Genomic DNA, 144,179 nt, shown 5'->3' with positions numbered 1-144,179 from the left:
GGGCACGGACGGAGGTGCACGCGCGATTGGGTTCTGGAAGCGAAGCATTCCTGGCTGACGGTCGGCGGCGTCTTGGGGGTCCTACCGCCTGGCTCTGGGTTTGAACGTCCACCTGGTCCTGGGTTCCTGGTGCTGGCTGCAGGTCTGCCCTACCAGAGTCTGGCTGCTGGTGTGCTCCACCGGGTTCTTGCCTCTGGCTCTGGGTTGCGTGGTTGCTGGCGTTGCGAGGTCCGCCCCCGAGGGTTACCCATGCTCACAGTAAAGTTTCTGATTACAACCTCGTTTGACTCTGTCTCATGCTGGCTTCTATCCGAACTACCCTGAGGGCTCTGGCGGCCACGTCCAGTGTAAGCACTGTGAATTGACCAGGTGTCACGTAGGTTGACTCAGTCTGCCGCATCACAAAGACAAATCGACTTACATGACGGCCTTTATTCTCACAAATACGTTCTTGTCAAACATTTCTATAATTGAAACGCCACTTTAACATCAGTAACTTATTCGTGTACTGTATCTCCCGGGGTGATCCCCCGATCTCCCCGATCCCGCGATTTCCGCTTCCGTCTGCTTCCACACGAATTCGCTAAATTAAGGTACCGCGAAATATTCCCGAAAGCGCTTCCACACGAATTCGCGAAGACCGCGAAATTAACCACTTTTACAGTACTTCGCAGTTCGCACCAATAGCGATGAAACACAATACTTGTGTTAACACTTTTTAATGAATATTTCGAGGTGCATATTCAGCGCGTATTTTTGGTGCATATTCAGCGCGTATTTTTGGTGCATAGTTGCTTGCATATTTCTAGAGTTTTTAGTACATATTTATCCGCGATTATATCATTATCAGACAAAGCTGTCACGCTATATTTTAAGCGTAATTTTGTGCGGCAAAGTCAACGTAAAATCATAACGCGGAAGCACGGCTGTAGCTGCCCAAAACGGCGTCGGGCACTTGACATCATTTTGTTCACGTGACAGTTACCTACCCAGAGTTCATACGGCACAATGCCGCTTCTTTATGCGCTGGAGCCCAGCCCCACATCAAACCTGCTCTGCAGCGATGCAAAACTAATAGCGTGAGAGCGCCAAGGTCAACCCTCATCTCCTGTCCCTTACGAATGCCATCCAAGTGCAGCGCCACTGAGTCCCCGACTCCAAATACAAAAGATGAATGACAAGCCCTTCTCCTCCCCTCCCACATACCTGATACATATAACCGATATAAAAGCCCGAACTCGACGCGTCTTTACCTTGGAGCCAACTCCACACCACAGTGACCACACCTGCGATGTAGAGCTTATAGCGCAAGGGCGCCAAGGTCAACCTTCATTAAGGATGCCATCCACCCAAGTGGAGCGCCGCCCCAACGACCAAGACCTCGACTCCGAAGTCTGAATACGACGCTGAACAGCAAACACCCCTCCCCTCCCACCCACCGCAAGCAAGGTCACGCTTACGATTGGAACCTTCCTGGTACCGGCGAACTCAGATTATCACAGGGCACGAGGACAGGTACACTGAAACTGGGGTACCGTATCCATGTGTAGTCAAAGCATACTTCTATGCAACCCCCCCCCCCCATCATTCATCAACATCAAATCATTACTCATAATTCAATATCACATTATTACCCATCATTCGACATCAAACTCAACGTCACATTATATCATTGTCCATCATTCAACATCACATCATTCTGAGTTATGTGATGGTGAATGATGTCGGTGATGGCCATCATGAGTGAATTCGCCGACCTATGCGCGTTACCCCTGGTTACTGCAGAGGTTTTTCTGGCTCTGAGCTGTGAACAGTTATTCCCGTGAGGGGATGCGGATTCCAACACAGGTGGCGCAGTAATTTATTCGTGGTACTATCACAGGGTACATTTGCACCATTATTTCTAGTTGATGTTTCGCGTTCTTTTGGTTGTCTCTCAGCTGTGAACACTCGGCCGCTCCGCAATTCACCTGAAGGGTCTTGAACATATTTCTAAAAAAAAAAAAAAAAAAAACAAATGCTACCCCCGAAGAAGTGTAGTGGCTCCACTGGCATTTCGTCGGCGCTGTGTGCGTCGTCAGGTGCTCTCTCGGGAACATCTACCTCACCTGGAAATAGTGCACGAGATTGCAATTATGGGTATAGATTTCAGTGAAAACGGGCAGCATAACAGCACCAGAAAAATCACGTTAAGAAAAATGAAATTCCGTGTTAGCGCCGCGAAGCAACTGTGGCTATGGGAGGCGTATAGACGTGGACAGATGAAGAGAGGACAGCAGGAAGGAGTAGGTGACAGGGGGTTAGTATGTGTCCTGGGCCGACTTTCGTCTGGAAAGTCCTCGGAAAACCCAGGGAAAACCTTAGACAGCACAGCCGGTGACAGGATTCGAACCCGTTTCACCTCCCAGTCTCGGCGTGGAAAGCGATCACTCTAACCACTATGCCACAGAAGCTGGTTTTAAGAGAAAAGAACATGGACAGGGCGCTTTCTCCGTATTTTATGTTGTAGGCTTACTCCCAAAATGTTCTGATTACCCGTATGTGTTACACTTTGTTAATGAGTCAACGCCAATACACTATCAAGATCAACTCTCAGAGGTATCAGGACACAGTCGAAAACAACTGAAATCAAGAAAGACGTGATTATGATGATAGCATGCTTTCGCCGCTCAGATGTAGATGTTCCACAGTCGTCAACTCTCGTTCTCTTAATATTCAAACTGTCTATGTCTCGTAGTAACGAACAGCCTCTAGAACGACTGTAATGCAGGGAACAAACAGCATCTTCTGAATACTATTAGAATACTGCCTCATTCATTCTGAATTATTTATAATGAAAGGCGTAAAGACTTCAAACGCTTGTACCATTGGAAATACCTTACGCCGAGCCTATTGAAGATGTTTCTCAGCATCCCTAAATGAACACACGCCGGCCAGAAAGATTTGGGGTGTGGCAATTGCACTGATGGGCCACTCTATAAGCGGAAACGCTTTCGCTTCATTGGCCATGGCTAAGAATACTTCGATGGAGAAGCTCGCCGAGGATCTCGCAAACAAGTTCGGGGAAGGCAGAGATATCCCTGTAACTACCTTCCAACCGCAGAGTACGCCGTCAGACCTCGACCTTCCCCTTACGCCGTGCGAGTTACAACACGCATTATGTCACCTATAGGCAAAATCGGCTCCGGGAGCCGATGGCATTACCTACCAAGCTTTGAGCAATCTCCCCATGTGCGGTACTCAGGTCGTCCTGGATTATATCAAGCAAGTATGGATATCGGGAAACGCCCCTGCCGAGTGGCAAGAGAGAGTTATAGTTCCCATTCTAAAAAGAGGCAAACCAGTCAACGACATACGACCCTCCCGTACCTCAACGAAACGGTTAGACAGGATTCGGACGAGGAGGAACCGTGTATACTAGGCTGCGGACAGCAGAGCAAATGAATCCGCGCGCCAAGCAGTTGATCAAACAGTTGAGCGTGATGATAACGATGACGAGCTACCTTCAGGAGACCGGCTGATTTCTCTCTCAAAGATTCCTCGTGCGAGGGAGCAGCCATACTGGCGACGGAAGCGGCTGTAGCTGGGGGAACATAGGGATTCAAACGGGAAACGCAGACGGTTTCTGCAGAACGGCCGGTCAGTGGGAGCATCTACTGGTTCCACAACATAAGCGACATTGGAGAGCCGGCGGAGAACGGTTTAAGGGCCACAATAACGAGAGATAAGCTTCTCGGCAAGGCCGGGCGTCTGGCGAGGTACCCTAACCAAACGCGATCGTCAGGAGCGTAAACGACGGAGCGACGAAGCTCATCATGCTGAGCTTTTCCCGTGGCCTGGAATGCAAACGTTCGTTACCGGACGAGCCGACGACACTCTTCGGCTATAGTGTGAGGTTGTCCCCTGTGTCAGAGACGCAAGGAAAGATGGGATCGATCGTAGAGGACACATCACGGCCAAACACAGACGAAAGGGACTGAAGTTCGTAGTCGATTGTACAGCGCTGTTGTAAGCAAACGTCACGAGTGGCAACAGGAAATCCCAGTTGGTGTGGTCAGCCGAGACGTAGAAAGACAGCAAGTCGGCCAGCGTATGGGGGTAAGCGCTGTGAGGCCATTCGTCTGCGGATGGTAGCCTGAGGATGGCGCGTGTACCACTGAACAGGCAGAGAGAATGCCTTGGACCAGCTTCGCGAGAAATGGTCGGCCGCGCTCGCTCACCAGGTATGGAAGGGCGCCATGACGGAGCAATATATTGCTAATGAAGAAATTGATTATTTTCTAGCAGGATCCAGTGGGAAGCGGGACCGTCTCGACGTAAGGAGTTAAATGGTCTCTGAGCACGATGATCCAACGGTTGCGGCGTGCAGTGATCGGGAGAGGGCCGAATAGATCGATGCCGACTGGCTCAAACGGGGCTTCAGGAGCAGGAGACCCGCATGTGGGGGAGGGGAAGGGTTCCGTTGCTGGCAGGGCCGGCACGCGTTGACGCACTTCAATACCAGCAGTGGGGTAGGGTATCACCCCTGGCGATGAAACTCCCTGTTCATCATCTCAAAATAAAGTTGTTGTTATCGGCGTGTCCCTCACCTCATGTATTGCCAAACTCACAGAGCGCATGCTACTCAGACGACTGTTATTGTACCAATAGAAGCCAAAGCTATCCTTCCGGACTAAATGACCGGATTCAGAACACACCTAAGTGTTGCTGACGCACTATTAGATTTCATCTCCGACGTGGACCATGCTACAAAGTGCAAAAAAGAGGACAGCAGCGGTTTACTTCGACGTCGAGTGTGCCCTTGACACGCTGTCAACGAACGTAGTGATGCGGGCCCTCAATTCGGCCAACATCGGAGGGAGGTCCGCCGCTTTCATTCATGGTTTACTCAGTGACCGTACCTTTAGGGTCCGCCTGGGAACGACGCTCAGCCTGTCCAGACGCCAGAAGCTTGAGTTACATCAGGTATGCGTGCTCAGCCTACCTTCTTTTTAACCTTGTCGTCTCTGGTCTTCCCAGATCCTTACCGATGTAATTGCCGGAGCTGAACATTTTTGTTTACGCAGACGACTCCTGTTTGTGGACATCGGGGAAAAAACCAGGTCATCTCAGACAAACCATCCAAGACGGCATCACTGCGGTTGACAAGTATGTTAGCACCCGCGGTCTGTGACATTCTCAAGACAAAACATCGGTTATGCTCCTGGAGCCCGGGAAAGGTTGGTCTCATTTGCCCCCGTTTTCCCTAAATGGAATACCCTTGTCCAGGGTGAAGACGCAGCGGTACCTTGGCCATGTGATCGACAGCCTCCTGTCGTGGGCGCCACTCACAAAAAGACATATACAACTAAATGTCTTTCGTCGCAGAACCTTGTTCGACGACTAGGAGGCCCTAGACCTGGATGCCCAAAACGCAGTGCTAGCCATTCACCAGGCCACGACCGTCGCCACGATACTTCACGGACTCCCACTCGCTCGCTTGGAGCAGCTCCACAGAAAGGGATTAAGGAATGCCCTCGGCATCTCAGTCTTTGCACTAAACCAGGCTGTGTACCCGGAGGCCCCAGCCATACCGCTTTTCCCGCTGGTCACTCAGCAACTCCTCAAGCAGCTCGCCGATACCACACGACTGTCACTGGTAAATCCCTCATCGTCAGGGGGCAGAGTCGCACACACTCCCACATTGCGACCACCACCCGCACCTTTACAGAGGTGGTGCCCACACACCCCGCAATGCCTCGCAAGGAAGCTCCCTGGATCTATACTGAAATCCGTGGCGGACTATGCTTAGCCGTTGTCAAAAGAAAAGTCAGCTTTCTGACACGGTCGTCCAACACCTCGCTGCGGAGTGCCTCCACAACAACCATAATCAAGCCACGCACATTTACACAGATATCAGTGTAGACAAACGCGCAGGAATAAGTGCCACCGCATACTGCATCCACTCGCTCAAGCACAACTGGGCAGAAAGTAATAGAAGGCAGGAAGTAATAGAAGCGCTGAAGGCTGCAGAAGACCGGAACCTAAACAACATTGTCATCATCACGGACTCACGGTGCGCTATTTCTTGCATCAAATACCAGTACGAAAGATGCTATGCGGGAAACGCCCGGCTGCCCAAGGCACTGCGGTATCGCTACAGTGCATGCCTTCCCACAAGGGCATAGCTAGCAGTGATACCACTGACGCTCTGACTGAAACAACTGCAAGAACCAGGCCGAAAGTCAAAGCTCCCCAAGTATTTTGTGCTGCTCGAAATCAATTAGGGGTATGTGTGGAGGCTACACCCTGGCAAGCACATTAGAGACGGATCTGCACTACCACTCTGTGCAACTGGTGGCCTCTCCAGGGCCGTGGCTCCCTTCCTTCTTCGCATCCGTTCCCGCAGTACCTACACACGCGGCCGAGCCCTGGGTGCCCACACTGTGGGCAAACAGAAACGAAGGAGCACGGTATTATGGGCAGCCTAGCCGCATCGAATGCAAGATGCCGGCTGCAGGAAGCTGTGCAGTCCACCGGCACATCTGAACCCCAACCCCATCCACCATCGCGGCAACCTCCATCGTCGGAAGCTCGTCCAAAGAGCTCTTCTGAACTTTCTCAAGGTCGTCGACCCCCAATGGCGGCTATAGGGACACAGACTGCTTACCAGCAAATAATTTAACGGTCCTCCCCTTCCCCGTTCTCCCTTTTCCCTCTCCCCCAAGCAACGTGCCGCCAGCAAAGACAGGCAGACCGCTCATCTACCCAACTTTGCCCCCCCCCCCCATCCCCCCGTGTCAAATGAATTCGATCTGGGGTGCTCCCAATACGGTACTGACAAGGGACATCCATTGTTTCGATTCCGTTTTCATTTGAGCAGCTGGTCTCTGAGTTCTGGTTCTGGTTCAGGTGCGCTCAATTAGGAGACAGCAGAAAGGCGACATGGATCAATCCAGGAAGAGCACACCAGGAGCACAGCTGCGGATACGTACTCACCTTCACAAGGCTGGTAACCAGGAGGGCGAGGAGGGTTAATGCGATGATGCTGCCGCTTTGGAGACCCTCTTGACCTAGAACGGAAGGACAATCTTAAGCAATATGTACACATATCATATGGTCTTTCTTTTTTCATTGAGTCGCACACGGAATTTGGGCGCTCCATGGCGCTCCAAATGGTGTGAGGTACACAAGTCTCGAGAGGTCTGCGATCCTCGTCGATTTCAACTACTCTCATATGTTAAGTTCCAATGAATGCAATGAGCGATGACGCAATTATCTTGTAGTATCTCTGAACTTATCTAATTTTTTCCGTGCATGTGACTTTTCAACGTTTTGCGAAACGCATAGCACTATGTGATACTCAGCAATATGAACAACGGGACTGGTTTTTAGTTGTACATCTAGATGCAAAGCTACTGTATGCGCGCATTGGCGATATGCATGATGCTTTTTAGCCGCACCAGATTAAAAAAAGCAACGAGGCAAAAAAAAAAAAAAAGAAACTATGAGGTAGCAGCATAGATGCCGGTTTTGCAGTTGAGTTATACGGTCGTGCGGACATCCTCTCGGAGAGGGTAGGTGACTACTGACGACTAATTACTAGAGATGGGACGAATCCAGAATTTTCCGAATCCGAATCCGAATCCAAGAAAGGTTCTGCGAATCCACGAATCTTGCGAATCTCGGATCTTACTAATCTCTCGAATCATTTCTTAACTAATTTAAAAAGCATGAAGAAAAAAAAAAACTTCTACTGAAAAGTGTTTCGAAGCAGAATTTGATATATTTGTTTAATGAAAAACAAATTAAATAATAGTTCACTTTCAGGAGAAAACCAACCCATGTACTTCTTAAATGTAATTTATTTAACATGTTGTTCATCGACAACAGGAAATACATAAGCTCTCGAGTCTGAATTATTTCCATAAAACTAAGAAACAATCAAAAGCAAACGTATGTTGCCTTTAAACTTGTAATGTAAGATTTCCTGCCTAAACTCTTTCAGCCTCGAGCAATGTAAACAAAACAAACAATTAAACACAGCTGAAAGTTTTAAATGAATGGGCCCAGTGCCGCCGGCTTTCGGCGGAGTCCGGAGGCCTAGAAGCTACCTGCAAAAACGCTATCTATGTTGCTCTCAAATCCTTTTTCTGGAAATCTGATGCAGCTAAAAAAAGACTTATTTCGGTTGTTTATTCGTATTTTTCGCAGCCGGTAAACAATACGTTGTCTCGTGCGGAATAGGAACACAGAAGGGTACTGGAAAATATCCTCATCATGCGAAAAAAGTTTTATTTGAAGTGTTTTTCTTTTTGGTATCTTGTGCAACAAACTTTTCTACCGAGGTAAAATAATCTTAGCTGATATTGGTCGTAGAATGTGATTCAATTGTTGACTCGCATGAGACATGCAAACCTGCTGGTAGTGAGCTTCGCCCTCGTTGACGATCCACATTTTTCTCCTTCATGAGCACGCTCGCGCAGGCGCTTGTCCTCCTTTCCCGCCTCCCACGTGTTCACTAGCTGGTAGGAAAACAGACGCAGGCGGAGGTTTCCCGTGTTTAGAGCTGTGATCCTAATAGACTGTGTAGTGTTCGCGGTGTTTGGCTGCAAACACTATCATGGTAGAAGCGATGGCGTGACGTTACATAGGTTTCCTTCAACCAAACATTATCGTGAGCAAAGAGAAGCATGGATACGAGCAATGAAGAGGGAGGGTGGGGCGAAGCCAGAAAGCGGTGGGAGACGAATAACCATTTACGGATTTGCCGGCAGCATTTTGTACCCGGTAAGGCACAGTTATTTTTGCAGCATAATAGGTTGATGCAACTCTTATATGCGGAATGCTCCTTGGTAAATATCGAATTAATTTTCAGACCCCCGAATGACGACAAGACTCACCAGGACTACGTGCACCATGCACGTTACGCCGTGGGAGGTTGCTTCGAAGCTCTCAGAAGCTTCAGTCTTCTCTCTTTTTTTTTTCAATTTTATTTTTTGTAAAATCTGAATAGAGGGCACACGGATGCAAATGACTTTGTCACCCTGCTACGCATGCGCAATATACACCGATGGTTTCGCAGGTTCATTTCAAATTCAGCCAGGCCGTCGCCGTTTAGGAGCCTTTCTCATGATGGAAGACATATTCGACGTACTAGACACACTGGGGACTCATCTGATATCCTATGGAGCATAACGTGAGCCTTCCTGTTAGAAGACCCAACCCTTGTTGTCCTGACGAACAGACGGTTACGCCTTGCTGCTTACGGAAGGAGGGGGGCGGAAGGGCAGGCCGATATATTTCTTTCTTAGTTGTTCGGTGGAAACAGAAATGGAATTTCGTCCTCGTCTATCATCACAGGCGGTAAAAAACAACGGGAGCAGTTACCGCAGGAAACTAGAAAGGTGAAATTAAACCACAATCGTCTATCAAACAGAAAGAACATGTAGCGGAACGGCGGACCCGCGGAATTTTCATACCAGGTACTTTCCAACTCAGACTCCGTGTAATCCAATAGAGGGCGCGTCCCCAAGAGGAAAGAGGTGGATTGTCTTTAGTGTTTTCAACCAACTCAGGGAAAAAATGTGCTGACGCCAGGAGTCGAACCTTGCGTCAGCACCTTCTTTTCCCCGAGTTGGTTGGATTCTTTAATTTCTGGGCGTTTGAAGCTTAACTGTCTGTGTCGTCCCTAACTGCGGTCAGCCTCTGCCAGTTCTCGTTGTTTATGCCTTTAGTTTATTCCGTGGCATGGGGGCTCTATAGGTGTCGTGTTTGTCCGCTGCTGTATGCTCGGCGCGTGTTACATTCCACTAGACAGGAATGTTTACGTTTTACGTGCCTACAGTTGTTCGTAGTAAGGGGATACCAGCCTGTTTTTAAATCATTATGTGACGCGATGTATCGAACAGAGGTAGAGAAAGAAATATTAACCTGGAGACCGCAAGTAGAGGGAGAAGCTTGAGTTTTGGAATTGCGGATATTCCTAACAGAGAACGGTTCTTGTGGAACAACATTCTTGAAAAGGTATTGCGTTGCAGAAGATGACGTAAATGCACATAATAGGCAGTTTTAGCATACGCCACTCGTGCGCTTTGGGGCCCAAAAGAGAGAAGGAGTAATCACTGTGCGTTGAGCATATACTATTTGGGTTCTGAGCATGAACCGTGCGACTCCTCTTTATTTTGGGGGGTCTTAAAGTCCATAAGCACAGTATTCTAAATCTGCCTAATTGTTAATGTTGAGATCGACATTACGTTTCTCGGCTGCAACTTGTGGTGCATTTTATGATGCATGTTGGCTAATCGGAGGAATTTAAATAGTCCACCGTTGCAAGTTACACTGGACAACGACATGACTGAGCGCCGGGAGGAAGTAGCGAAAAAATAGCGGGAAAATATTTGCGTTACTTTTATTTGGTAACAGTATGATATCCCGGAATCAGTACATTTTCGAAGTGAGGAGGGGTAGCAGTATTCCGTTGCTTTGGTTTCGGTAGCGGGCACAAGAGTGGACGTAGCGAACGGTGTATTTTCAATGGCTTCTAACCGGCTGTTAAGAGTGAGTCATTCCCTCGTGTACCGTTGGCAGGTCATGAAGATGTGCTACATGGTAGTTAGAGCATTTGAGGCCAGTTGTCTAGCACTAACATGGTATGCGCGCGCACATTGTTGCTCTTTCTTTGGATTCCTTGCATTATTCTCCGCGATATATGTCATCCAGATGGTAAGAAAGATGTATAAAAATATGCAACTTGTCCTGTTTGCAATGCCACGATTACGTTAGCCTCGAGACAGAGAGCAACTTACCATTTCCCTTCGAAAGCTTACACGTCGAAACACTGTATTCTTCAATGAATGTTGCGAGCTTCTTCATAAATGGCTTCACAGTGATGCTGTATTCGGTGCCTTCGTCCAAACCATCTGTTACTTCCACGGCGCACTTCCCGGCGTCGCATGCCAACGTATTGTTCAGCCTCATTTCCTCGATGACATGGGATTCACCATCCTGCAATCAATTCACTTAAGTGTTACTTCTCGGCATATAAGAGCCCCCTAGTTGCAATCACTCGCAACTGAAAAGTTTCAGGAACAAACACACCAGTATATACAATACAAAAACGTACGGCATTCTGGCACCTAGAGAGGAGAGGTTGCATCATGCCTGCTGCCGTGGTATCCAGCACGATACCACGCAGTGGTGGCGATAGCAAGTAGTTTATTCTGATGACGAAGATTAGGCTCTTTTATCGCCACAGGTGATGCGGTACCACATTCCTAGCGGGAATTTGGTGAAAATATAGTGATGAGCCTGACAGTAAGGACCGAAGCCCCCGTTGTACATAAAAGTTAGTACTACTCTTACAACAACGCGTGGCGCGATAAAAGTAAGTACAACTTACGCAAAAAATATATTTCCCGGCTTTGCGATAGATATACAGGGTGTCCGGTGAGAAAGTGCTAAAAAATCACACGCAAAAAAAAAACTAGGGGTGATAAGATCATGGGACTTGCTTTATGAGACTCCTAAAGCATTTTGCCACCTACTGTAATGATATTCGTTAGTGTAATTAATTAATTAGCGCAATTTCGCTAATTAATTTCTGAAAAATGCCAAGGGAATGTCACGTTTTTCTGCCGGAATTGGAAAGGCCATGTCAGGAATAGCGTATCGCAGTCAAAATTAGTTGATTTTGTGCACGTTTTTCAGAGGAAAATTGTTACCCAAAAAGCACCCGCAATCCTAACGCAAGTTGAGCGCTCTTGCGGCCTTCGCTTCACCGCGGGTACAAACTCCGCCCAAGGGCCTTCCCTCTGCGAAGAAAGCAGGCAGAAAGAAGTAAACAAAATCGATAAAGGGGAAGAGTGAAACAGACCGGCAATCCTATTATGAATCACCGATAAACGGAGTCACACGGTTAGATTGCGCTTTGGACAGAACCACAGTTTCGTGCCCTTTTATTCGGAATGAAAACCAAAATTAAAAAAGTGCTCGAAGTGCCTGCCGTCTTGGCCGATACACAACTGGCATCTGTAAAATACATTTCTTGCAGCCATAGGTCGGCGCAATCATGATCGCAATGCCCTATCAAAGCCTGATGATCGCGATCATGAGTGCGATCACGAAGCACTGGCAAGGCTGCCGCGATCATGATCGCGCCGACCTATGCTTGCAGCATTCTTTAGCTCTTGTGGTGGAATCGGTACGGCAGAAGGCGGTTATTTTTTGCTGCAATTCTTCTGGCGCCGTGGACTCCGGTTGGTACACGGCGTCCTTGATTCTGCCCCAGAAGTAGAAGTCCAGTGGTGTCAGATCTGGGGACCTCAGTGGCCAGGGAACCGGCCCATGACGGCCAATCCGCTTATCCCCGAAGAGATTGTCCAAAAATCTTTTGGCGCTGCCAGACGAGTGCGGTGGGGCGTCATCATGTTGGAACCACATCGTGGCGCGTTTGCTTAAGGGCAACTCTTCTCGAAGACTTTCTTCATGAGTATTTCGTGCACATAACGCTGCGCTGTCAGGCCACCGCTGTAGTACACTGGACCGAGTATGGCGCCATTAAATATCCCAATCCAAACACTAAAGGACCATTTCCCCTGGTGCTTGGATTCCCTTAACCAGTGAGGGTTCTACGTGCTCCAATAATGAGCATTATGCATGTTCACTTGCGCATCTCGCGTAAAATGTGCTTCGTCCGTCCAGGGCACGTCTTCGCAGAAGTCACCCCGCCCGCACTGCATGCTGAGGACCCAGTTGCAAAAGTGTAGCCTCGTGGCAAAGTCGTCGTTGTTGAGCTGCTGGTGGAGACCCACGTGGTACGGGTGATACTTCGCTTAGTGAAGTATGTCACATGCTGTTGAACGAAGGACTCCTGTTGCAACCTTAATCTGCCGCAAAGAAGCTTGTGGGTTCTCCGAAACGACGCTAAGGACAGCTGGCGCGGAGCGACTTGGCCGGTGACGCCGTACAGCGCTCTTGAAAGAGCCAGTCTCACTCTGCCGCCCGTACAGACTGAGGATCGTCCGTGCGCTTGGGCAACGTTCACTATCATAGCGCTGATTATAAAGAACTACAGCCGCGTCAAACTCCATGTTGGCGGCGCCGAGCGCTAACATGTTTGTTTTCTCTTTTGCGGAGTAGCAGTCCGACATACCGCGGATGAACCAGGGAGAAAGCAGGCAGAAAGCGTTGTACCTTTTTCCCCGTGAAATGATTTCAACACGTGAAGCCGTACGTCAAACACATGTATTTGCCGCACCTTTCTTATCTTGTCTTCCCAAGCAAACGTAATTGTTCCGACGGGGAAAGGGAAGGCAAGAAAACAGTTACCAACCAGCACAATGTACGGTAACCAGCCAGGCTAAACATGGGCTGGCCTATATGTGTCAGCTTTATTGGGAACATACCTCAAGCTACGATAATAGGGACACGGAGGTATTCTTGATAATACCACCACCGACTATTCCCAATGCACTTGTCTTTCGAATGTGCTGCACTGCGGAGTTTGGAGAGGGACCGACAAGCACCACTGCTGGCTCATGAATTTGAAGTTGCTCGTTCTCCTCTCGGCTGGCCAACAAATGTAGAACAACAAGAACATTTCAGTTTTTCTTGCAGAGCGCAATATTTTATGCCGGTAAATGTCTTCTAGAATATCATTAAAAAATGTTATCGGAAAGCAGGCACATCTTCTGCAATGGGCTTCAAACAAGTTTCGCCTCCGAGTCACAACGTAGTGCGCCCGCGTGTTTGAAATGGTCGGCGCCCGCGTGTTTGAAATGGTCGCATGTCCACTGATCATGTTATGAAAACACTCATTGGAGACGACGTAGTTAGGACACATTTGCATGGCTTTAAAAGCAAACGTGTAAGGTATTCACGTTAACAAAAAATGTGAATCGGCGTCCGCCATGTTCCCGTACGCTCCATTTTCAATGCGCAGACTACATCCGGAGACTGGCGGAGATACATATATCTGTGACTGCAGCTCTCGAGTTGTTTCGTTGTCCTCATTATTCTAATTCTGGCTATAATCAATGTAATCTTTCCCGTCTTTCGCCTGTGCAGTTTGTGCGTACTTTTAGAGTAACTTTCTACAGAAGACATTCGGGGTAGCTATACAAGAATTTCACGGATAAAGCTTCCCCTAATATGGTACATTAACGTGTTTCTAGGGGTTTTAGACTCGCCTGTATTATGTTTCACGATGTGTTCACTGCTTGTGCATGTACCATGGAGGACGTTCAGGTAAACAGGTGAAAAAAAGGTTCGTAAGAAGCATGTCACGGAAAAATCCGAACAACGTGGGGTATTTATTAAGACAGGAGTTTTGAAGCGTACGACAAACAATTTTATCAAATTCGAATGAAAATAAATTTAATTTATTGAATTTAACATCGAAATCTACGAGGTCAACCTGACGTGTGTTTTTTTGCCAGAAGCAAAGAGCACATTCCAGTCCAGTGTATATAGAAACAAGCTGTCCGCTGTCTCGAGAGATATTGTTGGCAGTGGACATAACTGTTGGTCATACATAACACTTGTGTGGAAGAGGGTAGGGTCACGTTAGGTAGACGAGCAGTATGCCTGCCTGGACTGGGGGCGGTACGTTGCCCGGGCCCTACATCCCGCACTGTTTCATAGTTCCCACTCCGTAATCTGTGTCGCGCGATCTGCCTCCTGTCTGTCTTTCTGTCTTGAGCCGTCCATTTCTCCATTAATTCATCCCAAATATTTGGCTCTGTGTTTGTCCCCTCGGATATTTGCTACAGCAGGGCTATGCAGCACGGCGAAAGTTGCAGAGCGGTACGTTCTTCTTAACTGGCAAGGCAAAAGTTGAGAGTTCGTCCAGCAAGCTTGTAGTTACTAGCAAAATAACAAGGGGTTGAAGAGCCCAGCGCTGGTGCGCGGGATTGCGCAATGGTTTAAGAATTAATTACTGGAAATTTGATTTGGAAATTCGTTGAAGAGCTGCAAGTTACTCTAGATGACCGATGCAGATGTTATGCAAGAAGAGGATGGGCAACGCGTCTCGGGCCCTCTTGCATTTAGAGCAGACTGGCAGTTCTCTGCCAGTTCGTCACACATACGTATGTATATGAATAAGTGAGCCGGAGACGGAAGTTACACGCAGTTATGCATTAGTTAACTAATGCATTAAACTGCTAACTGTTTTACTTCATTTCATTTAACTTCCGTCTCCGGCTCATTTATTCATTATTTTATATTAACTCGCGGCTCAGACACTTCAGCTTTGCATTTTATATCTGTTATATATATACATATATATAAGAGGAAAAAACGTTGTCTGCCTGCGTACTGCTGATGAGGCCCAAGAAGGCCGAAGCAGCTGTCCAGTACTGGCATCGGGACGTTTGACTTACAAACACATGCTATACGTGCAGTCAAAGAGCTCCTGCTAATTTTGTCCCCTCTTATACCCTTGACTGGCTTTGCACTGGGCTTTCAGAGGTGTCTTAGGACACCCTGACGGAAGGCATCACGTGCCACCTGACCTTCTGACGCCATCCGCTGAAACGTTGCCTGCCTGCGTACTGCTGATGAGGCCCAAGAAGGCCGAAACAGCTGTCCACTACTGGCATGGCGACGTTTGACTTACAAACATATCCTATACGTGCAGCCAAATACCTCCTGCTAATTTTTTTTTTCCTCTTATACACTTGACTGGCTTTGCACTGGGCTTTCAGAGGTGTCTTAGGACACCCTGATGGGAACCATCACGTGCAACGTGACGTTCTGATGCCAGACGCTCAAATGTTGCCTGCCTGCGTACTGCTGATGAGGCCCAAGAAGGCCGAAACAGCTGTCCACTGGCATGGCGACGGTTGACTTACAAATATATATATATATATATATAATGAGGGAGAAAAAGCCATGTCCTCTGATGCTGTCGCATCGTTCCATGAGTATCTCTCTCTCTCTGTATATATATATATATATATATATATAAGTTGAAATAAACGAATGCGGTTGACCACGAAAAATAAAGGTATTCAATAAAGATCAGAAGTGGAGACGGTGCTTCTACAGGATAAGGAATAAAAGGGGGACTTTATTAAAAACTAAGAGGGGGTATTCGACGTTTCGACAGCAGCGCTGTCTTCAACAGGAATGGGATACTATGGTGACGCAAGACAATTGCAAAGAATGAGAGGGGAATATGTACAAGGAGAGAGGGCAGCACACGTGCTTTGTCAAACAAAGGTAAAGGGGTACAATGAATCATAGGCAGTCAAGTTCTTCGCCGGACTCCCCGGAGACTCCCCGGTTGGTCACCCCAGGAAATCATTGCCCTCCGGCGCTGCCTTCGACGGGACTGTCCCGTCGAAGGCAGCGCTGACTGCCGAAACGTCGTCCCCTATCCCTATATGTGTTAATAAACTCCCCTTTGTGTTTTCCTGTAAGCTCTTTGTCGTCTTCTGATTTTTCCTGCTTATATACATATATATATATATAATATATTCTGACCACAAGACACGAGTCCCAGTGCCGTAAAGCGTCGAAGTAGCAGCACGTTACCTTCTGCACAGAAAACGCCACTTCATAACTTTCCCAATGGTGACTGTCCTCCGGCTCTTTCCAGGACACGGCGACTTTTTTCGGGTTCGATGTGCACTCGACTTTCACATCTTCCAGTGGCTTGATGGCTGTACAAATTGACTTCATTTATAAGATACGCCAATACCTTTTCAAGTGCAATGCGCGTGTGCATGGGCAACGTTTTCTAAATATGCAGAGCGTTCCTTCTTTAGCGGCAACTAAAGTAACTGTTCTCCCCTTCCCCTCCCTCCCTTTTCCCTCTCCCCCGAGCAACATGCCGCCAGCTCGGCAGGCAGACCGCTCGTCTACCCAACGTTACCCCCCCCCCCCCTCGTGCACCAGAATTTTTTTAAAGAAGGTATGACAGCAGCATAGATGCCGTTTATGCGGTTGAGGTATACGTCCATGCGCGGACATCCTCTCGAAGGTAGTGTGCAACTACTAGATGTAATTAATTACCTAAAGTGCATTTATTAACTGATTCATAAGGGGATTTCGGACAAAAGTGAGATAACAGAAGGGGAGACAATCATTGTTGAAAGCCATTCTTTTTTTTTTTTTTTTAAATCCTGAAACAAGCACGTAACCCGAAATATTCATCGTCGTATTTTAGGGAGTACCTCGATATTCCCTGTTGCGAAATCAAATCTGGAAATTCCCGTTCTCGAAACAAGGAAAATGAAGGCGAATACTCGATTGCTTCGTAAGATGGTATATGCCGCGTTTAAAAACACGGTATCACTATTTAACCACCCAAGCTCACGCGTTTTCGATGCCTGTTCAAGTCGTTTTAGCAACGAAAGCAAAATTTTAGTGGCCGTTAGGCTTACCGGGGCAGACACGACGAAACACCACGTTGGTTGGTTTATTATTAGGTTAGTTCAAGTTTGGTGTTAGCATTTTTCTGTCCAGGTTAGTCTAAGTTCGCTGTTGGCAGTGTCCAGCGCGCGACTGTGCATGTTATAGTCAAATAACGATTATTTCCAGTAGTTTATTTTGGAGCGGGGATTTCGATCCCTTTATTTCGAGGTACACCCGAATTTTTCTATGCAGATGAGGCGAAACCGAAACCGTGCGCCTCAGGAGCGCGTGACCTTCGCCATAATAGGCTTATCTTGACCGCAAAGTGGTTGATCTAGCCAGCAGATCAGCGCCTTCCCCAATCATATCCGTCGCCTGGAGGAAGGAAACACAGGAGCGGCCCTTCCGACCGTTTTTCATTGGGACGGGCGTGACAGCCTTCGCATTGCATTCTGGGATGCTCCTCTCTACCACGTGACCGCTCACGTGACCCCCACAAGCACGACAACCCCCAAAGCAGGCGACGCGAGCTGTGGTTGTCCTCACCGTTCTGAAAGCAGCATTGTGATGAACGCGAGCGTGCAGTTTTATTTTTGTACGTTCGGAGGTTTACTCTTCTACTACAACACCAGTCACGGTCTGCAGGATGAGTACGCAGCACTGGAAAGATCACGCGTGGCAGCGGTGACTACGCTTGTGTGTGTTGCTCAAGTGGTAAAAAATACCATTAATCAAACTTGTACAACATTGGAGGAAATCAAATGAATCTGTGGCACAGCGCCAGCCCGCAAACGAACAACTGAAGATCACTCAAACACACACAAGGGCCGAAACAAGTACGTAAGTACGAATGAAACATTATTCCCGTGACAGAGCTGCTTTCCGTTGAACGAGAGCCGTAGCCGTAGCAGGAACACGTTACTATAACGTTCACTCTAAGGAAAAGGTAGAACTTTCTACCCATCTCGGTAGAGCTGTATTGCAACCACATTTCTACTCACACCAATTTTACCTTTTGGGTATAACTGCAGCGTATAAACAAACTACAGAATAGAAACTGTCGTTCTACCAGCTTGGGTAGGAAATTCTATCCTTTTTTTCTTAGAGCAAACGTGAGAGAGAGGAGCAAGGGAAAGGGACGCTGCCGCTTATAACCGCGGAGGTGAAGGCGCGCGTGGATTGGCCCGAAATGGTAGAAGTACTGTCGTTCTACCTCCGGGTAGGAAATTCTGCCTTTTTTTTCTTAAAGTGTCGTTTCTGCTCACATTTTAGCAGTAAATGCTTTTGGAAAATCACAAAAGCACGGTGAGCAGCGCGAGCAACACATGTAAAACCGAAACTTTAGATAGGATCACGTGGTGGAAGGAAGTAATGGCGGTTTTGACTCGAGCCACCGCCAGAGGGGTCACATGCACATCTCTTGGAAATGGCCCCTCCTGTCCTAAACCACTTGGCCCTCTGACGTGGAATGAGCGCTGTCCTCCCTGTGCCCTTGATCAAAATTCGGCGCTGGATATTTTAACGAAGTGCTCGTTTCAGGAGCTTCGAAAAATGGAACGACTCTTAACGAGGATTTTCTCCCATTCTGCAATCCCACTTTTGCTCGAATGCCCGTAATTAAAGAGTTAATCAATTACTTTTGCATAATCAGTCGTCTAGTGGTTGCATGTTCTCTTCGAGGGAATGCCCGCCTGGCCGTATAACATGGTATCTATGCTGCTCTCATAGCTTTTCTTTTAAAAAACGTGGTGCAGCTTAAAAAAAAAGAAAAGAAAAAGAAACACCCTGCATATTACAGGTGCTACGATGCTCTGACGTAAAATGGCAAGCGAGTCTGTTGTCTAAGTAGAAGCACCCTTGAGATGATTTGTCAAAAAACTATGTACGTATAATACTACGTATGCACCCCGTTAAACAGTACCTCCTCGAGGTAACGAGGTGGTACACATACGGTGGTACACAGCGAGGAGGTAAACATACGAGGTGGACTAGAAAGGCTAGAAAAGTCTGCTAAAGATGGCTTACCATAAAAAAGGACCCCACGGAGTTTCTAATGGGAATTTTTTTAAGGGCAAATTGATATTTAATGTATCTTCAAATGCAAACCGAAACTTACGTGGAGGAGGAGCCTTTGTGCAGACCATAGCAGGGTCACTTTTTAGTCGGAGCTGTCCTTCATTTTTGTTGTAGGCTACTACTGAAAATTCGTAGTGTAGTAATGGCGTCAATCTGGTGACTTGCTGCCACGTTTTGTTGTGAGTCTCCATCTCGCTTGCCTGCTTGACGGATTCCTTCCATTCCGCGCAGGGTTTCAGGCCCCAGCGGACGTTATATAAATAGCCGTCTATTGGACCGTTGGGCGTCTCGGGCTCCTTCCACTCTACGATCATCTCAGCGCCTTCGTCGTCTTCCGACAGTTTTATGGCAACGACCTCGATGCCACGTGGAGGCGAAGGCTCTAAAATGAGAAGCATCGCGTGAATTACAGCAGTCTAACTGAATTTTACCAATCAGAAAAAGTGTGGCAAAAGGAGGTCTTCTTTGTGTAAGGCAGGTAATGTTTTGGGGCTCTTGTCCACGCTAGAAATTGCTCGTGGATGCTGCGCTAGAAATTGCCAGGGGTGGATCACTAGCACCATCACTGTAGAGCATCGACTGCTGACGATACGGAAATTAACTGTCTTTACACGTTTTCCATTTCTGATGTTATTATTCGAGAGTGGCAACATTTAAATATTAACTGCAGGTATGTACACTGCGAAGCCAACATGTTCAAAAGTCCCGAGAGAGTATACAACTCTGCAGGGATGTGTAGTAATGAACCACTTGTAGTTAAACTTATAGCTAAAAACTACTGCACGGTAGTTAAAAAGTAGTTACAAACTGCTTGCGAAAATGGTAGTTACAACTACCTGTTAAACTTATTTTTTTGTAGTTCAATACACTACTTAGGTTGTGGAGGGCTGCAACTAATCTGCATTTTTTCACTTAACGTTCCGTGTGCTTCACGGCCTTCTTTCTTTGTGCTTATTAGCGACAACTCTGATAATTATTTTCATCTTGTGCGTCATCCGCATGTACTGTGCACCTGACGCAGGCAGCAGAAGCTAATTCAGCATTTTCATTCAGGGAGATAATTGCATAACGCACTGCAATGGTCAACACAGGTGCACAAATACGCATGCTGTGACTGGCACTTTAGCGTAAAGCACATGGGGCGAGAAGGGGCTTCGACGGGGAGTACGGGGAGTATCGAACTTGTTGCAACAGGACCGTCAGCTGTCATAGCATTGCTCAAACGGGTTGAGTAAGACTGGTGCCGTATGTGATGTCTTATGTGTTAATCACTGTAAATAACGATCAACACACACAGCACATGAAAAAAAGCCCCCCCCCCCCCCCGTCATCAGGTTGGTAGCCATGACTGTACCATAGCATGGCATATCACTACATCAGTGATATGGAGGGGCGCGTGCTGCGCTGTGATTGTTCCGAATGTGAGAGCTCATTGTCTTCACGCTCCCCGTGCAACCATGTGCTATTTCTACGCCCCAGCGATGATAGATATAACGATGCGCACAAAATGTCACAGTCGTTATAAATGTAGTTAAACAACTATGTAAACAACTACATCCTAGTAGTTGCGAAGTATTTTTAGCTAGTGCGGCTGTGAAGTAGTTACACTAGTAGTTAAACTACAGTTTGACGCAGTAGTTAGTAGTTATAGTTAAACTACTAAAAAAGCAGTTACAACACATCTCTGCAACTCAGCTATATTGGAGAGGCGATTAAAATTACTCTGCTCAGACTGGGACACTCTGCAATTCATGTATGCTTTCTTACGTTATCCAACAGATACGGAGAGACCTGGACATGAAGCATGTAGCGCGGACATCCTGTACTCTCAAACCTCCCCACTTAGATAGCTAGATGTATGTAGAAATAAGGAAGAAAGCAAGAAGCTGCGGTGTGTGTCGGCATTGGCGTGGCACGCTAGAGAAACAAACAAGCTGGGAAAAATGCAAAACAAAAGCATATGATTTCACCTACTGCCTTTTAGGGTCGTGATCTGCTTCGTTTCCACTAGGCTGAGATGTGTCATCCCGTTATCGCCAGTGTGCTGCACATGCACGTCAACCTTGACTTTAGTCCACGGTTTCAAGCCTTGCACTACATATCTTTCCACAGTTCCATCGAGCGTCTCGTTCCTCTGCCGTTCCCCCGAGGTCCAGCTGAGGACGATGCTGGTTTTACCTTCAGGACACATATTTTCCAGCTTAGACCACGTGACCACAGCGTCTAAAGTGCCAGGATTCAGCTCAAGGTTCTTCACGGGTTCCGGCGCTGCGTACAGGCAATTGTTAGAAAGATCATCTCCCGACTGTACACTGTAGTATCGGTCATAGACGGGTAGAAATCCAGCGAGCCGGTAAGCAAGCATGAAGGGAATCGCCTCAGGACAAGGCCCTCCAATAATTCGAACAGAGACTGTTCCCAGAAAAACAGTCTCTGTTCGAAATATCGGCGGCTCTCGTCCTGTGGCAATTCCCTTCATACTGTAGTATGGGGCATCATATGGTAATCACGGCACGTGAACAAAAGAGAATAAAGCCTAGGAATGAAGGCATGGGGCCGGGTGGTTCCTGGATGAGCAACAGTACGGAGCAAGACACCACACACACCCCATGCGGGTTATGAACACCAACGGAATAGCTCCAACAGATGGAGCTGCACAAGAAGACGTGTCTAACTTTGGTGAACTTCACGTAAACGCGTCAAGGGCAAGGTAGTTATTAATCTGCTTTCTGAGAGAAAATGGTTCGCGGTTTTCTTTTATCTTTTTGTCGTACGCATCACATCAAATAAAAATTCAAAACGCTCATAAAATACTGCCGCATAAATATGGGGTCAATGACAATCATTGAGAGCAGGTTTACACGCAATGTGAGTCTTCACTGTGGGCCAAACGTACGTGCCATCAAAACGTTTCTGCTATTTTGTGGCAATAGTGTAGATGCATTGAAGATTTACACCGATATTTAAACCGTGCCTGAACAATTTTCTAAGTGGAAGGTGACTTTTTATTTCTTGGTGAGCGATGTGTCTTTCCGCAGTATTGCGCCTTTCATTTTTCAGACGCCTGGTCGGTGAAATGATAAGAAATAAAAATAATGTAAACAATTTACAGCTCTTCTCTCTTCCCGAGAATATTGGTGGATTTCGCCTTTCGGTCGCTCTAGACGACATATGCTATGCCGGAGGACGAGCCAAGGAGAGTGAAAAGAACATTTCTCAGCAGCTGGAACGTGAGACATATCCTCTCCACTGTAGTTCTTTCCGGAGTTCCCTGTTCGTTCCCTGTCGGAGTTCACTGTAGTTCCCTGTTTTGAATTAACCTAGGTGAATCAGATTCGGGACACTTGCCCCCATTGAAGCGCAAAAGATCAAAACAAGATCAAAGCGAAAAAGAGGAAGAAAAAGAAACAGTCACAGTAACGGTACAGTAGCAATAAAAAGACAAAACAGAACGAGCCATTCACAAAACAAGTGAACGAGACAACAAGTTCTTCGAGACAAGTCAAGTCCTTTAGGTCGACTCCGCCAACAAATCGAAAGACGTCTGTGATTGGCTATGGCAGGCGCATGACTCCCCCGTGCCACAACGTCGTGCACCCGCATTCTTTAAACTGTTACTTGCCGGTTGATAATGTCGCGAAAACGCGCATCGGAGACGACATACTGGGAGTAAATTTACATGTTTTTGAGCAAACAAGTAAAAATTGGATTCCTCGTCTGCCTATCGCCCGCCACAGTCTCGTATGTCCTACTCTCAATGTGCAAACTGCATTCTCCGTTGGCGCAGATACACCTCTGTGACTGCATCTCCCGAGTTGTCTCGGAGTAGCTCATTAACCCCCGACCTTGGTCTGGCAGACCTTTCCCTCTAATAAAAGTATATCCCCCCCCCCCCGAATTCACAGTTGTATCTCGACTTGAAGCCGCATCTTGACTAGTGCAGGTTTGCGCCACATTTGTCTTCGCTCAAGACGAACTGAGGGCCAGTTCTCATAGGACGACGCCCGATGCGACGTCATGAGCGGGCGGCGGAAGTAGAGGCGCATTTCCGCCGTCCCGTCAGAGCGCATGACTTTCATGTTCCCACCATGGTGGCATTCCATCATCCCAAAGCAGACGAAAAACCAGGAGGCGTGGCCTTCTTGTGTCACCTTATTGGTCGCCAATATATCGTTCTCGGCAGCTCTCGCCGACGTCGTGAGAGAAGTTCGGCATGACAATTTCTTGGCTCCTCTCCCAACGCCGGAACTGCGCATCTACTTCCGCCGCCCGCTCACGACGTCGCGTCGTGCGTCGCCAAGTGAGAACAGGCCCTGAGTGTTTCATGAACCATCCCGCTGGCTTACTTCGTCAAGCTGCAGCCTCCTAACTTTAAGTGCGTCTGGGAACGAGATTTTCGTACAATTTTACACTTAAAATTTGCTCTACAGTATGAAAACAAGACATTTCTTAGCGTCAGGACTCATAATATGCGTTACACCTCCCATCTGGCACCAACATTTGTGCAAAGGTGCCAAACCAAGACAAGATTCTGAGTCCCGACTCTGAGTCACATGACTGAGTCATGTGACTTCCCGAAGCTGCCGTACATAGAGAGTTATCCAAGTCAGGTTCAAGGCAGCCCGAGCGCTGACTCGAAATTTTCACCACACGTGTCAAGTCGAGCTCGCAGCGTAAGAACGCTTCAAGCCGAGGAGGGTTTCTGAAGTGCACTGACACTCTTCCGAGGCAGGTGCAAGTCAAGCCGAGGTCAAGTACATCTATGAATTCGGGGGTAAGACAACCCAAGGCGCATTTTGATGTGAATGGCCTTCTTTCCACTATCTACGCGATCCAAACTGCGTATTTGTTGTTATTGTTTTTTTTTCAACAAGACTCCTCTGAATCTCAATGAAATAGCGAAGTCTTTCTCATATCGCCACTATTTAAAATGTTGCATTTTCCGCCACATGCCATCTCTACATGGCTTGATCATGTTTATATTGCTTCGGTTGAAGGTTTATGTGGTTTATGTAAATGTGGCTGAAGGTTTATGTAAATGCGAGTCCTGTCTGTAAACCACAGTTTATTCGAACGGAAACCCAGAATATGACGGCGCGGTGCACGAACTCCCGCAGTTAAGGCGGTGAACATGAAGACCGCCTCATCGTATTCCCGTGGTCAGCAGCAGCGTGGCACACGTGTCTTTTGAATTCCACGGTCAATTTTGAAATCGTGGGTACTTCACAGGGTCCCGTTTTTTCCAGTACGTGGGGCGCATGGTGGTGATAACCTTGGTTGCGTCGCGGGAGCACAGGTGATGCATAAAGCTTATATAGGCAAATTTGAGTAATCTCTCAGTAGGACGAAGAGCAGTGCCCAAGTCGTTTTGCTTGTGAGAGAAGGTCGCAGCCTACAACATCTCACGGCTGTCGCGTAATCCACTACGACGGTGTGCCTCTGGCAAGAGCGGAGGGTAAAGTTTGGTGGTGGTGGTGCTAATGAAAGAGCTCGCCGTCGGCCTCCCGGAGGTATGCAACGCAACGGCATACGGTCTGGGGGAATGTGTGTCCTGGGCCGACTTCTAAGGGAACTGTTCCGACATATGGTTTGGAGAAACCACATGACGAAGCGTCTGTCCAATCACAAGGCACCAACAAGGGTGTATTCGTTCCTGTCACGGCTCTCCGCATGGGTTCACAAAGGATACCACATGCACCTCACCTTGAGCTGTTAGCTTGTACCCCCTTATCTGGGAGAGGGGACCAACGAGGCTTTTCCATGGTCAATAGCGGAGAGAGGGAACCGGGGAGCTGCGCAGGTAGCTCTCCTAGTTACATAGCGTACTGCAGCGCTCGCAGGATGGTGCCTCAAAAGTTCCTAGCCCACACGTGATTGACGCTGATTGATTGAAGCGCGACGGCGCTTAAAGGAACGGTCGCAGCCGTTCCAGTTGATTTTGAAACCATAGTGCAATTTTATTCCTACCAGCTCCCGTGGCATAGTGGTTAAGATGATCACTTTCCACGGCGAGACTGGTAGGTGACACGTGTTCGAATCCTGTCACCGGCTGTGCTGTCTGAGGTTTTCCCTGTCTTTTCCGTAGACTTTCCAGACGAATGTCGGCACAGTTCCCCATGAAGTTGGCCCAGGACGCATACTAACCCCCTGTCCCCCACTCCTTTCTGCTGTGCTCTCTCCATCTGTCCACGTATGTAGGTCGCTCATAGCCACAGTTGCTTTGCGGCGCTAACACGGAATAAAAAATAAAGAAAGTTATTCCTGTTCCACTGACCACGGTATCGCAAATCCCAAGCGAAAGTGTGGCGTAGTTTGACTGTTATGCGATGGAATACATGGCAAGAGCAGGCGCCGGATGTTGAGAATGTGTCGGGATTCCATCTGTGGAAAAACGGGAAAACGTCACTCCCTAAGAACCAATAAGGACGCGACCTTGAGAAAAGGAATGTTGTGGCCGTGTGGGCGTCTGACGGAGTTACGAAGCGTTTGGACCGTGCCTTTCCCCTCTCAGCGTCGCCCTCTCACTCAACACCATATACAAAGCCTGATCGCTTGAACGACGTGACGTAACAATTAAGAGTCCGCCAATCGCGACCGTGCTCCCAGCGGCCGTAGCTTTGGAAACGAGCCGCTTGGGCAGCCACTGGGAGCCACAGAAAGCCCGTGTTTCAAAATCGTCTGCTCCGATTGGCTAGCATCTAGGCTGGCCGTTGCGACTGGCCAGGGCGTCAGTCGTGACGTTGCCCACGTACGTGAGGCCGACAACGGCAAGCCCTTTCACCATCACCACCACCACCACCACCTGGCGGACTTTATATGTGTACGTGTGAAGAAGTGATGTGAGTCATTAAGCAGATTTTCCGTATCTATAGGTGACGTTGTCTCACTCCTCCGCTTAAAGGTGGTATCAGGACAAAAAACGCAGTTCAACTGAGGGTCCGTTCAGAATAGTGGGTGCCTGAAATACATGTAACCCGAATATTTAGTTTTGAAACGGTCGGAAACATTACAAAATGAACTTGCATTGCATCCGGCTGCGCGATCCCACCTGAATTCATGCAAAACTGTGCGGACTGACGTCACTGGAGTCGGTTGTGAAGGCAGGCTCTTCGTCACAAAATGCGGTCTTCCGACTCGCAATTTGCTGCCGAACAGTCGCTAAAAAACATCTGCGTTCATGCTTTCGGTGGTATCGGATTGCAACCAGCATATGGCGACGCCGTCAGTTGAGCGATTGGGAATTTCGGCCGCAACGTCAGTTAGCTTGGAAGGGTCGTTTCAACCTGGAGCTGGCAGTTGGTTTCGAATTAGATGTTTTTGGTGTTTCATGAAAAAACACGAACGAATTTTGAGAAGCTTTTGGGGGGTTTTCTTCTTGAAAGGCATCTCCAAGTGGATATCACATTAACTTTAGAATCCCTATAATTCCTCGCGGTACACCACCTTTAAAGGGACGGTCTCGTACAGCCGGGGCGATTCAAAACTAGTTTCACTAGTACTGTACACATACAACCGTCAACGTTTCATTCGGAATAACCAAGTCGTTTTCGAGGAATTTGTCGAAACGTACCGTAAGAGCAGACGACGAAAGCTGCGCTTCTCTCATGCATACGTCACGTATGACGTCGGCCTGCGGGTGCGTCGTCGTTTTCATGGTAATTGTAACTTGCCAGGTCCCCCAAGGTCGCCATTTTCCCATGTATTTGTTCCTATCCCGATGCGTGCAATGCCGGAGGCCGCCCTTAGATACCCCATTGTTACCAGACGTTGGCTTGCGTGGATTGTAGCGCGCTAAAGATCCAGTTGAAGCACAATCCAAGCCAGGCCAAGTCACCGAAGGAGAAATGGACGACTGCAGCGCCTACGGCGCCTGGTACGACAGGTACGCTATGTGATGCACGCAGCCGTGCACTAGATCCTTCCGATCGCTCAACACGTTTAAAAACGGGACCAAAAAGTGAAACACGACAGAGAAAGTTGTTATACGCGTTTTATTTGGACATATAAAGACTAGATTCATTCGCAGAAACAACAAAAACATTTTGCCGCTAAACTTAGCGCGCTGAAGTGATCCGGAACGGCAACAGTGGGGTATCTAGTGGCGGCCTTCTTCGTTGCACGCTTTTCCGAGGTGAGTTTGGGGGACCTGTAACTTGCAGAAGCACCTTGGGTTGAGTAATCCCCTTTGCTCTCGAAATGGGGACACTCAGGCATATACCTCCGCGAGCGGAGAATGTAGTCCGAGCATTGACTGTGGGGTCTCCCATAATGTGGCGCACAATCGGATACGTGGAAGCTAAGTCACGTGTTTTCTTTCCGCGAGTATTTAATGCGGTTTTTAAATAAACACGTCCTCCTTCTCCATGTACGTCGTCAGCGACACTTCATTTCGAAGCATGATCAGTGTACAACGGGGAGTGTAATGGAAGCGCGCGTAATATATTTTTGGTCGGAGCTGTAATGTGACCGCGCGCGCCGATGGCCAGCTACTTCAGATTTGTGATTGTGGATGGGGTTGTTCTGCGACTTTTAACTTGTCTCTGAGGATTAACATAGTTGTTCTGAACCACCATGCTTGCCACTACTTAGAATGCGCGTTTTTCACCTGAGAACTGAAAGAAACTGTACGAGAGTTGCCGCGGTGCCCAGTAAATTATGAAAGTCGTCTGCTCACGCCGATGCACTAGCACGCGCAAAAGCAGACGATTTCTGTATCCTATCACGGACTTACCCGCAGGGCGACGTGGCCGTTCTTATTGTTGCCAACACAGATCGCGGCATGCTCTGCAATCTTTATCAATTTAATTCGGTTATTTAATAACTGTGGCGTGTTTTGTCGGGTAAATTAGCAGTATTCCATTTTCAACAAAGGGCAATCGAATGGTACACTTTTTGAAAGGGGCAGGGGGTACGAGACCGTCCCTTTAAAGAGTGACGTCACGTCTCCGGAGCCTCTGCAGCTGCGGAAGCAGCACTAATATTTAAAATTCATTTATTTAGCGCTTAAAGGGACAGTCCGGGAAAACCGGAAGTTGATTTTTTCCAACTGCCACGGAAGCTTACATGCTGGGTGGAAAGTTTCAGCTCACAAAACGGCGTGGTTTTCGAGATATCGAATAAAAGATACTCCTCTGAAGACATCCGGTTTCGTTTTTCTCCCTCGCATACTCCTTGCCCCTAGGATCCTCTATGTACGTCAGCCGTCACGTGAGCATGACGTCCCCAATGGACAAAGTGGAGCGGAGGACTGCGCCGTTGCTGGGAATGCAGAGAGGTGTTTTTGTCTATGAGTGTACTGAACAGAAGGCTACGTCGTGATACCTGTGTTTACATTGACGCTACTCTGCATTTTAGTCTACATAACGCGTGATTGCTACTCAAAAACATCATAATGGACAAATCACAGGGGTGACACAAACCCGCCATTGTTGTAACTACCCTCAAGCGGGTGCTTTTGGCAAAACTGCCATCTTGTCCTGGTCGCACTTCATAGAAAACGTCATTTTCAGGTCATGTGACTTTGTTTACATGTCGTTTTGCCGCTTACCGACATATTTTCACCGTCTTAACACCAAGAGATGGCCGTATTTTGCCAGCGTAAACTAGGACGCGCTTCTTCCGCAACATGGTAGCCCATTTCACCTTTGTTTAAGTAAGTCGCATCGGCTCGGTAAGTCTTAACGCGCGGTCGTCATCATATCTTTGGAACTTGTCAACAATACGAGGCTTTATGTGTAAAACTACGCGTTTTACTGCGAGATTATCGGATAAAAAGAATTACCGTGTTCGAAAAACATCCAAAACGTCGTCTAGAAACAACAACCGCATTGTTTACAAACGGTTTGGCCGCCGATCACGGGCGCCGCCATCTTTAAGGTCACGTGTGCCTTGAAGTTTGCTGTGACGTACGACCAGGACCTGTCCAGGATGCATTGCGTTCGCCCAGCACGCTTTCGTCTACGGAGCAATACACTGGATGCCACCCCTGTGGGACAAATGCTAGCACGCAACAATCAACTATCGCGCAAACAGGCATGCGCAAGTCACGTGCGGCATAGCTCTTATGCACGTCACGCGAGAGCTCGATGCGGCCTTTACTCGGGACCAACTGCGGCATAGAAAAATGTCGATTATAAATCGTGCGATACGATTTCTTCTGAAATATTTTGCACAGTTGTTGTGAGGAGTATTAGAAATCATAAGGCGGTGTTTCCCAGACCTATGTTTTCGACCGGACTGTCACTTTAAGCAATTTTAAGACGAAAGAAGTTAGCCAAATTGATTGTCAGCCGATGCCGAACATGGTGGTATCGGTTTCATAGATGGGATTCCAATTGCAACCGTCCCTTTAAAGGAAGCGAAATTTGTCAGTTGCAAGAAAAGGTCCGAACAAGGTGTAAATTCTACGTAGAATCATGGTGCCACCAGTATTTTGTGAGTACGTTGTACGGATGGGCATATTTTTGACGATTACGAGCCCTCTGGACTGCCCGCCCGACACGATCGCCCACGGAGCGCGCCCGCTGTCGCAGAGCGTTGCAGGAGAAGCTGAGGAGCGCGTGACGTCAGGTGTTCCTCGAGCTCCATGGGCGGCTGCTAGGTGAACGGGGTATACACGGCGAATTCCGAACAACGCCTCAAAATGTTCGATTCTGAGATCTCGTGGAAGTCTAAAGGCGACATCTCCGATGAGAGATGGGTTCGTACCTATTTGTCCTCTTTTTCTTTTTTTAAATCTGCAGCCGGAATCCGACGTACGCCGAAATGCCAACTGGAGGTGAAGATTTGCGTCTTCCGTTTCCGTGAAAATACAGAAGGGACTTCCTTCTTTCAGCCTGCTGTACTTTGTTGACAAGCCAAGGCTAATGAGCACCTCCGGATTTGTTTTCAAGCATTCATCAACAAAATGTGTCGTACAGTACTTGTCCAGTTGCACCTGTCTCCAAGTAGGCCTAGACGGATTCGCGGCGAGAATAAGTTTCCCGTCTTTCGGAAACAACTGAAGTGTGACAGTCATCGAAAAAGCCCGACATCGGTGGGATTTGAACTACGCATCTCTCGATTGCCAATCGAGTGCTATGACCAATTCGATCACGGAGACGACAGCTAGAGCGTGTTGGTTGCGAAACATATTCTGGTGGAACGCAATTTGAGACAGCCAAGAATGCGAGCAGCAAGTCTCTCACCATAGCGAGAATGAATCCTTCCGTCGGAAGGATTTGGGGGCCAGCCTCGGTAGGGTTTGTAATAAACGTCAGTGTTTGACAGACAATGTTTGGCAGACAGAGCGTTTGACGCTCTGTCTGCCCTGTCCGTTCGTGTGTTGTTCATTCAAGAAATACTCTGTCATTGCGCTTCCAAAAAGAAGTCGACAACACGCTGTAGCACAGTTAGGAAACACTTCACTAGCATGTACTTTTTTTTTCCGCGAAAATCAACCACCGATCACAAAACAACCGTAAAATGAACGTCACGAACTCCAACAGGACGAACAATATGCGTCACTTCTGTGGTCTGCTACGGCGGCGCGGCGACGCTCACCAGGAGATCAGAGTGCTCCGCGGCCGAATTTTATATCGCGATTATGGTGGCGTTTCAACTAATATGCGTAAATCTTAGTCAAATTCCACAATTTTTAGGAAAAACTCTTCCCGGGAACAGCTTTCAGCTTATTTTCGCTTCCGTCGTCCATTAAAGGGACGGTCTCGTACCCCCTGCCCCTTTCATAAAGTGTACCATTCGATTGCCCTTTGTTGAAAATGGAATACTGCTAATTTACCCGACAAAACATGCCACAGTTATTAAATAACCGAATTAAATTGATAAAGATTGCAGAGCACGCCGCGATCTGTGTTGGCAACAATAAAAACGGCCACGTCGCCCTGCGGGTAAGTCCGTGATAGGATACAGAAATCGTCTGCTTTTGCGCGTGCTAGTGCATCGGCGTGAGCAGACGACTTTCAGAAGTTACTGGGCACCGCGGCAACTCTCGTACATTTTCTTTCAGTTCTCAGGTGAAAAACGCGCATTCTAAGTAGTGGCAAGCATGGTGGTTCAGAACAACTATGTTAATCCTCAGAAACAAGTTAAAAGTCGCAAAACAACCCCATCCACAATCACAAATCTGAAGTCGCTGGCCATCGGCGCGCGCGCTCGCATTACAGCTCCGACCAAAAATATATTACGCGCGCTTCCATTACACTCCCCGTTTTACACTGATCATGCTTCGAAATGAAGTGTCGCTGACGACGTACATGAAGAAGGAGAACGTGTTTATTTAAAAACCGCATTAAATACTCGCGGAAAGAAAACACGTGACTTAGCTTCCACGTATCCGATTGGGCGCCACATTATGGCTCACCATAGCCACATTATGGGAGACCCCACAGTCAATGCTCGGGCCACTGGCTCGGGCTACATTCTCCGCTCGCGGAGGTACATGCCTGAGTGTCCCCATTTCGAGAGCAAAGGGGATTACTCAACCCAAGGTGCTTCTGCATGTTACAATTACCATGAAAACGACGACGCACCCGCAGGCCGACGTCATACGTGACGTATGCATGAGAGAGGCGCAGCTTTTGTCGTCTGCTCTTACGGCACGTTTCGACAAATTCCTCGAAAACAGCCCTTGGTTATTCCGAATGAAACTTTGACGGTTGTATGTGTACAGTACTCGTGAAACTAGTTTTGGCTAAGTTTCGGAATCGCCCCGGCTGTACGAGACCGTCCCTTTAAATGTTACTATAACACGTCACTACGGACTAAATATTATGCCTTCAGAATCTTACCAAATTTATGCCGTTGCAATCTCCGTGACTCACATAGTAGAATCGATAAAAAAACAGTGCAATGCGACACAAAAAGCACGAGACAGACGTCCTTGCGTCCGCACTTGTGTCGCCCTGCACTGGGGTTCTTATCGATTTTAATGTCACACCAAACAGCCCAGTTTTGAACCCTTTTCATACAGTATTCTCACAAGAGATTGTTCTATTCTATTCCATTCTATTCTTTCTAGATTCTCTACGTGACGCGGAAGTATTATACAATTAATTTATATTTCTGAGGTTAACCGTATGACGTCATGGGGTGCGCAATCTGCCACCCGTCTGGCAGCATTGCTACTTCAAGGTCGATTTCCGACTCTTCGCCACAACTGCTGGTAGCTTCGCAACGCGGGGCAGCGCGCGGGGTCCGCGCGGAAGGGCGCGCTGTGGGTAGGAGACAGACGTCAGAGCTTTCGGTGATGTCGCCTACTATTGAAAATCCGAAACTATGAGGTTTTGCGGCTCCATTGGAAAATTCCTGGAAGCGCGTGATGTTCACTGACGCAATTACATTTTGTGTACCTACTGAATCCTTGAACGAGGTTGATTTATAATACGGAATAAAATAAATATAACATTTTGTTACGTCACTGCACTTTCAGCAATTGACTTGCTTTGAAAACGGCACATTTGACAGTATAAAATTCGCGTTATCGAACGCCTTGCAATCGATTTGAATTGAACTTACAACACGATGGAGGGTCCTCATGGGCATCCTCTGTGAGCACCTGAAAGTAAAGAACAGATGTACATATGATGTCAACGGGGCTCAACAGCTTTCATTTACACAACGTTGTGCCTGCGACCAATCAGAGTGTCAAATTAGCTTTTGCAATTATCTGACCAGGAACCATCCCATTCGGCTTTTGGCTCAGGCGCCCTCGGCAGCAGTCGGGTTCCGCTTGCTTTAATGACCGCCACCTATTTATTCGATGTTTACTGAAACTATGGTGCGTTTGGGGAAAAAGAGTCATTTATTTATCCATCACATTTGGTCGAAGGCCTGAAACATACACATATATTGCGCGTGCAGCGCCCACTGTCTCGGTCGCCAGTACGCTGAATTCAGTGATAATTCAGTGTAATGTGGTATCGTGCCTGCGTCGCCTTTCTTTTTTCCCTGCGTCCTTGCCCCTTTTACACTGTAGTCAAGTTCAAATACTTGTAAAGCACACACATGGTCTATTGCTAACAACGAAAACGTTTTACATGAATTTCTCTTTGCATAATATCAAATGTAATTGGTAGTAGATTTACACTGCGAGCGCCAAGGTGTTTAATCAACTTCATCGCCATTGTCATAAGCGAACAGTGGTAATATATATAAGTATGATAATAACATAAGTATGATAACAAATAGTATATAAGTATGATAAGCGTGTGCCACGCGCTCATGTGCGTTCTTCATCTGTCTTAACGTCATCGCATATGGATGTTGGATCCTTGTATTAACTCATTCGGCCCTTCAACGCCCAAAATGCTAGGTAATGGTTTGTTACGTCTCAGTCATTCATTGCACGTATCATCCATGAGTGTTCAATAAAATGTCGATATATTCATGAATACGACCATTGAAAAACACATATTCCATTGAGACGCCTTGGTGAATGTAGACCATTTGAGGGACAAAGCATGCTTTGATCCATAAATGACATCTTGTACTTCATACTACCCTTGTTTCAATCTATGCAGTGTCTGGAATGTAAAATATTTTCAGACATACATCCCGTCTTGGTTTTCATTTGTTGGGTTCTTTGACTTCCATGTCTTACTCACTCACTTCATAACCTTACACGCTGAGACACGCATTTACATTGTTGCCGTTCGGTTTTTCCCATTCGCTGACCTCTTCCGAAGAGAGAGGTGTCCGGTCGGAGTCTCACATCCTGTCGAAACTTTTCTGTTGTACCGACAGGCTGAGCGGAAGGGGGGGGGGGGGGCACGCGCTGCACCTGGCCGACGTGCTAAACAAGGTTTAATTGTTCTTGGACAGGCGCGACGAGCGCATAGAGTACATCATATATTCTCTCGAGCAACTGCTTTTGTTACCAGCTTTGTGCGAACAATGTCGATTCCATAACTCTTCAAAGGCGCGAACTAACTACAGTATCGCCTTTCTCGTGGCTGATGTGCGGCCCACGATGTCTGAGTTCCAGTCCGTTTACGTTGCGTTGTTCATATGAATCCTTCTATGTAGGGTGAAAGGAGAAAAGTAATTTGGCACACCGCTTATTGCACGGAAGACGATGATGTTGCTGTGGAGCTAAATTCGGTGACGTCACACGGGAAGAAGGTCGAGAAAGAAATGACGATTTAATGTGTGAGCTTTGCATAAAGGGAGCGTGAGCACGGGGATGATGATCGTCGCCATTGGTCCAGATGCGACATCACAGTGCTAAGATATAGCCGTGCTGTTTACTATATCTCCACACTGCGCAACACACTAATGTTGAAGGTTCAGGTTTGGTTAAGCTTCACTGAGCCTGAATGAGCACTAGGGTTGTTTTTCGCAATACGGCGTTTGCAAAGCTTTTATGCATACAGCTGCCCACATCGTCAATCCTACATACAGTACATTCTTCCTCCTCCTCCACACCTCCCCCACACTGACATCGTCCTTAGCCGGGATAGAGCCAACACGTACTACCGTGGCCGGCTCACCTGCGTGGAGACTTCTTAGTAACCGCACCGGCGCCGACAAATCAGCAGGGGCGGCGTTTTCCTTCTAATTCTGCCGGTTGTCTGCGATCAGCTTTGCAGTTGTCATATAAACCGTGTGTTAGCGTGAATTGAGCTTCGTTCCCACACGAGTGAATTCTTACTTTTATTTTATTTTCCTTATGTTAATATACATGAATGCCGCGGAGTCTGAAGCTGTTTGACACAGGCTATAACCCCATATATAGCAAAACAACGGCTATGTTGCTTTTGTGCACAAATGTTATACCGCAATTGTATCAGATCTAAATTTGTCATAATTGAAAAGTTTTTCTCCTGAAGATAAGCAGCTCGGTGAGTAGCAGTTGAAGCGTTCGTGACAGCGATTGTGAACTGCATCAAGTCCGAAGCGAAGCTGTTTTGCGTTTGCTAGCATTGCGAATAGACAAGGAGAGAATGGCTAAAACGCAAGCGAGCTGGTGATTAGTACTCGTAATATTGAACCCCTGAGACATAGGGAAGTACGCAACAGACACACACGGACGAAAACCTATTGAGCTAATGAGACAAGGTTATTCAGAGAGACACTGTTCATCCGCTCCTGTGGGAACTGTGTTAGCAAGCCGTCGGCGACTTTTGACTCATCTTTGGAGAAGTTGATGGCTTGGCCTCTTTGACCTTATTGTCTTCTTTATATTTCACTGTGAGTCTAGTAAAATTTCAGCTGTGTAAGAGACTTTGTCCGTGTGTGTCTGTTCCGTACTTTCTAGAGTCACTAAATAAGCTTCGCTTCAGAGTATCGACACTGAGGTTCAAGGGAGAGCAGGAGCGCCATCTTGTTCCCGCACCACACCGTCACGATCCCCATTTGAGGATCAAAGACGGCTGACATAATGCTGGCTGTGGGATAGAGAAGCTTGTATGATTAAATAAAGTTGAAACTGGGGCGGCTTGGCATGTCATGCTAAAGTCAATTAAAAACCCCAGTGCAGCAGGTGATGGCGAAAACAAAGGATGTTGCAAAGAGACGAGGACGACGAGGCACTGTCGTCCTCGTCTCTTTGTATTGTTCCTTGTTTTCGCCATCACCTGTTGCACTGGGGTTTTTAATTGATTGTATATGATTGTTGTGCGACAATCCATGTATTGTCCACCAGAGCGTCCCGAGGATGTCGAGATGAGTTCAAGGCCGTCAACCTTGATGATCTGCTTGCAAGAGAAAGGAACATTTCACCTAGAGTCACTAATAAGCTACGCTTCAGAGTATCGGTACTGAATTCCAAGAGCGAGCATGCGCCATCTTGTTTCCGCGCCACGCTGCGCACGCGCACTGCGCACGTTAACGCACGATCCCATCTATCGTGCGCGGGTGAAATCTTCCTTTCGTTTACAAGCAGCAGTAGACGGCCTTGAGCTCACCTTAACATCTTCGGGACGCTCTGGTGGACAATACATGGATTATCGCACAAGAATCACACACGCTTCTCTATCAAACAGCGAGCATTATGTTTGCCGTCTTTGATCCTCCACTGGGGATGGTACCGGTGTGGTGCGGAAACAAGGTGGGGCTCCTGCTCTCTCTTGGACCTCAGTGTCGATACCCTGAAGCCAAGCTTATTTAGTGACTCTAATTTCACCTGCGCACGATAAATGGCATGGTGCGCTGAAGTGCGCGTGGCTACTGTGGAGCGGAAACAAGATGTCGCATGCTCGCTGTTGGAACTCAGTGTCAATACTCCGAAGCGAAGCTTATTTAGTGACTCTAGTACTTCCCTAGTCTCGGGGTTCTAATATTATCAGTTGCGAATAGAATTGCGTGTGCAATTTGATGTTTATCATGTCTAAGAGTGGTTTGTAAACTGGGAAAGCGTTCGCTAGTGAGAGATATATGCTGTAGACACTGGATTCATATGCAGAGCAGTAGAGGTCGTGGTTTGTTGAATGGTGCATACGTTCAGTATCAGTACTGTTGTCCTTGAGGAAGTTGCATAGTTATTCGAATGCTTCTTTTCGCCGTGTGGTTGTGTACCAGTTACCCATAATTTTGAGGAAGGAAAAAATGCTTGAGGTCGAGGTGATCTAATCTTTTCATAAATTCTTTCATTGATTGAACTTAGTTAAGTTTATTTTAATTAATTACTTTTCTCCTCTTCCTTTCCCCTTCCCATCTTTCCTAGCCGCAGCCTACCCCGTTTCCTCCCATTCTTCCCTTATATGCTGAACTAAAAGATAGAGCAAAAAAAGAGGTTTCCATCCTCTACTAAAAGAAACGGAGCAGCATGCCTCTTCTGGGTGTAGCCCAGCTCCATTAGCCAAGTTATGTCTCTTTCTCTCTATGTCTAAAATATTGTTATATCGGTGTTATATTGTTACATAATTGCTTTTATAGATGATTCGCTAAGTAGGTAACCATAAAGCTGGTTCATTTGCAAAACCGTGAAACTTCCTGAAAAGTACGTCAGCTTGAGCAATAGACCGGTTTCGAAATACTGCCACCTAGCGCACTCGAGCAGCTACGTCCGCCATGTTGCGTGAGACGGAGCCCGTCTGACGCACGCGCCTACCAGCGGCAAGAATGTCGTACGCGATTTATGGTCGCAGCTTGATACATGCTTGTCTCTTCTTTTCTTTTTCTTCGAGTCTGTGGAAATGTTCCCCGCGAATGAAAGGATTTCCGATCTATCCAGGTTGCCAAAGCTCTCGGAAGAAAGCATGGCGTCGTTTGGCTTGTCACAGCGGAATTTGAGAAGTTACAACCTTTACATTCAACAGTATGTAGTCTCTTCAAATCAAGCAAATTACACAAGGTGAGTGCAGATATTATCCACGGAATCCTGCAAATCAAGTGTTCATATTCCCTTCGAAATGTAAAACTCGGTGACCTTTCAGAAGAAGCATTATTCTCCCTAAGACTAGTAGAAAATAGTGAAGGCAAGGAGAACATGATAGCTGGCAGAACCAGAAGGCCAGCATTAAATAGAATGATAAGATCGTTATGACTCCCAATGCTGGGACACTGGACGTTTTCAACAATGGCCTATGCGCATGCGTATGACCTTGAGGCACCGGATAGGGTTATCTATGTCTTCACCAGATGGCGCAGTATTGGGACGACAGAAGTGGGGACCGTGCTGCGACCCAGTTAAACGGCCCTGGGGAGACCGAAGGAACGGCGCGATCTCGTCGATCCCACTACGGACAGGTTTTGGTCCTTTGTGCTACCCACGTGGATTTGTTTTGACGCGCGCCGAGCATGGTTCGCAGGAGAGCCGCTAGGATATGACGCGTATGTGAAAAAGGTCCATGAAAAACAGACACAACACGGAGCACTTGTCCCAGCATTGGGAGTTTTAACGATCTTATCATGTTGTACGAACCCGCCCAAGTTTTATTGCTGATTCAGCAGAAATCACGAGAACAACAACCAAGTTCTCGTGAAAATGGCAATTTCGGGGCTACGGTGGGCTGATTTTGTTGTGTATTCCAAATACTCCCTTGTCATTGAGCGAATAACTTTCTCAGAGTCTGACGGAGCTCGTGTAGCGCCTAAGCTGACACATTTTCATTTTCAAACACTGTTGCCTATATTTACTGAGTTTCAAGCACAAAAAATAAATAAATAAACACTTGAAAATAAAGTTTGTTCAAATGTGCAATTTTTTTACATAATTTGATTGTATCTCATCTCATTACGGCCGAAGTCTCATTACGGCCGATGTCTCAATACGGCCGAAAGTCTCAATACGGCCGATAATCCTTTAATCCCCAAGTGTCAATCCCCACGGCCAAAAGTCAATATGTGTATTGTAACGTGCATTGACATGCAATGTTGCTGCCTGGTATGGATATAGATTCCAGAGGGTATAAGCCATGCAGTGTGCCCTTAGGGCCCTTATCATAAATACAAACATATTGTGTGATAATCAGTATGTTATCATACCACAGCACAATGCAGCATATTGTGTAATGTGTACACCCCAAAGGTAGTGTTGATGTTGCTATGAAGCAGCAGGCTACTAGGTGGAGTTAGCTGCTTGTGGAGAGCTAGATGAACATCGGCTTTGTTGTGACATTTTTTGGAGACATCTTACAGTCATTGGCCAAGAAGGAACACCTATCTCAGTCGACGTCAGTTTATTTCCATTCGCTTTACAATGGTACAATTCTTGCTTCTGGAATGAGTAGACCTGCAATAAGCAAAGAGCAACCGTGAATAGGCAAGAATATTTAAAAAAAAAACAGGCATTTGGCTCTACATGGCTGGTCTTAATGTGCACAAGCTGCATACATGTTGATGTGTGTCTGTTATTTCATACAAGGCTAACATAAACCTTCACCTAGACAAAAAAAAATGAAAAAATGTGACTTCCAGGTAAACACAATGCATAACCATGACTTTAGTTGCATTAGTTCATTCACTTAATGGAAACATGTGAATATGAAACAGTGATACATTACAATTCATGAAATGATGCATGCATGACTTTCCTTTTCTCGTTTCTTCTTATAAAAGTAGTGCACGAATTAACTCTCGTGCACTACTATACAAATTTTTTCACTTCACAACAGAACCGTATGATACAATTGGTAATCTTAACAGCTCACCTCTTCAGCCAAGACTCCCTGGGCAGCAACATCCTGTTAGCCATGTTGTTTTTTTTTTTGTTGTTTTTTTCGGAATCCTTCGCGTACCCACATAACATGACTGAAATGGAAAATAGCTATAAATAACAATGTACTTAAATGACTTCCTCTTGAAATATTGATTGTAATCAGATATGCTTTTGCGCTTAGTACAGTGCAAAAGCCTGCGCAACATTTGCAGATGTTCGCGGTAAGCAATTCGAGGAGATCAAGTATGCCGACTTGTGTGCACATTTCTGAACAAATATGACGACAAATTTTAACAAATTATCGGTGTCTTAACTTCGAATGAATTTGTTGTTCCTAAACGCGCAACGAACCACAAACGGTGCAAATCTACAAACACATACCCACCTACATCTATTACAGGCACTTCGGCTGTTTTGATTCAGTCAAATTACTCGTATGAGAATGCAACTATGTGTGGATAACACACTGCTAAGTCAGACAGTCTACGAAAGCATAACTCACCAGAATTCTTTGTTCTCGGTCTTGGTCAACACAGCGCGATATACGTTGGGACTATGACGATTCATTCAACTCAATTTTCGCCGGAACAATACGCGCTGCTCGAAAGACAACGACGGAAATTAAAGTGCCGCTTAAGTCCGCTAATTTGCACGTTGCAGCACTACAAATCGATAGATAATATTATTGCGTCGTAAACTACAACTGATCGCTAACACATGGATGGATGGATCATAGAGATAATATAGTAGGATGGATGGAGCTTAACACAAGAAACGAGATACCCAACGTTGCTAGACACCATCCGAACTTCCGAAGTGAGAGCATATATAATAAGATATCAAAACACGAAAGGAAGAGTATTGATCGCCCCTCCTTCTATAGCATGCAAAACGTGATTAGCGCTGAGAGGAACATGCATGTCCATGACGCGAGTTATTTTCACTGATCAAAAAGAGGTCACGTGATATTGCGTGACGCTTGCGAAATGTGCAGCAATGTGCGGTGAGCATCATGGCGAAATGAAACTTTAAATCGTGCATTGCACTTCACGGTAGCTGCAGGAAACGAAACAAACTTATGAGACACTGGATTACATGTATGTTGGCATCTTTTTCATTCCTGCATATAATTTCACATTACACTATACGTGAATACATGGTGTCATGTCATGGGTGTCATGTCTCACGATTCTGGGGAAGTAGTTGCATGGGGAAGTGTGCCTGGTTCTAGACTTTTAATTTTTGATGGCGTAATCGAAATATCGGCACCTCTCGCATTGTGGCTTGCATGTGACCAACCAAGTGCTGTTCCCTTGCTAGCGCTTCCTACAAACGACAAAACGAAACATGAAAACAAGAAAATGTATCGCTTTCAGGTTGCTGCCACTACTACATGTGCCCGCAATTGTCTTGCGTGTATGATTACACTAACGACGTCGCCCACCACGGCGGAAGTGTTTTGCGTACACGCGTTTCAGCATGAAGCCTGCAGGTAACATCTGATGCTTACCCTTCGGATATTCTCAATTTGCATATTGTAGCTTAGAGGAATTCCGAATGCCCAGAGTGACACACACGTATAACATTGTGACATCAGTGCAGTGGCATAAGCTCTAATGTAGTGCCCCACGAAAATGAACAAGGGGCAGTGGTTTATCCAGAATCCCAAGCACGAGAGGGGTGTTGGAAAAAATTGTGGGGGGAGGTCATCATTATAGTTACGTCATTACAGCTTAACATATCATTACAGACGTATCTGAAGCTGAAATCGCAAGGGCACCCCCTGTAAGGGGGTGCACAGGCGAAAAAGTTAGGGGGGGCCTGGATAAAGCACTGATGAGGGGGACTCCTCCACCCCATGTCAAGCCTCATAAAACACCTCCTGAAATATTTTCCTGGCTACGCAGCTGCATCATTATGACGTAATTGTCATTGTTGTCCATAATTCTTGAATATGTTTTGAATATATGGAAAAAAAAAGTCTGCCTGACAGCATATGTCTTATGGTCATCATCAAACAAGAGCATATGTCATTTTCTTCAGTGCCTTATGTACTTTTTTTAAATTTCAGGTGGACGTAAATTGTAGAAGGCAGCATTGGGGGAGAAGATCATGGTCATAGGTCATGTGACTCCTGGAGCTCCCTTGTGGAGTACTTTTCGGAACACACACACACACATCTTGCTCACAGAACCAACGAGTAGGATGTTGCTTGAATACTGAGAGAAAATGGCGTAACACATACAAATATCGTGTGACACATATGACAATAAAAACATTTTTCACGCGGGATGCATGAAACACTGTCGCAAAATTGTGTGCATGAACCATTGTGTGTGACACGAGCCGTGGGGGCACACTGCCTCGGACACATTTTGGGAAGCATAAAACACAGTATATACACAGCTAATATGGTGGATGCTTCTTTTGGCCGTTATGAGACATCTTCGGCCGTATTGAGACTTTGGCCGTAACGAGACACTTGGGGATTAAAGGATTTTCGGCCGTAATGAGACTTTCGGCCGTAATGAGACTTCGGCCGTAATGAGATGTTACCGCCCGTCGGAGGTAAATTACGATTTTTAGTTAAAACCCCTAACCCGATCGACGTCTTACTTTACACGTCTGTGATGCGATTATTCCATATGTTAGGGCTTCGCAGAACGTTACACCTGAAATATTTATAGACTTAGACAGGTTAATAGCGTTATTATTCAAAATCGGACATGAACTGCATCAGATGTTTTATTTTAGTTTTGTCCAAAGGGAACTGCTTTTGTTTTATTATGATTCATTACAACTGCAATAAGCCTTCTCTCTCCCTTTCCCCCAAGACTGCATACTGTGCTGTCTTAACCAGGAAGATAAATTATTACGGTTATTTCTTCCAGCTACCTTCTGTGCCTAGTGCAGTCTCTGGCTGCTTTTACATGGAGCCTATTCCGAACGATCTTCTCTTTTAGTGAGTCAATATTAAAGGCCTGATATCCTTCTGCAGCGGGTTATTCAGAATGTCTCGCAGTTCATAAGTCTCCGAGACTCAGGTTGGATCTTTGCTATGTACACACCTAAAGGAAATGGAAAGCGGCTGGGATTTGCCATCGCAATACAGTGATACTAGCGCCGTAAGTGAGGAAACATGGCGGCATAGACCCTTTTCAAAAATGAGCGCCACCTGTTGCGCTTTCGTCGAACTGAGCTGCGCCGGCCATGTTGCGGGAGAAGCCGACGCAGCAACAGACTGCAGACTAAATCAACCTATGAACTGTTGTGAATTTATCTTTCCTTTTCTCTTCGTTGAGATGTGTAAATTAATTATGTAAAAAAGTACACATTTGAAGCTTTCTTTTCAAGTATTTATTTGTTTTGTACATGACAATTAGAAAATATAGGGAACAGTGTTTGAAAATCAAAATGTGTCAGCTTAGGCTACACAACAAAATCGACCCACGTGTCCCTGAAATTGCCTTTTGCCCGATAGCTTGGTTGTTGTTCTCGTGGTTTCTGTTTAGTGATACAGCGATAAAACTTGGGCGGGTTGGCAGAACGCCATAAAAAAAGTTAAAAACCCCAGTGTTGGGGGTTCAGGGTTGTGGACGGTGATGGGAAGTAGTTAACTACATGTAGTTAAACAACTAGTGAAACTACTGCATAGTAGTTAAACAATTGTTAGAAGCTATCTCTGGGAATGTAATTATAACGTTAAACTACATTTTTCTGTAGTTAACTACAGAAAAATGTAGGGTAAATGAAGGGTTGCACTTGCTGTTTCTCGGCACGCTCTACAGATTTCTAATTTACACCTCGGGTCGTCACTAAAAAGCTTGAAAACGTAATCATACGTAAAAAAACGTAATCATATGAGGCAATATAAATGCCTGAATAATTAAGCAAAACAGCGATTAAAACACAGGGCATCGAATACGCCAGCAGTTCTGCTTGATGTAGAGCGCATCATGCTGTTTAAACGTTCGGTGTACTTTAGGCTGGACAGCGGACACCCTGTATAGCAACGCGCACAAGACGCCGAGGTAGTTAAAAATGTAGTCGTGACAGCGTCGGCAGTAGTTACAAAGTAGTTTTACTATTGGTGCTATGAAGTAGTTACACTAGTAGTTAAACTACAAAAAGTAGTTGCTGCCCTGTAGTAAAGATGAGCTTCTGTGAAGCAACTATGCCACAGCAGACCAAAGGCACACATGACATCACGAACAGTGCATCTGAGCCAAACAGATCAGCGACACGTAGGGGTAATTTCTTTTTTCATCCTTTTTCTTACCATCGTAGCACGATGCCTTGATGTACATACCTTGCCTGAATATAATAATGTTTCTTTGTTTGTTTGTAAGGAAGAACGAACGAACGAACGAACGAACTGTTCATAGTGTAAAGCATCCCAAATATGCTCCTGTCAAAATCTGAATTCTCCGAAATGTGAACACGCATGCTGTGAGCCAACTACTATCTTCACTGCCCTTGTGTACAAATTGCTCAATGTAAAAGTTGTAACTTGTGAAATTTCGCTGTGACAAGCCAAACCACGCCATGCCTTCTTCCGAAAGTTTTGGCAACTTAGATAGATCGGTCACCCATCCAGCCACGAGGAACATTTCCACAGACATGACACACACACACACACACAAAAAACGGCACATATATCATGCGGCGAGCATTGAATCGCGTACACCGTTCTTGCCGCCCGTAGGCGCGTGTGTGTGTCTGATGCGCTCCGTCTCCCGCAACATGGCGGCCGCAGCTGCCCACGGCCGCTAGGTGGCAGTATTTCGAAACAGGTCTATAGTCACTGTTCCCCCCACCGTGGTTCCCTCCCAGTCAAGGACGCGGACGGAGGATAGCGCGCATGGCAGGCGCCCTAATCTGTTGGAAACCTCCTGTGTTTCTTTCCTCCATGGAACGCTCCTGTGTTTCTTTCCTCCACGTTTCCTTCCTCCTGCGCCTGGCGGCCTCTCTCCGAAATGACCAAAGGTTTGACGCAGCCCGTTCGGACACCTGCCTCTTCTGACACCGTGGTTATAATGTATCGAACAAACGCCGTTTGTTGAAGGGGAAAGACAAGACATGTGTTTCCTAACAAAATGTTTATGCACACAACTCGCATGCATGATAAAAAAGAGGCAATCTTGACGGCGCTAACCGCTCTCTTTTCGTCGCCACCGTTACGCAGGTGGACGTCCGCGCGTCATAGTAATAGTCAAGTATAGTGGCTGTATTGAGGAACCTACAACTAAATAGGGTACAGAGTAGGCTAATTCCAGCGAATTTCGAACAAGCGAGGAACCTGACCATCTCCAATTTTTTTTTGAAAAAATATATTCTTCAGGGGACGAGAAATGATGAAAAATGCGCCTATATTTAAAGGTATTGTAAAGCAGCACCGATCAAATGCCATTTAGTGTGGCTATTCGATAGTCCAAGCCACCAGGACAAAAACTGCGCAAGTTTCATTCCAATCGACGGTGCAATTAATTAGAAAATTACAATTAAAGATTACGGGCAACACTGTACTAAGTACCGTAATTTCACGCGTATAAGCCGCACCGCAGATAAGCCGCAGGACGCGTTTTTTGGGACGTTTTGCAAATTTTCTGGCAGATAAGCCGCACCCGCAGATAAGCCGCGGACAATACGAGACGACTGATTTGTGCGACAAAGGAGACCATAGAGAAGGCCATAAACCCTGTGGTCCATACTCCGGGATCGGCACAGTGTACAACAGAGGAGGTCAGTTCTGGGGTTCTACCAAGATCGGATTGTGCCCTTGTCGGGTGTTTTTCGTGGACTGATGGGTCAGTGATCTTCCAGAAGACGTGAATCACTGTCACCACTTTCCTTAAAGCTGCTTGGGGGAATGCACCAGGAAGATCAATCTACTCGAATGTGGACCCGTCCCTGTTACGCACTGTTCGCGCATCAGCAGGGCAGTGCTGTTCCAGAGACACTGTCGTCCCTTTCGTTAAAATCGGCGTATGGGGAAAATGCCAGGAAAAAATAGTCATCAGATAAGCCGCACCGGTGGATAAGCCGCGGGGCGCCCGTGAGAAGAAAAAAATCGCGCATAAGCCGCGGCTAATACGCGTGAAAATACGGTATTCGAAATGAATTCGTACTCCTGACACACACGGCGGTAACCACATTGTATGCGTATAACACTGGGCTCGACATAACAATCCACCACAATCCACCATAAAAATCCGCCCCTGTAATCCACACAACGATCCACATCTGAGGATAAACGGATAAGCGAACTGAAATGAAATGCTGAGCCGTTGAAAAAAAATGTACCAGCCGTTCAAGAAGCCAGACAGCGTCGGGACTTGTTTGTTCACAGAGATTCACAGAGAGAGTTTGTTCGTTGGAAAGAGGCCGCGAACAGAAGGAGCGCGCAGGCGCAGCAGAGAAGTAGGGAGAGCCTCCATCGAGCAGCAGCCAGCGCTGGGTTACTTTGCAAAAACAGGGGTTGACATGGGTTTCAGAATGCATAGGTAAACAGGAAAACTAATAATATGGTTACTAAAATAACGAAGTTCCGATGTAATAGTGTGTAATACCAATTTTCACTGTTGCCCGCTGTACAGGGGGTTGTTTGACACCAGGCGTCGCACCGCTCCACTACAATGCATTTTTCATGGCAAATTAAAAATATTCATAGCGCGTTGTCGGTCGTATGGTTCCGCATATGGTATTTAGAAGCAACAAAGTCTCTAGTCACATCACCGGCATATCATGCTTGTCTACTGCTTTACAGTACCTTTAAGCCTCCACCTTCAGCAATTTTCGAGGGAGAGGGGAGAAAGAAACTGGTCGAAATGTGGCCCAGTCGTTTCGAGCTACTTTGAGGGCTTCTCAATTGAGAGGTATGCGGTTCTAAGAGCCACAATATTTTGGACCTGCTCACTGATATACGGACAACACGCTGTCGCCTTCGTAGCCATTTGTAAATGAAACTTTTTCGTAAAAAAATGGCAAAGTCGCAAGAAGACGCGAAAAACGGCGTTTTTTGGAGCCTTTTTGTACTGATTCCGTTTATCGGAGAATAATGAAACCTACACCATTCATTTCGTCATTGTATGCCCTATGTGTTGTTACCATTTTCATTGTTCTAGTGTTAATCTGCTAGAAGCAGATTGTAACAATCCCACAGGCGGTATCGCGATTTACCTGTATTTCGGCCGGCGCTAGCAAAAAATGGCCACCAAAAAGTTGCCGAGATTCTTTTATATGTGGCGCAGAAACCCTTTCCTAACACAGAGAAAAAAAAGAGAGATTCGTATTTCGTTTTCGATGACGCTACGATTTTTTAAAGTGACAGTGTTCACGCGCGCTGCGCACTGCTCCGGGGCGGTACTCTCCCGCAGCTGGTCGGCGTTATACGGTCGCCAAGGGCGGACGCGATTCAGAGAAATCACGTTAAAAACGCGATAATGGCTCATATCCGAGTCGCTGACACCATCGATACACCATCGATACAACCAGGTACATGATTAAGAAGTCACAAAAGTTGGTCGCGGAATAAGATGTGCGGGCATTGCCTGATCCGTACCGGCGCAGTGCTCTGAAGGAAGATTATTTGGCGGCAGCAACGAGCTTTTATACGGTGGATGAGCTGGACTGCACGTTCAGAGCCCAGGATCAAGAGACGTCGTGCACGTTAAAGAAAGAGGCCAGAAACTCACAAAAGCTAAGAAGTACATGACGTGTTCAATCCGCGAAGCCTACAGAAAATTTAGAAACAAGTATCTAGACATAACGCTTTGCTTGAGCAAATTTTACTCCATCCGCCCTCAGTGGATTAGTATTAACCCTTCCAGGGAGGAATGCATATCCACGTACTGTGCAAGCTTCGAGCGCAACGCAAAGGATCATGAGCATGTGCATCTGTGATGGAAACTGCGAAGAATGTCTTTCTGGGGATTGCGAACAGTGTCCAGGTACAGAAGCACTTACTGAAGAAAGTCTGGGCATCCAAGATAACCAAGAAATTGATTTCGCAATATGGGAAGAAAGAAGTCGGCTGAGGAGGACATTACCTGCGCGCAACTTCATTGAAGTAATTAGAAAGTGGGTGCTCCTACATCAGCCATGACCACACCAGAAGGGTTCAGAAAGAAGCGGTCCGAAGGGAGAAGTGTTCTGTAAAGCCAGGACACGTTGTATTTCATTTCGATTTTTCAGAGAATTGGACAGTTATCCTGCCCAAGGAAGTTCAGAGCTACCACTGGCACAAAACTCAAGTTTCGATATTCGCATGTGTGGCTACTACATCAACTTCAAGTCCCTGTTATGCTGTTGTGTCCAACAACACCCGACAAGACAGCTTAGCAGCATTGCTTTCTCTTCTCAAGATCGAAGAACATATGGAGGACCACGAACACCTGCATGGAAGCGCTGTATACATCTCTGATGGGGCCAGTGCGCATTTCAAAAACAGATTTCAGCACTATAAGCTCGGACGCAACGCAACTGTAAAAAGGTGGTTTTTCTCAGATCCAGGTCATGGAAAGAACGCCTGTGACGGAGCCGGAGGTGTTGTCAAACATGCTGCAACAATTTTCAACTTGCGCTCTCCAGCAACGGAAGCAACACGAAACGCGTGTAAGTTCACTACCGCCGTGTCAAGACATGTAAACAATGTGACTTTATTGCAACTTCCTTCGGAAGATGTGACAATCTCCAGGCAACAAAAAGAAGATGAGTGGAAGTGTACGTCCAGTGCTCGGCCTTCGTTCTCATTATGTGTGGGAAAAGGAAAGCGAGGCTCCCAACAGTGCAAAGTTGAAGAAGACTGAAGCAGATATCCCATCCTGTGTTTTCCAGAGTCATATAAATTAAAAGTGCGTTGCTCTGAGCCATAACCATGTTTTTAACTTGATCTCTCTGAATCGCGTCCGCCCTTGGCGACCGTATAACGCCGACCAGATGAGGGAGAGTAACGCCTAGGGGCAGCGCGCAGCGCGCGTGCACACTGTCACTTTAAAAAATCGTAGCGTCACTGAAAACCAAATACGAATATCATTTTTTTTTCTGTGTGTTAGGAAAGGGTTTCTGCGCAACATATAAAAAAATCGCGGCAACTTTTTGGTGGCCATTTTTTGCTAGCGCCGGCCAAAATACAGCTAAATCGCGATACAGCCTGTGGGGTGGTTACAATCTGCTTCTAGCAGATTAACACTAGAACAATGAAAATGGTATCAACACATAGGGCATACAATGACAAAATGAATGGTGTAGGTTTCATTATTCTCCGATGAACGGAGTCAGTACAAAAACGCTCCGAAAAACGCCGTTTTTCGCGTTTTCTTGCGACGTTGCCATTTTTTTACGAAAAAAGTATCTGTTACAAATGGGTAAGAAGAAGACAGCGTGTTGTCCATGTAGCAGTGAGCAGGTTAAAAATATTGTGGCTCTTAGAACCGCATACTTCTCAATTGAGAAGCCCTCGAAGTAGCTCGAAATGACTGGGTCACATTTCGACCAGTTTCTTTCTCCCCCTCTCCCTCGAAAATGGATGAAGATTGGGGCTTAAATATAGGCGCATTTTTCATCATTTCCCGTCCCCTGAAGAATATATTTCTTTAAAAAAATTGGAGATGGTGAGGTTCCTCGCAGGTTCGAAATTCGCTGGAATTAGCCAGTAGCGTGTTCCGTAGCTGCCGCCATCTAGGGCCACTGACGAAATGAATCATGTCACATGTCACGGAAGACTTCACGACGACAAGCAAAGGTAAACCTTTCAAGAAACGCGATATGGAGAGACTTCTGGAACGCGTAGAACGCGACCTCGCTGGTGCTCGCGTGGTTCGAGACTCCAGAATGCCTCCTCTCCCGTCTTGGCCGTGCATGGTCAAAGGTGAACCCGAGCATGCGCTCGCTGTCGGCGCGCAATACAAATAAATTGCTGGTGGAAAAATTATAGCACGCGGTATATCCGCTCCGATCCGCATCCGACCTCGAGCCATCCGCATCCGACCGCACACAGCAGGAAGTGATAAATTTTCATCCGAATCCTCAAGTATGTTGCGGATATCCGCGGATACCGCTTCCATCCGCGGATGGTGCAGGGCTCTAACCCGGGTAACCCTCGGGTAAGTAGGTGACGTACGAGGGTAAGCCATCACGTAACTAGAGGGTGACAGCTCTCGCGCATAATTTTCGCCCTACGGTGGTTACTCTCAACATGGCTGCTGAAGCAGACGCTCTTTTCGAAGAGAGCTGCTTATGGGCGCGGCTGAATTCGTTCGCTCTTCGTGAAACGGTATTTGCACCGATCTCCAGTGCCGCTGTTTGGTGCAGGTGTCACGTTTTCGGCAGGTACACTGTGTTCAGGAGTGCAAGTTCTGCCTGAGAATATGTATTCATAGAAAACTGTAAACCGAATAAAATGAAGGTGCACGACGCAAGCGTGACACCTAACACGAAGCGCGGGAAAAGGAGGAGGTAAAGGTTTCCAAGAAAGATAGAGAGACAAGTAGAACGAGGTCAGACACGCTCCTTCAAACGTCCCGGCGTTTGAAGGAGGGATGCATAGATACTTGACGGCACACTAGTACAATAGCCAGCATTCCTGATAGCAAGCGTCAAAGACGATTGCCACTTACTGAACATTTCAAATACAGTAAAGAATTGTGAGTCTTATTATCGTTCATGTGGGCATAAGTTTAGTTAACGAACTTTCTGTGTTCACTTATTTTTATTGTTTTTCGCGCCGCGTAGACTGAGCAGCACGCACATAACAGCAGGAAGGAACCGAATAAAGAGCATTTCGCGCTACAAGGCGCAAAATTTAGACAAATTTCTAATACAGTGTGCTCTTGGAAATAGGGAAAGGATGACAAAACGAAAAGCACTCAGACAAAGAAGAAAAAGAAGAAAACAACTGCCGCGTATACCTGTGATAGGTGGCGGGAACACTACAAATCAATTATGCTTTTTTGTTGTGCTGTTATGCGTGAAAGATTTGCTGTGTAACTCGTCTCAGGAGCAGACATCCAAAATATACAATCAAAAGTGTACATTCAAACGAGAACCGATCGAAAGCAAGTGAGCGAATGAAGTCTTAATCACAGTTACCCTTCATTATGACATAAATTAACCCCTGGACAATACGGATATCCCCAATTAGCCCTTGTAAGTTTTCACTATTGAGAACGCAGTGCGGACACCAAATCGTATCGGACAAAGCTGTCAAAATGAAAAACTGAAACCACCCGTGGCTAGTCGTCTGCTCGTCAAAACTGACGCGAGTGACGTCAGAACCCTTGCTTGATATGGGGTAGGGAAGGTCAGCCTTGCTATCCCGCCTGCCGGGCAGGGTAGCCGGGAGTAGGTATACCCACGACCTATTATATACTGTCAGTATATAGTAGGTCGTGGGTATACCCCTGCAACCCTCGGGTGACCGGACTTTCGTCGGTGGTTTATGACATCATTTCCGTTAATCCTGATTTGTCGCCCATCGAGGGTTACTCCCGAGTTACCGGAGTTGAATAAGAAAAACGAACCCGGTCGGTTGATAGACTCTGTGACCACAGAAATTGAGACGCGTGTTAGGGCATCGGGACACCCCTCCAGAACCACGCCTTGTTGAGCCGTCGACCCCATATCGGCCAGTCTCATTCTTTGTTTTCAGTAAAACATTTCATCCTAGTGCGCCCTATGCTTTAGAGGTATACCTTAGGTCGTATTTACAGTGAGTACCAGTCGTGCCTACTCTACTACGAACTAATTCGACCGCTTACCAATATCGGTGCACACAGTACAGCCATCACCGCTGTAAAAAGCTTCATGGCCACAAACGATGGTTAACCGGCTCAATGCGTTGCTACCTTGCACAAAATGAGGACACAGTGCAACGTTATCATGCGCTCCCTCATACAGCTACGCACTTATCAGTCTGCATAAACAACACTGAGTACATACCGCATTTTTTTCCTAGTAAGCCCGATGGCTGAACATAGAAACAGTAGGCTTACAAAGAGTTCGGTAAAACTCTGGGGATATTGGAAATTTCCATACAATGCGGATTTGTTATGAGTCATCCACTGACGCCATCGGGGCAGTAACGTTCTTAGAACGTTGCAGAGCGGATATGATGAGCATAGAGGAGAGCCTCCTCTTGCGGTGCAGGTACTGCCAAGGATGCTGACCCACTTACGCCCGTAAAAGTAGGAAACGAGGGAAATGCGCTGTTGACGTTTAACTCAGAAAATATATGCGTAACGACACTCTGTCTCTGCGCAAGAGAGAGGAGGGATATATTAGAACAGTGAGAGAGAGAGAAAAAAGAGGAGGAGCAAAAAAGAGGGTAAAGTTTCCAGAAACTACGCGGCGAAGTGTCTGGATGTTCGATGCGGGGGAAAAAAAGAGGACAGGTTTATCATTCGACGAATTCGGCTACTGCCATAAATGGGCCTTTAACAACGGAAAGAAAAACACCATCTTATTTCCACACCACCACCTTCGCCTTCCAGACGTGGTGGCGTTACAACATACAAACAAACACAAGGCCCAGCGGTTAACATAATGAACGATGAAACGCACGGTCAGTCGGCCCAGTACGCATACTAACCCCCCTATCCTCCCACGCCTTCCTGCTGTCCTCTCTCCATCTGCCCACGTCTGTACGCAGCTCATAACCACAGTTGCTTTGCGGCGCTAACACGGAATTAAAAAAAAAATAGAAACGCACGGTCCTAAAAAACCGTCTCCAATGCTCAACTCTGTATAAATAGGGTCTGATGTTTTCGGGTTAAATGACTTGCTTGATTTATTTGGGGGGGGGGGGCAAGGGGGTTATCGGGTGCAATTTCGAAATCTGAAATTCGGTGTGTTATCAGGTTACTTTTTTCTTTCTGTTCCGCAAGCGGCCTCCAGTTAGAGGTGCACATATTGGTGAAACAGGCATACCCCGCGATTTATAGTCACGAACACCGCGTGATGTATTTTCTTCGCATATTTTTTTTTTATTTCGTGTTAGCGCCGCGAAGCAACTGTGGCTATGAGCGGCGTACAGACGTGGACAGATGGAGAGAGGACAGCAGGAAGGAGCGGGGGACAGAGGGGTTAGAATGCGTCCTGGGCCGACTTCAAGGGGAACTTTGCCGACAGCTTCGCATATAGTTTGTTGCTGCACTCATATACTAATCTCATCTGACGTGCGGACAGATTGCTACTAAATCGCGTACACAAACACGATACATGATGCAGCACAATACGTGATCGAAATTCCGAGAGAAATCGGGATAATCCGAATTGGTCCAAAGGTGATTCAGCAGGGAACAATCGGGTGGAATCCGGACGGGAAACCGGAACCACCGGGCGGGCTTAATTCGAAAAGACACACCCTATGTATACAAAGGAAGTGAATTTTTCAGGTTAAGGCTGTGTTCCAATATCCACGCCTCGTGTAACCATTTATTCGTTTCTCGGAAAGCCACACGGGAAGGACAGGAGAGAACGTTGGATCACAACAGTTCATTTAATTAAATAAGTTAATCTATGCCTAGAAATTTATGATGTGCGGCGCATTTTATTTCACGACGAGGAGAGTGCAAACTTTTAAACGCGTGTTGCAGCCAAGTGAAAAGTGGATACCAACGAAGGGAACTGTCGTATGCTGTGCATCGTGCGTTTCGTCTGTAACATGACGAGCGATTTTGCAAACATCGACTGCATGCAATCGATCACCGCCCATTTACCATAGGCAAGGTGCTGGGCCCATGGTCCAGTACCGCTCATACGCACCAAGGTCTCCGTCACATTTGGGATTTCCTGTCATCAATATGCATCTCCACCCTGCTTTGATTACCGGACTCCTCATCATCTCCATCATCATCTACGTGCAAGCGGCATATGGAGCAGCGCCCAGCCTACTGGCCGGCATCAGCCGCATCTCATCATCGTATCTTTATATGTGTGTGTGTGTGTGTGTGTGTGTGTGTGTTTGCAAACAGCCCTTTTTATATTTCGACGGCCTTTCCTGGTGCATACCGCCAAGCATATCACGACGCGGACGCGGCTGACAAGAGGCATCGAAGGACAGGAAGCATGTTACCATTCATTTCGAAAACGTACGGTGGCCGGGCTACATATTTCTATATCGTTGTGAACTCTGGCTTTCCGAAGCAAGTGCAAAAAAGTAATGTGATTCTCAGTGACAAGGATTTCCGGGGATACGTGAAAACATGGAGTCAATGATCATCCGCCTTCAATGAACGCCGTGTTAGTCATGCCGCCATTCTTAGTGGGGCACCTCAATTTAGTGAAGATAACATGGACCTGGCGTACAACATATCACAAGTAATAGTACGTATATAAATAAATATACGTAAATACACGTAAATATACGTAATCCTTCAATTCTGGTCACACTTGTGCCCTACATGCGCGACATATTCCACATGTGTTCTGTGCTAAACCAACATTTTTGTCTAGTCTTTTAGTCTAGAGCTCTTTTGGCTCGTAGTCTAGAGCTAGCTTAGTGTAGAACTCTAGAGTCTGTCTAGGCTGCGTTATGCGTCTTTTAGTGTAGAAAATAGGAGTTGTTAGTATATGACAAATGCCCAAATGCAGAATACGGCATGATATGGATTGCCATTTCGTGCACTGCTGGTCTAACTCAGGTAGTAGCGTGTAGGCTTCCTGAACACCCCAGGTGCTCAAAATTGTCCGCAGTCCTATACCGGGCTGGACGTGCCGCATGTAGCTAGCCATACTGCAGACCCCCCTCACGTGTAAACTTCCCAATTATTACTTAGTGTGTTTAAAAATGCAGGTACGGATCCGGAGGTGGAGCGTTTGCGTGCCATTCGGAGACGGGCAAAGCGGAAGGCTCGGAGATCCGGCCAACTTGCAGATGCACAAGTCGCGCGTCGTGCGAATGCATCGGTACAGAAAGCCTTGAAGGCTGTCCACCAAAAAAGATGGCGTCAGTTATGCGCGTCTCTGACTCCGTTTTCAAGCCCTGCGAAGGTCTGGCGGATGGCGCGGAGTCTCCGCGAAGCTCCTCCCGCGAAGAACCCCCTGAGATTTCTGGTACTCAGTATCTAGGCCTGAGAAGGAAGTTGCCTACGACTTCCGCAAAATTCTAGCAGCAAGCTCCGAGGCAGCGAAATGTGCAGCCTTTTGGAGCAATGCATTGGAGCTGCAGCATGCTATTAATCAAGCCCGGTCATTGTCTGACCCTGACATGGACGCAGACCTCACGTTTGCTGAGCTCGTTTTGTTGATGCGCTGGCACTTTCCCACAAGAAGTCATCGCCCGATCCAGACAAGGTCACCTACGTGGAGCTCCGCAATTTGGACCACGCATCCCTTTTGGCGCTCTTAGAGGTTTGTAACACGTCATGGAAGGATGGGCAGGTCGCTGCTGCGTGGAAGGAGGCACGTGCAGTCCCCATCCTGAAACCGAGGGAACAACCCTCTGATCCTGCGTCTTTCCAACCCGTGAGCCTCATCAGCTGCTTAGGCAAGGTCCTTGAACGCATTGTACTGCACAGGCTCGAGGTGTGGCTGGAGCGAAGATCTGTTGTTCCTCAGGAAATGGCGGGTTTTCGCAGGCACCGTAACCCGATGGATTCAGTGCTCAGTTTGGTCTCTTCTGTCGGAGAAGCGAAGGCTGTCTTCCTGGACATCAAGCGGGCGTACGATTTTGTAAGCCATCCATGTGTCCTTCATGGGTTGTTGCAGGCTCAAGTGTCTCATAGGGCGCTGACGTGGCTCTCCGACTTCGTCCGTCAACGGAAGATTTTCGTCACTGCAGGTGGGGGTACACTGAAAATATCACTGTGCCGCAGGGAGTTCCTCAGGGAAGTGTCCTGAGCCCTCTGTTTGTCTCTAACATTCTGCCTCTAACTGTCTGCCTCTAACATTGTCTTGATGGGCCTCAAGGGGTGCCTTCCTCGGGGGGTGCATCTGTCCATCTTTGCTGATGATATCTGTGTCTGGACGGTTAGCAAGTCCCGCCCCGCAATTGAGCGTCGGCTCCAGAGTTCATTTGACGCCATACATGCCTACTTCCTGCAAGCAGGAATGGGCATCTCCACTGAGAAAAGCGCTACCCTTCCGTTTACCTGGAAAGAGATGCGCCGGTTCCAATTACACATCGAGGGATCCACCCTAAGGCAGGTCAGGCGCCACAGGTTCCTCGGTGTTGTGTTGGGTCGCAACCTTTCGCGGGCAAGACACATTGATTATCTCATTTCAAAGGCGCAATTTTGAGGAAATGTGATACGTCACTTTGCCGGCTTGCGCTGGGGATGTACTGAGCTGGACCTTCTTGCACTCCTCAAAAGTTCGGGGTTCAGTAATATACAGCCTTCCTGCGTTGCACGGACTATCACGCACGTCCGAACACAAGCTCCGCTGTGTCCTGGCGCGCAGCTTGCAAACCTGTCTGGGCGTTCCGCGTTGCTCTGAGACGACGATAGTGGTAGCCGAAGCCAGGGAACTCCCGATTGGCGTCCTTCGTCAGAGAGAAACTTTCCACCAGTATTTGCGATTGTGCGCTCACCATCGCCGTCACCCACTGGTACAGAAGCTTCGTAAGCGGAAACACAGCAAAATTGCGCTGTGTGCGCAAGAAGTAACTGGCCACATACCTGCGGGGGGGGGGGGGGGGTATGTTTATTAAGAAAAAAGAAAGAAAAGGCCAGCCAGACGGAGGTCGGCTTGCTATTAAAAAAAGGAAAATGGAAGAAACGGAAGAGAACAAGAAGAAAAGAAAGAAGAAAAAAGGAGAAAATGTGAAAGAAAAGACAAGGAAAAGTAGAAAAGAAAAGGAAAAGGAAATGGGAAGACAAAGGGGACACATACCTGCCTTCACTGTTGCCCCAACCGCTTCTTCAGTAGCACCGTGACATTGCCGGACCCATCCCATCTATCTCGACTCACATCCCGGGGGTCAAGGGGCCGAAGAGCAAAATCCCTGTTCCAGTCCTCCAGCAGGCTACTCTGGAGTTGATGGACACTGCACACGGAAACCAAACCGCCGTATATACGGACGGTTCTTCCTCTACTGGCGGCTCATCTGCTGCCTTTGTAATTCCAGAGGAGTCAATTTCACGTGCGTTCCGCCTATCGCACCACACCTCGGCCACCTCTGCGGAGTTGTATGCCATCCTGTTGTTTCTCAAATCTATTTTGGATCACCACCCCCGCCTCTGTGTGGTTTACACAGATTCGCGGGCAGTGCTGCAGTGCATAGACAACATGGGCATCCGCGGTTCCTTGGCTCCGGTGGTGGTGAACATCTTGACGACGCTCAAGGTTTTAGAGGACAGGGGCCACCGGCTGACCCTCCAATGGGTCCCTAGCCACATTGGAATAAGAGGCAATGAGGTAGCGGACCGGCAGCGCTCAGCAGTCTCCATCATACTTTCGAACGGGGATAGACGCTCCCTCTTGTCCGCGTTGACGTCGCCCTGGGCCCATCAGGAATGGTGTCATGACATCACCCGGTGGCCGCTTCTATATGCTGTTGACCCAACTTTATTATTTGAAATGCCAGGTGGTTTCCCTCGTCTCTTTACGTCTCTTGTGCGTCGTTTACGACTTAGCGTTGCATTCACCCCTGCACACCGGTATAGGCTGGGCCACAGCAACACGGCGCTGTGTGCAACTTGTGGTTTCCCGGCAACAATCCGACACATTATAGAAGACTGTAGCCAGTACGTATGCGAGTGACGGGCCTTTAGATGTCAACTTGAACTGCTGGATCAGAGGCCATTCAACATCTGCAAAGTTCTCGGCCCATGGAGTAATCCTGCACATCGGTGTCATGCACATGTAGCAGAGCAAGCCGTGGATGAACAGGTGTCTTCGTCCTTCCCATCACTGGGGTTTTTTAATTGTTTTTAATCCAGTGTCATGCACTTTGCACGTTTTTTGCTTTCTGAGGGCCACCGGCCTCCTTCAAGAACTGTAGGGGTTTCTTTTGTTTTCTTTCCCTCTTCATCCTTTCATGTGAACCTTTTTGGAGTGGGGTATGGTCCTGCACTTAACGCAGGGAAACATCCCACATCATCATCATCATCCATTCATCTATGTTGTTGTTGTTGTTACACATGCAAGCTAAAACATTCAGCATAGAAGATTTCAGCCATACCTAAGCGCAAACCACAATGCGCTCACCCCGTCACGCTAAAGCATGGCTATGCGCGCGCTTTCCGCGAGGGGCGCTGTATCACAATATCTAGTGGCGCCTCTAGCGAAGCGCATGTCGCCTATTAAGCCCTTTCCTAATGTTCATTTTTTTGCCTCCCAGCGCTATCCCCGAAGGCATAGACAGTGCTGACAAACATGGGTGTATTTCTGGGCCGATAAGTGACCTATTGTTACATGTGTTACACGTGACAACCTTTGTTCGTCTTCAGTGGAAACGTCACTTGAGGGTTTCACAGTGAATGGAATTCGGGGAGAAATCGGGTTTGGCCCGAATTGGTCAGAGGTCAGTTCGGGGGGAATAACTCGGCGGAATCGGGAAGTCAATCACTATGTAGAAAGTGTGTCCCCGAAATCTCTGTCCACTCACAAGGCAATCATAACGGTGTATTCGCAGACCGGCATGGGTTCAGAAAAGAGACTACGTGCGCCTCAACCTTGAAATGTTACGCTCTAATTTGGAAGGTGGGCCAGCACGCTGCATGGACAATAGGGTAGAGAGGGACCGTGGAGTGCTGCGCAGACAGTCGAACTACTTACATAGCGTATAACGGACTGAACTAAAACATAATAGATTTGATAATTGAAGTAGCCAAGTGCTGTAACTTCTAACATTCCGATAACAGGTGTACAAGTTTATGCGTGGGCACATCCATAAAGTTTTACATCTGTTCTCAGAATGTTAGATATTGCAGCGCTTGACTGCTTCAATTATCCCCTCTCTATCCCCCTGTTTAACATTTGACCCTGGCCGGCTAGCGTCAAATATTAAAGGGGGATATGTGTATTAAAAAAGAAAATGAGAGAAAGGAAAGGTTAGCCAGGCCAAGGGCGCCGACTAGTTATTTCTTTCTAAAATAAAAATAAAGAAAAAAATCAGTGGCGATCTAGCGGTAAATGAAGCAGAAATGCGTTAGCATTAAGCAAACACAAACATTACACAAACTTCTTCCTCCTTTTAACCTCCACGATGATTGATTGATTATTTAAAAGAAAACCAGGGAGAAATTGAACTTGTCTCCTGACTAGTTCTGCTACTCCTTGCACCTAGTGTACTAACACACTAATTGTTGGGGATGGGGAATGTACTTTGTTTGTTTTTGGTTGTTTGTAGGTTGTTGTTTTGTTTTGTTTGGGAACCTCCACGATTTAAGCTCCACGCCGCAGGTAGTGCAGTTAGGGGAACTTAACTGGCCCAGTGTCTTTGAGGAGAAAGGGTGGGGGAGGGGTACGGGCGGGCAAGCATTGAGTCGTAGTCGGTGGAGAAGTGATTATTCCTTGCGACTGCAGTGGCAGGTGATGACAAACTCCATTCAATGGGTCGATGGACTGCAAGAATGGGTTGTATATGGTTGTTGAAGAGGGAATTCTAACAACGTTCCTTTGATCCCGTGGTTTATGGCAGGTTGATATCCACTTTCATGTCATCATGGTCGGCATTGATAACTTTTTATAATTGTGAACAAGGTCAGTGCTACGACTGGTCTCATGCCGCCGACGTCTGTACCTCCCAATTTGCATGGAAAACAAGAGGAACATGCGTTTGACTATTTAAGGAAAGATGCTTTTTGTATACTCGTCTCTCGTACATGTCATAGGTTAGGTGTAGATTAGGAGAATGGAAAGGAAAATAAATTCATTCTGGGGAGAGTTCTAGAAGGAAAAGTACTATGGCGTGGAGAACGGCCTATGGGTGGCGCTACGGGCGCTTCGAACAGTGTGGATGGCGCGTTAGATCTGCCGTGATGTTGCCGAACATTTGGAGGGGGGCGGTGTTAGGGGGGTGTAGGGGGGGGGTGTAAGGGGTCCGGATAAGTCACTAGTGCTGCCTTCCATTTCTTCCGCACGACTGCATAGCAAGTCGCCGCAAAGTACCAAGTAAGTGATAGAATTTGTTGTATGAATTCTCATATGACCTCCTTTTGTTCGTGTTATCTATTTAGCCGTATGATACCGCTCTGGTGCAGTTACTGGCTGTAATCAGCATGCACTCTTTCGGATAACGATCATTTGGGACAGGTGCACACCAGCCTCAGTACGTATTTCACCGGTACTAGTCAAGTGGAGGCTAACTAAATAATGGCCACCGAGGAGCCCAGACGATTGAACAACATACGCAGAACACTGCACGCTACAATCGATAATATGACCCGATGCCAGAAACTGCTGTTCCTAAAGTGCTCAATTGCAGTGAGCAATGAAATGGGCAATGAAAGTAAACAGCAAAGTGAACAACAAGTGTTTAAATTCTTCGACACACGAAACGTTCCTGAATGGAACGAATTCCTGAGACGATAACATGTTACTATGCCACTATGTTACAATTTCGTACCGTCAAAAGGATGCGTTATTCCTGTTCACGAGAAAATAGCAATTCGTATGTCCACTAACATAGCGTCTTACCGCTCACAGAGTGTTCATTTTCTGTTACCATGTTCGTACCACAGACCACAAAGCAGAGGGAACGCATCGAACATAAAGCATGTAATGCGAATTGCCCGCGCCGATCCACGCTGTTGACAGTTTCCGCTACACATCCGCGTGGTGGCGGTATGATAGGATCTGTTCGGGAATAGCACACTGTGCCTGTTATTTAATACGCTACATTTTATGCAGTCAGGGGGATCGGACAGTAAGATAAAGCTCAGCTTTTCACGAACGCCGCTGTGTTCAACAGCTTTATCCTGGATCAATTTGAAGTGGACGGGGAAGACCCCGTGGTGACGTTTGTTTATAAAGTTTCCGTGCAGTGAACATATCAACGAGTTTTCAGTGTGTACAGGAAATTTTGAAGGAAAGCTGTGAAAATTTTGTGTTTGTAGTCATCTATAGGCTGCCTGATGGCAACATTAACCAGTCGTTCATATTTCTATAGATACGCTATTATACTTTATTAATGAACATAAATATACGATGTAAGGGAGAAATAGCCGAATTGGCTGCACGTAGTGTATGTGTTTGTAAGTGCTCTAACGTCGCCATGCCAGCATTGGACACATGTTTCGGCCTTTTTGGGCCTCTTCAGCAGTGCACAGGCAGGCGAAGTTTGAGTGGGTGGAGTCAGAAGATCACGCGGAACGTGTTATCCTCCCGTCAGGGTGAGAGACTCACCACTTAAAGCCCAGTGCAAAGGCACTCGGCTTTGCACTCGGCTTTCAGTGGTGTCCCTCACCTGACGGGAGGATATCACGTTCATATATCTAACTCTCGCGTGGCGATGGCTTGGTGTGGAAGCGGTGAGATGATGAGTGATTCGATGAGAGAGCACTACAGGTTTATTTACGTTACTATTTACAGTTAACGGATAGATGAAAAATAAGGTAGTGAACTGGTTGTGACGATGGCTGAGACCGGACTGCCTGGACTGCCTGGGACAGTCGAAGCGTCCCTCCCAAATTGTTCATGGAAAGAGTCCTCTCCCCTATTTCTGGGAACTGAGGGGTCGCCCTTCGTGTGACACAGCTGTGTGGTGGAGATGATGATGTTTTGGGGATGGCTATATTACACATATATATGCGATAATTATACTATGGTGCTTGGAAGATACAAGGTATATCTAAACTGGTAGCGATAACACGCGAAAATACCAAATCAGACCCATCGGCAAAGCTACGCAAGAGGCGCGAGCGATCCTGGGTGGTGCTGGTAGTAGAGGTACGATCGTAAACAGAAAAAACTTTACAACATGAGCATGAGGGGGGGGGGGGGTATATGTTCATTAAGAAAAAAAGAAAGGAAAGGTTAGCCAGGCAAAGCGCCGACTTGCTATTCCAAAAAATAAGGGGGAATCGAAAAAGAAAAGGAAGGAAAATGGCTTGTGTGTGCACATAGGTTATACATAATTTAAATGTAGAAAAAACTTTCTGCTGCCCACTCGTGCACATATACAAAATTATCTACCACCCGAGTACATTTCCGTGTCCTGCTGCCTTTGCGCATGTGTGACAGTGGGCGTGTTTATCCGTGCATCTCTGTATCCGTGCCGTGTGCCCGTGCATTGTAATACGGAGTTCGTACACTTTTTGGGTTAGACAGGAAGCGACGTTCACATCTCGGAGCTGTAGACCAAGAATTACACCTGTGAACAGATAAATAAAATGCACCTCTGTTGCTGGCACCGCGAAAAAAAATTTCGTCATGGGACAAGCGGCCATGATGGCGTGAGTGTTAGTATTAATCAGATGTGCACCAACGATGCCATGTTTTGTTGCAATGTACCTATAATGGCCACTCACTGAATAAATGGAAACGTCTAATCACTATGTGTACGTATAGCTCTAGGTGAGAAATGAACCTTAAGTGAACCTTCTTAATTTCTGTGTGGTCATCGCGATGCCCTTCAGTTTGGAGTTGTCTAAATCTGTGATAACTGTATGTATTTCGAATGGATATGTTTAATTAAAGCTGATATGATTTATATTTCTGTATTCTCGTCTGGTGTTGTTGCCTGGGTGAGGAAAAGGGAATACAACGCAAACAAAGAGCGCGAATGTAAACGTGCCATGGCTAATTATGCAGTACTTATTATTCATAGTGCTGACGTCATCTCTGGCATCATTTATTTACAATCGTAGTAGTCCGCGCAACGGATGGATGGCGCTGACCGTCTCTATCATGGCGTCATTTTGAAGACACAGGGGCCTATGGGAGTTGCGCTACCTGTTTAAATATAGCTTGGAAGATACGTGAATATGGGCATGTTGTCGAGGGCTAGAAAACAGGTTTAGCCTTCTCTCGCTCTTGAATCACGCTTCTTTTGCAATGTTATATCACGTATCACGGGCCCTTGGTTATATCTACCACGACACGCATTACTGTCAATAGTGTGATATTGATTAACCTGCTCACAACCAGCTTACCACATTATACCCTCCTTGCTGGTATACTTAATGCCGCTATCAGTGACCATCTGCTTGGCCGTTTCTTGGTGCAGATAACTTTAGACTATTAAAGGAATACATACCCAACATATTCCAGGATATCACTCTAGGTTGGGTATCCCCGGACGGGATTTCGGGATTGAGATAAAACCGAGAAAAGTGGCATACAAAGCTTCAAAGGACGAACTGTAAGGTTTCTCAATCGTGTCGTGTGTCTCCTCGTTGCTCTGTCGATGTGTGGCATCCAAAATATTCTTCATAAGAGGGATGTTCTCTGTTTTTGATATGCTCTTCATAAAAAAATGCAGGTGCAGCCTTCTTGCGTTTTGCCCAATAACAAGCTTAGCTTAATGAGGACAGTCCTCGTCAAGCATACGCCCTGCAGTAACGGCATCCTGCGCCTACGTGGAAGTCTGCAGGAAAGCAACGAGGACACAGCGCAGAACGGCAGCCTATGCTTTTCCCGACGGATCACGATTTCACGAAGAAGCTAATGATGCAGGAACATAAACGATTACTTCATGCTGGAGTATGCGACACGTTGGTCCAGAGAGAGAGAGATACATGATGACCATGATATGGGGATGACTTCCGCTCACTGAGCAGAATACTACCCCATTGGGGAAAATGAGAGGATGGTGATGCGGATGATGCTGACGACGCTGACGGGGTCTTAGAGGGAGTCGATCAGGCCGGTAGTTTCAATGAATTTGATAAAGGGTCGCAAGACGGACATCTGCTTTCGTTTGTCCCATGGTCCCAAAATGAGTCTGAGGTCAAGGGGTAGATTGTCAATCTCCGCAAAGGCGTTTGCCAACAAGTGACGCTCGCGTTGGTCCAGTTGTGGGAATTCTAGTGGGTTCGTAGAGGACGACAAGCTGTGAAGAATGTGCTACATCAGTGCGTGACATGTCGAAGATGGCAAGTGAAGCCAGTAGATGAACCTTCAGCACCACTTCCAAAGGACAAGGTGGCAAAATGCCATAATTCTGTTGTGGTGGTTGGCATAGACTACCCAGGACCTCTGTACTACAAAGGCGTATCAAGCGACAGAAAGGCCTCCATAGTGTTGTTCGCTTGTGTGGTAAGGAGGGCAGTTGATTTGGAACTACCCCCATATCTTTATTGGCGTTTCAGAGATTTGCAGGAAGAAGTGGGTGTGCCATATACGATATACTCAGAGAATGCTCTCACATTTAAACGGACATCAAATGACCTCAGAGATGCTATGGACATCACTACGGAGTGAAGAAGGAGTAAACTACTTCCCCCAGGTCCACCAGCACTGGAAGTTCATAGTAGAAAGGGATGCGTGCTGGGGCGGCTTCTGGGAGCGGATCTGTAAAGACGGCTCTGCAGAAGGCTCTCGGAAGAAGCACTCCGACTCTAGACCAACTTACCCATTAATTCCAGATCTCTCACTTACACTTACTCAGAGCTAAACGAACCGGAGCCCCTTACACCTTCCCGTTTTCTCGTCGGGAAACGGCTCAAAAGGTTGCCATCCAACTCTCCTCCAACTGACTTTCCTTCCTCAAACCAATAACTTAATTTTGACATGATGAATGGGGAGTCTCATCGCCAAGGGCGATACGCTACCCCAATGCTGATGGCGATGTGGGGAATTAAATAATGAGCCCCTTCACAATAAGGATCGAAGTCCGATGTAGTCCAAAAATGTGTAGTGCTATAATATGTGGGGTCACTCACCATTGCAAAGATACTGATGATCATGGTGTTTAATCCTTCCTCGACTAATTTGCCGTGTGCGTCTCTCCTTTCACTGCCCCAGAGGTGGTGAGTATTTAGGTCTCCTATAGTACAAAGAATGGCTTTGGTAATCGGTTGATACGGTCAATAAATTCGCCTAGTGTACGGGGATATATTTATTAGAACAAAGAAGAAAAGGAGTAAACGTCAACCAAATGGGACGTCGGCTTGCTATTGTGCAAGTAAAAATAAATAAAGGAAGAATAAAATCAATAAAAAGAAAAGACAATAATTAGGAAGTACCTCGGATAAACTAACAAACGGTGAAAGAAGGATGAGATAGATTAAAGAAACATTACTAAAAAAGATTAGGTTAGTGCGTTGAGAGTGAGGGGTGAGGGTCCCTTGTGAAAATAAATTTGGCCTGTCTATTGACACTGTTTGGACACTTTTTGGCCCCTTTGGCTTTTCTTTTTACCTTGCCTTTTTATAGACAATTGTACAAATAACGTCTAAAGACGTGCTTTGGACACCTTTTTTCCCACATGTCCAAACCACTCTGCCAAAGGAAGTCTATAGACGTTCTTTGAAAATTCTTTTTCTCCACATTTAATAGACAATAGGAAATAGAAATACAAAAGACAATCCATTCGAAAACTTAGTGAAAGCAAAGACAGCATCGTGCTGTCATGCTATTTCAGTCTCTTCTGTTTCTGCATATACAGCACATTTTCAGAAGCTTTATCATAATTTTTAATTTGTGTTTATATGTACATGATGCGTAATGGATGCGTAATGGATGTGACATGCGTAATGGATGTGTGACTCCCACATGTATAAAGGGATGAGTGCAGATCACATCACGAAAAATGTGTTGTGTTCTGAATGTGCAATGATGAAAACTATGACGATCGTTACAGAACAATTTAATGCATTTGTGTCACTGCACACACACACAAAAAAAGGAAACTAAAGGTCAAACGAACACTGAGGTCATTACATACACAATTACATGCGAAAGCGGTTGACACGCAGAATTGGCCAAGAGATTAAAAAATCTAGATTTCAGAAAAGTTCTGTAGGTCAGTACAACCCACTGGAAAACTGCAGGTATTCATACAACACTGCTTGGCACCTCAGGCGAGGGCCACGTGTATCATTCGTGGTTATCCCGAATGTGGGTCAACGGGGTCATCCAATGAGTCGACGGGACTGGTTAGCCTCCCACAAAGGGACAAAGTGACCTATTTCGCCATTTGTCGTAGGTGTGCCAGCGTGAAGAGGTCTGTCTTGCCGTGTTCCTTCACAGATTTGCCTTGCAGAAAATGCACGTTTTAGTGAAGTGGCCCCATATGAACGCTTTGTATGTCTGCCCGGTGGACCGAATATTTGATGTGGACATTGGTTTGTTGTTGTGGTTGTTTGTGGACATTGGTTTGCACGATGCGCGTGTGGTGGAACGAAGCTCCCCGTGAAATGGGATCTGGTCGCTGAACCGTCCGAAGGTTTTATCGTTGCAGCTGGTAAGTTACTTGCTTATCTGAAGCTCTTGGTGCCGTCTGTGCCGGTACATTTTACGAGTAGCATTTTTAGGAAGGTGTTCTCTGCTGCATGCATGCGATTCATAATCTCTTCTATTGGTACAGGGGATGCTGCAGCCTTGGAAAAAAATAGGTTAGGAATTCTCAAGGCGCTCGAAATGGTTGCCGACCTATGTGGAAACTACGTAAGTACTCCATGATCGTGATTAATTTATTCTCTCATTGTTTGCCATCCGCAGTTTGGATGATGAAAATGGCTACACGCGTGGCTTGCGTGAAAACGGGATTTGCCGACGGAATGCTCCAATAACCGAGCGTTCATGGGGATCCATCCCAGTACCAAATTTAAGAATGCAATACGTAACTGGAATCGGAGAGTTTGTTGAATGCACTCATTCAATAATCAATCGTAACCGGAAAAGAACTCCTTCGAACTGCCGTACGGAAGAGTGAAGGGCTCACCGTTGGCCATGCTTACATTTAACGATAGATAGGCTTAAAGGGACTATGAAACGATTTTTTTCTTCGTTTCATTCGAAAGAAGACATCTTTCTGAGTCTAGAACCGAAATTTTACTTTCGTCGCGCGAGCGGATTTCTCGGGAGCGAATTTAAACAGAGCGGCGAAGGGAGGACAGCTGGCGCCGCGCCGTGATGAGCTGCCGAGCGGAGACACAACGGGTAACTTAACGCGACCACGGCCGGCTCAGCAACACGTCATCGTGACGTGTTGCCGAGCCGAGGAATCCCGCCATGAGCATGCGCCGTAGGATCCCGTGTATGCGTTCATCGTGGCGACAGCCACAGCGCGAGCTCGCGGCATTACTTGCCATTGTGCAACACCGGTGACGTAACGGGGAACCGAAGAGCGGTCCATACAGTTACACCATCGGCAGGGAAATATGCGCGGGAGAGGAGGAACGCGGAAGAGACATTTCCAGCGCGCGCTCCTCGCAGAGTGGAGCGATTTCGTCCGGAAAAATTTGTGGCATATTAGTTTCTCTGCGGGAAGAACGATTTCCATCGAAAAAAAGTATGGGGGTTCGGGAAATTTCATAGTCCCTTTAATAGAGCGGCAATGCCGGAGCTCTAACAGCTCTAGCTTTGCCCCCTTTTGTACTTGGATTTGTTTAGACTGGAAAGTGATTGTGACATGGTGCATGGCTATGCGATAAATGTGCGGGATAGTATCGCCGTCAGTGAGGGACAATCTGGGATATTGAGTACCCAGATATTCTTAAACAGGTTCTTCTGGTAACATTTTTTGAACGCAGGTCACAGCAACACAAGAGCCCACTGGCACTACATGTGACAAGAACGTGAAACGAGTAGCTGAGCTAGAAGGCTCCCGAAGTGTAGGAAGGAAAAATTATGTATGAGGAACAATAAATTTTCTGGCGTTTCACATATCTGACTTGGTCAGTGTGTTATCTACGACAGGACGCGCTTTTTTTTGGGGGGGGGGGGGGGAGAACGTGCGAAAACAAATGCATGCAGACCACCGTAAGAATTCAAAGAGAAGGAGCATTTCAACTGTAATGGGTGGAAGCCCCAGCAGGTGACCTTTATAAAGTCTATAGCATGTCCAACGAAAGATTATCTTTTGCTTTCCAATAGCACAAATGCTATAGAATGTCCGTACCAAATAGCTAAACGGAGGAAAAAGGAAGGAAAGTGGTGTGTCCAAACAGCGTCTATATGCCGTCTATTTGTTGTCTATAGCCTCTTTAGACTTTTCTCTATAGAAATGCTATAATATGACCATAGGATTTTTCACAAAGGGGGTGGGGCACTGAATAATGAGATGGCACGAGTTGAGTTCACAGGCTGTTCATGAGACCTTTGTCGCTCAGAAACGTCAAAACTGCTTTCGTGACAGGCCGCTGTGTGGGATGTCGTACTGGGCCGAGCAGAGTGGTCCGAGAAAAGTCTGCGCACCGCAGCTCGAGTAGGCGTCGTCTGAGCGTGGCTGGAGGGGTGCCGAATCTGTGACAGTCGAGGAGAAGATGTGGAATATCAGCTTCAACAGCGCAAGTGGGGCATTTGGGCGAGTGGAGAAGACTCATTTTATAGAGAAGCAGGGATGTCCTGGCGACATTAAGTCGTAGTCGGTGTAGAGTAGACGTTTCTCGACGCGAGCGGTGGTGTGTGGCAACGAAATCCATCGAAAGGTCGATGGACCAGGTGAATGATCATTCAATCGGACAGCGTCCTCTTCAAATTGCCGAGTGCCGCTGTGGTGGATTCGGCGTATCTGTAACCATCATGCTCAGACTGAAAGTGGTAGTCAACAGTTATTGAAGGTGACGTCTCCATGTGCCCGACGGGCTAAGGCGTCTGCGCGGGTGTTTCCTTGCTGTCCAGTGTGACTGGGTACCCATTGGAAACACAGGCTATGACCCGAGGATAGAAGTCGGTTGTATGTTGCGACTATCATCGTGTCTAGGCCACCGATTGTTCTGCTGAATAATTTGACAGAACTTGTAGCGCCGCCTCACTGTCCGTGAAAACAGCCCACGTGCCAGGCGGTTCAACGCGGTCAGTATGAGGAAGAGCTCGAACTCGGAAGATGATGGTTCGTAGGGGAGTTTCTGCGCCACTTCAAGGTTTTCATGTGGTTTATAAAAGGCTGCTGTTGATCCGCCTTGAGACACCGATTCATCGGTGTACACAGGAAGTCGTTACGAGTAAGCTGAGCTGAGGTACTCTAGCGTAAGTTGATGAGCAACAACGGGAGGTACAGAGTTTTTCTTCAGAAGACCAGGAGTGTGGTCACATACGGGAGGCCTGCGAAGAGTCCACATTGGTGGGGCAAGGAAGGCACAGGGTGGGGAGGCACACTTTCTGGCGGTCAACAGCAATGCCAAAGCTAAAGTCCGGACAATCAATATCGATGAGCCGAAGATAATGGTAAGGGTGCTGTGTGAGGTACCGCGCATAAATACGGAGTGCTTCTACGTCTCGCAGGATTGCCCCTTGGAAGTATGTAAAGAACGACTACAGTAGTTTTCAGATTTTTTAATTGTGCTCTCACGGCTAGTGCTTCAAAAGTTTTCGCTTTTAAAATTACGCCCGAGTTTGCAACAATAGCAACACCCGCTCAGGTACTGCCTATGCGGTCCTCATGGTAGACTGCGTGATGTTGAAATAGCTGTGGGTATGTGCTCAACATGGTCTCCTACAGAAATGAGATATATGGCATGCGCCCATCCAGCAGGACACAAATATGATCATAGTTTTGAGCCACACCATGACAGTTCAGTGCAACAAAGACATGGCAGTTATGCAGATAACTAAAAACTTGAGGGCCAGAAAGCTGCTTGTTGCTACCTAAAGCATACTTGCGTAAGGTGGCTGCTCCCTTTCGGGGACCCGCCGTCACTAGGCATTGGGATAGGCATTAAGCTTAGAGCCCCTGCCTCTGTCTCTTATTTCTTTTCCGCCAGGGAACATTTCTCCTCTGCTGCTCTGCGGAGAAGCGATTCTAGAGTTCAAACGCCTCATTCTTCCGATACCTGATCAAGGACAGTCAACACGTAAGCTGTAATCGCATACGACGATTTCTCGACGGGAAACCGGCCACGTTTCTCACGAGCACGACAAGTCGACGAAAGAACGGCGGGACGAAGCGCATGCACGGATTTCCACTTCGGAGGCCCTAGCGGGTGTTTCGTTAGTCTGTGTTAAATATTGACTTCAAATTAATTGATCAATATTTTGCTACACATAGAAAAGCTGTAATGGCACACAGAAAAAGTTATAGCGGTCAAAGCATATTCCCAAAGCAAGAGCTACAAAAGCCAGGGGGGGGGGGGGGGGGCGGACTCGCTCAAAAAAGCGTGACCATACGGGAGCTGCCATCCGTTGGTCATGGAAGGTGTTGCCTTCCGTTGGCCGCTTCATTGCGCTAAACTTGACGTGCTCGTTTTCTTAAATTCATCACTTGCTGCCTAAATTCGGCGTACTATGTGAGTATCTCATAAGTATTCGTTAAACAAATAAGCAGTGAATATTTTCCCACTACATCACTTGCTTGTGTGCTGCCGTTCGTTCGTCACTTTATTATCACGAGACTCGACAGACCGGAGCATGGAATGGCGGGTGGTTTCGTTTTTGCCATTTCCGGTTCCCGTTGGTTCGCAGAGCAGCATGAAAATGGAGGTTTACTGTGTGTATTCATCTTTGGAATTGTGTTTCCTTTGGAAATACACGCCTACATTCGTTACGATGGTTAACGATATATTGATTTCGCTCGCAAAGCATACAAACGCCACTTCAACACGTCATAGGCGGTAAACGTCTTCATCCGTATCGGTGGAAAGCAAAGGGTTGGCGGTGTCGCAGGTAATCTCATAGATAAGATATGGTTCACGTTCGATATGGCAACGTTTACCTTGTCATTCCGATAGCACTACTCAATTCTGCACGTACCCCGAAGATTCGTGCGTACCTGGTGCGTACTCAACGTAATTACACGACTGGCCTCGCTTACGGTGGACGTCGTTGTCTCCACCGGCTCGTTCCCCCGCTTGTCGTCCCACGTGACTGCACAGGGTTGGCAACAAACGGGGCAGCTCTGCTGTAGTTGTATTGCCAACTGTAGGTCTCCTGTAGTTAGGGGGTTGAAATTCGTCCACTAGCACTGTCCATAACCAACGGATGGCTGCGCCCGGGCGATCACGCTCGGGGATAGGAGAATCCCATTGACGGTGTTGACCAAGTACGTTCTCTAGAGTCTTCCTACATTAACTCTATGACAAAAGCACCCTGAGACAGGAGCCCGACAAAAGCAGACAGATGGCCGCCACGTCCACACGTGGAGCGGTCCTATTGGCTGTGGTCCAGCGGCCGCTTCCGCCTTTCGCCGGATATTTCTGTCCACTGCTGTCGTCGGGAAATCGGTGACGTTCCCATTGTTCGCGTCGGCTCAGCGGAAAACCATTGACAGTGGCCGGTTTTCCATCGAGTAATTGTCGTATGCAATTGCTTGTTGCCTTACAACACCGGAATAACATCGTGTTTTTTAGATAAGTAACACAACAGTCACTGTAAATCTCAGACTACGCTGTCAACGACCGTGTAGCTTTGCAGCAACGATGGTAAATGATATTTATGTTGTAAAATAATATCATTTTCGTGTCATGATTCAATAACCTCTCGCGCCGTAATGTCTGAAGGCATGACACTGCCGTAAGTCTACGATTCTCGGCGATTTAGGTCGACAAGTTTTATCCAACGTTTTCAACTTAGTAGTTGACCTGTAGCTCCAAAACCAACTGTGTCTGGGAATTGAGCCTGGATTGATCATTGTGAGGGGTAAATGAAACAGAATACATTATTTTATACATTGATCACTTATCACACCTGATCGCTGCGAGCTTCTCACAACCGCATTATAATCGTTTTTTTATTCTCGCATAGAATACCTGCTTTTGCATTTGTTTACATTATACACTTAGATCATGCAACTTTCAGAGCTGCATAGCTCTATATCTGATCCTAATTTTAATTTTGCAGCCTCTGAGCTCCACCCTCCAGTAACAGCGTCACAGTCCTATAGCCGGAAGCAGTAGGAGAGGTAGAGTAGAGAGGAGGAATGCCATGCGAGAGAAACACGCGTCACGTCATTCAGCGTCATTGACTGCATGATCCTAAAAGAAAAAAGAAATAGGGTGGCTAGTCCTCGGTCATTAGTCCAGCACCGAAGGTCACGTGAGTTTTCCTTTGTAATAGACTTCCATAGCTGTTTCGGACGTCTGACCTAATCATAAAATGGGAGAGGGCTTCAGCGAGAGGCACAACCTGCCGGCCGATGGAGGACACAACTTTTCCGACGCCGGATTTAAAGCAGCATGGAAATCATTTGGAACATATATTTTTTCACTGCTTGATTGAACATATTACCTTCATAAACTGTCACGCAAAATATTTCCTTCGAAAAGCGCGAATTTCCTGAGAAAATTAGTTTGCAGGAATGCGCTCCGCGGCGACAGTGTCCCCCAAGCCGAGTCTGGCGTGTGGTGACGTCAGGCGGCCGACCACTTCATCGGAAGCGTCCGCTCCCCGCCAGAATCGTCTGCTAGCTCCGGAATCGTACTGAGACGCTGTTGCTATTTATTTGCGTTTGACATTCACTTGCGTTCTTACATGATTTGTCTCGTACGTTTTGCATAAAACAAGACTGCGGGCAGTGTAAGAGGTGTGGCTAGGCATCTGTGTTGCCGTGACGGCCCGGGTTGAGGTGGATCATACGCGGTTGTGGTTTCTGTTCCGATTGTGCTGAGGTGTCGTTAATTAGTGAACAGTATTGTGCCTGTGTGTGCAGCATATATATGATACGACTAAATAGATTCCTGTCAGTTGGAGATTTGTTCCATGTGCCATTGTTGTATGCTGCGTATGACCATTCAAAAAAGAAAGTGCTTATTTGGCCACGTGTTTTGGGGTTTCCCACAGATCGCTAGCAGATGAACTCTACTGACTTTATTTTGGTATCCATGTTGTTGTTCTTGTGGAGACGTTGCGCTACTGGTATCAGTAAGATATGGTAAGCGCAATGTTACACAGCTATGCATTCATCGGTCCGCTCTTTCGCCTCAGAGATACCAGTGTCCATGCGGTTCAGAGTCCATAGTGTTGACCACAACACGGAGAAGTCGTGATGGTCGACGACCTCTTCAAGTGAAAACACTGGTCACTGCGCCGCGTCTTCATGACTATGCATTTGTAACCAAGAAGAAGCACTATATTTCAATCCGAATGTTCGTTCACACTTACCAGCCTCCGGTACATTCGTGTGGCGAAAACCAAGCTATGCATTTGCATTTGCACTATGCATTTGTAACCAAGAAGAAGCATTATATTTCAATCCGAATGTTTGGTCACACTTACCAGCCTCCGGTACATTCGTGTGGCGAAATCGAAGCTGGCGGAGCTTAGGCTCCAACTCCATAAAACGTTTCGTCAAGAAGAGCAGACGTGTCGCCTAAAGAGTGTTCAGTTCACCACCTGTCCTTTCCACGACGTCCGATGAACAACAACGCTTCCTGCTCGGTCGGCTTGCCGGCGCTGCGACACGGAGAAACCACAAAAAAGAAAGAAAAAGACGGCGCGGCCATATGACGTCAGCGGCTGGCAGCCGAGTGAGGGCTGAGGGGGCATTTCCAGAGGAGGCACAGTAAGCGGACTTCGCCGCCGCGAAAATAGTGTCGCCGCTGGCATTTCCCGCCAAATTCCGGCTATTTACTTTCCATTGGCTCCGGTCCCCCACGTGACCTTTCTCGATCATGATTGGCTGAGGCTCATTTAACCGGTGGATTCGCCCGCGTTCGTTTCTCCGAGGCCCCGACCCGTCTGACCGTTGTGTAGCTGGCGTCTACGTATGTGAGCAGTCGGTAATTTTGTTTCGTGGATTTCGAAGATGTTCGAGCCATGGACGAACGCCTGAATGAAAGGTAAGCAGACAAACGCATGATGCATGTCAGTGATGAGACGTTTAATACTGTCGCCTTACTGTGTGCATGGATACGCCTTGTCCCGTATTACATCACTTTCTGCCGGTTATCAGTCATGATCTGGTTGATGATTCTGCGACTGGTTGCGTTTTGTTCCGCTATTTGAATGTGTCTAATGTTTAATACACTGGTGTGCATGAAAAGGAAAACAGCGTGCATCGCGTACGCAGGGCTCCTCGAATTTTGTCATTAGTCGACATTAGGCGCGTAAGGATAGCATGTCTTACAGAGCGTATTCAGCCAATTAACGTTGCCTGTGCTCGGGTTTACCATATCATTAACAGGTTCCTTTTTTTTTCATTCAGCCACCGACAGCTGTTCGTGGCCCTGCGATCCGCGAGTTAGGTGAGCGAGAATAGGTTCCTTTAAGGATTGTATAATATGATAGTCACGCTTTCTGTTGCTCGGCACTATTTATTCTTTATTTATTCTGCAGTATTCTGTAATAATCGTGTAGATTTACTTGCATTCAAATGTTTGCTTCTTGTTTATATGTTTACCGTGTCAATAAATTTGTACATGTGAATTGCTTCGTCTTCTGGACTTTCATTTTATGCCTCCCGATAATATTAGCAGATGGCCTGGCGAAGCGCTCGGAACAGGGGGGGGGAGAGAATTCGAGTGAGAGGGTGTGGAGAGGGCACGCAGCGCACATGCGCAGTTCGATCAGCCAGCGCGCGCTTTTTGGCGCCGTTTTCCAGCTACTTTGTCGTGATTCGTTACGGATGATCACGTGATCAAGGGGGGGCGGTGGTTTTCGTGGTGAAACTGTGGATGCTACAGCTGCACCCCACTGGCATTTCTGCCGCGAGATTCAAAGCTCCCTCGCGCTCCAGGATTGCGCGCTACGCTCAAACTTTTTTTGCGAATATGTATCACAGGGCTCAGAATCGTAATTTCTACTTCTCCCGTCATATTTTATTCCGATCATTTCCATGCTCCTTTAACGCCGACGCCGGATTTAAAGCGTCGAGAAAAGTGTGCGGAACGCGCTTATTGAGCTGTGGTGGTGACGAAAACCGGCTTATTGGGCTGTGATGACGACCGTGCACCCCGCTGTCCAATAAGCACGTTCCGCATACCTCACCGCAGAACTCGTTAAACGGTTACAGAAGCTTTGTTAGCCGATCTTCAACGCAATACAACATTATCGCTGCGACAACGTCTGACCTGACCTACCCTGCGCTACCCTACCGTCGTCACATAATACTTCACAGGATGACTTATCTAAAAGGGAGATACCAACGCCTTTCGTCGACGTTTCTGGGGGTCAGCGATTAAACAATTCGAAAAAGTTATTGAAAGGCCACTCTCACTGGGACGAGTTTATGTGATCATTGATTTTGAGATGAGAGATGCGATTTTCACTCCGTCTATGAAGGCCGTCTACATAATCAGCTTAATCAAAATATCGGTGCGTGGTAATATCAATTTATAGCTACCACGTAGCCCTTACACATGGGAAACATACTTCCGCAACGTTAGCATCAAAACTCTGCTCACGCGGACCCCAGGTCGAAAGGCCCCGTAACTCGACTCCGACCTACCTATCATTATTCTTAAGCCTTGCCTCTCACGAAGGTACAATGTGCACATATTTCGCTTGTCGCATAACATTATAACCAGGAAACTGCAAAGCACAAGCAGTTCCGCGGAAAGTCGTCGTAAATTCGTATGCGGCCGTTCGCCCTTCGGGTTCATATATAGTCCTCGCAAGGCATTGTCGCTAGACGAGACTGTATAGTCATGTATGCTATCAGAGCACTGCTGTTGTTGTTCATTCTGCTAGTAAATAATATTTTCGCGCATGGACGTTTGCCCTGGATCCACAGGGGCCGACCCACTGACCGCTATGGAATGCAGGGCCGACCTGAAACTTTCGGACGGTTCTCTGATACTGGATTCGTGATTCCTGCGTGGTTCAGGCAGCGACTGGATCATTTTGATCCCTCCAATATGGCAACGTGGAAACAGGCAAGTTTATCTTATAAAAAAACGCGCGTAAAAGTCAGCATTGTCTCGTATCCCGTGTCGCTGTGTCCCTATACGGTGTACTGTGTTTTTGCTTTTCTGTTAACAGTAAAACTGCGCAGTCGCCGCTACAGAATTTTGGAAGAAATTAAATGCGCTGTAAAGATGTAAACAAAGAACCAGCACAAAACCGTTTGTGCCACCTCGAAAAACATACACGTTAGCCAGCCAGTTTAGAACTTCTGGAGAACCGGGAGAAACAAATATTTTGTTTTCCTTTTCGCTTTCTATTCCCCTTGTCTCCTGAAACATGAACTGTTACTGTTACCCTTACTGTTATCGGTTCATTAGATCTGAAAGTTCTTCTAGAACCCTGGAACAATCCAGCATTGCAACGCTTTGACGCCCTGATACGATTTCTGACGGACACGGGACACTGTGTCTCGACGTTGACTGTCGCTCTGTGACCGGCTCAGTGACTGTAATTTCTCCAGTGTCCCAGTAGCGCATGCATTTCAGTGGGGTTGTAATCACAGCGAATGAATGCGGATTAGCAAATCCTCGTAGCTGCGATCGCACCTGGTGGTGAAACCCACCAATCGTCATCATAAAATCAACTTGTTGTTGTTGTTGTAGCTGCGACGAACCCTCTCCGCGTATTTTAACTCTACATATCCCCCTTACATATCCCCCTTACATATACCCCGAAATAGGAATATAGGCTTTCTGGTGTCACTCCTTCTGTTCTGTAAACTACCTAGTTGGCGTAGGGAAGACAGAGACTTCCCTTCATTGCAGTTTTATCACTTGTCCATAACGTAGTAACACAAGAAAAATTTTGATACTTTCTATAGAGACAATTTTTACCACCCCCAATAATCCAACAATGCGCAACAATAGAGCTGGGCGCACCAAATTAGTTGTATAACTTCAAAGGAAGCAGTGTGCCAACACTACATTCATTAAAAGGACTATATCATCCGGAAACGTGTGTATGAGGCCGATACAATAATGTTTGGCACCGCTTTACAGTCTACTTCGTGAAACGTTCCTTCCGCTTACACAATTACATAAGCGAGTTTGAAAGATTGGCGCTCCCTCTGCAGCTACGGAAGCCACATCGATACTGACATCGTGATAACGTAGGCAAGGCACACCAATGGGAGCGCAGCGCAGGCGATTGTTTCCGAGCTCGTCTGCTTCACGTTCGCATCGTGATATACTTCGCGAAAAGACCTCTGTAAAAATTCAGCGGCGATTAACCGGTAAATACGAGAGAAATGCGAGGCCATTAAGCTCCTCTTACGGTCCATATTTGACTTCCGGGCATCCACATCCGGTCTAAACCCAACTCCCGGTTGTCCACTTCCGGTCTAAACCAGACTTCCGGTTGTCCGCTTCCCATCTATACTTGACTGTCGGTATCCACTTCATGTCCAAGTCGATTTCCGGTTCTCCACTTCCGGTTGTCCACGTTTTTCGCTTATGGGCGTGAGGGGTGTGAGACGCGACGATGTCGTGCGGAGGGTGTACCTCGAAATAAAGTGATTGAAATCCCCGTTGCAAAATAAACTACAGTAAATAAATGTTATCTGACTATAAAATGCACAGTCGCGTGCGGGAAACTGCCAACAGCGAATGCAACGGCGAAATGCAAACATCGAACTTGGACTAACCTAATAATAAACCAACCAGCAACGTGCTGTTCCGTCGTGTCCGCCCTGCTAAGCCTAACAGCCGCTGAAATGTGGCCTTCGTTCAGTAAAACGACACAGACAGACACCGAAAACACGTGAATTTGAGTGGTCAAATAGAGTAGTCGTGTTTTAAACATGGCATATCATCTTCCGTATCAATCTAGCATTCCCCTGGATTTTCCTTGTTTCGAGAACGTGAATTTCGAGGACCGGAATTTCGCAACCGGGAATATCGAGGTCTTCCCCGTGCGGAAGACGGTGTTACCTTCCTGTCTGTACGAATACGTCATACACTAACACAGAAATGACATTCAGACATTCCACAAGCCGAAGCATTCCGTACATCCCATCGTAAGGAATTGCTTTATGCAGCATTCTCAATGACGCGGCAGATCACTCGGAAATAGCGTGCCACCAACGTCACCGCCACAAGCCGATCACAGGTATCCGCGACTTGCGTCCGCCAGTCGCCAAAGGGCACACCCTGATCGGACTTGTCCGTGTGATGTTTCCTCCTATGTCCAGAGAAGGGAAATCCGTCATACTCTCAACATCCGGCATTACATCGAATTGCACAGAAACGACTCCACTAGTTCACGTCGGATTTACGGCGTTATTTTAGGCGTACAGCGAAGCTGTTTCGAAAAGGACCCACGCACTGATATGGTTATCCCTGCTTTTCATATCTCACAGACACGGTCCTTTTCGGAGATGTGCGAGATGTCACCGAAAGGGAGCGAGCTACAAGAAATAATGTACAAGATCCACAGGCGTTAAGAAAATGTCTACACATCTACATTGCAAGGACCACAGGGACTGATGGCACAATTTTTCAGGCCGGCTAACGAAGAATCGAATTATGTGACAGCAGATAAAGTGCACATCCACCTTCGAAGAATTGCACACGTAAATAATGCAGTCAGATCTCATCAGCATATGGAAGCAGTCTACGTCGTCCGCTTCATTTCGGATTTGCTGAAATATTAATTTATATATTGCTATGAAAAATATCAAAAAGTAAAGTCATCTCACATCGTATCACTTGATGTGATCTCCATCATCGCAATTATTGCCTTCTCCCAGTTGGCACCGCTACCACTTGAATCAGCGATGATCCCGGAACAAAAGTTCGAGGCAACAGTACAACACCTCATGTACGAACGTTTATTGAAAGTGAATGCCCACATCACCTCTGCTGGACCACTGGACTACTTCACAAACTCCGCACCAAGAGAGACCAATTTAGTAAAATACAGCAAAAGTTCGTCACTGGGAATATACTACAACGACACAAATACGGCGAAAACATCCCTCCCACAATGATAAATGCTGACTTCAAACGTCCCATCGTAAGTAATTGCTTCATGCAGCATCCTCAATAAATTGCTCAGTAATTCAAGGTCGGCGAGAGGTTCGAAGCATGAAAGTCTAGCTGAATGAGTGGACTATAGAGTGGACTAGAACTACAGTATATCAAAATAAAGATATGTATAACTGAAAGAACGAGTATGACTTCTTGTGTCAACTTTGTGACCACTTCAATAGTTCGGATCAGCATAGGAAAGCCGATGTCGCATAGTTTCTTTAATCACAAAATGTATTTCAAATAGATACCACCCTACAGCTGACCACGTCGGATAATACACTCTCATTCTCGCAACTCCTCAATCTTCTTGCTCAACCACGGAACCATGCAGAACTCACAACAAGAGCAGACAATATAGCAAATAGCGGAAAGCTCGTTCGTCTTAGCAGAATAAAGTGGTTGGCCACTTTACCAGCGCGAAGGTGCATGCATGTCCCTTAACAATTCTTTAGGGAAAGAGGAATCCGAATATTGAGAAGATATTCAGCCCCATACCATTGTCATCATGTATCTCTCTCTCACACACACACACACACATTTATAGCAGGAATGTTTTTTTTTAAATTCCGTGTTAGCGCCGTGAGGCAACTGTGGCTATGAGCGTCGTACAAACGTGGACAGATGGAGAGAGGACAGCAGGAAGGAGTGGGGGACAGGGGGATTAGTATGAGTCCTGGGCCGACTTGAGGGGTAACTGTGCCGACATTCGTCTGGGAAGTCTTCGAAAAACCGAGGGAAAACCTCAGAGAGCACAGCTGGCGAGTGGATTCGAACCCGTGTCACCTCCCAGTCTCGGCGTGGAAAAGCAGGAATGTATTCGCACATTCATGTCGCTATGATAAAAGCACAGCACATGTTGTTCACGACGTGATTCTGAAGGCCCGTTCCGACATACAGCGGATTGGTCCAGAGCACTGGAAAACAGCGTTGTTTTTTCTCCTCTCCCGGCTGCGACTCGATGGAAAACAGCGCTTGGCGAAGTTGAGCTTCGGTGAACTTTCCCATCGCTGTCTCCCAGCGATAGGCTCCCTGAACCAATGAGAACGCGGCGCCGCGTTCACGTGACGGTACGATCACGTGAGATGACAAAGTACAGCGCTAGGACAAGCGCTGGAAGTGCGAACCCTACAGTGGAAATACAGCGCTATTTTGCAGTGCTGTGGTGCAGCGCTGTGGAGCAAAGCGCTGTATGTCGGAACGGGCCTTTAGTTGAGTTGAGGTGAAAGAGAGAAAATAAAATTGAGAAATATTCTATTAGACACTATTAGATGTGTTTTTGTATATCGTAATTATTATATGCGATGACATTTATGTGCGATCCCTCCGGGTTTTCTTGAGGCGGTGCATGTCACAGCGTGACCCCTGCACTCATTGGCTACTGCTTGTAGATCACGTGTTCAAGCGCGGCTACAAAACCGCCGTGAGAGCTCCCATGGCCAGTTCCCGTGGCTTAGTGGCTATGATGATGACATTCCACGCCGAGACTGGGAGGTGCACTGTGTTGAATCTGGGAAAATAAAATTACATACAAAACAAAGCTCACCCTGGTCGCATCCCTCCGCCACCGAACGTACGAGCACATCCCTAGAAACGTTGGGCGATAATTGTGGGAACAATTCCCGCTCTCGGAGTCGTGCTCGCCCGTCCGGCCCGTGAAGTAACGGTGTGCCAACTCAACAACGAAACAAACGTTTATTCCATACCGTCCGTCAACAAAGCGGCTTCGCCGCCGAAACAGGAAAAATACAGTAGCCGCCGCAACAGTCGTTTCGAGGTAGACGTCCCGTCTCCTCAGCCAACCCCACCCCGCCTCTTTATACCTGCTTCTCGTCCCTCTCTCCCAGGCTCCTTCTCCCCATCTCCCGGCAGCAGAGCCCTCCCGCGGCAGCAATACCGTGGCGAGAATCCCGTGGCGCCCCCACAAGTTTCCACATCACTTATGGTCATGAGCACCGCCAGAATTTTTTCCAGGGAGGGTGGGAAGGCAGGGCAGAATGTTTAGGGTAATGTTTTTCACGGTACGGGATCAACATCTAATTCCCCAAGCAGCACAATGTACTTAAAGTCGAGTGCAATAGGGGTGCACTCGACTTTCAGTACATTGTGCTGCTTGGGTCTGTGCGTCAAGAGCGCCCGCAACTACATTAGAGTTTTAGTGCATCGTACGCTATCGCCTTTGCGTATACATGAATGATACCATGTGGTTCTGCGCAATGCGCGAAGCTCTCTTTATGTTTTGTGCGTGCGCAGAACCACCAACGTTATCTCTTACGTGCGCAAAGGCGATAGCGTATGATGTACTAAAACTTTCTATTGACTTCGCCAGCGAGATAGAGAGGGAATAGAGTGGGCAACCGCCTTGGCGTGGCGAGGCTCCAAGCTTTGATGCCAGAAGGCGACCCTCTCCTGTCTCTATCGCACTCCTTCTGTCAAGGCAAAAACGAACGAAGAGCGAACCCAAGGACAAATAAAACGGGAGTGCGCAACGAAAGTTGGGTTGAAGCGGCCGTGGGACATGCCCGTTCGAGCCAACTTTTTCTGTACGAAAACAATTATCTGCATTCGCTATATAGTCGGTTTCTCACCACCAGCGCCAAAGACGGAGGGGATGAGGGCAACGCCCCCTTCTTCCCCTCCCCGTTACGGCGTCCATGCTTATGGTGATAGGAATCGTGACAGTGCTCCCGGGCCGGCACATTGCAGCGCCGCGCCCAGCAAGCTCACAGCGCCTGGGAGAGGAGGACAACATCCTGCTCTTTCCACTCTCTTCTCTACCTCCTCCGCCTCCTCACTCGAGCTGTACCCAGAATGGGTGCCGGAGAATAGGTGACTGGTACTTTCTAAGAATCATTGGAAAAGTGTCGACTTCCGTGTCTACGCTAGCAGAAACACACGCTTTGGAGGACCCGCACCCCTACCTCATAGATTAGGTAACGCAGCCCCGTAGAGCATGCTAGTGTGCACTATCAGCTGACGCGTTTTTACCCCTTCTTGCCCACCACAGCAAAATACAACCTCGAACCAGTCTTCTCGTGAAGTCAGATATTTGAAAGATATTTGTCAGATTGTCTATTGGTGCTGGAGGTGGATGTGCCTCGCTCTAGAAACATCTTTAGAAAGCGGTAAAGCGTGACTGTCAGAACCTGACTAATAGACTGTGTTTTCCTGTATGTGTACATAAACTAATATACTGACAGTAAGCACGCACGTAATGTAACATTGATTATAACGGCTGCAACAAGAAAACTTCAAACGTGCGTCACGTGCGTATTTTCAGCTGTAGCTAAAAATAAAAAATAAATAAAATGTGCTAAAATCAAAATGGCAAAAATGTGGTTTTGATGTTGTGGGTTTCATATTATTCCATACATTCACATATATAGGAGAAGTACGCAACATTTCCGTCGCTGTGCCAATACCTGTCATTGTAGTCCTGAAGGGAATAGTCAGCCCTTCACAACAGCGCGACAGCTACCCATACTGCTTCAGAAGCGACTGGGAAGCCAATTTTAAACACGCAGCGGTTACAAAGCATCTTCGGAACGTGTGAGGCGCTCCACACCGAAGCGAGGAGACCGACGTCATTTCCGGAGACCTATCGCGTCGGATTTTCAATGTTATTGTTACGCAGAAAAAAATGGCGCTATAGTTGCGGAATCGACTGGGACGGATCCCTTAGGTCTTAGGTCTCCCTTCAACTACACGTACTAATCTTTCGCCTTTGGCGGTGAGGGGGGCAGAAGTGAGCCTGCTCTTCCTTTTGGTGAGAGGAGAACGCGGACAGCCATTGCAGGTCCGTGGGTGACCACATGCTATTGCGTGTGTTTTTACTGATGCAGCTTCTCTGCTTCTGTTGTTTACTCTTTCAACAATTTGCATTTCTATCGAGCTTTTCTGCAGACAGTATACCCCCATGGAGCGCATATTATTTTCTACAACAAAAAATTGCATAGTGCATTTCCCGTGAAAAATTAGAAAATATCTTTTATGCACACTCTACAAGTTAATAAAAAATGTGAACAATCCAAGAGAGTACATAAATCCGAATGCACAGTCAACAGGCTCCCAGAGTGCTACTCCCGTTATATTAACATGTGACTGCATTTGTCCTGATTGAATTTGTCCTTTTCTCCACGGCCCGCATGCTGTGTCCAAAACAGAGGTAAGCATCATCTCTGCGTTGTAAGAAGCAAGCGATGCATAGTTTCGTAAATGCTACTTCGGGTGGGGCTCCTGCAAACAAAGACGGGGCAGTTGAAGTTAAGACGTATCATGAATGTGTGGGCTTGTTTCTCCTTAGTCCTTATCGACATGACCCTGTACTGTCTGTACTATTCTTCTTTGACAGCGTTACTACATCAACAAGCAGTTCTACCGTAAAGGCGGCCCGGTGTTCCTCATGCTGGGAGGCGAAGGAGAAGCAATTAGACAAATGCTCACTGCAGGCAAGCTCATGATGATGACACTTGCCGAAAAGTACGGTGCCTTAGCATTACTCCTGGAGCATCGTTACTACGGACAAAGCCGACCAACCATGTAAGTGTGTAGACTGCAAAAAGATGCACAAATTTTATTTCCTTCTGCGTAGGCCACGACAGTTGCTCTCGACCATTCATTCAAATATAGGGGACTACATATAATTGCCAACTTCTCTTGTTGGGAGTCAACCTCTTTTCTCGAAACGAAAGTGGGGTGCCTCTATGCGGCGACTGGTACAAGGAGCGTGACACTGCGCTGTCCTTCAAAAGGAGTTAACTCAGCATGAAAAACGCTAGCCTCTGCTCAGACTGAGCAGATGCAAGACGTCCTCAAAGCGGCGTGATTGCATTTGCGTTCCTTCTCGGATGCCTCCCGCCCGGCGATATGTACCGTGTGTACAGTCTTGCTTGTTTCGTTGTTATAAAAAAACGTGACTGTGACCGCTTTTGAGGTAGGTCTTTGGAATCGTTTGTGTCGATGATAGATTCAAATTTTTCCTTCGACGTTTTCTGGTCACGGATCGCCGTAATGTTAATTGAATTAACACAATTTCTTTATTTAGACGAATAATTTCTTATTATTTAGCTTAATTAACAGTCACAGAGCCGAATCCTACGTGCCTAGTCTTCCTTCGAAGAAATCAGTCACAAGGGTTGTGCTTCACCAGTTTAGTTTGAAGCTGCTTCATTACACGAAATGGAGAATAGACATCTTCAGTGACGCATCACGTACACACATTGGATCCGCCCGCGCATACATCGTTCCTGAGCTGTCGTTAGAGAAAAGTGTACATCTATCATACCTCACATCATCAGCTGCGACCGAGTTACACGCCATACACATGTCTCTTACCTTCCCGTGGTCTAGTCGATTTATAGCGGCTCCAAAAGTGCGCTACAAGCTTAGGATCAGTTTACAAGAATAGGCTTACCGACTGCAGTGGTGCACGACATCTTAGGTGTGTGCACTTCATCAGTCGCCCTGGGACATGACCTCCAGTTACAGTGGGTCCCTGACCACAGCGGTGTAGCTCGGAACGAGGCGGCAGACGCAGCCGCAAGAAGGCCTCACACTAGGACCGGGGCACGGACATGCTACATATACTTTACTAAGATGACGCAAAAAGAACCATTGGTGCCCTCGTGCAAAGTGTGTGCTGCGACTACTGGCGAAGAAGCATTTCACATGCCTCTGCTCTCCTGCACAGGTTGACCATGAGCTCAAATTACGAATGCCACCAGGACTGCCTCACCGGCTTGCATCCATCATCTGTCGACTGCGCCTCAATGTTCATTATACAACGACTGTCTACTGGTTAGGCTCGAAAATGTTCCCTTGCCGAATTGTAGCGAATGCGATGTCACAGAGGACGCTGCACATGTCATTTAAGACTGCACTAAATACAGAGACCATCGCCTTATCTTAGAATCGTCGCTGGCACATACAGATCCCCGCCGTTTCAGCACAGAAAAAAATATTGAATCCTGACCTGTCGGATACCGAGTACGGGCCTTACACGCTGTTATTGATTTTTAAAATCATGTGATGTTCTCGACATTCTCTGATGTCTCCGTGTTTCTGGGCTACTGTAAAGGGATAGTGAATCTAATCCCGAATATTACACGAAATCATAGTTGAAATGTAGATGTATGGGGACCAAACATCTCTATCGAAACCCGTTTCGCGCTCTCGTGTCAGGGAGTTATGGCACTTTGAATCGGGATCCTTCATTCTTTCTCTCTTGACTCGGCTCCTCCTCACCCGATCTCGGTATGACGTACACCGACGCGCAACGGAAGGGCCTAGTTTCCGGTCCTCATGACGACGCCTGTAAACAGGGACGCAGCAAAAGCTGGGACGTTGCACGGCGAAGAGAAATGAGCGGCGCCAAGGCCAAGCAGGACGAAGGGAAGACGCTCGGGCCATGTTGTGTCGTCGTGGTGGGTGGCGCGGAGGGAAGCCTTGAGCTGCCGATGAAGGCGCTCGACCAGGCCGTTGGCAGCCGGATGGTAGGCCGTGGTTCGGATGTGATGGGTTCCGAGGGCGCTGCACAGGTGACGGAAGAGGGCCGATTCAAACTGGCGTCCTCTGTCCGTGGTGACAGTGGACGGGACGCCGAATCGGGAAACCCAGGAGAAGAGGAATGCGTGGGCCACCGTTTCTGCTGTGATCTCAGCAATCGGCGTTACCTCCGGCCAGCGGGTAAAGCGGTCGATGCAAGAGAGCAGGTAGCGGTAGCCCTTGGCCGGAGGAAGCGGGCCGACCAGGTCGATGTGTATCTGGTCGAAACGAGCATCTGGCGTAAGGAACAGCGGTGGAGGCGAGATGGTGTGGCAGTGAATTTTGGACCGCTGGCAGGCAAGGCAGGCGAGCAAGGCTGGCAGGCGCAGTGGGGCGCGCCCAGGCACGGACATCCGCATTCATGCGAGGCCATATGTAGCGCTTACCTACGATCTTCTGCGTTCCGCGCTCGCCAGGGTGGGACAGCGAGTGGAGGGCGTTGAAAACAGGCAGGCGAAATTCCAGGGGAACGAAAGGGCACGGGATACCAGTAGATGTGTCGCACCATAGACTCGCCGTCGAACCGGGAAGCGAGATTTCCCGAAAAGTGAAGGATGAGGCGGGGGATGAACGAAGATCGGCGAGCTCTTGATAAGCCTGTTGCGCATGGGCGATGCCGTCCAAATCGACTGCGGGGGGGGGGGGGGGCGAATGGAGAGCATTAACGTCCGGCCGCAAGAGCGCCTCGGCACCCGCATTGTCTTCGCCGGCGACGTGGCGCTTATCTGTCGTGAATTCCAAGATGTAGCACATGTGGCGGGTTTCGCGAGGCGAGTGGTTGAGGGACGCCGATCGCAGGGCGACCATGAGAGGCTTGTGGTCTGTGTAAAACACAAACGGGCGGCCCTCGAGAAAATTGCGGTAGTGTCTGCATGCCAGGTAGGCGGCGAGGAGCTCATGCCCGAAGGTGCTGTAGCGTGTTTTTGCTGGCGAGAGGCGCTGGGAAAAGAAACCGAGAGGTTTCCAGTGGCCATCCTGACGCTGCTGCAAGACGGCGCCGACAGCAGCAGTGGAGGCCTTGACGAACAACGCAGTCTCGGCGTCAGGACGAGGATGGTGGAGCAACACAGCATCTGCCAGGGCCTGCTTGACCTCTACGAACGCGCGTTCTGCTGCCGGTGTCCACTCTAGGGGGGCAGCACAGGCCTCTTTCGGATGGTCAGCGCCGAGAACAGCGTAGAGAGGTTGGAGTAAGGCAGCCCCGCGAGGCACAAAACGTCGGTAGAAGGTCACGAGGCCGAGGAATGAACGAAGTCCTTTGCGAGAGGTGGGGGTAGGAAAGTCTCGGATGGCCTGCACCTTGGATGCGAGTTGCCGGATGCCTTCCGGGGTGATGGGGTGTCCCAGGAACGTAAGGGTGGTAACGCTAAACTCGCACTTTGCGGCATTGATGGAGACTCCGTAGTCCGCAAGGCTCGAGAACAGGTCGCGCAGATGGGCGCGATGAACCTCCGGAGATGGACTTGCGACGAGGATGTCATCCATGTATCCGAATGCGAAGTCCAGGCCGCGGAGCACTTCGTTGATAAATCGTTGGAATGTCTGCGCGGCATTACGCAGGCCAAAGGGCATCCGCACGTATTCGAAGAGGCGAAAAGGAGTTTCGGGATGTCAGGGGGATGCACGGGAATCTGGTGATAGGCCTTGATAAGGTCTATCTTGGTGAAGATGGTCGCTCCGTCAAGATTCGCCGTGAAGTCATGAATATGGGGAAGCGGGTATCTGTCCGGTACCGTGACGATGTTGAATGCACGGTAGTCCCCACATGGGAGCCAATCACCAGGTGTTGCTGTGGGCACCATGTGGAGAGCGGGAGACCACGGGCTGGATGAAGGTCGAATAATCCCCAGTTCGAGCATGTGCTCAAATTCCCTCTTCGCAATGACGAGGCGCTCAGGGGCCAGCCGTCTGGGGCGAGCGAAGACAGGCGGGCCCCGTGTCACGTTGTTGTGAGTGACGCTGTGGCGAGGCGGGCAAGAGGCGTGCGATTGACACAGGACAGCGGGGAACTCCGTGACAATGTCGGCGAAAGCAGTGGGCAGCGGTAGCCGTATGGTGGGACTAATGACGGCGATATGCGCTGGGGCTCCGTGAACGTGCAAAGAAGTAGTGTTGTCGACGAGGCGCTGGCGCCGAATATCCACAACAAGGTCAAAATGGTGGAGGAAGTCGGCGCCAAGGATTGCGAAAGGGAGGTCGGCGATGGTAAAACCCAACGAAATGCGCAGGCCGAGGTCAAGGGTGACGGAGCGTTGGCCTAAGTTCATATGCTGGACTTGTTGACGGCCTGCAAAGCCAAGTCTGGACGTCGGTGGTGTTTTTCTGCGGGGGTGGGTGGAATGACGCTGACGTCAGCCCCAGTATCCACTAGGAAGCGACAGCCGGACACGTGGTCCGTGATCCGGAAGAGCCGGCTGTTGTCGCCCCCAGCCATGCCAGCCGTTAATGGTTGGGGGAGCGTTTCCCGGCCACGAGCAAGGAGCCTGGCAGTTTCTTGCGGCATCGCCGAATTTACGATGGTACCAGCAGAACTGGTGCTGAGAGGGAGACCGGTAACGGGATGGTGAGCAGCGATGGCAAAAGGAGCACCGCGGGGAACGTGGTCGCTGGGCGGGAATGGCGTCCACCCGGTTTGCCAGGGCCGAAACCGCAGTCTGCAGTTGCTGGAGTAACGTGCTGATGGCATTGATGGCAACGTCCACAGGTGGAGGGGAGCTGCGGGGAACCAGAGCGGCAACGGCTCCTGGCAGTGGGAGACCAGCGAAATCCAGAATGCGGTCCGCCATCTTCGCCAAGTCATCCAGGCGGGAATTTTCGCCGGCGGCCAGGATCATGCGTACATTGGGGGGTAAACGTTGTAAGAAAAGTTCGCGTGGTGTTGAATCGTCCGTGGTAGGGTTGCCAGCGTGGTCGCGCACGCGACGTAGTAGCTGTGTGGGCCGCCGATCGACGAGCTCTTCACTGTTGAGAAGCTGCTGCAAACGACGCTCCTCAGAAGCAGACGTACGGCGAATCAACTCGTCCCTTAAGGTGTCATAGGGCAACTCGGCATGGGGATGGATCATTAGATCGCGGACTTCCACCGCAGCTTCGAGAGGAAGGTTTGCGATGGCGTAGCCAAATCTTGATGCCTCAGTTGTGATGTGACGTCCGTCGAAGAGAACCTCCGCCTGCGCGAACCACAGCTGAGGGTCTGAGATGGAGAAAGGCGGCAGGCGGAGCGGTGCCGCAGAAGCTTCAAGTGGTGGAAGTGGCGGTGGCCGGTTGGTAGGCGAAGGGCTGGTGGAGTGCTGGTCACCGTTCATGATGGTGGAACATTGGAATGCACGTTCGGGTCACCAGTTGTAGAGCGAGAAACGAGGCGACCAGGTTCTACTGAGGTTGATGGGTTTAATGATGGTTAATGGCGATGAACGAAAACGAAAGCACGGGGCGCGCGCAGTGCTGCACGTAACCGATGGCGGTGCTGGTGATGAGGATGAAGCCGCTGCTACAGAGTCATACAGAGAGTAGAGGAGGTGGTGTTCCTCTACATGAGTCCCGACTTGCGATGATGGGAAGTCCCAGCGGGCGGATGCTAGTGGCCTTACGCTAGGACGGTGCCGGTGGAACTGGCTGGCAGGCGCAGTGGCGCGCGGCCGCGGAAGCACGACTTCATCGTCGTCCACGAGCCGCCACATCACTCCCTCCCTCATACCCGGAGCTGCGCTTGCGTGTGAGTGGTTGAGGTTCGCGCCGATACTAAGACGAGAGGAATAACGACGGCACGTGGCCGAGGGACAGCTTGGCATACGGCTTGAGCTTGTGGCGGCCCGTGGACGACGATGAAGATGTGTCTTTGCTGGCGCGCGCCATCTGCGCCTGCCAGCCAGTTCTACATCGTCCTAGCGTGAGGCCACGCACATCTGCCCGCTGGGACATTCCATCATCGCCGGTCAGGACTCATGTAGAAGAACACCGCCTCCCCTACATTTGGTGACCGCAACAAACAACACCATGTTCGATATAATTCCGCCCCTCCCTGTCCCAAATTTGCAGGCCACCAGCGAATCACTCGGGAAGCAATCACTGAAGGCACGGTGCCTAGTTCCTCTGAGGACTCGCTAGGCGGTGAAGCTCTTCGCTCAGCATTCAACGACCTGGCATATCATGACGCCGCCTCCCGCACCGCACCACTCTCAACACGCTATGGTCACTCTCACTGCGTCATGCCGCCTTACGCCTTACGACGGTCATCCTCGGGCATTCACCAGCGGCACGTTCCCTAGCCACACGCTCCTATACCGGTCGCGGTACGCCGCTGTCGACCGCACCACCCGCATCGGCTACGCAAGCGGTCCAAGAACCTTGCCCGCTTCGCCTTCCCACCAGGCTTCCATACAAGACACTGGCAGCTCGTCCAGATGCGGTCAAGAGGCCGCGGGAGCAACATTCCACCGGGGACGCGCACGGAGGCCACAGGGAGTTCTACTCCCGGTCTCCCCGTACTCCACGATGGTCTTCCCCGGCACTCTCCTTGGCGACACTACAAGCTCACCGCTCACGAACCGGTCGCGGTTCTGTCGCCGCAATCTCTTGATCACTACGGCCTACCTGCCTGCACTCTGCTTCGGCCCGCCCCTGGAACCCACCCGGTCAGCGCTTGCCCGCACCATCCATCCGCTACTTTTGCCCATTGAGCACCAGACGCTACTCCAGCCGTCCCTGTTCCACCTGTCGCCACTCTTTCTCCTCTTCACGAATCGACGCGGACCTCAACCGCTAGCACTACATTGCTCCGCGTCTGAGGGGGGAGGGAGTGATGTGGCGGTCCGTGGACGACGATGAAGACGTGCCTTTATTGGCGCGCACCACTGCGCCTGCCAGTCAGTTCTACCGGCACCGTCCTAACGTGAGGCCACACATATCTGCCCGCTGGGACATCATCGCCAGTCAAAACTCACGTAGAGGAACGTTACCTCCTCTACAAGCTCGTGGCAGCGGGCGCGGCAGGATAGCGGGCGTGGAGGTTCGTTGGCGATGTAGTGTGGTGTGCGTCGTGCTGCTGTGCCAGTGATCATCTCGCGTCGTGTCAAGTGGTAGCAGGACGATTGAGGCAGCGTGAGGCATTTCCACGATCGTCTTCCGGAAAGCGTTGGAGAGTTGACACATGTGCGGCGTCAGGGCGTAAGGACAGCGACGTACCGTTGACCGCGAGACCGGTAGTGGAGCGTGTTGCTCATTGAACAGTCGCTGGTCATGGCCGGGGGTGCCACCGCAAAGTACGTGGAGGCCTGGAGAAGAATTCGGGACCACGGCGTACCGTGATCGGTACGGGGCGCTGAAGCCGAAGGGTGCCGGGTCAGAAGAAGTGAGCATAGCCTCCTATTACGAGCCGCGGTGTATAGACGTTCTCGGTGGCTCACGATAGGCGTGCCCTAGCGCCATCGTCTGGTGTCTTGAGCTGGTGTGCGGATGTTGCTGCCCGATGATAGTAGTCGTCGTGAAATTTGGGAAGGTAGAAAGCCGAATTTTACACGGGACTGAAGCATTCGTTGTCTGGGTCACCAAATGTAGAGGAGGTGGTGTTCCCCTACATGAGTCCTGACCGGCGATGATGGAATCACCCAGCGGGCGGATGGTTGTGGCCTCACGCAGGGACGGTGCCGGTAGAGCTGGCTGGCAGGCGCAGTAGCGCGCGGCAGCAGAGGCACGTCTTCATCGTCGTCCACTGGTCGCCACAAGAGCAACCGGTCAAAGAGTCACTTACCGTCTATTTCATGGTGCTGCCCGGCACCGCTTGGTGCCACTGTAGGCCTCGAAAATTGATGATTTTAAAACCTCGGTAGCATAAAAATAGTAAGATGCGTACTTACCCTCCAGTGACAAAGTTCGACCCGTGTAGTTCCTCAAACCAGGGCAAAGTAAATTGTGCAGTGTGAAGGGGGTCATTGCTGTATTTAGTCTACGTTCCTTTGAACTGTTATTTCATTTACACGACTCATTCATCAGGTGGGCCCTGCTTGTTTTGTTTTGTTCTTTTTGCGTGTGTGGTTTTCTTTTTTCATTACTTAAATAATTAACCAACACATCTGTTCCTAAGGGGGGGGGGGGGAAACAGCCGCCCGTGGCAGGGTGATTGGGCAGTATAAGCGAGAATGAAGAAAATTTGACTTTACAATCTCGGCAGTGCAATTGAGCGTTTTCTTTTGTTTGTTTAAAAAGCTTCTGGGGCTGTGAGGGATGGGGTGGGGGCACTTCACGTGTACTTTCTGCAGGCGCAAACTCGCCTCGGCAGTGCTCTGCTAACCTATACGTCGTTCTGTTTTATGTTGCTCCAGAGCGTCCGCCCCGCTAAGCTTAACTGTCGCTAAAATGGGCATTCCATTCGCTAAATGACATTAACATAGAACATGATTGAGAACGCGGAGGGACAGGGACGAACACACACGGAGGCGTTCAACTAGCAACTGACATTTTTTGGACACGCAACACTAGTTTGGGAAGTCCCGAACATAGAACATGAACATAGAACACACGTGAAGCTGGAACGTTCCTCAGCGATATCGTACTTTGAAACACGGTCGTTATTAGATTTGTCAGTCATACGCTTTGCCATTGCAATTGGGGTTTTGGTATTGTGTATTTTGAATTCTAAGATTTTGAACACTGGGATATTGTGACATACCCAGTATACGCCCGCCACGTGTAGACACATGTGCGGCTAGAAAGCTCCTGTGAGACTTAAGTCAAATGATTCCCGCGAGGCCGATGCGTACGGCTTGGGACAAAAGTTTACGAAACACGACACTGGCGTATTACTTCATCGGAGCTGCCCCCTGCTATGTTTCAGGAAGAGATCGAATAAAAAAGTGGTGTCCGGCCACGCTATTCATACCTCAGTATGTGTGCTTGCTCCTGTATGCCGCTAGGCTTTCACTCAAGTGGAGAAAAGCGACACGCCGGTGTTCCGTAAGCTTTTGTCCCAAGCTGTACAGGCCATACCTCCTAAAAAACAACGGGAGAGGGACAGTGAAGTGAATAATGCCCAGAGAAATGCTAAGCGTATCGTAACAAATAAGTAATGTAAGTAATGTAAGTAACAAATATCGTAACAAGATGAATAAGTAATTCATCCGCTGTCTTTTGAGATGTTCAGGAAGCTTCATCTTGAGAAAGCCTGAGCGATGGGCGACAACCCCATCTCAAGATTGAGTTTGTCGACCAGCCTGCCTGTATCAACGACGCTTTCGAGACCTCTTGTTAAAGTTTCAGCGTAAATGTTGGGGTCACAGTTATTTCACATGCTTGCTGTGTTATGAGGCTCGTTCGGTGGAACGATGGCGACCTTTGACACAGTATAGGTTCGGAACAATATGACCGGAAGATATGCGCCGACAACATTGTCTGTCATTAACCGCATAGTTCTCATTACAGAGACCTGTCTACAGAAAACTTGGCATACCTGAACAGCCATCAAGCGCTAGCAGACGTTGCAGCTTTCAGAAACGCGATGACAGAAGAACACGGGCTGACTGGAAAGTGGGTTGTTTTCGGTGGATCGTACGCTGGATCCTTGGCGGCATGGTTCAAGCTGAAGTATCCTCATCTTGCTGTCGGCGCTGTCGCATCCAGTGCACCATTACGTGCAGTGGTGAACTTCAAAGGTCAGTCTCGCGCTGCTCACCCCGTGCACCGGTCGTTCCTACATATGGTTGACTCTTGGGTTGTTTATCTTGCAGACTACTATAAAATTGTGCGGGAAGCTTTGGCAGTCTCAAACCCAGAATGCGACTTACAAATCGCAAAAGCTGTCAACAACTTGTTGTTTCTCGTCAGCAGCCCAGAGAACTTGCAACAAATCAGAGTGATGTTCCGGTACGCTCACGTATTCGTAGCTGTAAAAGAATAACCACACAACTCACGAGGGTCACGTTTTGCACAAGTGTCTAACCTTATGGTACAATTAGTACATTATAATCTACAAAATAGGCAATAAACTGATACACGGTGAAGGTCTCAATTGTCCAGTTCGGTCACGGTGCACCCCGATGGGTGGAGAGTAGAGTAGAGGCATGGATATATCGTATGACAATCCGTTATATAGTTGACTCTCATAGAGACAACTATATGCATATCTATAGTCATAGGCATATATTGGGTGTCTATTTTATATACAGATTTTTCATAAAATAACTATAAGGGCTATAGATGTCCTGTTTTCACTTCTATCATCTCTTGGCCGGCGGACGTTCTTGGCCATCTGTTGCTCAACAGTCGAATGACTAGTTATCTCAATTTTTTAAATTAAATTATTAATTATAAAAGCTACAAGGTTGTCCCAATGAGAATATCTGGTCCCTTCCGTCACCTGATACCGTTACCGTTTTCATAACAAAAATTCGTTCGATAGATCGCCCGCAAAAAAAAAAAAAAGATCGTGAAAGAACACCATTTTTCCTTTATTTTGTTCATTGCGCATATTCGGAGGCGCGTTTTTCCTTCACCCCCAATCTGAGAGAGTTCAGCGCCGCATGCGCCGAAGATAAGTTCTAACTTGGGGAAACAAAACACAAAGAAATCATAGGGTGGCGCTATCCGGACTGCCCTTATCTTGGGTTGCATTTTCTATTTTCTTTTCATCTTTTTCCAGGAATTAAGAGGCGCTGGTGTGCGCTTTCACCCTCCGGGACCGGATGATCTCAGTGGGATGACCTTGTAGCTTTTATAATTGAAAAGTTATTTAACAATTTTTTAGGTAATTAGTCACTCGACAGTTGAGCAACAGATGGTCAGTAACGTCCGCCGGCCCAGAGATGATGGAAGTGAAAACAGGATGTCTATAGCATTTATAGTTCTTAATGAAAAACTGTATCGAAAAGAAAAAGACACCCTGTATATGATTCCATCTTCGAACTGAAGAGCTCCTGGGTATACGATCTACGATATCACGGTGATGCCCGAAGGGTGGTTACTACCAGTGCACTTTAGATTGACATCGATCCCTTATACGTCAGATGACGGGATATTATATTCCTGTTTTGCATATCTTATGCGTCACTTCAGAATACACGTTGAAAGCATTCTAGCAAACAGCGACTGCCCAAGTCTACGTCAACATCTCTTATGTTGGACAAAGGCAAAGGGCTACCTACAGGGTGTTTTTTTTTTTTATCGTGTAAATTATTTTTATTTAAAGAAAGCTATGGTACTAGCATAGATGTCGTTTTTACGGTTAAGTTCTACGGCCCGCCGGACTTTCTCTCGAAGGGAGCATGCACTCTAAGAAAAAAAAAAGTATAGTTTCCTAGCCAAGCTGGTAGAACGACAGTACTTCTACCATTTCGGGCCAATTCACGGGCGCCTTCTCCTCCACGGGTGTCAGAGGTGTCGTCCCTTCACTTGCTCCTCTCTCTCACGTTTGCCCCCCCCCCCCAAAGAAAAAGGGGGGGTAGAGTTTCCTACTCAAGTTGGTAGAACGACAGTTTCTACTCTGCAGTTCTACCCGAAAGGTAAAATTGATTTGGGTAGAAATGTGATTGCAGTACACCTTTACCGAGATGGCTAAAACCCTTTTTATATGCACATGAAGCCCGCTGTCTGGAACACTTCTTTAATGCAGGAGAAATGTGGCTTTGCTAAGCCTAACGGATTCAGAGGTTATCATCGTGAGGAAGGTAAGAACCGCCATGTTAGGTTACGTTAGCGTACCTCAGTGAGGTTAGTCCCCAACTTAAATCTCATCTATAAAGCAAACTCTAACCAGGTCGAACGCGCATGTGCGTGACGTCATAACTCCAGCTTACACTGCTTTGGAGTGGAGTAGAGAAGGTTTGTTACCAGGGGAGCTAACTCTGGCTTTTTCCCGCCACAGAGCTATGACCTCATTCCCTATACTCTGGCTATTTTTCGCCCGCTTAGGGTAACTCTGAGTTGCCAGAGTTGAATAAGCAAACGTGCCCAACTGTGTCGTTTTTTGTAGCTCGCCGCGATAAAGGCGGAACCAAGAGTTCTGCAGACGCAAATTTCACCGAAAATACTTCGCCCAGCGCCGGATGTTCGGTTGCCATTTTTTGTAAAAATCTTGCCAACAACCTCGTGATTTTGACTGGAATAGTGTGCTATGGCGATAGGACTTGGTGCAAAAAATGGTACCTTTGCTTGGCTAGCTTGGGTGTTCAGTTTTGCGCGACAAAATTAATGCGCGACATGAATGCAAACGGCCTTAATCCGTGGCAAAAGTATGTATGAGTGTATTGCAAATAGTGTCATAATTTTCTATTGGTTCTAGGGAAATGTAGTTTAGGGATGCAATGCCATCCCCTCGTGGAACACCCTGTACACCGTACTACGTGAGGTTGGCAACTCGCCGCCATTACCACGATTGCTGGGTGTCATATGCCAGCGGGCCGCATCAGGCTACATGTAAATTGTATTGCCCCATCATAGCCTCCCCGAAGCCAAGTGCTTGCACTAACTACCGAACACACGAAACTACCATGGGCCCTATACAAGCAGCTGTTCTGCCTATCGGCGTGTCTGGTCTTCCTTCAAACAAATCAGTCTCAAGGGCTCTGACTCGTCAGCTCATTTTGGATGATATGCTTCACCGCAAGATGTTGACGGACGTAGCATGAGCACACTTTGGATCCAGTATATATATGTATATATTTACAATTTGATCGTGCACTCCCAGCCGAGTACAGCTGTTTCGTCCTACTTGGGACTCATCAGCCCGGCGTAGGGAAATGACACGATCTTGGTCGGCACTAACAGTGCGTCTCGGCGAGACATCAATGTTCCACGGTGACAGCGCCACCTGAGGAGGCCGCAGTGCAAGCCAGCAAGTACATATCTAAAAGGAAAAAAATAGCTAATGCTCTATGGCTGCACGTTGAGCATATGTTTACAATTTGATCGTGCACTCCCAGCCGAGTACAGCTGTTTCGTCCTACTTGGGACTCATCAGCCCGGCGTAGGGAAATGACACGATCTTGGTCGGCACTAACAGTGCGTCTCGGCGAGACATCAATGTTCCACGGTGACAGCGCCACCTGAGGAGGCCGCAGTGCAAGCCAGCAAGTACATATCTAAAAGGAAAAAATAGCTAATGCTCTATGGCTGCACGTTGAGCATATGTTTACAATTTGATCGTGCACTCCCAGCCGAGTACAGCTGTTTCGTCCTACTTGGGACTCATCAGCCCGGCGTAGGGAAATGACACGATCTTGGTCGGCACTAACAGTGCGTCTCGGCGAGACATCAATGTTCCACGGTGACAGCGCCACCTGAGGAGGCCGCAGTGCAAGCCAGCAAGTACATATCTAAAAGGAAAAAATAGCTAATGCTCTATGGCTGCACGTTGAGCATATGTTTACAATTTGATCGTGCACTCCCAGCCGAGTACAGCTGTTTCGTCCTACTTGGGACTCATCAGCCCGGCGTAGGGAAAGTATATATATATATATATATATATAATGCAGAAAAAAAAGCCATCAAAGAAACAAATAAATGATACTAGACGTGTTTGAAATTCAAACTTACAGATTAACATGGCTTCTATGGCTGCACGCAGAGAAACAGATACTCATGGAACGATGCGGCAGCACCAGAGGACACGTGTTTCGCCGTGTTTGCGGCTCGTCGGCCCTGGGTAGCTGCGCATCGTTCCGAATTGGCGAACCAGGGGTCACTCAGCGAGCGATATACACCTGGGAGGGTGACTGAGCACTCCTCAATGCCACAGTCCAAGCCAGTGAATTGTAATGCAGAAAAAAAAGCCATCAAAGAAACAAATAAATGATACTAGACGTGTTTGAAATTCAGACTTACAGATTAACATGGCTTCTATGGCTGCACGCAGAGAAACAGATACTCATGGAACGATGCGGCAGCACCAGAGGACACGTGTTTCGCCGTGTTTGCGGCTCGTCGGCCCTGGGTAGCTGCGCATCGTTCCGAATTGGCGAACCAGGGGTCACTCAGCGAGCGATATACACCTGGGAGGGTGACTGAGCACTCCTCAATGCCACAGTGCAAGCCAGTGAATTGTAATGCAGAAAAAAAAGCCATCAAAGAAACAAATAAATGATACTAGACGTGTTTGAAATTCAAACTTACAGATTAACATGGCTTCTATGGCTGCACGCAGAGAAACAGATACTCATGGAACGATGCGGCAGCACCAGAGGACACGTGTTTCGCCGTGTTTGCGGCTCGTCGGCCCTGGGTAGCTGCGCATCGTTCCGAATTGGCGAACCAGGGGTCACTCAGCGAGCGATATACACCTGGGAGGGTGACTGAGCACTCCTCAATGCCACAGTGCAAGCCAGTGAATTGTAATGCAGAAAAAAAAGCCATCAAAGAAACAAATAAATGATACTAGACGTGTTTGAAATTCAAACTTACAGATTAACATGGCTTCTATGGCTGCACGCAGAGAAACAGATACTCATGGAACGATGCGGCAGCACCAGAGGACACGTGTTTCGCCGTGTTTGCGGCTCGTCGGCCCTGGGTAGCTGCGCATCGTTCCGAATTGGCGAACCAGGGGTCACTCAGCGAGCGATATACACCTGGGAGGGTGACTGAGCACTCCTCAATGCCACAGTGCAAGCCAGTGAATTGTAATGCAGAAAAAAAAGCCATCAAAGAAACAAATAAATGATACTAGACGTGTTTGAAATTCAAACTTACAGATTAACATGGCTTCTATGGCTGCACGCAGAGAAACAGATACTCATGGAACGATGCGGCAGCACCAGAGGACACGTGTTTCGCCGTGTTTGCGGCTCGTCGGCCCTGGGTAGCTGCGCATCGTTCCGAATTGGCGAACCAGGGGTCACTCAGCGAGCGATATACACCTGGGAGGGTGACTGAGCACTCCTCAATGCCACAGTGCAAGCCAGTGAATTGTAATGCAGAAAAAAAAGCCATCAAAGAAACAAATAAATGATACTAGACGTGTTTGAAATTCAAACTTACAGATTAACATGGCTTCTATGGCTGCACGCAGAGAAACAGATACTCATGGAACGATGCGGCAGCACCAGAGGACACGTGTTTCGCCGTGTTTGCGGCTCGTCGGCCCTGGGTAGCTGCGCATCGTTCCGAATTGGCGAACCAGGGGTCACTCAGCGAGCGATATACACCTGGGAGGGTGACTGAGCACTCCTCAATGCCACAGTGCAAGCCAGTGAATTGTAATGCAGAAAAAAAAGCCATCAAAGAAACAAATAAATGATACTAGACGTGTTTGAAATTCAAACTTACAGATTAACATGGCTTCTATGGCTGCACGCAGAGAAACAGATACTCATGGAACGATGCGGCAGCACCAGAGGACACGTGTTTCGCCGTGTTTGCGGCTCGTCGGCCCTGGGTAGCTGCGCATCGTTCCGAATTGGCGAACCAGGGGTCACTCAGCGAGCGATATACACCTGGGAGGGTGACTGAGCACTCCTCAATGCCACAGTGCAAGCCAGTGAATTGTAATGCAGAAAAAAAAGCCATCAAAGAAACAAATAAATGATACTAGACGTGTTTGAAATTCAAACTTACAGATTAACATGGCTTCTATGGCTGCACGCAGAGAAACAGATACTCATGGAACGATGCGGCAGCACCAGAGGACACGTGTTTCGCCGTGTTTGCGGCTCGTCGGCCCTGGGTAGCTGCGCATCGTTCCGAATTGGCGAACCAGGGGTCACTCAGCGAGCGATATACACCTGGGAGGGTGACTGAGCACTCCTCAATGCCGCAGTGCAAGCCAGTGAATTGTAATGCAGAAAAAAAAGCCATCAAAGAAACAAATAAATGATACTAGACGTGTTTGAAATTCAAACTTACAGATTAACATGGCTTCTATGGCTGCACGCAGAGAAACAGATACTCATGGAACGATGCGGCAGCACCAGAGGACACGTGTTTCGCCGTGTTTGCGGCTCGTCGGCCCTGGGTAGCTGCGCATCGTTCCGAATTGGCGAACCAGGGGTCACTCAGCGAGCGATATACACCTGGGAGGGTGACTGAGCACTCCTCAATGCCGCAGTGCAAGCCAGTGAATTGTAATGCAGAAAAAAAAGCCATCAAAGAAACAAATAAATGATACTAGACGTGTTTGAAATTCAAACTTACAGATTAACATGGCTTCTATGGCTGCACGCAGAGAAACAGATACTCATGGAACGATGCGGCAGCACCAGAGGACACGTGTTTCGCCGTGTTTGCGGCTCGTCGGCCCTGGGTAGCTGCGCATCGTTCCGAATTGGCGAACCAGGGGTCACTCAGCGAGCGATATACACCTGGGAGGGTGACTGAGCACTCCTCAATGCCACAGTGCAAGCCAGTGAATTGTAATGCAGAAAAAAAAGCCATCAAAGAAACAAATAAATGATACTAGACGTGTTTGAAATTCAAACTTACAGATTAACATGGCTTCTATGGCTGCACGCAGAGAAACAGATACTCATGGAACGATGCGGCAGCACCAGAGGACACGTGTTTCGCCGTGTTTGCGGCTCGTCGGCCCTGGGTAGCTGCGCATCGTTCCGAATTGGCGAACCAGGGGTCACTCAGCGAGCGATATACACCTGGGAGGGTGACTGAGCACTCCTCAATGCCACAGTGCAAGCCAGTGAATTGTAATGCAGAAAAAAAAGCCATCAAAGAAACAAATAAATGATACTAGACGTGTTTGAAATTCAAACTTACAGATTAACATGGCTTCTATGGCTGCACGCAGAGAAACAGATACTCATGGAACGATGCGGCAGCACCAGAGGACACGTGTTTCGCCGTGTTTGCGGCTCGTCGGCCCTGGGTAGCTGCGCATCGTTCCGAATTGGCGAACCAGGGGTCACTCAGCGAGCGATATACACCTGGGAGGGTGACTGAGCACTCCTCAATGCCACAGTGCAAGCCAGTGAATTGTAATGCAGAAAAAAAAGCCATCAAAGAAACAAATAAATGATACTAGACGTGTTTGAAATTCAAACTTACAGATTAACATGGCTTCTATGGCTGCACGCAGAGAAACAGATACTCATGGAACGATGCGGCAGCACCAGAGGACACGTGTTTCGCCGTGTTTGCGGCTCGTCGGCCCTGGGTAGCTGCGCATCGTTCCGAATTGGCGAACCAGGGGTCACTCAGCGAGCGATATACACCTGGGAGGGTGACTGAGCACTCCTCAATGCCACAGTGCAAGCCAGTGAATTGTAATGCAGAAAAAAAAGCCATCAAAGAAACAAATAAATGATACTAGACGTGTTTGAAATTCAAACTTACAGATTAACATGGCTTCTATGGCTGCACGCAGAGAAACAGATACTCATGGAACGATGCGGCAGCACCAGAGGACACGTGTTTCGCCGTGTTTGCGGCTCGTCGGCCCTGGGTAGCTGCGCATCGTTCCGAATTGGCGAACCAGGGGTCACTCAGCGAGCGATATACACCTGGGAGGGTGACTGAGCACTCCTCAATGCCACAGTGCAAGCCAGTGAATTGTAATGCAGAAAAAAAAGCCATCAAAGAAACAAATAAATGATACTAGACGTGTTTGAAATTCAAACTTACAGATTAACATGGCTTCTATGGCTGCACGCAGAGAAACAGATACTCATGGAACGATGCGGCAGCACCAGAGGACACGTGTTTCGCCGTGTTTGCGGCTCGTCGGCCCTGGGTAGCTGCGCATCGTTCCGAATTGGCGAACCAGGGGTCACTCAGCGAGCGATATACACCTGGGAGGGTGACTGAGCACTCCTCAATGCCACAGTGCAAGCCAGTGAATTGTAATGCAGAAAAAAAAGCCATCAAAGAAACAAATAAATGATACTAGACGTGTTTGAAATTCAAACTTACAGATTAACATGGCTTCTATGGCTGCACGCAGAGAAACAGATACTCATGGAACGATGCGGCAGCACCAGAGGACACGTGTTTCGCCGTGTTTGCGGCTCGTCGGCCCTGGGTAGCTGCGCATCGTTCCGAATTGGCGAACCAGGGGTCACTCAGCGAGCGATATACACCTGGGAGGGTGACTGAGCACTCCTCAATGCCACAGTGCAAGCCAGTGAATTGTAATGCAGAAAAAAAAGCCATCAAAGAAACAAATAAATGATACTAGACGTGTTTGAAATTCAAACTTACAGATTAACATGGCTTCTATGGCTGCACGCAGAGAAACAGATACTCATGGAACGATGCGGCAGCACCAGAGGACACGTGTTTCGCCGTGTTTGCGGCTCGTCGGCCCTGGGTAGCTGCGCATCGTTCCGAATTGGCGAACCAGGGGTCACTCAGCGAGCGATATACACCTGGGAGGGTGACTGAGCACTCCTCAATGCCACAGTGCAAGCCAGTGAATTGTAATGCAGAAAAAAAAAAGCCATCAAAGAAACAAATAAATGATACTAGACGTGTTTGAAATTCAAACTTACAGATTAACATGGCTTCTATGGCTGCACGCAGAGAAACAGATACTCATGGAACGATGCGGCAGCACCAGAGGACACGTGTTTCGCCGTGTTTGCGGCTCGTCGGCCCTGGGTAGCTGCGCATCGTTCCGAATTGGCGAACCAGGGGTCACTCAGCGAGCGATATACACCTGGGAGGGTGACTGAGCACTCCTCAATGCCACAGTGCAAGCCAGTGAATTGTAATGCAGAAAAAAAAGCCATCAAAGAAACAAATAAATGATACTAGACGTGTTTGAAATTCAAACTTACAGATTAACATGGCTTCTATGGCTGCACGCAGAGAAACAGATACTCATGGAACGATGCGGCAGCACCAGAGGACACGTGTTTCGCCGTGTTTGCGGCTCGTCGGCCCTGGGTAGCTGCGCATCGTTCCGAATTGGCGAACCAGGGGTCACTCAGCGAGCGATATACACCTGGGAGGGTGACTGAGCACTCCTCAATGCCACAGTGCAAGCCAGTGAATTGTAATGCAGAAAAAAAAGCCATCAAAGAAACAAATAAATGATACTAGACGTGTTTGAAATTCAAACTTACAGATTAACATGGCTTCTATGGCTGCACGCAGAGAAACAGATACTCATGGAACGATGCGGCAGCACCAGAGGACACGTGTTTCGCCGTGTTTGCGGCTCGTCGGCCCTGGGTAGCTGCGCATCGTTCCGAATTGGCGAACCAGGGGTCACTCAGCGAGCGATATACACCTGGGAGGGTGACTGAGCACTCCTCAATGCCACAGTGCAAGCCAGTGAATTGTAATGCAGAAAAAAAAGCCATCAAAGAAACAAATAAATGATACTAGACGTGTTTGAAATTCAAACTTACAGATTAACATGGCTTCTATGGCTGCACGCAGAGAAACAGATACTCATGGAACGATGCGGCAGCACCAGAGGACACGTGTTTCGCCGTGTTTGCGGCTCGTCGGCCCTGGGTAGCTGCGCATCGTTCCGAATTGGCGAACCAGGGGTCACTCAGCGAGCGATATACACCTGGGAGGGTGACTGAGCACTCCTCAATGCCACAGTGCAAGCCAGTGAATTGTAATGCAGAAAAAAAAGCCATCAAAGAAACAAATAAATGATACTAGACGTGTTTGAAATTCAAACTTACAGATTAACATGGCTTCTATGGCTGCACGCAGAGAAACAGATACTCATGGAACGATGCGGCAGCACCAGAGGACACGTGTTTCGCCGTGTTTGCGGCTCGTCGGCCCTGGGTAGCTGCGCATCGTTCCGAATTGGCGAACCAGGGGTCACTCAGCGAGCGATATACACCTGGGAGGGTGACTGAGCACTCCTCAATGCCACAGTGCAAGCCAGTGAATTGTAATGCAGAAAAAAAAGCCATCAAAGAAACAAATAAATGATACTAGACGTGTTTGAAATTCAAACTTACAGATTAACATGGCTTCTATGGCTGCACGCAGAGAAACAGATACTCATGGAACGATGCGGCAGCACCAGAGGACACGTGTTTCGCCGTGTTTGCGGCTCGTCGGCCCTGGGTAGCTGCGCATCGTTCCGAATTGGCGAACCAGGGGTCACTCAGCGAGCGATATACACCTGGGAGGGTGACTGAGCACTCCTCAATGCCACAGTGCAAGCCAGTGAATTGTAATGCAGAAAAAAAAGCCATCAAAGAAACAAATAAATGATACTAGACGTGTTTGAAATTCAAACTTACAGATTAACATGGCTTCTATGGCTGCACGCAGAGAAACAGATACTCATGGAACGATGCGGCAGCACCAGAGGACACGTGTTTCGCCGTGTTTGCGGCTCGTCGGCCCTGGGTAGCTGCGCATCGTTCCGAATTGGCGAACCAGGGGTCACTCAGCGAGCGATATACACCTGGGAGGGTGACTGAGCACTCCTCAATGCCACAGTGCAAGCCAGTGAATTGTAATGCAGAAAAAAAAGCCATCAAAGAAACAAATAAATGATACTAGACGTGTTTGAAATTCAAACTTACAGATTAACATGGCTTCTATGGCTGCACGCAGAGAAACAGATACTCATGGAACGATGCGGCAGCACCAGAGGACACGTGTTTCGCCGTGTTTGCGGCTCGTCGGCCCTGGGTAGCTGCGCATCGTTCCGAATTGGCGAACCAGGGGTCACTCAGCGAGCGATATACACCTGGGAGGGTGACTGAGCACTCCTCAATGCCACAGTGCAAGCCAGTGAATTGTAATGCAGAAAAAAAAGCCATCAAAGAAACAAATAAATGATACTAGACGTGTTTGAAATTCAAACTTACAGATTAACATGGCTTCTATGGCTGCACGCAGAGAAACAGATACTCATGGAACGATGCGGCAGCACCAGAGGACACGTGTTTCGCCGTGTTTGCGGCTCGTCGGCCCTGGGTAGCTGCGCATCGTTCCGAATTGGCGAACCAGGGGTCACTCAGCGAGCGATATACACCTGGGAGGGTGACTGAGCACTCCTCAATGCCACAGTGCAAGCCAGTGAATTGTAATGCAGAAAAAAAAGCCATCAAAGAAACAAATAAATGATACTAGACGTGTTTGAAATTCAAACTTACAGATTAACATGGCTTCTATGGCTGCACGCAGAGAAACAGATACTCATGGAACGATGCGGCAGCACCAGAGGACACGTGTTTCGCCGTGTTTGCGGCTCGTCGGCCCTGGGTAGCTGCGCATCGTTCCGAATTGGCGAACCAGGGGTCACTCAGCGAGCGATATACACCTGGGAGGGTGACTGAGCACTCCTCAATGCCACAGTGCAAGCCAGTGAATTGTAATGCAGAAAAAAAAGCCATCAAAGAAACAAATAAATGATACTAGACGTGTTTGAAATTCAAACTTACAGATTAACATGGCTTCTATGGCTGCACGCAGAGAAACAGATACTCATGGAACGATGCGGCAGCACCAGAGGACACGTGTTTCGCCGTGTTTGCGGCTCGTCGGCCCTGGGTAGCTGCGCATCGTTCCGAATTGGCGAACCAGGGGTCACTCAGCGAGCGATATACACCTGGGAGGGTGACTGAGCACTCCTCAATGCCACAGTGCAAGCCAGTGAATTGTAATGCAGAAAAAAAAAGCCATCAAAGAAACAAATAAATGATACTAGACGTGTTTGAAATTCAAACTTACAGATTAACATGGCTTCTATGGCTGCACGCAGAGAAACAGATACTCATGGAACGATGCGGCAGCACCAGAGGACACGTGTTTCGCCGTGTTTGCGGCTCGTCGGCCCTGGGTAGCTGCGCATCGTTCCGAATTGGCGAACCAGGGGTCACTCAGCGAGCGATATACACCTGGGAGGGTGACTGAGCACTCCTCAATGCCACAGTGCAAGCCAGTGAATTGTAATGCAGAAAAAAAAGCCATCAAAGAAACAAATAAATGATACTAGACGTGTTTGAAATTCAAACTTACAGATTAACATGGCTTCTATGGCTGCACGCAGAGAAACAGATACTCATGGAACGATGCGGCAGCACCAGAGGACACGTGTTTCGCCGTGTTTGCGGCTCGTCGGCCCTGGGTAGCTGCGCATCGTTCCGAATTGGCGAACCAGGGGTCACTCAGCGAGCGATATACACCTGGGAGGGTGACTGAGCACTCCTCAATGCCACAGTGCAAGCCAGTGAATTGTAATGCAGAAAAAAAAGCCATCAAAGAAACAAATAAATGATACTAGACGTGTTTGAAATTCAAACTTACAGATTAACATGGCTTCTATGGCTGCACGCAGAGAAACAGATACTCATGGAACGATGCGGCAGCACCAGAGGACACGTGTTTCGCCGTGTTTGCGGCTCGTCGGCCCTGGGTAGCTGCGCATCGTTCCGAATTGGCGAACCAGGGGTCACTCAGCGAGCGATATACACCTGGGAGGGTGACTGAGCACTCCTCAATGCCACAGTGCAAGCCAGTGAATTGTAATGCAGAAAAAAAGCCATCAAAGAAACAAATAAATGATACTAGACGTGTTTGAAATTCAAACTTACAGATTAACATGGCTTCTATGGCTGCACGCAGAGAAACAGATACTCATGGAACGATGCGGCAGCACCAGAGGACACGTGTTTCGCCGTGTTTGCGGCTCGTCGGCCCTGGGTAGCTGCGCATCGTTCCGAATTGGCGAACCAGGGGTCACTCAGCGAGCGATATACACCTGGGAGGGTGACTGAGCACTCCTCAATGCCACAGTGCAAGCCAGTGAATTGTAATGCAGAAAAAAAAGCCATCAAAGAAACAAATAAATGATACTAGACGTGTTTGAAATTCAAACTTACAGATTAACATGGCTTCTATGGCTGCACGCAGAGAAACAGATACTCATGGAACGATGCGGCAGCACCAGAGGACACGTGTTTCGCCGTGTTTGCGGCTCGTCGGCCCTGGGTAGCTGCGCATCGTTCCGAATTGGCGAACCAGGGGTCACTCAGCGAGCGATATACACCTGGGAGGGTGACTGAGCACTCCTCAATGCCACAGTGCAAGCCAGTGAATTGTAATGCAGAAAAAAAAGCCATCAAAGAAACAAATAAATGATACTAGACGTGTTTGAAATTCAAACTTACAGATTAACATGGCTTCTATGGCTGCACGCAGAGAAACAGATACTCATGGAACGATGCGGCAGCACCAGAGGACACGTGTTTCGCCGTGTTTGCGGCTCGTCGGCCCTGGGTAGCTGCGCATCGTTCCGAATTGGCGAACCAGGGGTCACTCAGCGAGCGATATACACCTGGGAGGGTGACTGAGCACTCCTCAATGCCACAGTGCAAGCCAGTGAATTGTAATGCAGAAAAAAAAGCCATCAAAGAAACAAATAAATGATACTAGACGTGTTTGAAATTCAAACTTACAGATTAACATGGCTTCTATGGCTGCACGCAGAGAAACAGATACTCATGGAACGATGCGGCAGCACCAGAGGACACGTGTTTCGCCGTGTTTGCGGCTCGTCGGCCCTGGGTAGCTGCGCATCGTTCCGAATTGGCGAACCAGGGGTCACTCAGCGAGCGATATACACCTGGGAGGGTGACTGAGCACTCCTCAATGCCACAGTGCAAGCCAGTGAATTGTAATGCAGAAAAAAAAGCCATCAAAGAAACAAATAAATGATACTAGACGTGTTTGAAATTCAAACTTACAGATTAACATGGCTTCTATGGCTGCACGCAGAGAAACAGATACTCATGGAACGATGCGGCAGCACCAGAGGACACGTGTTTCGCCGTGTTTGCGGCTCGTCGGCCCTGGGTAGCTGCGCATCGTTCCGAATTGGCGAACCAGGGGTCACTCAGCGAGCGATATACACCTGGGAGGGTGACTGAGCACTCCTCAATGCCACAGTGCAAGCCAGTGAATTTCTCTGTTTCTGAGAATCTGTTTCTCTGCGTGCAGCCATAGAAGCCATGTTAATCTGTAAGTTTGAATTTCAAACACGTCTAGTATCATTTATTTGTTTCTTTGATGGCTTTTTTTTCTGCATTACAATTCACTGGCTTGCACTGTGGCATTGAGGAGTGCTCAGTCACCCTCCCAGGTGTATATCGCTCGCTGAGTGACCCCTGGTTCGCCAATTCGGAACGATGCGCAGCTACCCAGGGCCGACGAGCCGCAAACACGGCGAAACACGTGTCCTCTGGTGCTGCCGCATCGTTCCATGAGTATCTGTTTCTCTGCGTGCAGCCATAGAAGCCATGTTAATCTGTAAGTTTGAATTTCAAACACGTCTAGTATCATTTATTTGTTTCTTTGATGGCTTTTTTTTTCTGCATTACAATTCACTGGCTTGCACTGTGGCATTGAGGAGTGCTCAGTCACCCTCCCAGGTGTATATCGCTCGCTGAGTGACCCCTGGTTCGCCAATTCGGAACGATGCGCAGCTACCCAGGGCCGACGAGCCGCAAACACGGCGAAACACGTGTCCTCTGGTGCTGCCGCATCGTTCCATGAGTATCTGTTTCTCTGCGTGCAGCCATAGAAGCCATGTTAATCTGTAAGTTTGAATTTCAAACACGTCTAGTATCATTTATTTGTTTCTTTGATGGCTTTTTTTTCTGCATTACAATTCACTGGCTTGCACTGTGGCATTGAGGAGTGCCCAGTCACCCTCCCAGGTGTATATCGCTCGCTGAGTGACCCCTGGTTCGCCAATTCGGAACGATGCGCAGCTACCCAGGGCCGACGAGCCGCAAACACGGCGAAACACGTGTCCTCTGGTGCTGCCGCATCGTTCCATGAGTATCTATATATATATATATATATATATACTTCTTGAGCTGAACGTCGCAGAGAACTGCATGCCTATCACACCTCACGTCAGCACCTCCGACCGGCTTACGTGCCATGCACGTGGCTCTTAATTTCATTGGGTCCTGCTAATCTCCTGCTTTTAGTAAATTTAAAGCTCTTCGGCTACTGTTCTAGGAATATAGTATATTGCGGAGTGCGTTGAGAGCCTTTGCTGTAATTTGATATACAGACTTTTGAACTACTGTCTCGTTAAATGGACTCATTCATTAATTGGCCCATGCTTGTCTTTTTCTTAATGACTCTTGGACATCGTGGAGGTCTATTTGTAATGTTTCTCTTTTTTCTCACAGTAATCGAATAACATAAAGCCTCGAATTCTTATTTTTCGTTTCTCTTGTACTTACGTGCCTTGGAGCAGTCTGTGTGTGCGGACTTTGTCGGGACTCACATCTCCATATTTTTTCTGTTTTCAATCAATTAATCGATCGACTGATCGATGTAGTTCCGTCTTACGACACACACGAGGCGCTGCCTTCGTAAGGAACTTGACGCTACCTGCGAACTTTTCAACTAAGCTGCACTAACACCGGAGAACTTATAGAGAGCGCTTGACGACTCTATATGAGAAAAATGAAAGAAAAGAAGTATAGGTGTACATACACATAAACAGACGATAATGAGATGAGTACTGTGGGTGGGATGTCGGTGGGTACGGTGGGCTCGGTGTGCAGTCTGAACGTGCGGTAAAGCAGACTCTGGAGTATTTTATGAAATGAAGTTTAATCATTAAATTGCGTCTAGGCCTGTGGGCTGCGTCTCTATCTTCTAATGAAATTCGGAGCAGTCCCTCGTGCGTCCAGTATGATAAGATCGCCGTTCACGATGAGGTGTAACCCACGCTTCCCTTTTAGGCTGTGTTCGAATCTCAACGCAGAAGACTGGAAAAGCCTGGCATATTTTTTCAGCAATCTTGCTGAAAGTATTGCTGGGGTCGTGCAGTACAACACCCTTTATCCGGTCAGTGCCACTTTTTTAAGCAATGGAATAAATATACTGAAGGCAATTTTCAATTGCACTCATTATATTCTGTGCAGACGACAATCAACAGTGTCTGTCACATGATGACAGATGTCAATGACGAAAAGACGCCTCTGGAGAAGTTCGCGGGGGTCATCTCTCAGATATTGGATACTTGGTCAACATCCTGTCTTGATACTGATTACTATGGACTCATTGACACGCTCAAAGAGAAAGACTTCAGCAGCACAGGTGGTGCGGCAGGTAAGTGTTCTACATATCGTGAACTAGTTCTACTGTGTGCCCCAGTCAAACCACAACAGACGCCTTTGTGAGGTCGGATTTCTGCTCAGTTGACAGACTTACGCGCTGATTCGGACAAAAAGAAGACCAGTCTTCGCGCTGCAGAGTGCAGAAGTGCCTTCATGTGATTTTCGCAGCCGTAGAAATTTAAAGCTCTGCCTGTACGTGATCAGAAAGCTGCACACAGCCGTTGCTGTAAGCTCTTGCTTGCTGAGTTACTGTTGCGTTACTATGGTACTATAGAGCCAGGATAAACATGTAAAAATTGAAATTTACATATGCTTTATTTGGTCCGACCATTTATATAGAATTCGCTTTGAACAACAGCTGGTACTCGAAATTATAAAGCTTACAGTGATAAGTTAACTAAAGAACTGAAAGAGGCAAGGCAATCATATTACCAACGGGTTTCTGAATTCTGTAACGGCAATGGGCACGAATGAATCAATAAATCAATATATGAAAGCTATGTGAGAAAATAAACACAATTATTCTTCGCTCACAACATACCAGTGTTCCAGAAGAAGTCATTGCTAATAGTAAGACAGTTAATGAACACTTTGTGAATCGACAATATGAAGGCAACGTACAGTGCTGGACAAAAGTTTACGGAACGCGCGAGCGGCGTATTTTCTCGTGGCAGAGACACCCTAGCGGCGAGCGGAAGCGGGCGAGTCCACTCGCTCAGAGGGATGGAAGAGTGCGCTTGTGGCGACCCTCCGTGGTAGTAGTGGTAACTTTGATTTCCAGTGTAACGAACGCCAAAATGGTTTCGTTTTCGGTCTACTGCACCGAGCGCGAGTGGCTATCGCGGGAAGGAAGTCTCTCCGCTATCGGAGAGATAACAGGGCGCTAAGATGAACTGAGGTGACAACGGGCTGCAGTGCCTAGTATTTTCTTTTTTTATTATCATTAGGCAAACACAGAAGAAAAGGGCGTGTACCCTTGAACACATACACACAAAGAGGCGGGGGAAGCGATAGTGTCAATACCTTGTCGACCCCCCTTTCGCAGCAATAACTGAGGCCATGCGCACAGGAAGGGAAGCGTATAGTCGACGGACAACGTCCACGTCTTCACGTACCAAGGACCACTCTGCTTCTATAAATTCGCACAGTGCGTCCTCGCTCCTTGTAGGCGTCCGCCTCTTGCTCATCCTATTCTTCAGGATGCCCCAGACGTTTTCGATTATGTTTAAGTACGGGCTCTGCGCAGGCATTGTCAGCTGCATTACGCTGAGGTCGTCGAGAAGGCGTTGGACAGTTTTACTACGATGGACGGAGCTGCCATCATGCTGGTAATGGTAGCACCCATGCAGGAACGGCCCATCCAGAGCATAGTGGAGCAGCGTCCTCTCGACGACCTCAGCGTAATGCAGCTGACATGGCCTGCGCAGAGCTCGCACTTAAACATAATCGAAAACGTCTGGGGCATCCTGAAGTTATAGGATCAGCAAGAGACGGACGCCTACAAGGAGCAAGGACGCACTCTGGGAATTTATAGAAGCAGAGTGATCCTTGCTACGTGAAGACGTGGACCTTGTCCGTCGACTTTACGCTTCCCTTCCTGTGCGCATGGCCTCAGTTATTGCTGCGAAATGGGGGCCGACAAAGTATTGAACAGTATCGTCTCCCCCGCCTTTTTTGTGTGTGTGTATGTGTGTGTTCAAGGATACACGCTCTTTTCTTCTGTTTTTGTCTAATAAAAAAAAGAAAAAACTAGGCACTGCAGCCCGTTGTCACCTTAGTTCATCTTAGCGCCCTGTTATCTCTCCGATAGCGGAGAGACTTCCTTCCCGCGATAGCCAATCGTGCTCGGTGCAGTAGACCGAAAACGAAACCATTTGGCGTTCGTTACACTCAGAAGCAAAGTTACCACTGCTACCACGGCGAGTCGCCACAAGCGCACTCTTCCATCCCTCTGAACGAATGGACTCGCCCGCTTCCGCTCGCCGCTAGGGTGTCTTTGCCCAGAGAAAATACGCCGCTCGCGCGTTCCGTAAACTTTTGTCCAGCACTGTACCAGCGATGGAAATTCCACACACGTTATACATCCGAGACCCTATGTATGTGACCCGAACCACATGCTTGGAAGTAGAAACGCTTTTCGGAAATATGAGAAACAGTGGAAGACGCGACGAAGTTACAAATTAGACCGATAAAGTACGGAATAGACATCTTGGCGCCGGTTCTTACACATATGTACAATTTGTGCCTCCTTTCTGGCGTCTTACCCCGTCCTACGCAGTTGGCTAAAGTAACCGCCCTTTTTAAGAAGGGTGACAAACAGAATATAGTAAATTATCGAAGAGCCTCGGTGTTGCCGCTTTTCATTGAAGGATTGGAATAAAACAATTCATAGCCGTATGTTTTCGTTCTGTTAAGAGCACAAAATAATAACCGAGGCATGCCATGGTGTCAGGAAAAAATAAATCAGCTGAGTTGGCACTGCTTGTTCAAAAAGAATATATCATTGATTCGAAGAGGTAAAAAATGCCCTTGGTGTGTTCATTAACTTCACACAGGCTTTTTATTACATTAATCACGAACGTCTTTTAGCTATGCTAAGTAATTATGGCTTCTGATGACAAATACTTCATCTTTTTACGTCATACTTAGAAAATCGCCTTCAGAACGTCAATGTTCACAACTATGACTCTTCTATTAGGCAAATCATAGCGGGTGTTCCGCAGAGCAGCATCTTGGGGTCTCTTTTCTTAGTCTTCATATAAGTGATGTTATACATGCATGGGCGGAAGCGAATTTTTTTATTTATGCGGGTGATGTTACATTATGATTTTCTTCCAGTACGGTTGCAAAAGATTACTGAACAAGTGCGTAGTGCTTTACTTGAAATCGACAACTGGGCAAAAGCTAATAAATTATAAATCAATGTTAGTAAAACAAAGGCGATCTTGTCCAACAAAAAGAAATACGCGAAGATATACAGTTAGGTCCTGTGGGGAGTTCAGTTTGTACATGGCATCAAAATTTTTAAAGTAATTTTTAATAATCTGTTGAGCTGGGATGACCACGTAAGTCATGAATCGCAAAGCTGTCCAGCATTACTGGAATAATTTCTCGCCACCGTTATTTTCTTCCTACAAATGTCAAGTTCACCGTATACAATTCGCTCTTGCTGTCTTACCTAAACTACGCTCACCTGGTACGGGGTACAATCACTGTTACGAATAAGTACAAAATATGCCCCTTACAGAGTTGTGTTACCCCTATTGTTGAGTTATTTAAGAAATACACTGATTATAAATATATATAAGTTGAATGTTATAGGACGGAAACGGCAACAAATATAACTAACACAAGTATCATGGCGTGTTTCCATTAAGATACACATGGGTACCCAGGTAGACGTTCGGGACACTGGCTTGTTCGCAGCTATCGTACAAATTATTGTTTTCAGAGTATAGGAAATACACTACGACGGATCTAGAATTATCTCAATGATCTTAATGTAGATATACGAGGGGCGTTCAAGTGAAACCGGGACTTTTCATTGTTCGCAAAAGTAAAATGAACTTAGAGGCGAGAAATTAGTTTTATTTCTCAACGTAATCTCCAGCTGCACTAATGCACTTGTCCCAGCGTTTGACGAGGGCTTGGATGCCAGAAGCCTAGAAATCCTTACCGGCGTGTAGCAGCCATGATCGGACCGCATTCTTGACCTCGTCGTCGCAGCTGAAGTGGCAGCCCCCAAGGAACGCCTTCAGTGGACCGAAGAGATGGAAATGGCTGGGGGCGATGTCTGGACTGTAAGGGGGGTGTGGCAGCAACTCCCAGCCAAGTCCCTGTAAGGTTCGTGTAGTGAGATGTGCGCTATGCGGGCGTGCATTGTCCTGTAGAAGGAGAACTCCACTGGTGATGAGGCCCGGCTTTCCGAAACTGAAGGTGTTCATGAATGATAGTGTCCAACGTTCCCACAGAACGGTCCGTCTTTCGAGCCAGTTCGAGACATGATATCCGTCGGTCCTTGAGGATCAGGCGCTCCACAAGTTGGATGTTCTCAGGAACTCTGACACTGGGCTCTGAGCCTTCCAGCAAAATTCCGTAACGTAGGCTAGTTTACGCATAGGAGAATGATCTGCATCGCTATTGGTTGGCGCTGCGGCAGCCTGAAAACCTGCGGGAGCCATACGTGAGGCCGACAACGGCAAGCCCTATCACCACCACCACAACCACCGCTGCAGGAGCCAGAAACAGACGGCAGCCGCCACCACCACCAAAACTGACAATGTTGTTGGTGTTATGGCCTCGCATTGGGATGGTTTTGAGGCTTTTTTGAAAGAGCATCACCCACTGCTGTTCATTTTGCAAGAATGCTTGCACACGCGCATGGCTTGGCTCTTTCCAACATATCTGCCATGTCAGCATCAGCAAAGTTTTTGGTGTTACAGCCTCGCGCAGACTTACGTACGTACTCAAAATACAGTATACTTTTTCTGTATTTTGATACTCTACGCAATACTTTTCTTAACAAGTATTTTTAAAGCAATTAAAATACTTTTTCACTATTTGCTACTCAGTGCCCTAAACGCTCCTGGGTAGTTCCATTTTAAATCGACGAGGGTGGGAAATTGACAATTTTTAATTTTCATGAAAAAAATATATGTTAGATAGCATATCGATCAATGACAAATGCAACAATTTCGAGCTCCATCCGATGAACCGTTTCCGATATGGAGAGGGGGAAATTTGCGGCGGCGAATGTTGCTTCGAATTTTTTCCCAACTTTGGCCTCCTGGCACCGCGCTTCTTGCCTTACCACATCCTTCAAATTTGGCTTATAAAAACTATGGGTTCAAGACAGCACGCAGAAAAAGTCTCGTGACTCCTACTTTAAAGGGGCGCTACGAAAAAATTCCCGAACATAGCACTTTTGGCAAAAAATGTACGATTTCGAATTTTTATTGTTCATGAGCGGGTGCTCGCATTCCCTTGAATGTAGATTCATTAGAACCGCTAACTCATTCTCTAGCGAATGGTGTAGGTATCTTTTATATAACTTCTGTGGTAGAGCGAGCAGACGGCTGTAAGTAGAAGCAACTCGCCAAATTTGCTCATCTTGGACGCCATCTGTGCCAGCCGCTGCAATACTTATTTCGTTAATTTTTGCTACAAAAGGTAGTTCGACATGTCATCTATTAGCTGCAACAAAAACATGTTGCATTATTTTTTTGGTAAGGACTCCACGATTTTGTTTTCCGTAACCATGTTGCGCTGCCGCGGCGGTGGGCGCTTCGCTTCATTCCGCCTGTGGCGGCGGCTCCCTATATTCCATCCCTACATATGGCATACATAGAAACAGGTAACCAGCACGATTTTGGAACCATTTCCAACTCTCATAAAACTGCAGTACACAGGTATAGTGCGCACAAAAATATTTAATTATATTCATGATCCTTCGACCAGGCATGACAGTGTATGATAAAGCAACGCTTATGCCACAGTTCACACACACGGCCACATTGAAAAGCTTGTCATTGGAATGAAGCACACCTCTGGAACACCACATTATCAGAGTTCTCGTTTTCTTTCACCCACATGAGGCAGCTACGTATCCTTGGACGGTTTGGGGCATGCGCCCACTCTTCCTCTTTCTTCCTCCTGAAGCTTGTGATGTGGTCCTGGGGAAGATGAAGGAGCGTGATGTTGGGCATTTTAGTCTGCAGACTTTCAGTGAAGGTCTTAGAGGACTGAATGACATCAGCGGGAGAGGCTCGCAGGTTATGCGTCGTTGCTACGTGCTTTACCAGGCCTCCAACACCGTCGCACGCGTTCTTCCCGTGACCGGGCGCAGAGAAGATCCACTTCTGAATGCATGGGTTCCGGCTCATCTCATAGGCCTGGAACTTATTTTTGAAATGAGCACTAGCTCCATCTGATACGTGCACTCGTTTGGCGTATATGGGGCCGTGCTCATCAAACCACTCGTCGATCAGTTCCAGCGCTAATAATGCAAACGCCGTGTCGTGCCGACTGTCGTCACTTACGACTGCGAAACATAGCGTGTTCCCTCTTGTGGTGACAACACATGTAAAAATAGATATTTGCTGCTTCTTCCAATAATAACCCTGGACCTCGTTGGGAAGAACTACGGACCAATTTTCGGCGAAGTCAAAATGCCATATAACAACGGGTTCTGCGACAGATGACTTCACTTCTTTGATAGCCATCCTTTGCGTGTCTCGGAGAAACGAATGCGTCACGTACTGTCCAATCCATTTTTGAACGGTCCTTATGAAGTTTTCTGGGTCACACGTTGTCCTTGTCAGCATTCCGGACAGCCACAGAGACACATTTACTTCTTGTAAGTCGTCCGCTAATTTTAGAGAGTCGGACGTCAGGCATCTTCCCCCTGGACATGAGTTGCAGGTCCCAAGAAAACAGTTCTTAGTGGGCTGCTCGCACAAGCACATCGCACAAAGTTCATCGCGTGAGAAATGTTTCTCGGACACATCGTTTATAGCAGACACGCAGAAATCGCAGTTAGCGCAGTATCGACAGACGCACTCTTCCCGGTAGGGCGATAAGCTTACGAAGCGTGGCCGCAGGGAGTAGAATGTGGAGAGCCCCACCTTAATCTCCGGGTTATCCCCGCGGAAAACCCTGTAGGCTTCACGTATCGAGCGTGTCATGTATCTCTTCGCCACTGGGTGCTTCTCGCCGCTTTCGCCACGAATCATAATAACATCACGAGGCCGAGGACTTTGAACGGTACACCCCAGCTCGTCTTTGGTATAGTACTGACGCGCAAGTTCGATGTGCTCGGCACTAATGGCATTTCTCTCGCTATAGCCTTCCGGCTGGAACCAAACACAATGGTCCTCTCTTAGCTTGCGTGCTTTCCTAATCAGGTACTCTGTCGCCTCGGGAATAATTCTGGTCACACCCTTGACGGAAAGAGACTTAGGAAGCAATGTCAGAAGGCGGCACCGTTCTTGGATTGATGTGCTGTTCTGGAAAGCTTCCCTCATGTTGACGTGCCATTCTTTACACCTCCTGCATTCTTCATCCTCGCTGGACAATTCTACGTCATACGCTTGAGCAAGGCTTTTCCGGGATTTCTTTGCGAATTCTCGTTGCAGTTCCTGTTGTTTCCGTTTTGCGTAGGACCGCGCTGATTTCACACGCGCTGCGGGCTTCAACGGCGTGATCTTCATGCTCGTTGATGCAATAGCCTCATTAACGTCCTGCACAACATCCTCCGGTGGCACGAACTCGGAGCTGTTAGATCCACTTGAGCGGCCAACGTCGAGGGATGCAGAACATTCGTGAAAGTAGTGGGCACAATTCCCGCAGATATAGTCGCCTGACTGAATATCTCTGGACCTTTCGTACTCAGCGAAAACCTGCTTCACGATGTCCACCCCGAGCTCAGCCACCGCACGAAAATTTCGTTGGTAGTAGATCACACGTTTGTGCTTGTTACGGTAATCCGCACAAACTATTCTTGATGAGGACGACATTGCTGTCACTACCACAGGTACTGAAGTTGGGAGCGTCGCGCACACCTTCTTTCACCAGAGCAGTTTTGGATCGGAGTGACGCTAAGCACAATCCAAGTACACTAAGCGCTAAAGACTTGTGTTACTGAGATCTGAGCCACGAATAACAATGCCCTTCATTCATCTCGACCGAGTAAATACCTCAGGTGGCTGCCCAGCCACTAGGCAGTGTTCCCACGAGTTTCGCCAATTCAGCTGAGGGCCCTCACAGATTATAGCACACAGAAGGTCACTACTGGCACCGAAGAACAAAACAGGATACGACTACCGTCCTGAGATTATCTCTGACCGTCAAGTTCGGACCATGGGAACGGGAATGGAACATGAAACAGCCGCCGCCACAAGCGGGAAGAAGGGATGCACCCGCCGCCGCGACAGCCCAACATGGGTTCGAAAAAAAAATCGTCGAGTCCTTACCAAAAAAAATAATGCAACATGTTTTTGTTGCAGCTAATAGATGACATGTCGAACTACCTTTTGTAGCAAAAATTAACGAAATAAGTATTGCAGCGGCTGGCACAGATGGCGTCCAAGATGAGCAAATTTGGCGAGTTGCTTCTACTTACAGCCGTCTGCTCGCTCTACCACAGAAGGTATATATAAGATACCTACACCATTCGCTAGAGAATGAGTTAGCGGTTCTAATGAATCTACATTCAATGGAATGCGAGCACCCGCTCATGAACAATAAAAATTCGAAATCGTACATTTTTTGCCAAAAGTGCTATGTTCGGGAATTTTTTCGTAGCGCCCCTTTAAAGTAGGAGTCACGAGACTTTTTCTGCGTGCTGTCTTGAACCCATAGTTTTTATCAGCCAAATTTGAAGGATGTGGTAAGGCAAGAAGCGCGGTGCCAGGAGGCCAAAGTTGGGAAAAAATTCGAAGCAACATTCGCCGCCGCAACATTCCCCCTCTCCATATCGGAAACGGTTCATCGGATGGAGCTCGGAATTGTTGCATTTGTCATTGGTCGATATGCTATCCAACATATATTTTTTTCATGGAAATTAAAAATTGTCAATTTCCCACCCTCGTCGATTTAAAATGGAACTACCCTCCTTCCTCGACATGCCGTTTCCCGCAAACTTCCCCGCAGTGCCCACATTTTCAGCTGAGTGGAATTTCCCCATGTTTTTCATTCTTTGTTTTTGGAAATACGCGCATGTGTCATTCATCCTCCTGTACAATAAGCTCGTCCCATGCTTCGTCTTGCTTGTCAAAAGCCCGACCCCTTCATCAGAAAACTGTTTCTATTCATGTTCCCAGGTGAATTCCCATGGGATTAGGTACAAGATAATCCCAGCATTTATTTCCTTAGTCACCAAAGCAATAAACACGCCTCAGAAGTTGAAAGACCCAAGCTGCCATACAGGAGGGGCTACAAAGTTTTGGGTCGGAATATATCACCAAAGTTTATTTGAGCTCACTAAAATACCCAAAACATTACTTGGCACAAAGACCTTGGAAATAAACATTGTGCTTAAGTATGGCAGATGAAGTTTATTCCTTTCAGTTGCACGGCCACATCCGCCAGAATATGCGTTTCACTTGCTGCTAATGCTAAAGTACTTTAAATAGTATCTTAAATACTTGGGTATTTAGTGCTTTACTCAAATTACTTTCAGTTTTGAGTATTTTGTACTCCATTTTAGATGCTTTTTATCATGCATATTTAGCATCTTACTTTAAATACTTTTGCGCATTATTTTGTGCATGTTGCTTTTTTGTATACATTTTGTACAGAACGCTTGGAACTCTTCCTTCGCTTTTTCCAAACCATCTGCAGTGTCAGCATACACAATCTGAAATGGATCACCACGCTGCAAATGGCATTTGACGGTGACATAAAAAATTGTATATGGCAAAGCGACTGTACAAGAGAATTGTACGAGAGTCTTTTTTTTTTCCCTTTTCTGGAAAAGCATTGCTCTACTTTGTTTACTTTTTCTTTTGCTCCTGTCGCTCTGCTGATCCACTCAAATAGGAGTAGCAATGCATAATGTAAAGCCCCGAGACTAGGGAACACGAAGGGACAGACACAACACAAAGTCTCGACTTCGACTTCGTGTTGTGTTTGTCCCTTCGTGTTCCCTAGTCTCGGGGGTTTTACAGTATGCATAATCTTCACCAGCTCGCTTGCTTCCTAGCCATGTTTTCATTGTCAGGAGTAGGAAGTTTGACTTGTTTCTATGAGTTTGTTGTCGGAAAAAGAGTGCATATGCAAAAACGCACTACACGCCACTCTTGCCGTGTATGCTGCCATATTGGCTCCTGTTCAATTGCAATGGTGGAACGCAGAGGCTTTACCACAATTTCGCAGTTTCAGACAAGCGTATCGCAACAGCCTTTTTGAAACCATGCCAGTTTCTTCGGTCATCATTAGCAATGGCAGCCGTAGCTGTGAGTACGGGACAGGCATGCACCACTGCAACTAGAAGCACTGTTGTGGGTCTTAGACTAAGCTGCGCAACCTTGACACAATTATAAAAGAGGGTGGCACAAATGGTGATTTTCAAGTTGAAATCAAATACAAATTGAATATGAATATTTTAAAATCGAAATGAACGAATAATCAAAGCATAAAATGAGCCACGCAAGTCCTGACTGTACAGCATTTTTGCAGTTTCCTAAAACATTTATGGTTTTTCTAATTGACAGACCAAAGTGGGGTTGAGCAGCCATTAGCTTTAATGGTAGACCTTTCCTGATAGAGGTCTTCACATCTGTTTCTGAGTAGTGCAGAAGTTAAAACGAAATACAAAATTGAGAACGGAGGACTATAAAATAGAGGGTGGTAACTTTACACGAATAACCCAGGCAAAATAGAGAGTAGCATGGCAAACGTCAGCATTCGAATTGGGATGCGATTTGTCCAATTTTTAATGGCCCGGAACAACGGAAAAATAAACAGGCTCTTCATGCAGAAACTAAGAAGACAGTGGTGTTTCATATTTCCTAGTATGATCACGATTAGCTGGCGGAGGTACAAAACTCTTGAAGGAAGCAATATTACCTTGAATCAATGTACAGAGACGGAGGAGAACAGATGCAGACGGGAGTCCTGTCTCCCTCTAAGTCTCTTCTCCGTCTCTGCACCATCCCAAACTTAGGGTAATATTGCCTCCTCCAAGGCTACACTGACTCACTTGCATTCTATCTTTATGTCCTCGTTCATTCCATGTCCCAGATGTTGCGCTAGACTGTCCCTGACTTCTTTCAAATAAATTGTGGTTGATTGTTCCCATGCAGCCAATGCTCTCCCGCTTGCAAAAAGAAAATTGCTTTGTGGCCGCTTCTTGAAGACTTGCGAAGGGACATGCGACCTACCTGCTGGAAAAAAAATTCTAACAAAATAGCTTTTTTTTTTTTTTTTTTGCAAATTCTAGCCAGATCTCTTCTGAGTGATGACAAAGCCTAACACTTTCGTGCCATATCTACTGAAGGTTGATCGACACTTTGTGATCGGTGGCTGATCGATAGTTTATGCCCTGAGAAAAATAAAATTCAAAGATTCTTTGAATTTTTATGGAACTCCGCAGTTTTTTCAGAGCCACTCAAACTGTTCAGCACTCTTGCCTAGGGGGCACAGAACATGCTAGAAATATTTCGAGGTGCGCATATTTGGAAAAGTATATGGGAAAAAAAATTGGAAGTTCAGATATACTAGTATTGCTTTTTGACACTTAGTCAGCCGTCAATTGCACAATGAGGTGGTTCTGATAAAATATGAGAAAATTGCATTTCATAGTACACACCTTGATTATTTTTCCACAACGTTTCATAAAAAGACTGCTTTTGCAGTGAAAGACTTTTAGAACTTGACCACTGTCACACACATCCGGCGTTGCCCCGCAATGCTGCTTCAGCTCACAACGCGTCGTCGCTGCTTCCTCCAAACACACTGAAGCACCACCACCCGATTTGCGTTCTTCAGAAACAACGTGTAGAAATTAACCTTCAAACTTCACGTTCTCACGAGAACAGCCTACTTCTGCGGTGCGGTTCAACAGGAGCACTGGTCCTACGGATGTACTTAGGTGACATTGGACACTTACGAGCCATTGAATGGCCATAATCAGTTTAAGCGATGACGGACACGATGCTTACTAACACAAACTCTACGGCGCAAGGCAATAACGTGTGTGAAATAAACAGGGAAAGCACAATAAGTTAACTCTTTCAGCTGCCACAAAAGAAAAAATAACAGAAGCCTCGAACTGTCCAAGTGAAGTGAAGTAATTGAAGGGTCAGGCCCCGCCAAGCTACAGTGTCGTAGCTTTTTGCCTGTACCCCCCTAAACCCTTGGTAAAAAATAAAAATTATGATATGAAGAGCCAGCTCAGCAGGCTGGTGTCGCCTCCAGTTGAAGTGAGCTAGATATAATAGCTGAAGACCCATCGTTGCTGAAGTACATCCTGGTCTCCAGTGCCTCTTGTGTACTGTGCTGCCGCAGAAGGCCACTCTTGTGAATACCTCAAGCGTGGAAAGTTAATTTGTACCAAATGTTTTTGCAGGCAACGTAAATCTGTTTGGGCTGCTCCCGTGTGCGCTTGGCAGCATACTTGGGGTGAAGGAGTCAGGCAAGGCAATGCCGCATGAGTGCGGGGAAGGTCAAGTTCAATCTTTCTTTTTTTTTTTTTTTTGCTGCACATGTTGAACCTTTGCACAGTGGGCATACTTCCAAATGAAATTTATCTCATGTTTTTATCATAACTACCTCAGTGCGCAATTAACGGATGAATATGCGATAAAAAGCAACATTTCACAAATTCATAATTTTTTTCTGATAATCTTCCAAGTCGGTGTGCCTCAAACTATTTTTAACACATTCTGTGCTTCTTATTCAACATCGCTAACCATGATATGTAGCATTATTACATACTAGGTTTAAAAATACGGTAACCACTAAAATAACTTAACATAAACTAAAATAACCATGGCAGGGGTTACCATCTTGCCCACGGTCAAAAACGACGGCAGTGGCTATTTCTAGGAATCTGGTAGCTAATTACCCTGATTTCGAAACATTAAGCCAATCCTCATGTGTTGGCTTTCTGTTGAAGCATTTTCGATATACGCTAACTAGCCTTGTTCAGAGATATATGGCGGGACGGAAAATTAAGCACAAACGCAAATGCGATAAACCTTATTTTACGAAGAATATAAAAGGAATGATCAGGCGGAAATCCGCAGCCCTCTCCACGGTCAAAAACGACGGCAGTGCTTTGAACTATGATCAAATAAAAACGTTATCTAAACGTATTCGTAATGCAATTCGCAAAGGAAAACTGTCATATTTTAAAAGACTTAAGTTGAATTTGGTGGGCAATTCAACAACAACAACAACAACATAGATGAATGGATGATGATGATGTGGGATGTTTCCCTGCGTTGAGTGCAGGACCCTACCCCATTCCAAAAAGGTTCACATGAAAGGATGACGAGGGAAGGAAATCCCTACAGTTCATGAAGGAGGCCGGTGGCCCTCAGAAAGGAAAGAAGAGCGTCAAGTGCACGGCACTGGTGTCCAGGGTTACTCCATGGACCGAGAACTTTGCAGATGTTGAATGGCCTCTGATCCAGCATTTCAAGTTGAGATTTAAAGGCCCGTCGCTCGCGTACGTACTGGCTGCAGTCTTCGAGAATGTGTCGGATTGTTGCCGGTAAACCACAAGTTGTACACAGCGCCGTGGTGCTGTGGCCCAGCCTATACCGGAGTGCAGGGGTGAATGCGACGCTAAGTCGTAAACGACGCACTAGAGACGTAAAGAGGCGAGGGAAACCGCTTGGCATGTCAAATGAAAGCGTTGGGTCAACAGCATACAGAAGCGACCACCGGGTGATGTCATGACACCATTCCTGATGGGCCCAGGGCGACGTCAAAGCGGACAAGAGGGAGCGCGTATCTCCATTCGAAAGTATGATGGAGACTGCTGAGCGGCGATGGTGAGCTGCAGCAGCTGCCCGATCCACTACCTCATTGCCTCTTATTCCAATGTGGCTAGGGACCCATTGGAGGGTGAGCCGGTGGCCCCTGTCTTCTAAAACCTTGAGTGTCGTTAGGATGTTCACTACCACCGGAGCCAAGGAGCCACGGATGCCCATGCTGTCTATGCACTGCAGCGCTGCCCGCGGATCTGTGTAAACCACCCAGAGGCGGGGGTGGTGATCCAAAATAGACCTTAGGAATAGCAGGATGACATACAACTCCGCAGAGGTGGCCGAGGTGCGGTGCGATAGGCGGAACCCACGTGAAATTGACTCGTCTGGGATTACAAATGCCGCAGATGAGCCGCCGGTAGTGGAGGAACCGTCCGTATATACAGCGGTTTGGTTTCCGTATGCAGCGTCCATCCACTCCAGAGTAGCCTGCTTGAGGACTGGAGCAGGGGTTTGGCTCTTCGGCCCCTTGATCCCCGGGATGTGAGACAAGATGGATGGTCTCGGCAGTGTCCATGGCGCTACTGAAGAAGCGGATGGGGCAACAGTGAAGGCAGGTATATGGTCCGTTAGTTCTTGCGCACACTGCGCGATTTTGCTGCGGTTTGGCTTACGAAGCTCCTGTACCAGCGGGTGACGGCGATGGTGAGCGCGCAATCGCAAGTAGTGGCGGAAAGTTTCTCTCTTGCGGAGGACGCCAATTGGGAGTTCCCTGGCCTCGGCTACCACCATCCTCGTCTCAGCGCAACGCGGAACGCCAAGACAGGTCCGCAAGCTGCGCGCCAAGACGCAACGGAGCTTGTGTTCGGACGTCCGTGATAGTCCGTGCAACACAGGAAGGCTATAGACTACTGAGCCACGAACAAGCGCTTTGTGGAGTGCAAGAAGGTCCCGCTCAGTACATCCCCAGCGCAAGCCGGCAAAGTGACGTATCACATTTCCCCAACGTTGCGCCTTTGAAGAGAGATAGTCAATGTGTCTTGCCCACGACAGGTTGCGGTCCAACACAACACCGGGGAACCTGTGGTGCCTGACCTGCCTTAACGGGGACCCCCCGATGTGTACTTGGAACCGGCGCATCTCTTTCCGGGTAAACGGAAGGGTAGCACTTTTCTCAGTGGAGATGTCCATCCCTGCGTTCAGGAAGTAGGCATGTATGGCATCAAGTGAGCTCTGGAGCCGACGCTGAATTGCAGGGCGGGACTTGCCAACAGTCCAGACGCAAATATCATCAGCATGGATGGACAGATGCACCCTCCGAGGAAGGCACTCCTTGAGGCCCATCAAGACAATGTTGAATAACAGGGGGCTAAGGACACTTCCCTGAGGAACTCCCTGTGGCACAGTGATCTTTTCCGTGTCCCCCTCGCCTGTAGTGACGAAAATCTTCCGTTGACGGAGGAAGTCGGAGAGCCACGTCAACGCCCTATGAGGCACCTGGGCCTGCAACAACCCATGAATAACACAGGGATGGCTTACGGAATCGTACGCCCGTTTGATGTCCAGGAAGACAGCCATCGCTATTTTCCTTCGCGCCTTCGCTTCTTCGACCGAAGAGACTAAATCGAGCACCGAATCCATAGAGTTACGGTGTCTGCGGAAACCCGCCATTTCCTGAGGAAAAACAGGTCTTCGCTCCAGCCACCACTCGAGCCTGTGCAGTATCATACGTTGAAGGACCTTGCCTAAGCAGCTGGTGAGGCTCACGGGTCGGAAAGACGCCAGATCGGAGGGTTGTTTCCCCGGTTTCAGGATGGGGACTACCCGTGCCTCCTTCCACGCGGCAGGGACTTGCCCATCCCTCCATGACGTGTTGTAAACCTCTAAGAGCGCCAAAAGGGATGCGTCGTCCAAATTGCGGAGCGCCACGTAGGTGACTTTGTCTGGACCGGGCGACGACTTCTTGTGGGAGAGTGCCAGCGCAGCCTTGACCTCGGCAAACGTGAGGTCTGCGTCCATGTCAGGGTCAGACACTGACGGGGCTTGACTAATAGCATGCTGCAGCTCCAATGCGTGCCTCCGAAAGGCTGCACATTTCGCTGCCTCGGACTGTGCTGCCAGAATTTTGCAATTCAAAGCTAATGTGGAAGTACATAAAATCTAAGAACAAGGCGCCCATGGGCATTCCTTCAATTAAAACGCCTTCATTAAAACGGTCTTATTGATAACGATCTCGCTAAAGCTTGCACCTCAAGTAACTATTTTCAGTCTCTGTTTCGCTCCCCTGGTGTAGCTTCACACCCTGAGTACAACGTACACATTCCGGAGCCCATGCCACCTGTAACCCTGTCGAAAAACGGCATTTCATATTCACCTTACGTACGATCTGCGCATTTAAAATCCATACTGGGATGGGTGTCTTTGGAGCCTCGGAGAACACAAGCTCGGTTGAAATTTCTCCGTGATATTTATTTCGACATTTCTGGTATTCCTTCTCGTAACTACTTGTTCCCTTCGAATTTTATTTCTAGACGCCTAGACCACGTACACAAGATTGAGCCTTACCGTTTTAGATCAACAATTTTTCAAAACTCTTTATTTATTTATTTATTTATTTATTTTTTTGTTAGAACGATCCCCGATTGGAACAGCCTCCCTCGTGACTTAATTCATTCTGCCTCCAGGGACATTTTCTTGAGAAGAGTGCACGAATTTCTGTTGAGTTAAACGTTATTGTAGTCTTGTAACTTGAAATTCTGCTGTACATACTGCTTGTTTCTGCTGTACATAAATGACATCGCCACATTACACCCAAATATAGTTTTGTACGCAGATGATGTATCACTCTTAGTCAGCGGGAAAACATTCGATGAAGTAGCTGCGGAAACCAACGAAGCCCTAAGAAACGTAACCAGCTGGGCATCACAGAACCAACTCACAATCAATACCGAAAAGACGTTGTCGACTCTCTTCACACAACGTTGCTCACACATTGTACCCAACAGGGATATTGTCATTGGACACTCAAAAGTTAAGCTCGCTCAAAGCATTAAAATACTTGGAGTCATATTCGACCACAAGTTACTGTGGCACAATCACATCTCTTCCATTGCATCCCAAATCAGTAAGACCCTTAGCCTGCTGCACAAAAACAAATTCTTCCTCCCCACCTTCTATAAGCGACTACTATATCACTCTCTTATTCAATCCAGACTAAGTTATTGCAACCTCGTATGGGGATCAGCATCTAAGACGTCTCTTCAACGTCTTCACATTCTGCAAAAGAGGGCCATCCGTATCATCGAAGGAGCCCCATGTGACATTACAACAAAGCCCCTTTTTCGCAAACACCATAACCTATCGATCTTTCAACAATATACGTATCGCCTTGCTCTTTCATATAAACACTCCATGAGGAACCAAAACGACTTGGCCACCCTATCACAAGTCACAAAAAATAAGAAATTTAACGCCTTTCGTAACTCGGACATCTATTATGTGCCGTTCTCACGTTCTGGTTATGGACTACAGAGATTACAGGTAACAGTCCCTCGTCTTTTGAATGCCCTTCATCTACATAGTATTGACATCTGCAGCGTGTCCTTCAGAGAGCTGAAAACATTACTTTTTGAAACTGATATTAGGTTGTTCTAATTCTAAGGCTGTTCTGAAAACATTACCTTTGAAACTGATATTAAGCTGTTCTAATTGCATATTTACTCCTAACTGCACACGTTGCATCTGCAATCCTGATTGCCTATCTGTTGCATATAGCATGTTCTTTGATATTAGTAATTATTGTATTGTTTTAACTGCGGTACTACTGTAAGCATCCTTCAATTGTGGTAAGCGTGAATTTATAAATTATGTGTTGATCGTTTTTTTCTTTGGAGTTTGTATAAGTATTGCATGTCTTGTCTAGATGCCCTGATTGTAAGGGGGCCGAGACGTTTCTCAAGCTTCCAGCTTTTTGTCTCGGCTCCCCCATCGTTCTGATGGTAAATGATAAAAAAGAAGAAATTATGTTCATTTGTATGCACTGTTATGTTCTCCTCTCCCCTACGTAGTACCACTCACGTGGAATTGCAGGATATTTGAAATAAATACTGCTGACAACGAAGCGAGCTTGGAACAAATGATTCCTCCAAGTACCTGTACCATAAAATAAGGATCGAGCCCCCCCCCCCCCCCTTTACAGCCGCCAAATGTTTTGTGACAGTCGCACCCTTTGTTTCCCACCCACCCAGGGGTTATTATTGCAAGTGTAGCTGAGACGTGTGGCAGCAGCGCTGCCTGCACCACTACTCTGAGACACGCACTGAAACGCATCCATACACCAACAACTTTAATTTTAAGATTAGGAATGGGGAGTTTCACTAGGCATTGGAAGCTGTCATGATGCCTTTGTATTCATAATGTTACGTTACAAACATCATGCAAAAAGCATGAAACAGCGAAAGCAAACGAAAACGAGAAACGAAAAGAGCTTCTCGGAGCCCCACAAAAATCGTTCCGCAAGGCGCGCAGCCAGCGTCAGCGCATCCATGTAAACAATCTTACGTCACCAGGTGCCATTTCCGCGACCAAGCGTTCCCATGCATTGGATAGGCCGGTAAGCACACCAGTCCTTCCAGCTCACCATAGCTCCCGTATGGTCACGCTCTTTTGAGCGAGTCCGACCCCCCTGCCCTAAACACATTTTTTTTTTTTTTTTTTTTTGGGGGGGGGGGGCCGATACTTGAACCCGATTGACATTTTTCTGAAATAAAGGGTGGCCCAGAGTAGAATTATATGCCTGCGAAAAGGATAACTGTCTATGATACATCGAGCGTTTCTTGTGGAAACGACAGAAACGCGCGATTCTGTCGCACTGCTTTTGACTTTCGAAAGTCCTACCTGAATGTCTTAAACAAAAAGGAGTAAGAAACATAGACTTTGCAGTGATACGGAGTTAATATACTCAATACTTCAATCAATTTCTCGCTTTTAGTAATTTTTCTTTGCGTAATCGAAGGAAATATGGACAGCTCACTCTTTGTTTTGTGTCGCAGACGAGCATGACTCTCGAATTTACGGAGAGACGCCTAGTAAGCAATAAATAGTATCTGTTTTTGCTTCGGCAAAGTAGGAGTGGTTTTCTCTGACTTTTTCTGCTTCTGTTATATTTCTGTCTGCTTCCTTTTTAAACTGCTACGCTTATTGTCCGTTATGGAATGTACCAGAAACGAACAGCCAGTCTTTATTGCGGCAGTTAACCAATATGTATGGTATCAGTATGCAACTGTTTCCTGTGCAATTAAAAAAACACTGATATGGGGTCTCTGACGAGTTGGGGGCTATTTTATAAGTCTGCATGCTGTAAGGGATATGAATAAAAAAATTGTTCATCCTAGAAATGCTCTAGCACGGTTCTCAAGTTGTCCTCACGTAGGATCTGTGGATGATCTGAAGATACCATGGGGACGCTATATAGTGCCAAAATGACATGTTGAGGATGATTTGAGGATCAGATTCACCGTCCTGGGGATATCACACCCGGCCATGCATGATAGTCTTAGCATATCTCTGGGATGCCAGTGTGTTGTTGGTATAGGCGTATAGGTGCATATAAGGAAGAAAACTGCCCTGGTACCCCTTATGTACTCGCATCCCGGCCGGGATCGTCCTGCACTGATGTACGGCCGTCTCGGAACCGTTTGCACCACTCAAACGCTTTGCTGCGGCTAAGTGTATCGTATACTGAGCTTGAAGTATTCTGTGAATTTCAGATGACTTTACGCCTTCATTCACGAGAAACTTCATGACATAATTCGGTGTTCGATGTGCGCGTCACCTCGTTGTCGGCCATCTTGTCCAGCACGTGTCTTCTGTGTTCTCACAAACTTTGGACCACCACGTGGTGAACGCGGAGGCCTGTCGCGTGTGAAAATGACGAAGGAGAAGTAGCGCGAGCCATTCTGTACACTCAGGAGACAGAAAGTCCCGGTTTGACTTGAACACCCCTCGTATATCACGTATAGAATTGTTGCAGTTATTTGTTGCATTGTAAAATTGGTTGCAATAGTTTGAAATTCTTAGAAATCAGGACATTTGTTATGATATGATGAAGCACCTCGAAATGTGCAAGTTCTGTGTGTTTGTTTTATCACACCAGTATTTTGTTCCTGTGTGCAATTTCTGTTCGGGCTGCATTCTTCTTGTGCAGACCGGGGTCGGCGTGTTCGTCAAGCGGATTTTTTCCGCGACCCCGCCCATTTGTACTGAATGGGAAATAAATTAAATTGAATTGCATTGAAATGAACTTGGGAGCGGCGTTCGTTCTGTCTCACAGGGTCTCATCGCGTTATTTGGTCTTATAAATCCCGGTGCGAATAACGATGATCGCCTATACAATTTTACAGCTCGTCAGTGGACGTACCAGACGTGTGTCGAGTTTGGCTTCTTCCAGTCCTCGGACGACCCCGACCAGCCTTTTGGGCCACTGTTTCCAGTCAAGTGAGAAGTTTTGATAATTAGTAACATTTTCGTTGCTATGAATGTCAGATTCACTTGTTTCGTGCATGGGAACGACCGTGCCATGTCGTTCCGTGCCATGACCTGTTGAAAAAGGTGTACGGCTCTTTTGGATACTGTGAAAAATGCAAAGCGTGCGAAATATTTGCTAACATTCATTGTAAGTGACGTATTACGATGTTGCATTACGCTAGCCAAAATGTCAAGTAAAAAAAAAGACAATTCTTTGTTGTGGGTCGATCGTCATCGCCGCAGACCGTCGTGCGGCACGAGAGAGTGCAGAGAATAAGGCGCGCTGTTCTACACTCTATTTATTTATTGCTTGGTTGGTTTTATCTGTGCGTGTTTTGCGATCTCTAAAGCGTCATGTGGCTACGATTCTACGCCGAGACTGGGAGGCGACACGGGTTGAAATCCGGTCGCCGTCTGTGCTCTCTCTCTGTTTTCTCTAGGTGTGTGTTCTCGATACAGTTCTGTGTGAACTAGACCCAGGACGCACGATCAGTCCTGCGATAGTCGTGATATTGTCCGCCTGTGTGGGATTAATAGAATAATTGAAATCGATTGTGTTCATTTATTTCATCCAATGTGTTTCGTACGCTATTCGGAGGGCACCGTGCCCATGACGGATTAAGACTGTGTTTAAACGAATTGCACTTTGGAAGCCGCATTCAGAAAATGTAAAAACTGTACCCCGGGTCATAAACAAAGCGGTGTTATATATAAAGTTCAGTACATAGACTGTGACGCAACCTACATTTGCAAGACAGGCAGAAGACGTGGGACAAGACCAAAAGGGACGCTGACGAGGGCTACGAACACAAGGGACGTTGCCAGGGCCACGAATGCCACGAGAACCAAGACCGAATTACTCGACCATTGTTGATCTAACGGACATGTACTTGCTTTTGACGGTGCGATAACATTGGCACATGACCACCGATGGAGCCTTAGAAAGTCCTTAAGATGTGTCCTCACTATGCAGATCTGGAAGGCAGGTCGTCTCTCCCCGCTGTGCTTTGTCTATGGTTCACTATGTCGATCGGCATAGTGAGGACGCACCTTTGGAGTTCTGGTTTATCAGGCGTGACGCGTCAGACTGTAATGCAAGCCGCATTCCCCTGTCGGATGTCTATGACGCCCTTGTAGATAAGTAGGCCGATGTGCTAGTCTTTGGCCTCTGTTGTACTGACGATGTCGCCCGTATAGGTAGCGAAACGTTTACTCTCTTTGCTTCTAATCGTTGCGTTAAGACGGCGTTTGCACTCAAGCAGTTACATTATGATGACTTGTGTGGTGTGTTGTTCATTTTAGCTCCCCGGCACTGGGGGTTCTTAGCGTCCTTAATTAAAGTCACGAAAATATCGCGTGGAGGATCCGGTACAGGTTGAGATTAGTATTCAGGTCGCGTCATTTATCGCGATATGGCACCATACGTAGCTTACTTGGATTGTGTACAGGTTTATTACTAACGCAGGGTTTACAAAGCTCACAATATTAATTCGAAATACTTTTGTTGTCATAATCTATTTGTTCCTTTTACCCTACATCACAGCGAAAACATTCCTATGAGAATGGTACTTGCGCTCTTCGTCCTCATTAGCGATGTCTTCCCACACGTAAAAAGACACGCGTATGTCTGCTGTAGTCTCACATGAACCTGAGCAGAAACTTCATGTTGGGTAAATTATACATTCAAGGCTGTACAACACATTACAGCCAGAAATTGTGTGGCGTCGACCTGCAAAGTGCTCACAAGTTTGTGCAGAATTATCACTATAGCGTTTGAAGCCCCTCTAAGTACTATCGATGCGCTCCTTTTTTTCTAAATATCACTGGGTTAATTATTTAGTGGTTCCTTGTGGGACATAGCCACTGGAACTTTTATCATGTGATTACGAACCGCCATGATGGACGTTACGTGGAACAACGCTTATAAGCGATTTTTAGTACATCGGGAGGTATTCACGTTAACGGTTCCGAAAACATGATAATGTAATCGCTCTGTTTCTTCGAAATAGGTGACATCGAATTGCTAAGCTCGGATATGATAATTTCATTTATCCTGTCGTTTTCGTTGCGTTCTTCCGATGTACTAAAGCTGGCTATGATGCAAATAACAATTCAAGCAAAAAAAAAAAAGAAACTAAAGTAAGGGATACCAGGCCCCGAAAGAAGACTTACCGTCTGCAGCAACGTAGATACCCATAGTAACTTTTACCCAGCATACACGTTTAAGTAGGTCGTCCTGAAATGAACAGCATCCGCCACTCGGGTTCGTGTACTTGCAACGATATGCAGGTACATGCGTGAAATGGGAAGTTCAAGCCGCTATTATAGGGCTTCATAAGCATGACTCCAAATGTTGAGGACATGAGAACGAGTAACCTGTGTTTTTCACCATTGATTCAAAATATACAAATACCAAGTGATGGAATGTAAATGTTCTAAGGCTGAAATACACGAACAGACGAACACAGCACAAGCCTGACGTGGGCAATACATCCTCCTGTATTTGGGGTGAAGAGGAGGGAAAGAAGAAACAAACATGCAGCACAGGAGTCTTGTTGAGTCTTCGCCCCAAACTCAGGGATATGTTGCCCGCGTCAAGTTTACACCGGTTCGCTTGCGCAATCCTTTTAAGCACAGTACAAGCCTCAAGGTGCCTGAGAACTCGAACAAGAACATGGTGCTCGTCCAAAAATTCGGACAGCAGCGAGAACCGAACCAGGGTAACCTTCGACTGCTTGTCGAGTGCGTTAAACATTACTTTTCCCTGACTTTGGAGCTTTAATTACGTGCATTCGCATACCTTATATTTATCGGATGAAAATTTGTTGCTGGTGTTTGCCAGATGCCAGCGCAGCGTACCCGATCGGCAGTCGAGAGGTGCGTGATTCGACTCCCGCCGTTGTTTGGCTTTTTCGACCACGGCCATGTCTCAAGAAATACCTCGGTTTCTCGTCCATACATGTATTGTTGCTGTATTTAAAAGCGAAGGCCGTGGTCCTGATGTGGGCCTTTTGTCGGATGACGTGTGGCCTGTATGAGCTCCTATAGAAGATCGTCAGGTTAGACCTCCTCGACATTCCTTTCGCCGTTCTTGAATACTTCAGTACAATCCTAGGCATAATCCTGCGTTTCGTGTGTTTTCGAGAAACAAACCCAAGAGAAGAGCGTCATGAGCAAAGTTGGTGATACGTCTCACGTAAAAAACAACTTATTAAAAAAAAAGGAAGACAAGAGAGATGGCAATTTGTCAGCGTGGTCATTGAACTGCAGGTACTCCATAAAGGAATGTAGGGATATCTTTGGTGCAAGGTTCGATGAGGCCATGCTGAACAATGGCGTTCAAGAGACTAACACCATGTATGGAGGTATCCACCCTGTGCTCCGAAACGTCACTTTTCCAAACGGCTCCGTCGACCCTTGGCACGCGCTTGGAATACTTGAAGATATATCTGCTGACGTCACTGCAGTTTACATCAATGGTGAGTGACATGGGATCGCGTTACATGTGCGTTCCTCGTGTATGACATGACGAGTGATCGCATCTCTGCACACGCTTGCGCAGAACATTTGTAAGACATTGAAAAAAAAACAAAAAACAAAACACGTGTTTTATGGGTACTATCAAGTATTACCGGTCGGCAGGTCGTAAAATATTATTACAGTATACAGTACAGTGTATTATTTTACAGTGTCGTGCTTAAACAATGAGGCCCGTACACTGCGTGAGATTCTGTGATTCGGTCCATTTGTTCCTTAAGTAACATACAATAAACCATCCGTAATACGAAATAGCTTCCGAATTATCGCTTTCATCGAAGTTTCACGCTGTCGCGGCCGAAATGGTTGCGTTTCGTGACGGATTCATATACTACCAGATGGATTGAACGCTAAAAGCTCGTTGAGCTAGCCGATCTTCCACAGTTATCTTCGTTTACGCATCAAATAACATGTCGCCATGGTTCTCGTTATTAAGACTTGCTTTTATCGAATTTTTCGCTGTGCACACTTTTATCGAATCCCAGCATACAGGGTGTCCCAGAAAACGTGTCATTGAATTATAATAAAAAACTACTCCACCTAGAATCATGCGGTCAACAGCATTTGTTGAATGAATGAATGAATGAAAGAAAGAAAAAAAATCGCATTTGTTCTTATTAGGTTTTTGCCACCTTCTAATGTGAATGTCATGTACTCCAAGTTTAATTACTGTATAAGTGGTTAAATTCGCGGGCTCAATAATTCACGAATTTCTGAGAAGTCAGGATCAGGCAATTATTCGCGGAACCTTAAATTCGCGGTACAGCGGTGCGTCGACCCTGCATCTTTGGGGTCCTCCACCTTGAACTTCCTTGAAGAAACTAATAAAAGGTATCACAACTGGGTAACTCGTTCAATTTGTCTTCCTTTTGAGCACTTCTGAATGAAAGGGCTGCGATTAGGGGGTCCTACTCGGCTTGTATCTGTGTCATTGCCGAATTGACCTGTCTCCCGTCATCGCATCGAGCAGGTTTGATTGGCACTCGATAGTGATGCGGCAAGTTTTATAAAGGCCTATCCGCGTGGTATAGTGCATACACGCTTGCTGGATAATACAGGCTTACAAGAAACTGGAATCACGGGACGCCTACATCCGCGCGGGATTCGTACGTGAAGGCTGGACTATACTGTCTCCAGTTGCAGCGCCGAACCGAACACTTTGCGAGCCAATGCAGTCTAGTAGCGTAAGAAACCCCGTGTACATAAGTTCCTCAGAGTCCTGGGTCAAATTTCTTACATATTTCGTTCTCGTATTTTTCTGTCATCGGTTCGAATACTTCGCGGGACTTTAAATTCGCGAAAAAAAAGGCGTTCGAGAATTTCGCGAAAAATAGGTCCTCGCGAAAATTACTACTTATACAGTATGTAAATATTTGCGAACTGAACTCTGAAATTTGCCAAGTAAAGGTTACTTTTTTACCCCACCAATATGAAGAGCGTTCCGAATTCACTCAAAGCCATGATAATTCACAGTGATATTCACGCGCTATCCCATCGGAAAAAGTAGCCGAATATCATGCTTTTCGGAGCACCGGTCCATAGCGCGCGATGACTTTTTGAGCGCAATCGCTCTCAGTGCGACGAAAGGAGGTTCCGAAGCCAGCCCACAGAGTGATAGTAGAAAAAGTAACACTTCCTAAAGTTGGGAGAGGGAAAGCATTATCCCAGCGAAAGTCGAACGTGATAAGCCGTGCCTGTTTTATCTCTTTCTGCGATGTCGGTGAGGGCTGGGTTTTCAACCACCTTTCGTCGGACTGACAAAGATTGCGCTGAAAAATTAATCGTGCGCTATTCTGTGCGACCTCCGTAGAGCATGATGTTCGGCTATTTTTTCCGATGGGATAGCTCCTGAATGTCCCTGTAAATTATCATTAATTTGAGTAAATTAGACACGCTCTAATTCTTCTTCACATTCTAATTCTTCTTCACATTGGTGGGGTAAAAAACTGACCTTTACTTGGCAAATTTCCGACTTAAGCTCGCAAAGATTTACATAATTAAACTTACGTTACACGATATTCACATGAGGTGGCAAAAACCCAGTAAGAACAAATGCCATTGACCGCATGACTCTAGGTGGTGTAGTTTTTTTATTATAATTCAATGACACGTTTTCTGGGACACCCTGTATATTGAATTCTTGTCCGGTCCCGTTGGTTTCCTTATACGGGAGTTTGCTTCGTAAGGATTAACGCGTTGAAACACAGCAAATGGCGACTGATCAGCTGCTGCTGCAACTTTTCTCATTCTACCACTACCACCACCATTCCAATAGCTCTTTTGTGTCTGAGCTCTTCTAATTTGTTTCCGCAGGAACATCACACTGTGTTGACATGAATGCAGCTAGGCAGAGTGACCCGCCTCAGCTTATAGAAGCAAGAAAGAAAATAATGGAGCAAGTGGCTATTTGGATTGGTGCTACTGAAGCTCGCACAGTTTGAGTCTGCGCAAATGGAACTTTATGCTAAGATGTGGTGGTACAGTAGCGTCGCTGCATTAGGCGTCTGTGCTACAACAGCCTTTCTTTTGAGGTCGTCTTTTGTAAGGATCCTCTCGTGAGGCAATAAACGCTTAGTCAACGAACGAACGGAACGAATACTGAAACATGACACACGTTGCAATAAATAGCCCAACATTGTAACCAAGCGATCAGTGTAGCATGCACACTCAGGCCAGTGTGAGCCTTTCTGCAATACATACAACGACTAGTGAAATTCCCCAGTCAAGCACGACATAAGTTTGCGGAACGCACGAGCAGTATACTTTTTTTATCGAGTGCGGCACGATAGCGGCGGACACAAGTGGACTTGTTTACTCGCTTAGAAGTGTGGAAGAGTGGGCTGGAAGCGACACTTAGTTTTGATATCATGACCGCTTGGATGAAAGCTGCTACTCTGTGTCATTACCAGCACCGCACTCGTCCACCTCTCTGTTCGGGCATGCTTCCGCTTGACGCTAGTGTGTCGCGCTAAAGAACAGTACATTGCTAGCGCGTACCGCAAACTTTTGTCGTGACCTATACGAACCGAGCCCATTGTTCAAACAGAACATCGCCATATGCTACCGTGGGGAGCTAGCCTTCGTCCAGCATTATATCGTTCTGCTGTGAGTTACTTGCTCATCCCCACAGGGGACCGACTTCGGCTGGTGTTTGGGGAATGGCGGCTCCACGGACCCAGCCCCTAGTTCCAGGGTGTCATGCGTATGTGTCGAGGGGATGTAAGGGGAAAGATAGAAGCTTTGAACGGTGGCGGTGGGGGCCTTGGTCAAGCCCCGGCTGTTGTTTTTTTTTTTTTTCTCAATAAACATATTCCCCCCCGGCTGATGGGTTTACTCTAAAACTCCAGAACTTTTCCGTCTGTATAGGTATGAGGTGTCGGCGATGTTGGTTGTGCCCGTCTCTTATGCATATAAAAGGGTAAAAATTTTCGTTTTGAGATTGGGAACGCTAAGCGTTTCTGCAGCGAAGACTCTGACAATGAATCCAGACCATTCTCCCTAAGTATATTGCCCTTATTTCTGAAGATAAAAATTCACCACTTAGAAAAATGCACCGATTTTTTGTCGAAAAGGCTGTGTCATCCTTGTGAAGAAAATTACAGAAATCAAGAAACTAAGTTCTGGCGATTTAAAACTGCCTTTTAGACCTGTTGGTGATGTGTGTAAAGGCGCTAAAACGGAAAGGGACGAAACACATACACTGAGCTTTCTTATCAGGAGGGCGGGAGACAGGTGCGTGAGCACAGCCTCGATTTTACTGGACGACAGGAGCTGGCTTTTCTGTCGGTTGATCCTCGGGGATGTCAATAAACAGTTGAAAGTTTTCGCTCAGTGTCTGTGTTTTGTCCCTTTCCGTTTTAGCGCTTTTACCCACATCACTAAGATATGGGGTCCTCCTAACAACAACAACAACATATATATTCTGATGATGAAGTGGGGAGTTTTCCCACTCTAGGAGTGGAACGCTACCCCATAGCCTCCTCCTCCTCCTAATCAATCCTTGTTGCTATCCAATACTGTGCCATCCTTGTTGAAGAATGCCGCACAAGTAAAAAAACTACGTTCTGAGGGCGTTCTAATCAAATGCACTTCGGAAAGTGACTGCGATCTCATCCTAAAAGCCAAAGAAATTATGGTAAGAAAATATGAGCTTCCCAACACGAGGCACTAAATACCAGTTATGGGGCGTCAGCCCTCTCCGAACCGATCAATGTCTCTCCCGGAGAGGTCCTTGAGAATTTAAAAGGACCGGGTGTAATTGATATCGGAAAGCTAAAAATAAAGAAGAATAATGAGAATATTTCCACCAGAAACATTGTTCTTACTTTTGAAAACCTCACAGTTCCAGTTAAACTTCTGGTTGGCTGTGTTTCAGCTGATATCTATGCATACGTATTTTAGTTTACTTATTTATTATAAGTATTTTAGGTGCTCGTATTGGGCATGCTGCCGTTGGCAGCCGTTGCGGTAGGGATCTCCGTGCTCTGCCCGTTGTAGTCAACAGGGCCACGACTCCAAAGCGTGTAATTGACCTGAATGCTGCATCAGTTGTGCAGGTGAGCCCCCCTCCTACTCGTATCCAACATGGAAAGTGATGCAGAACATCAGCTGCCTTGAGGCAAGGAAGAAGGTATGTCCTTTTACATTCCACAAAGTCATTTACACTGATCTTTAAAGAAAAATCTAAACTGGTCTCTTGCTAAATTCAGAGAGAACCTGTGAAGATATCTCCTCGATTGAACGAAAGTACAGGGAAACGAGCCCAATTAAATCTTCTAGTACAACTTTTTTTCTGAATCATTAACCGTTGCCCATACATCCATGTCATCCTTCACCACAGAGACGCTCCCTTTGGAGTGTGAGAATGACATGGGTTCAGAACATTCCTTAATGAGCAGCAGTTCACACTCACAGTGAAAAACCAAATCCGTAAGTGACTAAAAGACATACACTGTAAACTTTTTCACACCTATGTGTGCGCTATGAACATTCAACCTGGTTGCGTAACATTGCATCCCCAGGATGATATTTTACAAAATTTGGAAAGCATTACTAAAGATCAAGTGTCAGTGCAAATCTTGCTTTTATTATGTATTGGATATCGTAGGTACGAGCTAATGCATATATACATCGCTATCGATAATCGAGTACGCGCAAGTGTCTACAATACTGTTGAACAACGTTGAGATGTTGCAAGACTGAATTTTTGGAGGACAGACAACACTCGCGTAAAGAAAATTTGTGCGCAACCGTGCTCCATTATGATGTTACCAAAATTACACCTAAAAAGGCGTGCGCCATGCACGTAGTTACACCCTTAAAGGTGTGAAAAGATTTAGAGTGTATAATGCAGCTTTTACTTTCCAGTAGACATAACCAGCAGTTTATGCCCTTTACTTTCTTCTTATTACTGCCATGATTATCAATCAGACGATACTCCAGTGGAACTGGATGTTAGGTTTTGACAGGGTGACGATTGAGGAAGTCATTGACCTAATAATCAATGTCATCCTGGAGGTAGCAACTCAATCTATCTCACAAGCGACTGGTCGTCTACCAGCCACCTCGTCTACCAAAGTCTTGGTTGACGAGCGAGTGCGAGGAGACTCGCAAGCTTCAAAGTCGGGCATGGAGTACATTTTGGAGGTACCCCACCGCACAAAATCTACTACTCAGGGAGGTGAGAGCGAAGGCCAGGTGGACGCGCAAACAAGCTAAGCTGTCCCCTGGGTGAAAACCTGTTTATTGGTATCTTCTTTCTTTTGCAGTATCCCATCCAAAGTGGTTTCGGACAGACTCCACAAAATTAGAGGACACACAAGTTTTTCTGTTCTCCTCTTGCACCATCAAGTCACCATCTCCAAACTGCAGCGAGTGCGATGTTGTCGAGGAGACAGAACACACCCTCCTCAAGTGCTCCAAGTATGCTGGCAGTCGCAGGGCACCAGAAGCAAGGCTGGCTCGCCTGGACGCCCGGTCATTTGACCTTGTAAACCTCCTGGGTCCTCAGCGATTCGATCATCAAGGGACTGCATTGAAAGCGCTCCTACGTTTCCTTGAAGAAACACATCTGATTGACATTTTGTGGCACTTCCTGGCCTCTCGTTTGGGACAAGTGTTGCCACTGGTTCGGGATGTTTGTCCCCATCCAACTACTGAATTTTCTCCTCCTTTTTTTTTTCAACTAATTGTGGCTAACTGGTCTTTGGTAGCCAGTCTGACATCGTCGTGATTTATGTCCGCATTACTTTCTTTCTCTATCACGTCACATCACCTCTTGAAAATCAATGGTCGTTTATGCAAAAGCCAAAAACAGCAGGCTATTCGTCTTTTCAAACACTTCGAACGCATCTCAGGTTCTTCCCATTATAGTGGCAATTTTCGTAAAATCAGAGCAAGTACTGAGAAAAAAAATCCTATGAATCGTGCCGATCAATTTGTATAATATGCCCTTTACGATGGCGCAGCTTTTGCAATCCTTATCGTCTGAGAAAGCCACTGCCTGTGGCACAGACCCCGTGACATCCATTCGCATCATCATTGCAGGAGTTTTCACCCAAAGTCGAAAGAATACTTACTACCTTTGTTCAGTCAAGTGTGGGTATGGGGTAGATTACCTTTTCTCATGGAAAATCTCTACTGTTACTCCGCTGTCTAAACCAGCAAAAGATGAATCGACTGACCTAACGCTCTCGCAACCTTTTTACACACGAAACCTCCTGTCTGCAGGAGTAATGAAGAAGGTCAGGTGGGAAGGTGGTTAGGGCTGGGTTGCTGGTCCGCTTGCGTAGAAAATGCGAGTGGTGCAGCCCACACCGGCTTACTACGACTGGTACACTGACTCGGAAAGGTGTCGTCGGTACTGGTGTGGGTCGGAAAGATGTCACTGGTGAAAGACCGAGGAGGACCGTCACGAAGCATAAAGCGGCGTGATGCAGTGAAGGTGACCATGGCGTGTTCGGAGTGGTGCAAGGCGGGAGCGGCGCTGTGGAATGCCAGATCGTTGGATGAAGCTGGAGCGTCACCGCCTAGCGAGTCCTCGGAAGAACTGGGCACCATACCAAAACTTTTGGATGGACACAATTTTGACAAAATTTGGGATGATGAAGGGCACCAGGGTAGGGTGAAGGGTATGTCTACCAGACTGTGGCGTTTGCTGCGGGTCACCAAATTGTGGAATCGTCCAAGAGATCTTGCCGAGTCAGAGGCTACAAATACAACTGACTACCTTATGCCATGGTGCGGGGTTGTAGAAAAACTCTTTTCCTCCACTCCGCCATTCCTCCATTGTTTTTGTACATTCTCCTAATACTACTCGGACGAAACAGCTCGCAAAGAAAGGCAATGCCGCAATGGCATTTCTTGTATTGTTGACTAATCACACGGGTCACAAAAATTGTGATCCCATCTTCCTTAACGTTTTAGACTGCTATTTGATATCCTTAGTTTACCAATTCGCTTTATGTTCCTAATGCCAACATTAATACCAGTCCTAACAAATTCTGCCCCATTGCTTTTGCACTTCAGTGCCACAACAACAACAACAACATATATACATATATACTGATGATGAAGTGGGGAGGCTGTCCACTCTAGGAGTGGAACGCTACCCCATAGCTAGGGGTCTAATATGACTGGTGACAATGATGAGTGATGACGATGAGAGATGACGGGAATGATCGGAGCGGCGATGGCGATGTTGAACGTGATCGTGATTGTGGGAATGTCCGAGAGAATGTCCGGGGTCATAATGAGTCCTTTAGGCCTGGCGCCTCAAAAAAGCCAACCACATGACGTAAGGCCGCTCTGGAGCGGGCCGCGGTGTCCCAAGGGCCGAGGATGGTCGACAAGTTGAAGGGGCGGCAGCCAAGGGTGGCAAGCTGTGACTGCTATGTACGCCTCTCGTTGATATGGGTCCGGCAGTGGAGGAGTATGTGTTCTACGTTGGCAAGTACAGCACACTCGTTGCACATAGTGCTAGCCTCACAGCCTAGCTGGTAGCGATAGAACGGAGTGAAGGCCGCCACATTCAGACGTAGCCGGTGGATGAGCGACTTCAGAGGACGAGGAAGCTTTGCAGGCAGCCGTTATGACAGCGTTGGGTCTACACTTCCCAAAGAGGACCTAGTGGGAATGTCGTGTTGCCACTGTAGGGTAGACCAGGAATCGGATAAATGCCTGAGAAGGGATCTTCTGTCTCCTCTCGAGAGTATAATGGTCATAGAAGGCCGTTGTTGGTGTGCAGCGGCAGCGGCAGAGTCGGCCTCGTGGTTCCCAGTTATTCCGCAATGCCCTGGTACCCACTTAAAAGCAACGGAGTGGGAGCGACTTTGTAGGGACCCCACGGCGCACAGGATATCTATCACCACTGAGGAAAGGGAACCGCGGATGCCCATGTTTTTAATGCACAGGAGAGCTGCTTTGGAGTCGGTGTAAATTACCCAGTGCCGCGGTTCACAGTCTTCCGCATACGTCAAGAATAACAAGATAGCATAAAGTTAAGCGGTGTTGATGAGGTACAGTGAGACAGACGACACCCACGTGTAACGCACTCTGATGAAATGGCAAAGGCTGAAGATGAAGTGTCCCTGGTCGACGATCCATCCGTGTATACAGCGGTACTGTTGCGGTATTGAGCCTCGATGAAGTCAAGGGTAAGTTGCCTAAGGGTAACATCAGGATAGCTGTTTTTGTTGTTCTTGAGGCCGGGTATGGAGACAGTGACAGGCGGCGATGGCACAGTCGATGGAGGCACTTTGGGTGCCGTCAGGTGACTATGAATTTGGAGATATTTGGTCTGAATGATGTCACTGCAGCATGAACCGTCGATTCCGTCTAGCGTGAAGCTTGCGAATCAGAGAGTGACGGTTATGATGGGCACGTAGACGCAGATAGCGGCGTGCAGTTTCCCGAGTACGGAGAACGTCAATGGGGATGACCCTGGCCTCAGCCACTACTAGGCGGGTTTCAGCGCCTCGCGGGACTCCGAGACATACCCGAAGGCTTTCGCGAGCAGGGCTCGCATCCTTTGGATCAGTGTCTGAGGAAGTCCGTGCAGGACGGGAAGACTGTACATCACGGAGCCACGAACTATGCAGTGTGCAGCATGAGGAGATCCTTCTCGTCTCGCCCCCATCTCACACCTGCGAAGTCACGAATGACGTTGACCCAGCGTTGGACTTTCTTTTCAATAACGTCTATGTGGCGCTTCCACGACAAATTCCATGATAGAGTTACGCCGAGAAACTTTAGATGTGTCACAACTTCAGTGCAACATAGCATCATGTGCTTCAGAAGAGAGTCAACACTCTGTGCTTCACATTTAACACACCTCAAATTTCCAATAGATCACCTCCCTGGGTTGTGACTTTAGCATATTCTAAATCCATTTAACTAATCTGGCAGTTCAAATTAAATAATACTCCCACTGCCCTAAACCCTTCACACTGCCACTATTTTGCGGGTTTCTTTTCTTCCTTTGTTTTTCTTTTTTTGCTCCTAACCTTAGCCGCTTCTACCCCCGCCACGTTCGTATACGTAGTAGCTGGTTATATTTCGCACTCGCTCTTTACCCCAGCAGACACCACCTTATACCTGTTAACACAAACTTGATATGTGATTTCGACGACTACTAACACGTAAAATGTTTGTTGCCTTTTGATTACTTCGCTAACGTGAATTCCTGCATCTTCGAAAGTTAAGCTGCTTAATCCGAAACATTTCTTAAGATGGGACTACAGGTATGCCGGTACCTTACACGGGAAAATGCGTGCCTCTCCGTTTCTATATTTTACCTGAAAGCCCACACTCCCAGCTACTGTTTTCTCCCACTGAAAAACTTTGTTCCTCACTGGTATGACCTCATGCACAACTTTCCAGAAGAATGATCTCCTCTTGCTTTCTGACCAGAAACTATGGTGATACTACCGGTATCACGTAGGTAGTGGAGAAGCGCCGCGGTTACACCGCTGCTCCGTGTGCCAAGTAGTGTTGAGAGGGAGATGGAGTACCCGAAGAGGCTGGCCAGGCGAGACTTGAGGTTGTCGCGGAAGCACCTGGAACGGCGGCATTCGAGCAGAAGGTGACGAACATCTGCCTCAACGTTGCAGGTAAAACATAAGGGTGTTGCTTGCTGGCCCATTTTGAATAGCAGTGACGGCGTGCGGGCGACGTTGAGGCGGAGCCGATGTATGACACATTCTTCCCTCCCTGAGACGCCGCCGCAGATAGTGTAGTCCATCGTTGGGTCAATGGACCTCAAGAATGGGTTGGTCCTGGCAGCGTCCATGGCAAACAGCTTGATATTGACAGCAAGAAAGTGGCGTCGCTGCAGTTGGCAGGCGGATGTCGAGATATGTATTCCATCAACCGGCTCTAACGCATGGGCACGTGTCGCAGCGGCGTCAGCGCGAGTATTGCCGGGGATGCCAACATGGCTCGGAACCCATTGAAACCACACAGTGTGGCCCGAGGACAGGAGCTCATTACCGCAGACTCACGCTCACGTCGCAGACTATCTTAACAGAGAAAGATACCAGGATAGCTAGGGCCGCTTTGCTGTCAGTCAATACCGTCCAGGCACTAGGCGGGGAAGCAGACATGTGCTTCAAGGCAACAAGAATAGCATACAGCTCAGCTTCTACAGATGACGTTTCGTAGGGAAGCAGAGACGCATGCTCGAAGCCGTCGCTAGAGACATAGTACGCCGCCGTCGACGAACCTTGCCGCACTGACCCGTCAGTGTACACCTCCGTTCTATGGCTATGGAAGGCACGAATGTGGTCCAGGGTAAGTTGACATGCAGCGACAGGTGGTATGCTGTTTTTGTTAGCAATGTCAGGCACAGACTCATGTACGATGGGCTGATTCAGCGCCCACGTCGGTGGCGCGTATGCAGCAGAGGTGGCACTGTGAGAGATGTAGCTGTTAAGACGGAGCAGAGCACGACAGAATGCGGACGACGGGGAAGTTACACAGATATCTCTCAGGTAATGATGGGTATGTCGGCTGACGAATCGGGCGTAAACACCAAGAGTTTCTTTGTCGCACAGAATGTGGACTGGAGGTTCTCGCGCCTCTGCCAAAACAGAGAAGGTTTCTGTTGTTTTAGGCACACCTAAGCAAAGCGAAGGCTTCTAGCTTGACCACCGAGTAATGCCCTGTCACCAGAAACACTGAGCTCGTGCAACACTGGTAGACTGTATCCTAAGGTGCCGAGGACCAACGAAGAGTGGACCTGCCGGAGGTCAGCACTGGATGGGCCCCAGGATGATCCACATAGATGCAGGATGACATTGACAAACTTGTTTGTGGTTGCACCAACCGCACGAATGGCGTGAGGCGGCGGTCAATTATCACACCAAGATAGCGGACGTGGGAGACAAACTGCAGAGCAGAGCCCTCCCCAAATATAGGGTATTTGTGGAAAGAGCGGCGCGTAAACGCCATCGCTGTTGTCTTACTTGGCGAAATGGAGAGACCGCGTTCCGCGAGATAGGAGACCGTCGTCCAGAGCTTGCTGCAAACGACGCTGAAGAGTATCGCGGTGGATAGCAGAAGTCCATATGCAGATAACGTCGGCGTAGATGGTGATACTGGTATGGCTAGGTAGCTGCGCTGGGAGTAAAGCCATGATGACGATAAATAAAAGTGGACTCAGAACACTCCCTTGTGGGACGCCACGCTGCACAGGGTAGACGGCGCTATCTCCCTCAGTAGTGCGCACAAAGAGTTGTCTGTCAGTGAGGAAATCCTGAAGCCAGAGGAGCATGCG

The 144,179-nt window shown here is 47.4% G+C and overlaps 2 protein-coding genes across 3 annotated transcripts; one reads left to right on the top strand and one right to left on the bottom strand.

Annotated features, from left to right (window-relative positions):
• Positions 1–1,845: 1,845 nt before the first annotated feature.
• LOC135385498 (receptor-type tyrosine-protein phosphatase delta-like) lies at positions 1,846–51,393 on the bottom strand. The gene is made up of 8 exons (XM_064614846.1): positions 51,271–51,393; positions 32,932–32,971; positions 21,391–21,684; positions 19,457–19,798; positions 16,519–16,646; positions 10,788–10,986; positions 6,979–7,052; positions 1,846–2,108 (listed from the first exon to the last, which is right to left on the bottom strand). Exons 1-8 carry the CDS (start codon positions 51,316–51,318, stop codon positions 2,100–2,102), a joined length of 1,134 nt encoding a protein of 377 aa, XP_064470916.1. The 5' UTR covers positions 51,319–51,393; the 3' UTR covers positions 1,846–2,099.
• Positions 51,394–74,966: 23,573 nt separating this feature from the next.
• On the top strand, positions 74,967–134,989 carry LOC135385497 (putative serine protease K12H4.7). Of its 2 annotated transcripts, XM_064614845.1 has the most exons (10): positions 74,967–75,083; positions 75,168–75,309; positions 82,718–82,905; positions 92,326–92,555; positions 92,631–92,766; positions 108,534–108,639; positions 108,717–108,903; positions 128,746–128,839; positions 132,140–132,348; positions 134,720–134,989. In XM_064614845.1, coding segments are annotated over exons 1-10 (1,422 nt in total). In that variant the 5' UTR covers positions 74,967–75,081; the 3' UTR covers positions 134,848–134,989. The 2 variants fall into 2 exon arrangements, with proteins under 2 accessions (XP_064470915.1, XP_064470914.1); XM_064614844.1 differs by having other exon boundaries at positions 74,967–75,309.
• The last annotated feature ends 9,190 nt before the right edge of the window (positions 134,990–144,179 follow it).

The sequence above is a fragment of the Ornithodoros turicata genome, chromosome 2, assembly GCF_037126465.1.
Source record: "Ornithodoros turicata isolate Travis chromosome 2, ASM3712646v1, whole genome shotgun sequence".
NCBI lineage: Eukaryota > Metazoa > Arthropoda > Arachnida > Ixodida > Argasidae > Ornithodoros > Ornithodoros turicata.
The sequence above is the reverse complement of the archived record's forward strand: the minus strand, read 5'-3'. Positions and strand labels throughout refer to the sequence as shown.

Excerpts from the sequence above, each read along its gene's own strand:
- LOC135385497 (XM_064614844.1), top strand. The coding sequence starts at position 75,082 with ATGTATGCTATCAGAGCACTGCTGTTGTTGTTCATTCTGCTAGTAAAT. Across the intron at positions 75,310-82,717 it reads ATATGGCAACGTGGAAACAG|CGTTACTACATCAACAAGCA; the intron begins GCAAGTTTATCT and ends CTTCTTTGACAG. Across the intron at positions 128,840-132,139 it reads GGGCCACTGTTTCCAGTCAA|GTACTCCATAAAGGAATGTA; the intron begins GTGAGAAGTTTT and ends ATTGAACTGCAG.
- LOC135385498 (XM_064614846.1), bottom strand. The coding sequence starts at position 51,318 with ATGAAGCTTTTTACAGCGGTGATGGCTGTACTGTGTGCACCGATATTG. Across the intron at positions 10,987-16,518 it reads TGGCGTTTTCTGTGCAGAAG|GATGGTGAATCCCATGTCAT; the intron begins GTAACGTGCTGC and ends AATTGATTGCAG. Across the intron at positions 7,053-10,787 it reads TAAGCTTTCGAAGGGAAATG|GTCAAGAGGGTCTCCAAAGC; the intron begins GTAAGTTGCTCT and ends CTTCCGTTCTAG.